The sequence below is a fragment of the Miscanthus floridulus genome, chromosome 5 (assembly GCF_019320115.1).
Source record: "Miscanthus floridulus cultivar M001 chromosome 5, ASM1932011v1, whole genome shotgun sequence".
Classification (NCBI taxonomy): domain Eukaryota; kingdom Viridiplantae; phylum Streptophyta; class Magnoliopsida; order Poales; family Poaceae; genus Miscanthus; species Miscanthus floridulus.
Genome location: NC_089584.1, coordinates 99,535,972 through 99,679,085, shown reverse-complemented (window position 1 = coordinate 99,679,085; position 143,114 = coordinate 99,535,972). Strand labels below are relative to the sequence as shown.

Below are 143,114 nucleotides of genomic sequence, written 5' to 3'. Positions count from 1 at the left end.
AATACCACATCCGGGTCGATTGGGCCGCCATCATGCATCCCCAAACAAATAGGCAGGTTGAGCACACAAACAGCATGGTCCTATAGGGCCTTAAGCCTAGAATCTTCAACTGGTTGAACAAGTTTGGCGCACGATGGGTCGCCGAGCTTCCTTTAGTACTCTAGAGCCTGAGGACAACCCCCTGTTGAGCCACTGGCTATACACCCTTCTTCATGGTCTATAGTTCTGAGGTCGTCCTCCCAACCAACATCAACCATGGAGCACTAAGGATCAGGGCGTATGACGAATAGGGAGCCAAGGCATCCCTCGAGGATGCCATGTACTAGTTGGATGAAGCTCATGACATCACCCTCCTTCGCTTGGCCAAGTACCAGCAGGCATTGCGATGATACCACAGCCGATGAGTGTGGGGTTAGGCCATCAACGTCGGGGACCTAGTCCTCCACCTCGTCCAGAGCAACAAGGACCACCACAAGTTCTCCCCGCCATGGGAGGGACCATACATTATCGTGGAGGTACTCTGGCCAGGCGCCTACAAGCTAAAAACCATCGACGGTGAGGTCTTCACCAATACCTAGAATATCGAGCAGCTACATCGCTTTCACCCCTAATAAATGCACACTTTTTACTTATCAGTTTCGTTATCAAAACTCTCCGATCCTTCATGACATCTGACCCTAGCAAACAGCAAGAGGTTGGGCCTCACTTGGGGGCTGATATGAGTACATTTATCCTGCAAACATTCTCTATGCCTGCCCTCTTTTCTCACGTTAAGTCCTAGGAGCTAGGTTTTTGGGAACAAGCTCTGAGTAAAACTAGACAGACTGCGAGACATCTACGCCCTAGCAGCTATGGTGCCTTTGCTCACCGGCGTGATCAGAGCTTGCTCACTCGCACTCCAAGCTTTTATGACCTTAACTATGGGAAGGGTCGGAATGCAGTAAACCTCTTTTATAAAAAGAGGGAGAAGAGCTAAAAGGTTGTTTGCTATAACGAAGAGCTCGTCCATTTTGCACAAATTCGATGCTTGGCTTATCTACCTAACTAAATTCTTGCACGGAATGTTCTCATCCTCTATTTCTATAGGGAAATCTTGTCTTGATAGGTAACGTGAGTCGATCGGACGGCTTGGCCACTAACGAGAAATGGATAAGGAGCAAGCAGGATCACGCTCATATCTAGGGGAGGCTTTCCAAACCCATCACTCTTACCATTGAGGTAAAACCGGTGCCTAGGTCGATCGGATGGCTCAAGACCACTGCCGAAAGATAAGCATCCTCACTTACTTACTTTACGCATTAATTTCATTACCGAGCCTTTGACCCCAGCAATGGTAGAGGGTCAGGAATTGCTCGAGGGCTAGCAAGGGTGTCTATTCGCTAGACATTCTCTTTGCATGTCCCCTCCTTATGTTTATAAAACTAGAGGCACGGTGTGTAGGCGCAAACTATGAGTAAGCCTGGTCGGACCGCTAGGACCCTACGCCCTAGCGGCTACGGTGTTTTTGTCCACTAGCGTGATCAGAGTCTTTGTCTCTGCACTCCAAACCTTAACCTCCACCTTCTCGAGAGGGATTTGGAGGGGCCTACCTATGAAATCTCCATCGAGGGGAGCCTGTCAGGTCGCCCAAATCGATCGAATGGCTTGGGCCACTGCCTAGAGATAGATATGGAAGAATGGGAGACTCATGCAGGTTACGTCGGCCCCATCACAAACATCGGCCCCGAACCCCACACAGACATATCTAGAAAAGAGCTCCTAGAACCTATCACTCGTACCATCAAGGTAACATTACCAACCCTCATTTTTTCTAAAACTATGATCATTCATACATTCGTCCATTCAATCATCCCGTACATCCGAGCATTGCACATGTGATTGCCGCATCACAACGCTTCACGTCGCGTCACAAAGTGGTAGTCGTCTAATTCGATATGAACAGTGATCAACCGAGGTTCGAAGGCCAGCCCACGAAGGGCTCAAGGCCACCTCATGTCAAATAGAGCTAGGGGAGAAAACCCGAGATGGGCCCCAGTGGCCTTGCCCGACCCCGCTTAGGAGCGGACAGAGACATCTCGACCTTTCTCATTTGATTCTAACCTCGAGCCAAGCCCACAGAATCTACATCGAGGAGAGGCCAATGGGCCACCCAAGCCTATCGAATGGCTTAGGCATCTACCAAGAGATGGGTTAAGAAGTAGTGGAATGCCACATGAGGGCTCTACCGACCTCGTCAGCAGATGACGGACCCGGATTCCACTTGAACATGCCCATTAGTGAGCTCACAGAACATGACACTCAAGTCATCGAGGCAAGTGTCGTTAGCTTAGCCCCTCTGGTTGCGAAAACGAGGATGGGGTGATGCATGAATCATGGCTGACCCCTATCGAACCCCATAGGGCTCGGGGACTTGAGCCGCCTGATCCTAGATCGAAAGATCGAGGTTCATGGAGGGCCCGAGGCCGCCTCATGTCAAACAAAGATGCAGGGGGGAAACACAGATGAGCCTCAGCGGCCTATGCCTGTTGAAAGCTCTAGTTTGGTTTTGGTTAATTGATGAAACCCTAAGTGCTAACCTAGTTTATCAAAGTAATTATGAGATAGGTAGCACTACTCCAAGTGATGAAGCAATGGCGAAGATCATGATGATGGTGATGGCATGGTGATGATCAAATGCTTGAACTTGGAAAAGCAGAAATAGAAAAACAAAAGGCTCAAGGCAAAGGTATAAATAGTAGGAGCCATTTTGTTTCCGTGATCAAGACACTTAGCGAGTGTGATCACATTTAGGTTAGATAGCCATTCTATTAAGAGGGGTGAAACTCATATTGAAATACGGTTATCAAAGTGCCACTAGATGCTCTAACTCATTGCATATGCATTTAGGATCTAGTGGAGTGCTAACACCCTTGAAAATGCTTGTGAAAATATGCTAACACATGTGCACAAGGTGATACACTTGGTGGTTGGCACATTTGAGCAAGGGTTAGAAACTTCACTGGTGGAGTATCCACCCGTAGAGTGCGGACAATCCGACGGTGCCATCAGCGCCCTATACAGAAAAGACAGGGGTTCACAGAGTGACCAGACGCTGGTGGTGCAGTGACCGGACGCTGGGGTGTTGAGTTCGGTCAGTAGCAGTAGTGAACATGCGTCTCAGTCTTATGATCGGATGCTGGCGTGAAGAGTGACCAGACACTGGCAGGGTGCGTCCGGTCAGTGCTGACGTACGCTGACGTGAGGCGCACAGAGGAAACATTGAGTGACCGGACATCGGGTGAGTTTGCATTTGGAACATTACTAGAAACGACCAGACGCTGGGGTCCTATGTCCAGTCACTTTCTAACTGACGCGTCCGGTCATCACTTGACTGTTGAGATTGGGCGATCGGCGTTTCAAGCCAATGACATGTGGTAAGCATCAAGCGACTGGACGCTGGCGTCCTACGTCTGGTTGAACTGACCGGAGTGTCCGGTCACCCCGTGTTGTTCCCAGTGAAGGGGTACAACGGCTCTATTTTGTGGGGGCTTCTATTTAAGCCCCATGGCCGACTCAAGCTCAATCTCTTGGACATTTGCATTTACATAGCAACCTTGTGAGCTTAGCCAAAGCCCTCCCACTCATCTCCATCATTGTTTCATCACCATTGTGAGATTGGGAGAGAATCCAAGTGCATTGCTTGAGTGATTGCATCTAGAGGCACTTGGCATTCATGTTTCGCTACGGGATTCACTTGTTACTCTTGGTGGTTGCCGCCACCTAGATGGCTTGGAGCAGTGAGGATCGTTGAGCGGAGGTTGGTGATTATCTCCGGCTCCGATCGTGGTGATTGTGAGGGGTCTTGTGCCTTCTGTGGCAGAGAGCCAAAAGATAACTCTAGTGGATTGCTCATGTCATTGAGTTACCTCACTAGTGGGTAGGTTCTTGCAGTGTCTAATTGTGTGGATGAGGTTTGTGCAACACCTCTTAGCCGTTGAACCATCAAGTGTTGGTTGACACAACGGGGACTAGCATGCCGGTAAGCACGTGAACCTCGGAAGAAAAATTGATTGTCTCTTGCCCTTTGGTATTCTCCCGGTGTTTGATTTAGTATTCATCTTGTGATTGGCTCACTCCTCTACACGGCGATATAATTACCCTACTCACTCATTTATATTCTTGCAAACTAGTTGTGGCAAGCTCTTTAGTGTAATTAGAATTGAGAGCTTGCTTTGTTTTTTAAGTACATCTAGTGGAGCTCTTTAGAGTAGCAAGATTGAGAGCTCTTAGTGAGTAGTAACATTGCAAGTTGTGTGCCTAGTAATTATTGCAACTAGAATTATTGGATAGGTGGCTTACAACCCTTGTAGAGCTAGAGCAAGTTTGCATTTCGCTATTTGTCATACTAATCAAATTGCTCTAGTTGATTTGTAGATTTTTAAATAGGCTATTCACCCCCCTCTAGCCATATTAGGACCTTTCAAGTGGTATTAGAGCCATAGTCACCGTTTGATTGAAGGCTTAACTAACCTTCAAGGGCCCAAGCAAGTTTGGGTACCTAAAAAGAATTGATCTTTTTTTGTAGGTCAATTATAAAGCCAGAGGAAGGCATTGGGTGGTTGATAGTGGGTGCACGACCCGGTGATCCAAGAATGTTCAATTCAATCAATAAAAACAAGAGCAATGGGATTGATAATATCACATTTGGTGACAATGGCAAAGGCAAGATCAAAGAGCTTGGTAAGATTGCAATCTCCAATGACTTGAGCATTTCCAATGTGCTACTAGTAGAAAGCTTGAACTTCAACCTTTTGTTGGTAGCTCAATTGTGTGATCTTGGTTTCAAGTATATATTTGGTGTGGATGATGTAGAGATTATAAGTGCAGATGGCTCTAACTTGATATTCAAAGGATTTAGATATGAAAATCTATACTTGGTTGATTTCAATGCTAGAGAAGCTCAATTGACAATATGTTTGATCACTAAGTCTAGCATGGGTTGGTTATGGCATAGAAGGCTTGGTCATGTTGGAATTAAACAATTGAACAAGTTGATTAAGCATGACTTAGAGGTTTGAAAGATGTCACATTTGAGAAGGATAAGCTATGTAGTGCATGTCAAGCCGGAAAACAAGTTGGTAACACACATCCTAAGAAGAGCATAATGAGCACATCTAAGGCATTTGAGTTGATGCACATGGACTTGTTTGGACCAACCATATACACAAGCATTGGTGGAAATAAATATGGATTTGTGATTGTGGATGATTTCACTAGATACACATGGTTATTCTTTCTTATTGACAAGAGTGATGTGTTTGTAATATTTAAATCATTTGTCAAGGGCATTCACAATGAGTTTGAAACAACCATCAAGAAAGTTAGAAGTGACAATGGTAGTTAATTCAAGAACACTAGAATTGATGAGTTGTGTGATGAATTTGGAATTAGACATCAATTCTCGGCGAAGTACACTCCTCAATCAAATGGCTTAGTTGAAAGGAAGAATGGAACTTTGATTGATATGGCAAGATCAATGTTGAGTGAGTACAATGTGAGTCATTCATTTTGGGCTAAAGCAATCAACATGGCTTGCTATTATAGCAACCGACTCTATTATCACCCCATGATGGAGAAGACACCTTATGAGCTTTTGAATGGAAGAAAGCCCAACATAGCATACTTTCAGGTTTTTGGTTGTAAATGCTACATATTGAAGAAAGGTACTAGATTGAGCAAGTTTGAAAAGAAATATGACAAAGGTTTCTTGCTTGGTTACTCCACTACTAGCAAGGCTTATAGAGTTTGGAATTTGGCTAGTTGTACTCTTGAGGAGGTTCATGATGTAGAGTTTGATGAAACAAATAGTTCCCAAGAGGAAGATGAGAATCTAGATGATGTAAGAGGCACTCATTTGGTCAATGCAATGAAGAACATGGACATTGGTAATATAAGGCCTAGAGAGGTGATTGATGTTGAAGATGACAAGAATCAAGTGCTCTCTAACTCAAATGTGCAAGCTAGTGGTTCTCATGATCAAGTTCAAGCAAGAACTAGTGATGACAAAGTGCAAGATCAACAACAAGTGGCTAGTTCATCATCTCAACCAAGTGATCTATCAAATGCAAGCAATCAAGTGCAAGTGCTTCAACCAACCAATATTACAAGAGATCATCCCTTGGACACTATCATTGGTGATATTTCAAGAGGTGTGCAAACTAGATCAAGATTGGCTTTATTTTGTGAGCATTTCTCATTTGTGTCATCTATTGAACCTAAGAAGATAGATGAAGCTTTGAAGGATGTTGATTGGGTCAATGCTATGCATGAAGAGCTAAACAACTTTACAAGAAACAAGTATGGGAGTTAGTTGAGAGGCCTAAAGATCATAATGTGATTGGAACCAAGTGGGTCTTTCAGAACAAGCAAGATCAAGATGGGATAGTAATAAGGAACAAAGCAAGATTAGTAGCTTAAGGTTACACTCAAGTTGAAGATCTTGATTTTAGAGAAACATATACCCCGGTTGCAAGATTGGAAGCAATTAGGATCTTGTTAGCCTATGCTTGTGCCCACAACATCAAGTTGTACCAAATGGATGTGAAGAGTGCATTTTTCAATGGGTACATCAACGAGCTTGTGTATGTTGAGCAACCTCTCGGTTTTGAAGATGAGAAGAAACCCAACCATGTTTACAAGTTGAGAAAGGCTTTGTATGGATTAAAATAAGCACCTAGAGCATGGTATGAGAGATTAAGAGATTTTCTACTCTCTAAGGAATTCAAGATGGGAAAGATTGGCACCACTCTCTTCACCAAGAAGCTTGAAAATGACTTATTTGTAATGCAAATCTATGTTGATATCATTTTTGGGTCAACAAATCAAGATTTTTGTGAGGAGTTTGGCAAGATGATAGCAAGTGAGTTTGAGATGTCCATGATTGGAGAGCTTAGCTACTTCCTTGGTCTTCAAATCAAGCAAATGAAGAATATCACATTTGTGAGTCAAGGTAAGTATATCAAGAACATGCTCAAGAAGTTTAGAATGGATGATAGTAAAGCTATCAGTACACCAATGGGGACAAGTGGAAGCTTGGATAGTGATGCTAGTGGCAACATGGTGGATCAAAAGATGTATCGGTCTATGATTGGAAGGCTACTCTATGTGACCGCATCAAGGCTGGATGTGATGTTTAGTGTATGCATGTGTGCTAGATTCCAAGCCTCACCAAGAGAAAGTCATTCAAAAGCAATAAAGAGAATATTAAGGTACTTGAAGCATACACAAAATATTGGATTGTGGTATCCCAAAGGAGCAAGATTTGAGTTGATTGGATATTTGGACTCCGATTATGCAGGATGCAAAGTTGAGAGAAAGAGCACATCGGGCACATGTCAACTATTGGGAAGATCACTTGTGTCTTGGTCATCAAAGAAGCAAAATAGTGTAGCACTTTCAACCGCCAAAGCGGAGTACATTTCGGCCGATAGTTGTTGTGCTTAATTACTTTGGATGAAGGCTACTTTGGGTGATTTTGGAATCAAATTCAAGCAAGTGCCATTGCTATGTGACAATGAAAGTGCCGTAAAGCTCACCAATAACCCGGTTCAACATTTAAGAATAGAGCATATTGATGTCCGCTATCATTTCATAAGAGATCATCAACAAAAAGGGGACATTTGCATCGAGAGTGTGGGCACCAAAGATCAACTTGCCGATATCTTCACCAAGCCACTTGATGAGAAGAGGTTTTGCAAGCTAAGTAATGAATTGAACATACTTGATTTCTCAAATATGTGTTGATGCACCCCCCCCATTATATGACATGCCTCTCCTTCGAGCAAAGCAAGGTAAAGTTGATTGACATGTCATCCCTCTATTGCTAAGGACTTGTTTAGTGCATCTAGCCATTCCTATCATATCCTAGGCTCATTCATTAAAATCAAATGAATTTGATGCTTGTATGGTACTACTATTGCTTGTATGTTTGAAATGATCTAGTGGTAACATATGACATGTTTGTGGGCTTGTAAACCTAGTATTTGATCTAGAAAATAAGCTATAAGTGTTTAACTCAACATGGTACAAGATAACCCTTATTTAGAGGTGTGAAGAAGCTTGTCCTTGGATCAAACCAAGTTAAATATCTTTTACAAGTGATCTAGATTGAACCAAATTGGGAAAATGATCCTCATTTTACATGGTTTCACCTCAACCTATCTATAATTTGAGCTCACCTTTTGTGCTAATTGTTGACAAAGGGGAGAAAAATTCACAAAGATAGTAAGATAGGAGGAGCAAACAAATGAAAACAAATGAAATGACATGGTAAGGGGATCAATAAAAAATGCACATAAGTAGGGGGAGCAAGCTCATAGACTTGTATGTTGTATTTGAATGTGCATTTCATATATTTGCTTGCATAGCACAAGTTCTAAATTTCAATATCCATGCTTGTGTAGTGTATGCTAGTTATATGCTTGAATGGTGAAATGAAAAACTAGCATGCATAGGCTAAAGTAACTAGACTTATGTTCATTTTATGGAAACTAGACCATTGCTTGTAATGTTGATCTTATGGGGTATTCTAGTTTTTATGTATATATATTTACTAATGGTGCTAAGGATGGTATATTGGTGCACTCCGATTGGTATCACGCTTCAAAGGTCCATCTCTTATACCTTAGCATCATACGGTAGAAATTGTCTCCTATATTTCCTATCTAAGCATATGTGTAAGCTATAATCCAAACTCTTAGCACATATGTAAGGGGAGCAATTGCTACCATTTGGAGTTCATGAAACTTGTCCATATTCTTTTACACATGGTAAATATGCTTGGGCAAGCAACGTGGATTCAATTAAATCTCAATTCATATCTTTATGAAAGGATTATCATCAATTATCAAAAAGGGGGAGATTGAAAGCTTTAGTTTGGTTTTGGTTAATTGATGAAACCCTAAGTGCTAACCTAGTTTATCAAAGTAATTATGAGATAGGTAGCACTACTCCAAGTGATGAAGCAATGACGAAGATCATGACGATGGTGATGGCATGGTGATGATCAAAAGCTTGAACTTGGAAAAGCATAAATAGAAAAATAAAAGGCTCAAGGCAAAGGTATAAATAGTAGGAGCCAGTTTGTTTCCGTGATCAAGACACTTAGCGAGTGTGATCACATTTAGGTTAGATAGCCGTTTTATTAAGAGGGGTGAAACTCGTATTGAAATACGGTTATCAAAGTGCCACTAGATACTCTAACTTATTGCATATGTATTTAGGATCTAGTGGAGTGCTAACACCCTTGAAAATGCTTGTGAAAATATGCTAACACTGTGCATAAGGTGATCGTGGACAGGGCGACAGTTAACTCAACCCCTCCAGTTGCGAAAACCATGGACGGGGCGACAGTTACAAAAATGAGCTGATCCTTGACCGAATCCCTGCGACACGTGGGGGCTCGAGGAAGGGTGGACTGGCAAGGAGACCTAACACATGGTCGCACAATGATAGCTAAGATTCTAGGGAGGGGGGTATGTGTAAAGGCAAGAGACGCATTCTCCTAAAGTTTCGCTATCCTCTCCCTGATATTCAGTGACATCTGACCCCAGCAACGACAAAGGGTTGGATCTCACTCAGGAGTTGATAAGGGTATAAATACACCTTTTTCTGAAACAGTCGTCGTGTCAGACATCTTCCTCATGTAAAGCCTAGCGACAAAGTTTGCGGAAATGAATAACTAAGCATGCCTAGTTGAACTGCAAAAACCTATGCCTTGGTGGCTACGATGTCTTTGCTCACCAGCGTGATCGAAGTTTTTCCTCTTACACCTCAGGACCTACGGTCTTAACGAATGGAAGGGTCGGAATACGTGAGCCCTTATTTCGCATATAAAAAGGGAAGAAAACAAGTTCAACCAAATAAAACAAAGTTACTAAATTGTTTTTACGATACATAAAGGTCGGCGCTTGTTCATAGACTACAATAAGTGTTCATCCGACCTATATGACTAACTACCCCGTCCGAGGGAGAACTATGTCTTCAACTTTGTCCGCCAGGTTCCGCGCGACAGGAGCCACCGTTGTCTCTATCTCATCCAGCTTGGAGGCTTCATAGCCAGGTATGAAGCCAAGGCTCATTGTCTCCAACTGACCGCATAATGAGAGCGGGCGATGGCAAAGGATTAGGTGATCCCAAAGCGAAGAGCTTCCCTCTCGAGCTGGCACACCTGCACCATGATATCTACATCACAGGCCATAAGCGAGCTGGTCTCCTCTGGCCATGCCACCTCTAGGTCATCGTAGACCACTTCGAGTGCAGCGCGCATGAGATCATGCTCGTCGCTCTCCACCTAAAGGCTCCTCCATGCCTCAGCGAGCTTCATGGCTAGCCTAGCAGAGATGCTCTTGGCCTCCAGCCCTTAGGTTGCTATGGTTCTGAGCTCAGCCAAGAGGGAGCCAATCCTCTATGGTGCCTCATTGCGCTCCCCATGGGCCGTGCCACGCTCTGAGTGGAGCCTCTTCGTGGTCTGGCATAGCTCGTCCTACTCCTTGCGCAGCCGGGCAACCGCCATAGCATCTAGGTTCGCCCTCTGTTGTAGGGTTGTGAACCTCTCCTCAGCTCTTAGCTTGAGCTCCCACTCCTTCTCTACCTTGGCTAGGAGGTCGAGGATCCACTGGCAGGTCACGGCGTCCCTCTAGAGTAGCTCATCCCGCTCCTTCTAGACTCTGGCGGCCTCCTCCTCGTCCTGCCACACCCTCACCGATAGTTCCTCAAACACCTTCTCGGTCTCCTCCATGTCTCGACGGACCTTGGCCTCCCATAGGCAGAGATTGGCTACCTCCTCGGCCAGGGGAGTCAGCTCAGTCACCCTTTGTTGGGCGATAATAAGCTGGGCGGACACATCCCTGCACATCCGAGCCTCTTTGATGAGGCAACCCTAGATTTCCTTTTGTTCATGAAGGAACCGAGATTTCTCCTGGCTGTGAGCGATAAGGGACTGAAGAAAAGATGATGGTCAGAACACAAAAGTACAAAAAGAAGAGGATGAAAAGCAAGATTAACTGAATACCTAGCCAGTAGGAACAACGACATCGCGTAGGGCACCCCTGGCCTAGTTCAAAGGTTCCAGCATGGCCGAGATCCCCTCATTAAGACTCTTCCACTCTATGCTCTCAGTAGAATCGTCGAGCAAGAAGAGTGTCGATGTGGGGTCTCGCGGATCTACCCACTAGAGCAGAGGCTCACCCCACGCAGGCGAGTGGCTACCTCCCGACGCTAGGGCCAAGGGCAACCCCCACTGGTCCTCTCCACCACCGCCATAATGCCTGAGGACCCCTCGGCCATGTCTCCCTCTGTCCGGCCCATGTCGAGAGCCATCATTTGGGCCATCGGAGGTGCGGGTCGCGTTACTGCCTCGTTCAACTACCATAGTGGCATCTGCTGCAATGGTGGCATCCGGATGCGGGCCACCTATCACGGCCGCCACCACCTCCGCCAGCATTGGCAGGGCCTCGTCTGGCTGCGTCGCGCCCATCGAGGTTGGGGCCACGAGCGCGGTCAGAAGTTTCGACCGACCTGTCGTCGGCAATAGCACCACCTCCCTTGCCGGTTCTTCAGCGACCTCCAAGGGCGTCCTTGATGAGGACATCGCCACGCTGGACACACCGATGCCATGGTCTTCCCCAAGTTGCAATTCGTTCCCAACTCAGCTGCCACGTCACCCTTGGATTCAGCAGACACATCATCACTGTTTCGGTCATAACTTTCTCATACGACATCGAAACGGGCCGTTCTTGGATGCGTTGGAAAGGGGACGACGACGCCGTCGTTTTGGATCTGGTCCCAGCTCCAGAAGGTCCATGGATCATTCTGTGCGACCACGGCAAGGTGCTACGTCACCTATTTGGGCCAACTTGGCCATGTATCGTGTCGGGCCTTAAGCCCAAGTTGTGGGCGCCCAACCCCTGGCCGTCCCCAACCCTAGGTCGAGTCTTAGACTATAAACACAGCCGCCGCTGCTGCTACACAATTGGGTTTTGTTTAGAGTTTAGTTTTCCATTGAGAAACTGAATCGTTCATTGTAACTGTGGTGACAAATCCTTTTACAGTGATCCAGGGCCCCCGTTCTTGATCTCCTCCACTGTGTCGATTAGTCCTTTGGAACCGAGTTCTTGAATCCTCTATTGATATTCGCGTCATTCATATTTGCAATTTCAGATTGCGTGTTTTACCTTCTTGCTTGTGCTCTTCGATTCGCTTGCAGGAAAAGCCTTCTTGGCGAGGTCAATCAAGTTGTGCTTGGTTGATAACCAACGGAGCAGTGGTGTAATGGTTGCAGGGTTCGAATCGCGTCTGATTTGAAGCCGGATCGCCAACGTCGAGATCTCCACAAAATCGAACTTACCGGCTATCTCTCGGAAGATCGGGCCTGTACTCATCAATTGGTATCAGATATTTCAGGTTTACCGCGAGGTATAATCTCATTTGCCTTAGATTCATATTTGTTCATTACCTAGAGTCCACAAAAAGCCCAAAAATGTTTCAATTTTCGCTGTCCTATCGCCCTTTGTGCCTTTGCAATTTCGTTTTAGATTCGTGTTGTTGAGTTTGTGTCCGTGGTCGAGTCTTGTTGCTGGTTTAGGATTGTGTTCGTGGTCGTAGTTCAATCGCCCGTTGCTGTGATTTTTGTTTTCCGCCGCTATCCCATCCACCGTTTCCAAACAACAAGTCGAAGCCACCACATTACTCGACTTGCCCCGCTAGCCGCCTTGTGTAACTTCTCGCCGCCACGCAAACCCTAGATAGGTTGCCAGCCGCTCTTATTTTGCCTGCATCGCAGCCCTCCTTACATCATCAGGCGAATACCTACTGCTGTTAGTCACAGTGACGATCCTGTGATCGGTGTTAGAGTTTAGGGACGCTTTGCCCTAACTGCCGCCGCCGTGTTGTGCCTTCCGGAAAACATACCTTGAGATACTTTCGGTAAAACAGGCATAACTTTTCGCTCGTTTATCAGAAAAATATGAAATTTTTTCAGCAGCTTCTTGACATCAGCAGTTTCCTCAGAATTGCCAAAAAAAATCGGGAAAATATAGAAAACAAATTATCAAAGTTTTTGCACGCTTTTCAGAGAACAAGCTGAATTTCTGTAGACCACATCCCACCTCAGTTGTAGGTACCAATTTTTGTGGTTGCATCTTTTGTGATCCTTATTCAGAGAAAAGTATAAAAAATAGTAAGAAAAAAAAATTTGTTTCCTACTAGTGCCTTTTGGAAAAATCCGGGAAAAAATTCAGGAAAAAGAAGAAATCCAGGCTATTTGCTTGTTCTGTGAGTTCTTTCGATCGTTCTTTGTTTTCACCTTGTTGCGCTACGTCTCGACACGTCTTAGCCAGCACCTGTGATTTGTACTTTGGATCTGGATTGAACAATCGTTACTCTGCACTCATTAATTGCTAATCCTTGCTGTCATATTGTGTGCCTACCCATAGCTCCACATATTCTTCTGTCAGCATAGGTTCATCTTGCAACTGTTACCCACGCTTAACAACAGATTGCTTCGCCACTTTGGTTTTGCTCCTGTTTGGCGTTGGTAAGAATACAGGCAAGATGGTGGTAAGCCACTTGTGATTTTGCATTCCACTTTCACCACCATCACCACCACTTGTTTCCTTTTAGTTGATAGGGATAATACTTTGGTGTTGTCTTTTTCTATCTTCTAACCATGGCAGGAACTCCGATGGACTTCAATGAGTGTGTGTCCAAGGGCGAGCTTGCAACGTTCATGACTGAACAACACAATCTTATGACCGAGCTGACGTGCAACGTGAACAATCTGGTCACCCGCATTGAACAGCTTGAGCAACGCCCTCCGCCTTATCGTGCTGATGATGAAGATGCGGATGCTTTTGGTGATGAAGATGCGTATGCTGACGGTGGTGCCCGTCGCCGCCTCAACTTCAATCGTCGCGGTATGGCAGGTAATAATCATGGTAATAATGATCCTTTTGCTAAAATTAAATTTAGTCTACCTCCTTTTACTGGTAATGTTGATCCAGAGGCATATTTAGATTGGGAGCTTGTTGTTCAACAAAAATTTGATTCTCATAATGTTCCTACTGAGCATAGAGTTAGACTTGCTACTAGTGAGTTTACTAATTTTGCTTTGTTCTGGTGGAGTGATCTTTGCAATACCAATAATGCTGCTGCTGTGCCACAAACTTGGAATGTTTTAAAGCAACGTATGACATCTTGTTCTGTTCCTCCTTATTACCAACGTGATTTACGTTTGAAACTACAAACTTTAAAACAAGGTGATAAAGGAGTGGAAGCATACTATCAAGAATTGCTTATTGGTTTAGCACGTTGTGGTATAAATGAAGATGATCATGATGCTAGTGCTAGATTTTTTGGTGGTTTAAACCATGATATACAGAACATACTTGATTACAAAGAATGACGCAAATTTTCCCAATTGTATCATCTTGCTATTAAGGCAGAACGAGAAGTACAGGGACGCAAACAACACCAGCCTTTCAGGTATAACAATGGGAGGAATTTTCAGCAGCGTTCCGAGCCAGAGACGCCCAAGCTTCCTGTTGCACCACAGCCATCTACACCTCTATTTTCTTCCGGGGTAAGTAAATTGTCTAATGTGCAGTTTCCACAGCTGAAAAAAGGTGGCACTCTGGGTGCTTCTACTAGCTCCTCCTCGTCTAGCTCTAAAATCATTTGCCACCGATGCAAAGGCATGGGACATGTCATGAAGGAATGCCCCAGTCATCGCGCTTTCATTGCTACCGAGGATGGATATGTAAGTGCTAGTGATGTTGAAGATGATTTAGCCCTTGCTGCTAACATTGATGCAGATCCCATCGAGGGCGATCAAGACAAGGAGGCCATCACCATTTACTCCATGGCTGCTGTCGCGGACTACCCTAGCCTTCTTGTGCAGCGTGTGTTGAGTACACATGTGGGACAAGAAGAAGAGATGAAGATCCAACGCCACAATTTGTTCCACATGTATCTCATTGTGCAGGGTTGTCGTGTTCTCACTATCATTGATAGCGGGAGTTGCAACAACTTAGTGAGTTCAGATTTGGTTGACAAGCTTGGCTTGACCACACGACAACATTCGTATCCATATAAACTTCAATGGTTCAATAATAGTGGTAAGACTAAGGTAACTAAATCAGCACGCATTAGCTTTTTCATAGGCTCTTATCATGATACTGCTGATTTTGATGTTGTCCCTATGCAAGCTTGCTCCATTTTGTTAGGTCGCCCATGGGAATTTGATAATAATGCTTTACACCATGGTAGAACTAATACATACACTATCATACATAAGGACAAGAAAATTACATTGCTGCCTTTGTCTCCTACGGATATTATTAAACATGCTAATGAGATCAAAAATAAACCTCCAACAGACATTGCTAAACATAATGGGATTAAGTTAAAAGGAGGTGCTTTTCTCGCTACAACTTCTGCTAACGCTGAGTTATGTGATAATCCTGATGCACCATGTTATACTATGTTTTGTCAACCTTTTATGTCTGGTGCATTACCTGCTGTCACTAACCTTTTGCAGGAGTTCATTGATGATGGGATGGAGTCGAGGACGACTCCAATTCTAGAAGGAGGGGATGATGAGGACATCGCCAAGATGGAGTCGAGGACGACTCCAATTTGAGAAGGGGAGGATGATGAGGACATCGCCACGCTGGACACACCGACACCATGGTCTTCCCCAAGTTGTAATTCGTTCCCAACTCAGCTGCCACGTCACCCTCGGATTCAGCAGACACGTCGTCACTGTTTCGGTCATAACTTTCTCATACGACATCAAAACGGGCCGTTCTTGGATGCGTTGGAAAGGGGACGACGACACCATCGTTTTGGATCTGGTCCCAGCTCTAGAAGGTCCGTGGATCATTTTGTGTGACCACAGCAAGGTGCTGCGTCACCTATTTGGGCCAACTTGGCCATGTATCGTGTCGGGCCTTAAGCCCAAGTTGTGGGCGCCCAATCCCTGGCCGTCCCCAACCCTAGGTCAAGTCTTAGACTATAAACACAGCCGCCGCCGCTACTACACAATTGGGTTTTGTTTAGAGTTTAGTTTTCCATCGAGAAACTAAATCGTTCATTGTAACTGTGGTGACAAATCCTTTTATAGTGATCTAGGGCCCCCGTTCTTGATCTCCTCCACTGTGTCGATTAGTCCTTTGGAACCGAGTTCTTGAATCCTCTATTGATATTCGCGTCATTCATATTTGCAATTTCAGATTGCGTGTTTTACTTTCTTGCTTGTGCTCTTCGATTCGCTTGTAGGAAAAACCTTCTTGGCGAGGTCAATCAAGTTGTGCTTGGTTGATAACCAACGGAGCAGTGGTGTAACGGTTGGAGGGTTCGAATCGCGTCTGATTTGAAGCCGGATCGCCAACGTCGAGATCTCCACAAAATCGAACTTACCGGCTACCTCTCAGAAGATCGGGCCTGTACTCATCAATTGGTATCAGATATTTTAGGTTTACTGCGAGGTATAATCTCGTTTGCCTTAGATTCATATTTGTTCATTACCTAGAGTCCACAAAAAGCCCAAAAATATTTCAATTTCCGCTGTCCTATCGCCCTTTGTGCCTTTGCAATTTCGTTTCAGATTCGTGTTGTTGAGTTTGTGTCCGTGGTCGAGTCTTGTTGTTGGTTTAGGATTGTGTTCGTGGTCGTAGTTCAATCGCCTGTTGCTGTGATTTTTGCTTTCCGCCGCTATCCCATCCACCGTTTCCAAACAACAAGTCGAAGCCACCACATTACTCGACTTGCCCCGCTAGCCGCCTTGTGTAACTTCTCGCCGCCGCGCAAACCCTAGATAGGTTGCCAGCCGCTCTTATTTTGCCTGCATCACAGCCCTCCTTACATCATCAGGCAAATACCTACTGCTATTAGTCATAGTGACGATCCTGTGATCGGTGTTAGAGTTTAGGGACGCTTTGCCCTAACTGCCGCCGCCGTGTTGTGCCTTCCGGAAAACATACCTTGAGATACCTTCGGTAAAACAGGCATAACTTTTCGCTCGTTTATCAGAAAAATCTGAAATTTTTTCAGCAGCTTCTTGACACCATTTGGAGCCGACCCAAACTGAGAATTGCCAAAAAAATTCGGGAAAATATAGAAAAAAATTGTCAAAGTTTTTGCACGCTTTTCAGAGAACGTGCTGAATTTCTGTAGACCACATCCCACCTCAGTTGTAGGTGCCAATTTTTGTGGTTGCATCTTTTGTGATCCTTGTTCAGAGAAAAGTATAAAAAATAGTAAGAAAAAAAAATTTTGTTTCCTACTAGTGCCTTTTGGAAAAATCCGGGAAAAAATTCAGGAAAAAGGAGAAATCTGGGCTATTTGCTTGTTTTGTGAGTTCTTTCGATCGTCCTTTGTTTTCACCTTGTTGCGCTACGTCTCGACACGTCTTAGCCAGCACCTGTGATTTGTACTTTGGATCTGGATTGAACAATCGTTACTCTGCACTCATTAATTGCTAATCCTTGCTGTCATATTGTGTGCCTACCCATAGCTCCACATATTCTTCTGTCAGCACAGGTTCATCTTGCAACTGTTACCCACGCTTAACAACAGATTGCTTCGCCACTTTGGTTTTGCTCCTGTTTGGCGTTGGTAAGAATACAGGCAAGATGGTGGTAAGCCGCTTGTGATTTTGCATTCCACTTTCACCACCATCACCACCACTTGTTTCCTTTTAGTTGATAGGGATAATACTTTGGTGTTGTCTTTTTCTATCTTCTAACCATGGCAGGAACTCCGACGGACTTCAATGAGTGCGTGTCCAAGGGTGAGCTTGCAACGTTCATGACTGAACAACGCAATCTTATGACCGAGCTGACGCGCAACGTGAACAATCTGGTCACCCGCATTGAACAGCTTGAGCAACGCCCTCCGCCTTATCGTGCTGATGATGAAGATGCGGATGCTTTTGGTGATGAAGATGCGTATGCTGACGGTGGTGCCCGTCGTCGCCTCAACTTCAATCGTCGCGGTATGGTAGGTAATAATCATGGTAATAATGATCCTTTTGCTAAAATTAAATTTAGTCTACCTCCTTTTACTGGTAATGTTGATCCAGAGGCATATTTAGATTGGGAGCTTGCTGTTCAACAAAAATTTGATTCTCATAATGTTCCTGCTGAGCATAGAGTTAGACTTGCTACTAGTGAGTTTACTAATTTTGCTTTGTTCTGGTGGAGTGATCTTTGCAATACCAATAATGCTGCTGCTATGCCACAAACTTGGAATGTTTTAAAGCAACGTATGACATCTCGTTTTGTTCCTCCGTATTACCAACGTGATTTACGTTTGAAACTACAAACTTTAAAACAAGGTGATAAAGGAGTGGAAGCATACTATCAAGAATTGCTTATTAGTTTAGCACGTTGTGGTATAAATAAAGATGATCATGATGCTAGTGCTAGATTTTTTGGTGGTTTAAACCATGATATACAGAACATACTTGATTACAAAGAATGGCGCAATTTTTCCCAATTGTATCATCTTGCTATTAAGGCAGAACGAGAAGTACAGGGACGCAAACAATACCAGCCTTTCAGGTATAATAATGGGAGGAATTTTCAGCAGCGTTCCGAGCTGAAGACGCCCAAGCTTCCTGTTGCACCACAGCCATCTACACCTCCATTTTCTTCCGGGGTAAGTAAATTGTCTAATGTGCAGTTTCCACAGCTGAAAAAAGGTGGCACTCTGGGTGCTTCTACTAGCTCCTCCTCGTCTAGCTCTAAAATCATTTGCCACCGATGCAAAGGCATGGGACATGTCATGAAGGAATGCCCCAGTCATCGTGCTTTCATTGCTACCGAGGATGGATATGTAAGTGCTAGTGATGTTGAAGATGATTTAGCCCTTGCTGCTAACATTGATGCAGATCCCACCGAGGGCGATCAAGACAAGGAGGCCATCACCATTGACTCTGTGGCTGCTGCCGTGGACTACCCTAGCCTTCTTGTGCAGCATGTGTTGAGTACACATGTGGGACAAGAAGAAGAGATGAAGATCCAACGCCACAATTTGTTCCACATGTATCTCATTGTGCAGGGTTGTCGTGTTCTCACTATCATTGATAGCAGGAGTTGCAACAACTTAGTGAGTTCAGATTTGGTTGATAAGCTTGGCTTGACCACACGACAACATTCGTCTCCATATAAACTTCAATGGTTCAATAATAGTGGTAAGACTAAGGTAACTAAATCAGCACGCATTAGCTTTTTCATAGGCTCTTATCATGATACTGCTGATTTTGATGTTGTCCCTATGCAAGCTTGCTCCATTTTGTTAGGTCGCCCATGGGAATTTGATAATGATGCTTTACACCATGGTAGAACTAATACATACACTATCATACATAAGGACAAGAAAATTACATTGCTGCCTTTGTCTCCTATGGATATTATTAAACATGCTAATGAGATCAAAAATAAACCTCCAACAGACATTGCTAAACATAATGGGATTAAGTTAAAAGGAGGTGCTTTTCTCGCTACAACTTCTGCTAATGCTGAGTTATGTGATAATCCTGATGCACCATGTTATACTATGTTTTGTCAACCTTTTATGTCTGGTGCATTGCCTGCTATCACTAACCTTTTGCAGGAGTTCATTGATGATGGGATGGAGTCGAGGACGACTCCAATTCTAGAAGGAGGGGATGATGAGGACATCGCCAAGATGGAGTCGAGGATGACTCCAATTCAAGAAGGGGAGGATGATGAGGACATCGCCACGCTGGACACACCGACGCCATGGTCTTCCCCAAGTTGCAATTCGTTCCCAACTCAGCTGCCACGTCACCCTCGGATTCAGCAGACACGTCGTCACTGTTTCGGTCATAACTTTTTCATACGACATCGAAACGGGCCGTTCTTGGATGCATTGGAAAGGGGACGACGACGCCATCGTTTTGGATCTGGTCCCAGCTCTAGAAGGTCCGTGGATCATTCTATGTGACCACGGCAAGGTGCTGCGTCACCTATTTGGGCCAACTTGGCCATGTATCGTGTCAGGCCTTAAGCCCAAGTTGTGGGCGCCCAACCCCTGGCCGTCCCCAACCCTAGGTCGAGTCTTAGACTATAAACACAGCCGCCGCCGTTGCTACACAATTGGGTTTTGTTTAGAGTTTAGTTTTTGATCGAGAAACTAAATTGTTCATTGTAACTATGGTGACAAATCCTTTTACAGTGATCTAGGGCCCCCATTCTTGATCTCCTCCACTGTGTCGATTAGTCCTTTGGAACTGAGTTCTTGAATCCTCTATTGATATTCGCGTCATTCATATTTGCAATTTCAGATTGTGTGTTTTACCTTCTTGCTTGTGCTCTTCGATTCGCTTGCAGGAAAAGCCTTCTTGGCGAGGTCAATCAAGTTGTGCTTGGTTGATAACCAACGGAGCAGTGGTGTAATGGTTGCAGGGTTCAAATCGTGTCTGATTTGAAGCCGGATCGCCAACGTCGAGATCTCCACAAAATCGAACTTACCGGCTACCTCTCGGAAGATCGGGCCTGTACTCATCAGTCCTTCGAGCCCCCGCATCTGCTTGTCCCGCCAAGGGCACGGGAGCCACCATGGGTGACACCTGATTGACCGATGAGGCAGTAACACTAGCGCCGCTCCTACCTAAAAATGGGTGCGACATCACCGATGACCGCCACCTCGCCTGAATGGCGATGCTCTTCTTGGGCGTCAGCGCCAACAAGTTGCCCCATCTTAGGACGCTATAAGAAACAAAAGGTGTAAGTCACACTGAAAATAGAGAAAATAGAGAAAAATAAAGGAGTCAATGACTTACATTGGTGCTATTGGGTGGATGATACGTTTGGGCGATGAACTCCTAGGTCCTTGCTCTACCTCATTGAGACAAGCCTTTTTGAGCCTGCCCCCTGCTCCTAGGCAAAGGGGTTTGCCTCTCTTGCATCCCGGGGCATGGCAATGGAGCCACCCCCTCCATTAGCACCTCAAACTTGGTGGCAGGCCTGCTCATTACTATTGTTTCTTGGGGCACGGCGGCGGATCCGCCCCCCTCCATAGGCACCTCGGGCGCAGCGGCTGATCCGCCCATCCTTGCTGACTCCTGAGGCGTAGTGGCGGAGCCACCCCCTCCATCAACACCTCGGGCACGACGGCAGATCTACCCGCCCCTACTGGTTCTGAGGATAGTCCAACAATTCGGCCCGTCTCCACCGGCCTCACGGACACACTTCCCCTACATGAAATGGGAAGGGTCCCTATAAGGACGAGTGGATACCTGTTAGCATATCCTTGCCCTCCAGACCATCCCACTCAGTGTCGACAACTACCTCATCATCTTCCTCATCATTGTCATCATCATCACTGTCTGTGTCCTCCTCTTGCTCCCATGCCCGTAGCTTCTGCTGTTTCTTCCTCCTCTCATCCTCCTTCGCCTTCCTCTGCCGCTCGGCCTTAGCGTAGTTGGCCGCCATCACAGACAGGTCCTTCAGCAGCAGAGCCAGGTGATCTGTAAGGACGAGTTTCTTCGGCTAGTCCCCCTATCTCAATATCAGCATTAAGAGGTTGAAAGTTCAATTAAAAAGGAGGCACGGGGAAAGAAAACTTACGAAGACGATGTACCCTAGTTCTGGCTGCATTGGGGGTGCCCCGACACCGGATACACAAACTCAAGGACAGCACCGGCATCGTCCTATGGAGGCTCCATCACCTCCTTGACGTGCTGCGCCACTTTGGAGGGGGAGAGTGCTCCCTCGGCGAGCGCCGTCCCATCGAGTGACGCCTCGGGCGCCATCATGTGTAGGGGAAGCACACGCCTCATCAGCGGTGCCACCCTTTGTGTGTGGTAGGCGGTGATGATCCCTGATCCCTTTACTCTCCTCTCCTTTATGATTCAGATGGTAGTGAGATGGTCCTAGATTCTCTTCTTATCATTCTCTAGGACTCCCTACTTCCTCCACGAGTCCGGGACCTCTTTGATGGGGCGCCCGGTGAACTCTGGCAAGGGGGTGGCTGTGTCATTCTTGACATAGAACCAATGCGAATGTCACCCCTTGTTGGAGGTCGACAAACACATCAGTGGGTACTCGTTGACCTAGTTGCTGCGGAGCTAAATGCCAGCGCATCCCATCGGCACGTTCAGCTCCTACTTCTTCTACCGTTTCTTTAGGAGGGTGACAATGAAGAAGTTCCACCATAGGTCGAAGTGGGGACTAATCCCCAGGAATCCCTCACACAGGGTGATGAACGCCACAATGTGCTAGATTCCATTGGGATTAAGGTGTTGTAGCTCTACCTTGTAGTAGTGCAGCAATCCTTGAAGAAACTTTTGGGTGGGGGCGGTGAATCCCCGCTCATGGAAGTGAGTGAAGGACACGACCAAGCCGTCAGGCGGCGACGATGTGTCCTCATCGCTGGGCAGCCGCCACTCCTCGGCGGCGGTCCATGCGCAAAGAAGACCACGGTGAATGAGGCCCTCCATATGCTGGAGGGTGAAATCGGAGCAGCACCACGACTCCATTGGAGGGTTGGAATGGGTGGATGCAAATTCGATGATGGCTGAGACGTGGATGCGGGAGGCTTAGGCGATTAGCAGTGGAGGTTGTAGATGCAAAGGCAAGGAGGCAAAGTACGAAACCCTGGGGTGAACCCTTAGATTTTATAGGGGCAACGGATGTGAGGAAGGCAACCGTCCACCTAGATCTCCGCGCCTACCATGATCTGCCACCATGTCACATCATAGGATATGCGCCCGCAATCTCTATCCTTTCCCTTTGAAGGCATGCCGGACGTTTTGTCTCCCTGGGCAGACCAGGACTCTTTACTAGCAAAAGGGATACGGGTCAAAAAGCATTCCTTTGGCCTGCCTGGGCCTAGGAGTTCAAGGGCTGGCCCATCAATGATTTCGACGGCCATCCCAAGGCACCCTTACGACAAAGGATGGGCCTGCGAGCGGCCAAAACTTAGGCGCATGAGCTTCACGGGAGTCTCAGCCCATGATCGAGTCTTAGCTGGACTGATCTTGGCTGGATCCCCGTGAACAAGATACCAGGATCCTAATTGAGCTATCAGGCTAAATAACCACCAAATCTCACGACCATACCCACGAAGGGTCTGACTTCGGCGAAGAAGAAATCACCATTTTCAGGGCACGCCGTGGGCAACAATAGAGGGCCAGGGCTCTCAAAATCCTCTCTTTCGAAAAACCCTCCAAAGGAGTATCCTACTCCTCCACAGGCTCAGGGGCTACACCCACCGGGTGCGCTCGCGCACACCCGCTAGCAAGTCAAAAAATCCCCCATGCAATTCTACTTGAATCGCCCGGGGGCTTAGGGCTACTATCGGAGACCAATATTAGGATACCCGAAGAGGAGCAGCAAATGACCGTCAACATTGATTCATCCGCGCGATCAAGAGCGCGACTACATAGCTTACCGGGTCGCTCCTCGTCCGTCCACTGAGACCATAGGACCTGCCTCAAGCTAACACCCAAGGATTGGCTTTGCCTCACCCGACATCTAAGGGTAGACTTCGTCTTGCCCGACCCCCAAGGACTAGGGCTAGCTCTGCCTTGCCCGATGTCTACACGTTGCTCCTTCATAACTACGCGCGCAGATAAGGCAGCACGCTCAAGTCAGCCGTAATACCGAGGACCATACCCTGCACTCCTATAGAAAAGCACCATCAGGATATGACAAGACTGGCGCTTTAAGCCCTTCCAGGCATGTCAGAGCCCTAATAGTGTTGTAGGCGCCGATATTTGTCTTACAACATTGTGGGCGCCGCCATTTGCTCTCGGGCACGGATCCTGATGGAAGCCTACGACAACCACTATGGTCTAGGAGGAAACTTGCATCATCTAACGTGTGGTCACTGCGCCATCTTCTCCCCATAGGGTCGTGGATCAGCACCCTGGTCCGTCGCGTCGCCCACCGGGGCGGGATGGGACGTGATCACTTGCTGACAAAAGCCAGAACATGGCATCATCAGCGGACAAACGCTTAGCGTGGCCTTATCAGGATCAGCGAACATGCACCCAGCATGAAGTTATCCTTGGCACCGTCTGTCGTGTCAGCGAGGCCCGTGAAAGCATCTAGGCCCGTGAAAGACGTTGTGATATTGGTTTTCTTGTTGGTTACTCATCAAAGTCCAAAGCATATAGAGTATTTAATCATGCCACCGGCTTGGTTGAAGAAACATATGATGTAGAATTTGATGAATCTAACGGCTCCCAAGGAGCACATGAGAATCTTGATGATGTAGGTGATGAACCATTGAGGGAGGCCATGAAGAATATTCCGGTGGGAGACATCAAACCAAAAGATGATGAAGATGATGTACAAGTCATTAACCAACCCTCTTCATCAAGTGTGCCACAAGATGGTGAAAAAGATGGGAGAGTAGAAAATGAAGATACTCATATCTCCCATGAGCAAATGGTGGTATAAGCACAAGATATTGATGCTCCACAACCTACTCCCCAAGTGGTCAATAGAAGAAATACATCTCTCCTACAAGATCATCCACAAGATCTCATCATAGGGAGTCCATCAAAGGGAGTAATGACTCGATCTAAAAAACTTACTTCATTCATTGCTCATCACTCTTTTGTCTCTTGCTATGAGCCTACCAAGGTAGAAGAAGCTCTTAAAGATCCGGATTGGATCAATGCCATGCATGAAGAGTTGAACAACTTCACTCGCAATGAAGTTTGGACTCTTGAAGAGCGACCAAAAGGTGCAAGAGTCATTGGAACGAAGTGGGTGTTCCGCAATAAGCAAGATGATCAAGGTGTTGTTGTGAGGAACAAGGCAAGACTAGTTGCAAAGGGGTTCTCTCAAGTTGAAGGTTTGAATTTTGGAGAGGCCTTTGCACCAGTTGCAAGATTAGAAGCCATCCGCATCCTTCTTGCATATGCATCATATCATGAAATGAAACTATATCAAATAGATGTGAAAAGTGTATTCTTAAATGGCTTAATGAACTAGTCTATATTGATCAACCTCCCGGGTTTGAGGACCCTAGATATCCTAATCATGTTTATAGGTTGTCCAAGGCACTATATGGACTTAAGCAAGCCCCAAGAGCTTGGTATGAGCACCTTCGGGACTTCCTTATTGAGAAGGGCTTCACCATTAGGAAGGTCGACACCACACTATTCACCAAAAAGCTTGATGGGCATATCTTCATTTGTCAAGTATATGTTGATGATATCATCTTTGGATCATCAAATAAAGACTCATGCAAAGAATTTGGTGAATTGATGTCGAAGGAGTTCGAGATGTCCATGATTGGCGAGCTTACATTCTTTCTTGGTTTTCAAGTCAAGCAAATGAAAGAAGGCATCTTCATCTCTTAAGAGAAATACACAAAAGATCTTCTCAAGAGATTCAAGATGGATGAATGTAAGCCAATCAAGACACCAATGCCTATCAATGGACATCTCAACCTAGATGAGGGAGATAACCCGGTTGATCAAACTCTCTACCGTTCTATGATTGGTAGCTTGTTATATTTAACCGCATCTAGGCCCGACATCATGCTTAGTGTGTGTATGTGTGCTAAATTTCAAGCTAGTCCTAAGGAAACACATTTAATTGCCGTAAAAAGAATCCTTAGGTATCTTAAGCATACACCAAGCATTGGTCTTTGATATCCCAAAGGAGCTATATTTGAATTAATTGGCTATTCCGATTCGGATTACGCCGGATGCAAAGTTGATAGAAAAAGCACATCCGGAGGGTGCCATTTGCTTGGTAGATCACTTGTGTCTTGGTCCTCCAAGAAACAAAATAGTGTGGCTTTGTCTACCACCGAAGCGGAATACATTGCCGCGGGTGCTTGTTGTGCACAAATTTTATACATGACACAAACTTTGCTAGACTATGGTGTAGTTCTAGAAAAAGTACCTCTTTTGTGCGACAATGAAAGTGCGGTAAAACTTGCAAATAATCTGGTTCAACACTCTCGCACCAAGCACATAGATATCCGCCATCACTTTCTAAGAGATCATGTTGCTAAAAATGATATATCACTAGAAGGTGTAAGAACTGAAGATCAGTTAGCGGATATCTTCACTAAACCGCTAGATGAGGCTACATTTTGTAGATTGCGAAATGAGCTCAATATGCTTGATTTTAGTAACTTCACTAAAAATTGAGCTTGTGTTGTCCCTTGCATTTATTGTAATATACAACATGTTTAATTTTTGGCAATGTATATAGGCCTTGTCTAACATGGTTAAGATAACCGTTGAAAAGCGTGTGAAGAAGCTTAACCTTGGATCAAACTTGACAAGCAACTAGATTTACTTACAAGTATTGCATATGCATGAATGTTGTTTTGTCGTTTTGTTCCATTTGCCCTTTTTATTGCCTATTTTCTTAAAAAGAATAATAGCCTAAGGCAAAATATTTTGAAAAATATGAGGGTTTGAGAGAGGTCACTCACATCAGTCCCAATTGGTGTTTATTTGGATCTTATTCAAGTTGGGACTTGATTGGGAACAGGCAGCGCGAAGGAACTTTGAAGATTTGCTAGAAAAGGTGCACCGGACGCTGCACCGGACGCTATTGTCCAGCGTCCGGTTAGTTCACAGGAGGTGAACTGCTGCTGAAGGAGTGATCGGACGCTGCGTTTGTGCGTCCGATCAGGAGGGGATCCAGCGTCCGGTCGATCGAAGGAAGGACAAGCTGTACTGACCGAACCCTACCTGCATCCGGTCATAGACTACCAGACGCGTCCGGTCCCGATTCCAAAGGAATTGGACCTCTCTGGAATCGACCGGACGCTGGGTGGTAGCGTCCGATCACTACCACTGTAGCGTCCGGTCAGTGGATCTCGCGTGGCTTCGGGACTCCTTCTCCGTTTCCTTATCTGTCGTGTTTGGGATCCTCATATAACCGCAGCCATCACGTTTTCTTTTCCTTGACCTAACCACGTCGTCACTGCTAGTCGCCACCTTCGGTTCTTCCGCGCCCAAGCCACCATGCCGCCGTAGCCCCATGCCATGCTCCTTGCACTAGCCACACATGCCACCGTGCCTCCCCTGCCTGCGCTCGCCCCTGCCTCGCTTGCCACCGCACCGCCGCTGAGGAATCCGCTACCGAGCCTCACCACCCACCTCTCGCGTGTCTATGACGCCTGAGTTAAGACCGAGGGGCTCTCAAGGCCGATTCTAGTGCCCTAGGCCTACCTCCTCTTTGGTAAAGCTAGATCCTTGTTCCAATTTTGATTTGCTTAGATCAAATTGCAATGCAATGCACTGATTTCAAATAATCTAGGGCCACCGGTTCATCGCTGTTCTTCATAACCCTAGCTCCAGCCGGTTCCGAGGTTCCCCGCGCGACGTCTTTTCCTTTCTCCAGATCGCTGATCGTCAGGTAGCTTGCCCATCGTCTCAATTTCGCACCTACATTGCTTGCTTCCTAGGTCTTTCGCATCTATTAGATATATTGTATTTATTCGTATATCCATCTATTCTATCGTGCAGCGAGTCAGTGTCACTGAGGTTCTTGTGGCAGTTAGCAGTCTACTCGGAGCCAAGCTCGCGAGTAAGGATCGAGGCCAAGCCTCAGGAGTGTCAGTTGGTCAGTTGATCTTCATCAGCGACAGTTCATCCTCTTATCAGATCAGATGGCTCGCACCAAGAACGTTGGTGGTGGTCCGGGAGATGACGATCGGAGGCCCCCACCTCGCCAGCCTGTAGGATCTAAAGGCAAGGCAATGAAGCAGGTGACATCCAAGAAGTGCAAGTACCCCGATGCAGAGATAGCGAGAGCAGCAGCTGTTGCAGAGGCCGCAGAGCGTGCCGAGAGAGGAGGCGCTCATAGTGGTGTTGTCATAGTAGATCCATAGCTCACACCAGCACAGAGGGCAGCAGTTGAGGAGGCTGAGCGTCTTCATGGTGGTCCACCTGGGACTGTCATGATGGCAGGACGTCGACTGGCTATTGAGGAGGCTCGACCTCAGGGGGAGTCTCAGCAGGAGGCACAGCAGCAGCCCCCACCAGCAGAGCCTCAGCCAGCTCAGGAGACTCAGGAGGGTCAGCAGGCCAAGGAGACCATGCCGACACCCCAGCTACGCTGCTCTGGTCGGACCAGTGCCACAATACCATCAAGGCCAGCTACACAGCGTAGGGGCTCACGCCCACCGCCCAGACCACAGGGTCCGCCTCCAGTGGTACACCTCGACTTGAGGGCTACCATAGCCAGACAAGTTCACCAGTTGAGATTTGTTGAGTTCGATGTATGGTTCCCTCTGAGGAGGGATGAGAGAGCAGCTGAGGGGTTCTACACGCCGCTCCAGGAGGATTTCTATAATGCCTATATCAACAGTGGGGTAGTGTTTAGATCACAGAGAGTCTGCAGTTTGGAGTCTATTGTGGCAGCAGTTGGAGAGCACATCTGCCCCTACTTGTCATATTTGCCGGGGCTCGTAGATCTGATTGGCCAGACAGGAGTATATGTACCATCTTGGGTCCGACAGTTTTATGCTTCACTCTACGTTGATCCGCATCACAACTTCATTCACTTTGCATTCAACGGCAGAGATTACAGAGTGATGAGCTTCAGGGCCGGGAGATACTGAGGTTACAGGATCAGCCTGTCAAGTTGCATGAGGTATGCTATGGACAGTAGGAGCCTCCCATGCGTCCTCATGGAGGGTTGGTGCCCCCTACAGATCTGGTGCGACATTGCTTCAAGGAGCCCTTTGGTGAGGGGTTGAGAAGGAACCCCAGTGACCTGACTCCTACAGCTCGTGTGCTTGAGGCCATTATCAGGAGGACACTACTTTCCAGGTTGGGTTACAGAGAGGGTCTGACTCGCCTACAGCTCTGGCTCCTTAATGTCCTGATGCAGCAGACCGTGTTCGACATTTGTGACCTCCTTCTATCAGAGATGGAGGATACTATTACTGAGGGCTTCAAGGGTCGCCGACAGCTTCCTTATGCATATTGGGTCACATTCTTGATGCTACAGTGTGTGCACGTCAGGACCCCTGAGTTGGTTGCAGAGTACAGGGCTGCCACCATAGAGTTTCCCGCATATAACATGGCATAGAGGATCAGGCACAACACTCCACAGGCACCAGCTCGTCCCAGTCGTCGTCTAGATATTCCAGAGTCAGTAGCTCAGCAGGATGAGATCATTAGAGGCATTGCCGCCACTAAGGAGGAGCAGCTTGAGGCACAGCAGGAGATGACCGAGTCCAGTGATAGCTTGGATGATGACTATCTATTGATTCCTCAGATGCCTCTACTCAGACATGATGCAGAGGCCGGCAGTTCCAGCTCAGCTCCACCAACACCGTAGACAGACCCCGCATTGATTACCATTCTTGAGCGGATGCAGCAGGACCAGGCACGACAGGCACAGGAGACCGCTGCCAACTTCGCATAGTTCTAGGCTCATCAGGACGAGTTCTAGAGGTAGCAGCAGCTTCTCCAGCAGCAGCAGCAGCAGATGCATTAGCAGTAGTTACTCATACAGCAGCAGCTTATGGGATTTATGCAGCATGTAGTGACAGCACTTGGAGCCCTACTGCCACAGCCTTCGCCCTAGCTTGCTTAGCCTGCCACCACTTCGACGACTCCAGCTATACAGCCCAGTGGGCTTCAGAGTCAGGGACAGCCTCCAGCTCAGTTTGCTTCACCTATAGTTCAGGTGTCCCAGTGGTTGTCCTCACCGGTGGTTGCCTCGCAGTTCACTCCATATCATACGGGCTTCTCACCAGAGCAATCACCCTCGCTTTTTGTGCCTGACACATCAGTCTCTAGGAGTCTTGGAGCATCTTTCAGCGAGCTGACCGGCATGCCTACATCGCCTCATATGCATACCACTGGTCCTTCTACAGCAGCCCCAGTCGTAGTGACTACTCAGAGGCTCCCCTCGTCTGTCACCTCTTTAGATCCTACGACAGACATACTAGCAGCTTCATAGGCAGCACCAGCCCTAGCTCAGACCTAGACTGCTTCAGCGACACTTCCTACCACAGAGGGTCAGTCAGTACAGAGCTCAGGGTCAGATGATGATGGTGCCCAGTTCTAGCTTGCTCCACGTACTTCAGCGCTCGACTCATCCACTGCAGCCCCACCGACCGACCCTTAGGTTTTGGTGTTTGACGCTAAAGAGGGAGAGGGTTTGAGTATGTAGACTCAGGGGGAGCGAGATTTAGGGGGAGCTAGTTATCTAGTATTAGCTTATTATATACATTTGGAGTTTTATTTGTGTGATACACTATTACTTATGCATTCGTGTGTTTACTTTCATGCATATTATTATATCTATGTGATAGTGCTATCTACGTAATTGTGATATATGACATGTGTGCTCTCTACTTTACATTATGTATATGTCATATCACTTGTGTTATGCTCATTTGCCTTTGCTTCCGCGTTTATACTCCGATGCAAATGAGATTTATTACTCGTACTCATGCTTAATTCATATCATTTGAGTATATTGTATTGGCTTGGGTCATATAAGCTTGACTAACACTTTTGTTCTTATCGACAAAAGCTTATATGAATCAAGCCTGTCAAAAACCTCACTCTTTCACATACTCGAGGTAGTATTGTCATCAATCACCAAAAAGGGGGAGATTGAAAGCATCTAGGCCCCTAGTTAGGTTTCGGTGATTAATGACAATATAAAATTACTATGACTAACGTGTGTTTTGCAGAGACAATTAAGTTAGGTCATAGTAATGGAGATCGATTAGGCAATCAAAGAGGTCATGCCCCTACGATGGAAATCGTTTCGGTTGTCAAAGGATGGACTACAAAGTTAAAGATAACTAGTTCTAAGTGTCGATTGGAGTTAGAGAGACACTTAGAGTAGTTTAGGACTTTGTTTTTCCTTTGGCCGTACTATTAAGGGGGGTATGGACAGGTAGCTTGACCTAGTTGAGTCTAGTGAGTTAGGTGTGGTGCACACTTATTAAAACTAGCTCTAGGTAGCTCCTATGAATGCCTAAGATCCTTTAGAGCAAACTTCATTCACATATGATCGAGAGTTAGAAGTGAATGGAGGGTCAAATGCTGACCGGACGCTGGCCCCGGTGCGACCGGACGCTGACCGCAGGGTCTGGTCAGTTCATTTGATCAGCTGTCTGCGTTCGATGCGACTGGACGCTAGAGAGGTCAAGTGATCGGACGCTGAAAGGCAGCGTCCGGTCGACTCCAGTAAGGTTCCAGAGAAGGGAATCTGCGACCGGACGCGTCCGGTCAGTACTGACCGAACCCTGAGGGTTCAGCGTCTGGTCGAGTCCAGTAAGGTTTCAGTAAGGGTTTTATGCGACCGGACACGTCCGGTCAGTGCTAACCGGACCCTACCAGCGTCCGGTCAACTCATTTTTACTGGTTCACGGGTTAAACTGACCGGAGCGTCCGGTCAACACGACCGGAGCGTCCGGTCACCTCGTAGAAGCTCATAACGGTTCGTTTTTCAGGCTGCCTTATAAATAGAAGCTCCACTCGTGTGTAGAGTCACTTTTGCTCATTCCAACAGCTGAGGAACACGTTTATGAGTGCCAAGAAGAGCAAGGTCCTAGTGAGGTGATTGAGATTTGAGAATCCAAGAGAGTAGCCTCATTAGTGAATCAAGAGTAGCCAAGTGTGCATCCATCTTCTCATTAGGCTTCGCGTGGTCAAGTAAGAGTTCGTGCTTGTTACTCTTGGTGATCGCCATCACCTAGACAGCTTGGTGGTGGTTGGGAGCTTGGTGATCACCCGGCGGAGCTTGTGGGTGACCCAACTCAAGTCGTGAGCGGCTTTGGGTGATTCGCCGCGACGGAGTGTCGAAAAATCAACCCGTAGAGAACACTTGATCCTTGCGCGGATCAAGAGGGAGCTACACCCTTGCGTGGGTGCTCCAACGAGGACTAGTGGGGAGTGGCGACTCTCCGATACCTCGGCAAAACATCGCTGTGTTCCTCTCTCTCTCTTTACTTTGAGCATTTACTTTGTGCAATTCAATACTTGTCTTTACATTTATAGAATTGCCATGCTAGAGTAAGTTTGGAATATAGGTTGCAAGTCCTGTGTGCATTAGTTTGATAGAAACACTTTTATAGGCACAAGGGGTTAATTGGGCTATCCGTAGGATTTGATTATTGCAAGAAAATTTAGAATTAGCCCAATTCATCCCTCCTCTTGAGCATCTTGATCCTTTCAGCCCGCTCAGAGAAAAAGGAAGACCGAGCATCTTTGAATGGCCTTCTTTGCCTCTGATTTGTCTTCTTTCTCTAATATGTAATATCTGCTTCTCCTTGGTCTATAAAAGGGAAGGCAGAGCACCCCACATCACATCACACATAGCTGAGCAGCAACCAAACTCTCAGCATCCATTCGATCTTTTCATCAAAGACTTGGGACATGTCCCTCTCTCGTCCGTTTGTAACCCTTACTATGAACTTATCAGTGCTAATAACACGAGCAGCAGCCACGAACTGGACGTATAGACATTATGCCCGAACCAGTATAAACCTTGTGTCTTTTTTAGCACACTATCCGGACCAGACGCGCAATAAACAAATTTACTCGTTGGTGTTTACTCGAAACACCGACAAATAGATAGTATTGGCACTGCCTGAAGAGGAACATGGGACAATGGTGTTGTAGGAGCCACTGTCTGTACGCTAGTCTCCCCCATTTCATCCACGGAGAGTTTTTGACATCAAAGACCTATCAGATTGGCGCTAAAGCACCATTAGATAGCCTCTTCTTTCTGAAGGCATACTTGTCTTTTCCCCATTCGTTAGCCACAGTTACCACTGTATTTGGACGGAATGACTTAAAGTAAAAAAGTTTAAAACAGTGGTACCTATGTGCGGTAATTTTTTTAATGATTTATGTGTAATTCTAATTTTTTTTAATGGCACACGGTAAAAGGCTTTGCACATCAGTGGCCAGTCCTCTCGTTGGCCTGGCCCTCCTCCCCTCCTGCCCCACGTCGCCTGAGCGGCCGCCTGGCCGCGCCCTGCCCTGCTCCTCCCGCCGCCGCGTCGCCTGCCTCGCGGCCTGCGGCCACCGCCAAACACAAACCCTATCCCAAACCAGTCGCTGCTACTTACTCCTCACAGCCGTGGTCTCGTGCCCTAGATATCCCTCCGCGTGCCCGCGAGGCCCTGCACCCCTGAGCTAGGGTTTAGGCCCCAAGCCCATGGAATTCGGAGCAGACGGCGCCCGGTGGCCGCAGCCGCGAGGCGATGCCGCCGAAGCGCCGCCGCCGCCGGGAGACCGCGGGGAGATTGCTTCGCCCCGCTTCGATTCGTCTCGTGCCCTAAGGTGAGCTCCAGGGCTTCCTTATGGACTTTCGTATCCGTATGGAGTGATGCCATTCGTAGGCGTTCTGGCAAAATTGTTTTATATGGTTAGGTCCACTGTCTTCAAGAATTTTGGGGCTTGTGACTGTTTTTTAGTTGAGTAGACGTGATTGAAGTTGCTGAAATTGTTATATTAGTAACCTTCGTAGATCTGACATGCTCCGTTCTGCATCTGTGTGCCTACTTGTGAGATTTCTATGAGCTTGGGCTTGGCGAAATTGTGATTTTTGTTAGTAGTACAGCTGGCCTTCTGAGGGGTCTCTAGGTACTTGGTTGTCTAAGTTGGAACTTAATATCAGTAAAGAAATGGAGAGATTAGTTGTTTTTTGCATGAACTAACAATATGCCAGAGGAATGCTCAGTTAATTTAGCTTGACTTTGCCGATACCATCTGGTTGGAGGGCAACACAATGGTGTCAAAGTTTTGTTTTGATACGGTTTTCATTAATTTGTCGAAGCATGGAGCTTTGGAATGATGGAGAGGAAAAAATCATGCTTGTGGGATATTTAGACATTTGAAGTTTTCATGGTTCACGGTATTATATATATTGTTATTTGGTCAAAGCAAAGTCTGTTTCAAGCAATGTTATCAAGTCGTCCGACAATCGCGATTAGTCGGGCTGATCGGTGCCATGGTGATCAGCTATGCCCTATGATTAGTCGCGATTAGTCGAGCTGATCGGTGCCATGGTGACTAGGATTGATTAGACAATTTGATAACATTTTTCAAGGGTATCTTTAAATCTGTATGTTGGTTTTGATGGCTTCTGATTCGAGTTTGTATTCTTTAAAGTGGCACTGATCTGCAGTGATAACTTGCTGAAATTCATTGGAATGAAAAAATGGACATGATGTTTAGCCTAGTGTGAATTAACAAAAAGAAATTGTGTTTATTTGTGTATTCCTTGCTTTCTGCTTGGGAAAATTATTGTGGTGGTTCTCATGTATCTGCTTCTTTCTGACAGATTGCTGAGAGAGCTTGACACAAATGTTACAGAAGATTTGGTTGTGCTGATGCCAAATTTGCTGTCATTTTTGAAGCATGATGATTCTGCGGTTGTTAAGAAATCTATAGCTAGGGGGACAAATTTATTTGCTGCTGTATTGGAAGAGATGACACTACAGGTTGTTCTTTGTAAAACAGAAGATATTCATTAATTAATGAATAAATCCACTGTTGTTGTAACTACCTACCGTTGTGATGTTGCTATGGTCATTTGACGAAGTTGCTTGTTTATCTTAATTGTGTCGGGAGCGTCTCACAAACTCCATCCGATTGAAAAACTACGCTACAAGAAATGCCTATTTGCTAACATAAAACCTAGTTTTCATACAAAGAGTTTTTAAGCTCCAATTGACAAGCATTTTGCTGCAATGCATGTTCTAGTTGACTTATTATTGAAGACAGCGTAAAATCCAGCACTTTGTTGATTTTTACCTGTTTCTACTTTGTTCTTGCAGCAAAGTAACAGACATTGACTATCATAAAGTGCTGCTGATGAAAGCACTTTTGTCTGTTCTCGACTTTCGGCATGTCGAGTGCATGCATCTTTTGTGATCATCAAAGAACTTACTTTGCTACCATTAAAAGATCAATCATTTCAGTTATTTGCAATGACTTTATGCCCAATGACCAAAACCTCCAAATCCTTGTGAACTCTGCTTCCACCATTCATTCATTCTGGCACTCATTGTTATGCCCAGTTGTTTATATATTTGCTACATTGTCTTATGAAAAACACTGTGGGCAAGAGCAGACCTAATCCAAGAAAATGCTGGAATAGTAGGGACAGAGACTTGCATGACAATTTGATGTTTTTTTTTCAGTATCTGAGAAAAGTCAATCAATTAAAAAAGTGACCTTCTTGCCTTAACTCAACTATCTCAAACAATTATACTGGCATTAAAGTGATAATAAATGTACTGTAGTTTCCTTGTACTATTCATATTGCCATGAAAAAGAAATACATCCATCTTCATCGAGTTAAATATTTGAAGGAGTATCATAAATTCTTATATGTTCAACTTATTGTCAAGTTAGCTATAAAGTGGTGCTTCCCAGTGGTATACATGATCATATCCATGCAATAATAGGATTGTCAGAATTTGGTAGTGGTATATGAGCAACATATTCTTTTTGTGAAATGAGATTCTGAGCTTGTGTAGATAAATGTTTCCCATTGGACTATGAGTTACACATCAAGCTCTAAATTTACATTTTGTGCTGTTGAGTTTAAACTACATGCTATCAATTGAAACTGAACTGATTTCTTACCTTGCAATGTCTAGAATTCCAACTATCACGAACCATTGAAATTTTATCAACAAATTGAGGCACACAGTACCAGTAGTTTAGATTGTTTGCTATTTGTTTTGGCTAATTTACAAGGATGATTTGTGATGAACTGTACAAGTTAAGACTTAATGTGACAATGCCTTAAACTGGGCTTTGGTTTAGATGAAACTCATGGCATTGTCCCCTTCTCTTTAGAAAATATGATGCACTGTCTGGGATCTGGATTGTATAAATCTGAACAATTGCTTTTCTTGGCATATTTGTCCTGCTTTGATTTGATGTTACCTATGAGGTAACTTTAAAATATTTGTAATTCACTATAATCATTCCTGGTACTCACTCTTCTACTGTAATTGTAAATCTAGGTTAACAAGTGCGGAAAACTTGAAACTTGGCTTGAAGACATGTGGGCTTGGATGAAGCAGTTCAAAGATGCAGTCTGTGGTGTGATGCATGAGGTTTGTTTAATTGTAGTTTATGCTGTATACATACAATATGTGCAATTGCTGTTGTTCTGTTGTGAGAAGTTGACACATCATGGAATTACTTAAAACTTTTCAAGTGTGAGGTCTTTATTGTTATATTCCCCTTCGTTTTGTGCAATATCTCAAGTCCCTCGATGATACTATTGTACTTTACTGCAGTGCTACCTGAGAGTATAACCAATTTTTTTTTAAATGACATATGTGACCAGATGCAATGGTTGGTGCTGTCATTTCTAGGTCTATATTATTTGTTAACTGTTACTGGCTGACACTATTGCTTGTGACATGTAACAGCCAGGCCCTATTGCAACTAAACTACTTGCTCTAAAGTTCATTGAAACATGGATTTTGTGTTGCGCACCTCAAGCCAACAGTGACCAAACACAGCCAACTGAAGGTACCATTTTCCAGATTAACGGTAACAAGTACATGGGCAATATGTTTTGAGGGAAAATGGCTTTCACATTGACAAGTACACCTTCCATACAGGAAAAAACTGGAGATTTGATACTTCGCGATTATCTCAATTTCATCCTAGCCTTGATCCTGCTGTTTTGGAAGCTGATGCACATAGAGCTCTCCTCCTCCTCTTGGATATTCTTCGAACAGCTTATGCCCATCGAGGGTCCTTCCTAGTTGGCACCATTAATTCGTAAGAATATCTACCAGCTTTATCACATATGTTGAGCAGAAGTGATTCGTTACACTCCCACTATTCCGCCATTTCATCGTCTCTTTGAACTAGCTTCCTCTGTGTATGAAGATGAACCTGAATTTATTTAATGCATGACATCAGTTACTAGCTATCCACATGTTTATCTTGAATATTGAATAGGTAAGCATTATGGAGCAATTGAATTACTTTAGCTGATTGACTGGTATCCTACTCTTTTTGTTACACAACCTGGGCTCTCTGTGATCTACTGACATATTATTTTGACCTTTGTGTGTGCTTGTGTGTTTGGCTCCTTGCTTGCTTGCTGCGAGCCCAGCTATGCATGCAGATGGAGTGTATCTTTGAAGCTTGAGACTGTGCATCCATTTGTACTGTTTATCTTACAAGACTGCATAGCTGTCTGAGATGTATTTATTTGTTATTCTGAAATATAATATATGGCATTTGTCAGTGTTGCAGCAGTTGTAAAGATCCGACCAATTTACTATGACCGCGTGTTGCCAGTGTTGCTTGATTTTGACCCTGGCTTGGAGACTGCAAAGGGGGCACATTCAGCAAGCCTGCGGTATGCCGTAAGAGCAGCTTTTTTGGGGTTTCTACGGAGTCCTCACCAGGCAATGATTGAGGTTAGCTCATCTACTGGTTACACTTGTAGATTATGGTTCAGTTGTCATTAATAAATTATCTGATTTAATTTACATACCTCATGCCTTGATACAGCTCAAAGATTCTTAAACTGTTGCTATAGTTGATATTTGTTTGTGAGGAAGTATAACTTGGCTAGCTTGTTAATATAATCTTACACCAGATTATGGTCAATTAACTAACGGTAGTACAAATATGATGGTTGATAGTAAATATGCCTTGATGCATGAAGCTCATATGTGAATTGAGGACATGATTCAGCCCAGTATATTTGGATTATAAATCTCAATGTTTTTGAGGCGCCGCGGCGAGGCGCGGCGCCCGACCCCCTTCACAACGCCTAGGCGTTTGTGGCGGACGCCTAGGCGACGCCATACACACATTGTAAGGCGTTGTAAGCTAGAATTTTATATACTAGTGCAGCACATACATACCTCGTTTGTTGCCAATTCTTGAGCCCATGTTCCTTTCTTTCCTTTCCAAAAGCTCTTCTCCCATGTAGCATCCATCCCCCTTGAAGGAAACTGCATGACAATTACAGAATTCAGCAATCAAACAGGTTATCAGTTGCTGAGAATTAAATAGGAAACAATACACAAGAGGCAAGATAACAAATTAGCAAGCATTAGTGCATGCATGAGCATGACAAATGACATCATAGTCTGTCTCAAATAGTCCACAAACTTAGAATGAAGTACTGAACTCTAAAGCATACTAATTAAGTCAACTACACCAAAGCCATACAACAGGAGTGCAGGACAACACAAAAGTACAGCAAGGGTGCAGGACACAAAAGAATCCATCAGCAGGAGTGCAAATCTCTGTTTCAGCACTCAAAATCCATCATCAAACTCATCAGGATCAGCAGCCTTGTCTTCTTCAGTAGCAGGAACATTGCCATCTTCTTCACACTCGCTCACTTCCGCATCATCATGTGGGTCTTCAACTTCATCTTCCTCTTCTCCATCTTCAGTAGCAGGAACAGGAACATTTCTTGAACGACTATAATGTTGAGTAAGAGTAGCTCTCCTAGGAAGATTACGACCCTGCAGCGCTTGTGGTGCACCGGTGGCTTCATCAACATGCTGCCATGTGAGCTCATTGACAGCATCAGACCCTCGAGCACCCGGAATGGGCACATGCAATGAATCAGCCCATTCATTGTCCCAATCAAACTCCTCAATGACCAAAGGGTCATATTTCTTGCCTGCCTTCTCATGCATAAGCTGAAACCTTGTTCTCATCTTCCGATTGTATGAAACAAAAACAATATCATTCAATCTCTTGTGCAGCAGCCTATTCCTTTTCTTTGTATGCATCTACAAACAAAAAATCAGATGGGAAGCAAAACAAAAAATCAGATTGTATGCATCTAAATAGAAATTGTTAATCACAAGGATACTCACAAAATTGAAGGTACTCCAGCATCTCACAACCAGATGATGAAGCACAAAGACTAACTATACGCTTAGCAAGTCTTTGTAGTTCAATGGCTCGGCCACCATAAGAACGCCACCAATCAACTGGATGAAAAGTACAGCACATATTAGGAGTTTGGAATGCAATTAAGTTGTTGAAATTTGCAAGCTGAGATTAACAACACTTACGAGGACTCATTTTGTCATAGCTTTCCTTTGCCATTTTGTTTGAGAAGGCATCTCCATGTTGCTCTTCATACTCAATGGCCTGCCTATTGATCTTCATTTGTGTTTCCACATCTGGTATCATTCTTCCAAGCACTTCAATAAAACAACCTCTTAGCTGCCCAACAGTGGCATCATCATTAGCTTATACAAGAGGATAAAATTTTCCTGGGTTCAAATATAGTGCAGCCCCATACAATGGATGCTCCATTTGGTTCACCCAACGCTTCTCAATAATGTCCATGATACGCTTGAGCAGGCCCTGCTTGGTTGATATATTGAAGCTGAGCTTTATCCTATCTTTTGCATGATTCATTAGAGCTGTGACCTCTGGCATTGCAGGCTTCTCATCACCATCAACAGCCCTCAAAACAATTAAGAGTGGGGCTGAAGCTCTTAGGCAATCTTCTACTGAGTTCCAAAACTCAGTAGATAGCACAGTGTCTTGCACTAACAAGATCAGTCCCACCTGTTTGAGCCCTCATTGCACTAAGAAGCCTCCCATGCCTATAAATGTATGTGGTGACACGCCTAGCACGTGCAATAGGTTTCTTAAATGCCTTCAAGTTCCCAATTTCTTCCAACATCAGATCCAAGCAATGTGCAGCACAAGGACTCCAAAACAGTGTGGGAATCCTATCCATCAAAATCTTACCAGCAGCCTTGTAGTTAGCGCCATTGTCGGTCACAACTTGAACAACATTGTCCTTTCCAATGTCCTCAATCTTCTCCTGTAACAAATTAGCTAACATTGTTGCACTATGAACTTGACTTGATGCATCAACTGACTCCAAAAAGTACGTTTCCTCGGGGCTGTTCACAAGAAAATTAATCAAGTGGCGCCCAGGATACATGTCACCCAGTCTCTCCTAGCAGGGTCCTGCCAGTAGGCATATTTCCAGCCTGGATCATTGGACTTCGCTTTCCTTGTTGGATCAGTCTTGGGATCATAATCAGGTGCTTCACTTGAGCTTGCCATGTTGCTGGATGCTACATAAAAGAAAGCAAGAGCCTTATGTTTGGGAAAGCAGAGCACACGCCATATTCAGAGCAGACAGAGCATAGCATAGCATAGCAGAGAGTATACAATATCCAGATTCAGAGCAGAGCACGAGGAGGCAGAGCAGAGAGTATACAATATTCAGACTTCAGAGCAGCAGTACAAGCAGAGCAGACAACAGAGTACACGAGATTTGGAAAAGCAGAGTGGAGGCGGGGGGGCATACCAGGCGGAATAGCAGAGTGGAGGCGGGGGGCATACCAGGCAGAAGGGGACCCGCAGAGTCGCAGTCAACAGGCGGGCCGACGGAGGAAGACTCGAGGCAGAGTCACATGAGCAGGTGGTGACCGCAGCAGCGACGTGCGATGATGCTGGAGCGGCTCCGCGGCAGGGGTGGATGGCCAAGCGGAGATGCAGGGCCGGCTCCGCGGCAGGGGCGGCCGGCCGGTGGACACGAGCAGAGTAGTAGCCCAGCGGAGGTCGAGGTCTGTCCGCCGCCTTCTCTCTTCCTCTCCCCTCGCCCGCGGACGGTCAAGTGGAGATGCAGGGCCGGCTCCGCGGCAGGGGCGGCTGGCCGGTGGACACGAGCAGAGTAGCAGCCCAGCGGAAGTCGAGGTCCGTCCGCCACCTTCTCTCTTCCTCTCCCCTCGCCCGCACTCGCGGTAAATGACTCGCGTGGCTACCTGGGCGCACGCGCGGTCGATTTCCCGCGCCTCTTACCTTTCCCGCGGGCGCGCGGTTGATTTCTCGCGGGGCCGCGCTCCTTTTGGCGCCCTTCCCCTACGACCAACATCCGGCGTCCGCGGCGCGGTTGTAGGCATCCGCCCGACGCCATTCGCGCCTAGGCGACGCCTAATCCTATGAGGCGAACGCCATACACGGTGAGGTCGTGGCGACCCCGACGCCCAGGCCCTCGACCACGCCTTGTCGCCTAGGCGACGACTAAAAAACATTGATAAATCTATGTGAACTTTGTCAAAACTTTAAAAGATGATTTTGTAAGCAGATCTGTACAACCAAGGATGATACTCCTCAATCTTAATCTGGATTCGTGTGGCAAAAATAGGTGATACTAACAAAGTCGGAGTTATGATAAGAAAGATGGGATCATGCACTATAGGATCTGAATGTATGGCATTGGGTTTTTGTAGACTCGTTCCACCAAGCTCAAACCAAGAGTGTGTGGCAACGGTATCTGGTCTGAGCTGTCCAGTTTCCTTTCAGGGAGTCACTTCCGTGGAGACAATCCCTACTCCCCTCCCTTCCTTTTCTTCTCGATCAGGTTGCTTGCTTGTGTTTGTTGTTGTAACTTAATAAAGTGACTAATATGTTTATGAGCTATTTTTTTTGGAGACATTTTGTTTTCTTTTGAGAAACTCTACATCAGTTCTGCATTGCTTTTCCTAATTGTGTGTAGGATTTACATATCCATATTTGTTTTTTGATGTATATTGCTTTTGTCAAGCTAACCAGACTTTTTTCTCTTGACAGTCTAAAGACATATTAGTAAGGCGGCTGCGTGTTCTCAGCCCTGGTGAGGCAATGGAACAAAATATTAGGCAGGCAGAGAAGATGTCTAGAAATATAGAGCGTGCTTCTCGTGCTATCAAGGTATATATTTGCATGCTTATACGGTTTTGCTCATTGGATTGCACATGTATACATTTGAAAAATATGCTTCCTCAATAAGTATATATTGTTTTTTCTCTTTTGAAGAATTGTAGTTTTTTTCCCTTACGCTGCAGGATGAGTCTACATCATGGGAGATGCCTTATGGAGATACTAATCGGAAGAAACCTGCTGCCCGATCAAGTGATATTCTTACTACGTCTGATGGCATAGCTAAGAGAGCAAGATTTGACATGTCTGCCACTTCAAATCTGCCAGTTCTGGGATCCTCTGAATATTCTGATATGCAGGCTGACAATGGTTCCAGTGTGGGTCATTCGTCTGATCCAGCCATATTGAATAACGACGTGTCTCCTGTCGAGAAGATGATTGAAATGATTGGTGCTTTACTTGCTGAAGGAGAAAGAGGAGCTGAATCCTTGGGTATTCTTGTGTCAACAGTAGAGGCAGATGTCATGGCTGACATTGTGATAGAAACAATGAAACATCTACCGGAAGCTTCATTTCATTTGGCAACAAATAACGGTGTCCAGCAACTGAATTTTAAATATTCCTCTGGTCTCGTAACACAAAACCTACCAGCCAATTCAGACTCTGCACTGTTCGCTGCAAAATCGACACCCACAGCAGATGGAGTCAGCATATCACCATCTGATGCCTTTGTTATGACTAGTGTTCATGATGCTAAGCGTGATCCAAGAAGGGTATGATCTATCTTTTGGTGATTTTGAGGTTGTGTTTTATGAAGTCAACAGAAAATGCCTATTCTGAGGATGCTGATGTCTTGCAGGACCCTCGTCGCCTCGATCCACGGCAGATAGTTTCACCTTCTGCTGTAAATTCGATACAGGTGAAGATGGAAACCAATAGTGTGCATCAAACAAATAATCTGTCGAACACACTCTACTCCAATTCTGGAAAGGCTGAAAACTATTCAGACTATTCAGGAGATTTACAAAAAAACGAAGATGAACAGCACTCAGCTTCTCAACCTAATCAAACAATTGGCAATGATAAGTTGGAGCTTCTGGATGTTGCCACTGAACCGGAGCCAACATCTGAAGTCGAGGCACCACTGGATGTCTGGATTCATTCTTCTGATGTTGATGAAGATATGGTGAAATCCATGTCTTCAGAAGTTATTTCCCTTGACGAATCTGATAGTATGGATTTAGAGGTTGACCCCTTTTTACCAGCTCCGGAGGCATCAACACCAGAGGACACCAATCATGACTTGCCAGTTATTACGTCTCAGTTGGAATTAAGTGAAAAAGGGAAAATCTCAATTAACAAACTAGCCATTGGGCGGATACTCGAAGATTACAAGAAAAATAGTCTCAATGCCAGATTTTCTTTGCTTGCCCATTTGATTGCGCAGGTATCATTTTGGTATTGTAATATTTAGTCTAGTATACATATTCTATAGTCAAATGCTTAGTAGCTCCATTTTTTGAAATCTCTTTTATTTACTTGCTATAAATATTTTATATGTTGCTTGAGTAGTTTTGTCTAACACTGTTTTTTCTCATAATTTGTCTTCGCAGAGTGCTGATGATGATAACATTATGGATTTGATTCAGGGGCACATTATCTTTCACTCTCGTGATCAGAAGGTACTTCACTAATAATGAATTATATCCACTGTTTGGTGTTACCAGCATTGCTGTAACTACAGCAGATACATCCAACTTTTCAATCAAATTACTAGGAATTTGCATTTGGCTGAGTTGAGGGTCTGAATTCGTTATTGTTTATTAGGATTTAATGCACATACAAATTATATTATTTCATGAGATGTAAGTTCAGACGTTAAAATTGGTACCAGTTTATTATTTTTTATTGGAGTGAACATGACTTGAATACATCATAGACAGGTTGGTAATTATTTTTCATATACATATGTGCAATTGTCATGACTAGGGTTCACTTGTCGTAGTGATCTTTTTTGTTTTTTATCCATGCGCCCTTTTCTGCTGACCTTGAGCTAGTTTCTGCGTTCTGCGTTCATTAAGTTGAGTTAATGCTCCTAAGGCACAGTTGTTTCAACTCCTCGCTGGCTTCTGTAGGCCAAAATCCAGAAGCTGAAACAAACAGACAGCTTCAACCAAAGGTCTAAAAGACAGGCTATGTGTGTACTAAAAGCCAAATGCTGGCTTGGACTTTGGAGGAGCTTTTGCAGTCTTCTGTTGGATGCTTTTCTGAGGAGCATTACATTATATACATTTCATTCATTCAAAAACTTATCCAAGAGACAGCTTCTCCAGCTTTTGAAAAAGCTGGCTTTTACCAGCAGCCACAAAAGGCAGCTTTTCTAAAAACTACAACTCAAACAAACAGGCCGTACATCATATCCAAGACTTCACTTAAATTACATCTCCTATTTTCTCATATAGGGTCCATTCTAAACATAAGCCCGTCCTAAATTGTTTTCTCCCATAGCAGTTCCCCTAAATCTCAACCTCCTATTTTTTTAAGGTAGGGTGGACGAGGGAGTGACTCAAATTTGAGGTAGAGGGTGATTTAGGGTGCCACTAAATATGTTGGGTAGTGGCACTCTCGGAGAAATGGAGATACAAAGTGTCAGCTATGTTTGTGCTGTTCGAACTTGCTCTGTTTGTCACGTGAATTGCAATTGTCAATGCCCAGATCTGCATGGGTCCCATCATGATCATATAAGCATATTAGTTGACTGGTAACTTTACCCCTCCTAAGATATTTCTGAGGTACATGTGTTTTTGTAGGGGTATGAACTGGCAATGCATGTGTTGTATCAGCTACAGAGTATCAGTGTTGCTAATTCACCAGAAAGCACCTCCACTTCTAAACATTACGAGAAGTTCTTTATATCACTTGTAAGCATGCTCATAATAGTATTATATCTTAGGGGCTCTTGTGTTCTTGCCCCTACTTTGATGTGCAATTGTGATTTTGCCCTCGTTTTTCTAACTTTGTGATTTTGCCCTTCACTACGAGCAAGTCAATGCGATTTTGCCCCTAGTCAACGGTCAAAACAGGGGCAAATTCACAAAGACCAGGGGCAAAATCACAATTGCACTTCAAAATAAGGGGCAAGAACCCTATATCTTATTAATGTTCTTTCTGAGAGTCAAAACATCTTTTCATCTCCTTTGTTCTCGTCTCTAGGCGAGGTCCTTGATTGATTCACTGCCTGCTTCAGACAAGTCTTTTAGCAAACTTTTATGCGATGCACCATATCTACCTGAGTCTTCGTTTAGATTACTGGAGGATCTTTGCATGTCAGAAGACAACAGCCAACAATTAAAGGATGGGGATGGGGACCGTGTTAACCAAGGCCTGGGAACTGTATGGAGCCTTATCTTGGGTCGGCCTCCGCTTCGCCATGTTTGCTTGGATATTGCTCTGAAGGTTAGCTTGTTTCCTTTTCCACTGGTAGTAATATAATCAGAGAATTTTCTAAGTTGCTTGTCAATGTTTGAGTTTACTTATGTTATCTTCATTTCTCTGTTGTGTAAATATGTCCATGAACCTCAAGTGCAGGCATGTGGGATGCATGGCTCACATTTTGTTGTACTATAATTTCCAGTTTATGAGAATATCAACCATAGTTCAGATTGATGGTACAAATTCTTTTTATGTGGCTGGTACATTGGTCTGTGCTGCACTTACCTTCTGTTGTGAATTTGCAGTGTGCTGCCCACTCTCAAGATGAAGTCAGGGGAAAGGCAGTTAGATTGGTATGGGAGCAGCATTGCCTTATCTTTTCATTGTTTTGACCTGATATAATACTACGCTATGTAATGCTGATACATGCATTCTATTTGTAGGTTGCAAAAAGGCTCTATGATCTAAAATATGCAACAGAAAAAATAGAGCAGTTTGCCATAGAGAGTCTTGTGGCAGTTGCTAATGAGCATACTGTGGACGCAGATATTAATTTGAAATCCTTGAAAGAATCTACAGCTGAGGTAACTCTAAATTACTTTGATACTCTTTGCGGTTGATCTCATTTCTTTGTCAGTTTCTGCTAGGGGATGAAAAAGAGATTCCTAACTATTCAAATACCTTATTAGAATTCAGCAAATGTATTGGAATTTCTTCTTGAAATTGTAGTTTATGTTCCCTTTGACGTTGTATTTCACTTTAAAGTGAAATATGGATGTGAATCTACCTGAAGCGCTTTTCTTATGCATTTGTATTTGAATTTTAATTTGAGAAACTATCATACACGTTTTCTGTAGCATGGTTTTTGGTTAAAACCAAGGAGTATATAAAACTGATGTATGGGATCGTTGAAAGTTCAGCTTACTTTAGTTGTTTTGGACTTTTGGTTAAGAAGAAACTTGTAGTCTTGTACTAATTGATGGGACATTGAGCTTGTCACTTGGTTATGGAACCTCTAGTCTCTTGATTGTTTACTGAGCATCTATTGCATTAGATGGCAGTACCTGACTTGTTTTGCCATCTAGCAGTGTAGAATAGGGGTTGGGTTTCTTAGAACTTAATTATTTGCAGCTCTCCTCTAATTTCTGTAGTTGTGTTATGACTTTTACTTTATGGTGTAGGGAGAATGTTCTAATATTCTTTATGGTGTCTTAAGAGTGTAGATTATTCACAATAGTTGCTGTATTTTGTTTTCTTCACTGATGAATGGTCTTTCATGAAAGCAGATTGAGGTAGGCAGTCAGGGAACTTCAGTTAGTGGCTCCCAGATCCCAGATACTGAGTTTTCTGAAAATGACCCATTCAAGACATCATCGGTTTCACCAAAACAGTCAGCAGTATCTGTATCTGAGGCAAAACGCCGTACTTCTTTGTTCTTTGCACTTTGCACCAGGGTATCCATATGAAAATAGTACCTTTGCTCTTTTCTGTCTTCCTTTTGAGTGGTGGTAAAAGCATTTTTTTCTTCTTCCAGAGACCTAGTCTTCTTCAACATCTGTTCGATGTTTATGGAAGGTCTCCAAAAGTTGTCAAGCAGGTGCTGCCTTTATTTTTGCACTGTAGGTTTCTAAATATTGACTAGTTAATACGTTACTGACTGCTCATCATGGTGCAAATTTATGCAGTGTATCCATTGGCATATGCCCAATCTTATAAGAAATCTGGGGCCCTCATGTCCTGAGATGCTGAACATAATTCATAATCCACCTGAAGGCAGTGAACATCTTATTACCTTGGTACCATTTGGTTTCTGGCTTCTCTTTATTAATTATTCAATACTTCCTCCATCCCAAAATACCATTTGGTTTCTGGCTTCTCTTTATTAATTATTCAATACTTCCTCCATCCCAAAATAAATCAATTCCTAGAATCACCCTAAGTCTTAACTATTTCATGATGTATCTAGTGATATTAATTTGATGTCATAAATATTGGTGCTATTTTCATTTGGTCAAATTTAAAATAGTGACTTGGGATGGAGGAAGTACAAATAGGTTCCATAAACTTATTGCTTGTTTTCTCATTTTAAAGACACTGCAAACATTGACCGAAGATTCAAATCCTTCAGCTGACCTAGTTGCTGCTGTTAAACAATTATATAATACCAAGCTGAAGGTATGCATAAATTCTGCTTGTGCTGTGTACTGCTTCGTATTTACCTGCTCGCACTTGTAACATGTTTACTATTTGTTATTTAATGTGTTTGCTGAATCTTTTGACTTTATCTGGCAGGATGCATCTATTCTCATCCCCTTACTGCCTTCATTTCCAAAGGAGGAGGTACATGCTTCAAATAGTATTTCTCCAGCATTGATCACTTCCCTGTTTGATAGTGACTTTGGGTTATTTAAATTGTGATAAATGTAAATTTATTTAAAAGTTAGACGGCAGTATTGAGTGGCAAATTAACATGCACATGATAAAATAAAAGTATGTTCCAGGCCATTTTGAGAAATCATTACTGATCTTAATCTTATTGCAATTTCTTTGTTGAATATTTCAAACTGTGATTCTTAACAAATGCAATTATTTTATGTTTATCATGCATTTTTTTCTTCGGTTCTCATTACTATAGATTTCAATCTTTTTTGCATAATGATATAATTGACAAGTCCTTATATTGCACTTAACATTTTCTCTTATTATACTGGCTCTCAGGTATTGCCTATATTTCCTAGGCTAGTTGATCTCCCGCTTGAGAGATTCCAAGACGCACTTGCTCGGATATTGCAGGTGATTTTACTGTGCTTATTGCACTCCGTTGATAGGCATTATGACCCCCCCTCCCCGTTTATCTCAGAACAAAGACCTGTCTGAGCTTTAGATTTTATGGGGGTGAATCGTTGAAGTATGATCAGACTCTCTGTTTCAGTGCTGATCTGATGCACCTTATTTATGTTTTCAGCATGACTATTTATTTTTATGGTCGACACAATGATGCCCGTGTTTTGTTGTAAAAGGATGCACACACAATCTATTTTTTTAAGCAAGTGATAAGTTTTTTCTCTAATCTTTTTTATTTTTACATTGGACAGGGAACTGCTCATACTGGTCCAGCATTGACTCCTGCTGAAGTTCTGATCGCAATTCATGATATTAACCCTGAAAAAGATAAAGTTGCCCTAAAGAAGGTAATGTCATTTACTATAGTTGTCTTTAATATCATCTCCATAATATTCTGACATGCTATACACAATTAACATGGCCCCTGAGTACCTTGTATGTTGCACTAGCCTCCCAAAATAATTGAGTTCTCAAGAGAAACATATATATTTTTGGAACATTTTTTGAATTCCAGATTTTGTACCCAAATGCATCCTCATGGATTTGTTTAAATGTGTGCCATGTGTTTTTATTTATTGCATGAATTTCTTCAGCTGCTGATGGAGACTCATTTCAGGTCACGGATGCTTGCACGGCTTGCTTTGAGCAACGTACGGTATTTACTCAGCAGGTTTTGGAGAAGTCACTCAATCAATTGGTACTTACATTACCGCTGCAATTGGAGTTTTGTGCGTCTTTTTTTTTTTCATCTTGCCTAATAATTTGAACTGTCTTGCAGGTTGACAGAATACCAATTCCTCTTCTTTTTATGAGAACAGTTATTCAAGCGCTTGATGCTTTCCCTGCTTTGGTATGCTGATTTTATTTGAGTTATACACAACGAATTTTATCTGTTCATATTTGTTGGTAAAAAGCTTGATCATCTATTCCTTTTGTAATCAGTGTGTACACTCTTAAATATACTATTATATCTAAACGGTAACTTGCCAACCAACCTATTTGTACATATACACTTGCTAATCAGATGCATATAATTGTAATAAACCTTTTCCTCTATATTGTTTACAAAGACAATAGTTTTGTTTCAGAAACTAACATTGTTTTTCAGATTTTCGCTCATCTGACCATTGTTACTTATTCAGGTTGATTTTGTCATGGGAATACTCTCCAGGCTCGTCAATAAACAGGTCTAAAAATTTCTAGTGTATCATGCAGTCGTACTTTATTTTAGGACCTGTTTAATTTCCTATGCTGTTATTGATTGGGCAAACAATAATCCATGCTATATCAAAGCTTAACAAAAATCCCATAAAGTTGTTTCTGTAGGTATATTCTTTAAGTTGTTTGTGTTGCTATATTCTTACCTAGTGAAAGAAGCTAGGTTGACATTTATATACGATACCATTCAACTGTTCTAACTCATGTGGTGTAACAAAGCTTAACCAAAATCTCATAAAGTTGTTTCTGTCACTATATTTTTACCTAGCGAAAGCAGCTAGGTTAACAGATATATACGCTACCATTGGAGTGTTCTACCTCATTTCGTGTGTAGTTCACTTTTTTATATATGCAACTTGTTAGAAACCTAATATAGCCATTGTGCCTTGTTTAGCAGATTTGTTATCATTGATGCGTGCTGATATAGCATGTAGTTTGAAATTCTTTTTGGGTACACACACAAAACAAACTATTCTTGTAACTTAAGATCGCAAAGAAACTGAGGAGGAAGGCCATTAAGTAGGTTTTCTGTTTTGACTAATTGAGTTCTGAGCCTTTGGATTTATTTTTCTTGCTGCAGATATGGAAAATGCCAAAGCTATGGGTTGGGTTTTTAAAATTGTCATTCCAAACTCAGCCACGTTCTTTTGATGTCTTATTACAGGTATCCCTTGTTATGCAACTGAAACATTCATGTATATCCATTATTCAGTTTTACTGATATCCATTCATGCTGCTACATGTAGCTACCTCCACCACAACTTGAGTTTATGTTGAATAAATATCCCAATCTTCGGACACCTCTTTCTTCCTTTGTTAATCAGCGGAATATGCATAACACCTTGCCCAGGTACCTTCGCAATATTTGTATTAGTGTTACAAGCTTCTCAAATTTTCATACACCCACCCTTTTGATGGCTTGAGATACTTAAGCCTCCAGTTAAGTTGCTATAAACTGAGTCACCCACACTATTGTCGGTTTCTTTATTTTTATTGGTTTGCTGTGTAAAATTGCTGAAAATGCAAGTTCGGGGTGGGGGTGGGGTGGGGCAGGGGCTGCTTATGATAAATCAAGACCCTTAAAGAGATCCTTTGATGTGAGTATTTGTGCTTGGACTAGCATCCAAGGATTCATCTCCTTTCTAAGGTCTGGAATCTATGATGGCCTTCTATTTTTTATGCAAATATCATTCTTTGGTTTAAGCACACAAATATAAAATCAACTCCTAATTTTCATTGCAAGAAACAATTCAAAGTGGTAGCAAAGATCACATCGAGTTTTACACATGTTGTACTGTGAGTGCCAACTTCATATCATGTGCCCTAATGGTTTCAAACCGTGTCATGTTCATTCAGATATGTAACTTTTACTCGGTTTTTTAGTCATCTCAGTATTCCATCAATGAAGTGATCAATAGTATCATAGTTGTTGGCTTGTTGCATTCTTTGTGTTTTTATTTCTGGTGTTTCTCATAATTGCAGACAGATTTTGAACATTCTGGGTTTTCTTAGTGAACCACAGCAGGCACCAATGACGTTTGTGCCTGCTACATTACAAACAGCGGATGCAACCACCTCTCTTCCTGGTGCAACCCTGATGTGAATATAATGTTGTGGAAGCCATCAGACGCAAGAAAGGTCAATGCACATACAGATCTTCGTAGACAATAGTGCGCAGAACAGACGGATCATCAATGAAGATTGCTGCCCCTCTGATGTGTACTATTTTGCAATGACTGGTTATAAGCAACTCCGCATGGAGAATGGGAGATGTTGACAGGAGCCACCGAGGTGATTGTATGGCGTGAGGTCCTGTTTGTGTCCTGGAGATTGGAGATTTTGCTCCAGTGGAACGGAAGTCATCCAACTTTTATAGTAGCTTTACTATTGTGGCAATATGTAGTCGTCGTGGTTCTGGGAGTCTGGCCCTTGCAGATAAAAAGGACGGAGAAGGCTGTTTACAGGAAAGTCGGAATTACCCCATCTTCATTGTTTTCCAACGAGGAAGTCAGATTACAGCTGCTGCATTCCTTTCATTGGGAGCAGGCATTAGACTAATTTACTCTAACCATTGTTGTAACAATTTGTCTGTGTACATTAGTTAATAATTGAGTTTTGCTGCTAGTGTTAGCGAACACATCTGCTTCCATTTGTTTGGTCATCATTTCTGCCGTCAGTAATTTCCCGCCATGAGCCCCTAATCAAGAAAAGTATTTTAGATCGGGTCAATGCATCATGTCTATTTCTTTGATTTCATATTCCAATAGGTTTCTCGTTGGAGTTTGTAACGACCCAAATGATCATTATTTGTAAGATAATCAGCATTACACGAGCTACATCTACTGGGCATAATTGCATCTAATGTTCGAAGGCGTCCTTGAGCTCCGTTTTTCATCCAACCGTGACTTTGCCAAACTCTAGGACGCACGAGCGGCACGAGCATAGTAGCCGGCCCATCTCAATCCTGAGCCCAAAATGCCACGCTCGGTCCTTCTTCGCCTTCGCGGCTTCGCCGCCGTCGTTCTCGTTGCAGCCGGGCGCCGGCCCCAGCCAGAGGCGGCGAGTGTGGCGGCCGTTGCGGGCCCGCGGCAACACGTGCGAGTGGCCGGCGTGGGGCCGCGGTTAGGCGCCGCATCGGAGGCGACCGGTGTGGCTCATAGGGGCAGCGGTAGCCAACGCAGCTGCACGGGCGGACGTCGCAGGCGAGAGCTCCATGGTGCGAGGGCCGAGGCCGCGGGCCCGACGAGCGGGTGCAGCATGTGGAAGCGCGGGCGCGGCGAACCAAAGAGCAGGTGTGGCGGAAGTACTAGCTACGACGACGAGCTGCAGTCACTTGAGATGGCTAAAGGTCTTCTTCTCCTCTTCCATGGCGATGGCGTTCCTTCTCCAGCGCTAGGTGGCACGGCAATAAGGAAGACGGCGGCGGAGGCAAAGGACTAAATCGCCATGGTGAGCTATCGTGGCGCCTTGGGCTAAGGCCCAGCGCATGGAAGCCTGGTGGAGCCGGTCACCGTTCGATCTCAGCGAAGGGTCAGATGCCTGGACGCGACGTTAGAGGATCTCGCCACAGCGACAAAACGACACCTCCCTCTTCTTCCCTCCTTCGCTCCCTAGTCCCTACAGGGCAGCACACTGCACACCATCACCAGGCGAGGTGCGCAAGAGGGCAACGACGTTGGGCGAAAAGAACGGTGTACACGCCAAGAAAAAGGATACAGGGGGAGATAGAACTCCCACCTTGATTTTTGGAAAGATAGAAGTAATTTGTGGCCACAAAATAAAGCGGATATATAGGCTATTGGGGAACCGATGGAGAAAGACAGTTAAACAAATACGAAGTGTTGTCAGTACTTCCAGAGATGCTCTAAACCCCGAGGTGGCAAGCAGCAGGCTCAACAAGAATTAAAGAATGAAACTACCGGATTGCACAACTAAGACTATCTCCAAAAGGCCAAATCCAAACACAGGACCCATTCTAAGGATTGGGTCACACACAGTCACTGGGTCACCCACCCAAAATTTCCTTTCTCCAACAGTGAACCCAAAAATTTCTCCCTCCGCCGGCGAGACTGGCCCCGCGCCTCTTGCGGCGACGAGCCTGGCCGCGCGCTGCCCTGTACGTCCTCCACCGCATGCTGCCCCGCGCCAGCGAGCTCGGCCGCCGCCCGTGGTGGCTCGTTCATCTGCCGGCGTCGGACTGGCCCCATGCAGTACCACCCGGCCCAGGCGGAGAACTCCTGGAGGCCCTGCAGCATGGCGAAGCGGAAGCCGCCGGAGACATTCAGGACCTCGCGGTTACCGAGGATGGGGAGGAACGCGCTGCCGCGGGCCTCGACGGAGAGCGCGAGGCGACGGAGGAGGTAGAGGAGGCGGAGCTCGTCCCCGCCGCGGTCGAGGATGTCGCCGAGCTGCACGGCGAGGGTGGGCCCCGCAGCCCATGAGGCGGAGGCGGGGGAGGGGGAGTTAGGGCTGCTGGACGGGGGCACGAGGCCGGCCGCTCCCCACCGCGGGCTTGCCTCGCCAAGCCGGTAGCGCCCCGCCACGGTCCTCGCCATCATCCCGTCCGTAGGCCCACCACTACGGGTGCAAGATTTTTGCGTCGTCTCTCCTCAACGACGCTTTTTTACGTTCTGGCTGGCCTCGGATGCAAAATGGACCATTTGTCTGGATCTTCTGTTAGAGCATGTTTTTATATATGCAAAATAATGTGAACCACCTATTTTGCGTTTGGGTTGCACTGTTGGAGATTTGGGTATGCCGGTATAGTGGAATCACACAAGCAGCAATAAAAAAACAAATGATAAGACGAATGGCTCAAGGTCGCGCCTTCCAGCATTCCATCTAGCGAAAGCCTGATCTTAGCTCTTACAGGAGTACTACATTATTCCTTTTCCGAGGTCCCCTACAGTAGCATGCCCAATCCTCAACTCCACGACACCGCAAGTCCAGTCTCTGAATTACACTAGCACCAGATGTATAATTCCATAGCTGAACGGCCTCATGATCCACTTTCCTCAGCAACTGAGTCTGGGAATAGATTTTGCAGCATTGCTCTTCTCCAAGTCATATCAACAAGAATTGTGCCAGTCTTTGCATGTAAAATACGCATGCAGAGCAATTGGGCCATTACGGCATGGTCTGTCCATAATCTGGCATCGCCTGCTCAAAAGTTTCCATGAGGTGAGCAGAAATATGGCACTGCAAGTTTGCAAAGTTGCAGAAATATGTAGTAGTAAACCAGTATACAAGGTAGAGAATCATGCACCTTCCGATTCTTGCTGTCCTCTGTGGAAGACATGAGCTTTTCATCTGCTTACTGTGATTAATAAATATAGTAAAGCTCACGACTTCAAGGACAGGTGGATAAGTTCATCTTCAAAATCACCAAAACTTCAGTTCAGGTAATGGAGGAAGCATTAGAAGGCAACAAATTACAATGGTAACAGAAGTAGAGAAATTTAAATCAGTTGATTATTAATGAACTAACCCATCCTGTCTTTAGCCAAAACCCCATCCAAAGCTGCAAATTCTTGAACCATGCCCTAAAGAACAGTGATGTATCCACCTGATATCAAATGAAACCTGAGGGTGTATGCTGAAGCAATTATTGTAAGAATAGTAACATGCAAAAATTGTGATTTGATTATACTTACCACACATGATAAACAACCAAATTCAAGAAGTTCCATACAGAAACATGTTGCCTGGGACATAATATCAAGTTAGGAAAATTTCAAAACAAAGCTAAGAAAGCATATCTAGATGACCACGACATGTCTGGCAGTCTAGAATATGTCACGAACTCCTCTCACCTTGACCAAGGATAAGGACTGAATCCTTGGAGATAGATACAATGTCCTGAACTCTTTCGCTTGTAAAGATTGCTTCAATAGCTGCACAAGACATAATTAGGTTCAACTGAGGCAAGGTCATTATGGTGTACATGTTATACGATAAAATTAACCTGAAAAATGAGAGCAACAGCAAATGGAAAACATCGGTGAACTGACAGTTGATTTTATTTAACAGGTTAGCATGAGCCAAACGAAAAGTAAAACAATGCACAGCCAGGCAAATTTCACTTATACATCACGTAAATTTATAATTTGTGGTCAGATTAAGCTAAGAATAAGATATTTGAAAGATAAGATGTATGATTGAAGAACTAGGCGAATGCCACAACCTGAAAGCTTGATAGTTGCTAACTCTCTTTCTCCGGGAACGTCTCCATTGTCACCGTTGGGGGATTCAGTCTCAACCGCTGACATTACATGTACAGTATGTCCACCATCTGAAACCCAAAAAAATTGTGTCTCTGCACAAACACTCTGAACATATTTATTAATGAAGTAAACCATAATGTGAAATAAGACAGCAAATTCAGAACAAGAACTCACTTATAGAGGTAACTGAAAAGACAGCAGAAAATTGCACTTTCATGGGATAATCCAAGCGATATGTATGGATATTTTCAGAATATTGCTTGCTGGCAGCTCCTGAGCCCATTTCTGTTGTTGAAAGACTGAAGACATGCAACACTCCAGATGAATCCAGTACCAAAAACTTGTTCTTGGAAAGAGGATGGATCGAAACAGCTTTCACTGATTTCAGCAATTCCATGCTGCCTTCTGACTTGTGATCATCATTTTGAAATGCCAACAAAAAAGAGCAATAGCTTCCTGAACTCTGTTTTACCCTCAGAGTTGTGAGCTTACCTGAAAAGCATAATTTTGGACCACAGATTAGTTGATTATGACTTCTGAGTAGATTCTACGACACACCTATATCCAGTAGTAATATACCTCTACTTTAGTATCAATATAACCTGTACAATTTATCAAAGAATCATGTACGGTTGACATGGTTGGATCACAGCGATCAATCCCACACAAAGCATTCCCTGAAGAATGTAGTCCTTTGAGAGGCTAGAGTCTATTTATATCACTAATGAAGATTGAACGCTGGATATGCTTCGTCCATTGCAATAATTTTATTCCTATTTTTCATACACAGCACCAAGAGGTCTGGACACAACTTTGCCTTGCTCTATTTCCTCTTATCATTATGAGGATAGCAATATCAATATATAACTAACTTCGACAAAACGCATATGATCACTATCTCTGCATGGACAGCAATATATTGCAATAGGATAGACCGACTATGCTAATTATCATCGAACTCAACAAAACTGGTTGCTTACCACTCAAATCTCTAATAAGTAGGCATGAGACAGACATGTTCAGGTAACTACAAACACAAGAAATGTAGAAGTAAAATACTAAAATACCATTGCATAGTTTGTATTTTGTCTTTCATGAACCTATCAGTTATTGTCAATTTGCTGTTTGATACGCACGAACAGCTAGGGTAGTAGGCCACCGATATAAAAGTCCTAAGCAAGGTAGCGCCCTTCCCCAGACCACGCGCAGGGTCTGGCGAAGGGCGGGCCTGGTGCAAGCGGTAGAGTCTTACCGCCTGTGACCGGAAGGTCCCGGGTTCGAGTCGCGGTCTCCTCACATTGCACAGACGAGGGTAAGGCTTGCCACTGACACCCTTCCCCAGACCCCGCACAAAGCAGGAGCTCTCTGCACTGGGTACGCCCCCAAGGTAGCGCCCCTTGTTTACACTCAAAAAGAGGTTAGCACATTTATGCCTAGCTTAACCAAAAGTTGCACCCCTGCACATCTATGCCTAGCTTAGATCCTTCAAACCCGCATTACAAACAGAAATCCAATCCTGCCGTGCTGCAGTGTCTATTTATTTCACATTATAATACCAAGGATCACAGAATAGATCAAAACAAGAAGGTGTGAAGTACTCACAAGTGGAAACAACGTCGCCTTCACCACTGCCCCCATAGCTAACACGCTTAACTGGCACAACTAAGCCATTCAGCATCCCGTTCTTCTTGTGGTAGCCCTTCCTTCCTACTGCCACAGAAACTTCCTTCTTCCCCTCCCTCTCCTTTCCACCCTTCATCAAACCTCGCAGCGGGAAGACGCGCAAGCCACCAGCCTCCCCGAGCAGCAGCCTTCCCATTGCGACTTCCATCGCGTACACGGGCCGCGCCGGCTCGAGCTCGACGACCGCGCACTTGTGCAGCTCCACCGTCCGGCCGTCCGCGGCCAGCTTCGGAGCGAGCACCCAGATCTGGCCGGCGGACAGGGAGAGCAGCGCGACGGCGTTGACCCCGCCGGCCAGGCGGACGCCGAGGCCGAAGGGTAGGCCCTGGAGCGGCAGGCCTGCGGCTGAGGCATGTCGCTTGAAGGAGAGCGAGGCGGGCGCAAAGCGCGGGAAAGCGGGCGCGGACGCGAGGGAATAGGCGCGGAGGTGGACAGAGGGGGAGCAAGGGGACGGATGCGCGGAGAGGAAGAGGAGGTGTGAGGACGGGAGGAGGAGCGCGAAGCAGGCGGCGGCGGCGAGTGGTGACGGGACGGGGGTGTGAGCGGGCGAAGACGAGGTGGCGACGGAGGGTAGGGAGGGGAAGAGGTGGGCGGAGGAGTCGGGGAAGAGAAGCGCGAGGGCACGGGCTGGGGAGGAGGGCGGCGCGAGGAGAAGAGACGCGGGGGCCGGGCGGGTGGGCGGGAGAGGGAGGCGATGAGCGCGTAGAGGAGGCGGCCCGGGCGGCGGAGGAGGGGGAGGTGGGGGGTGCGGCGGACGCGGAGGCGGCATGACCGCCGCCGGTGTCTGAGGAGGTGGTACGGCGAGCGACTAGGCGGAGACGGCGCTTCGGTCGTCGTTGGGCTCCTAGTTAGTTAGGGTCGGGGGCCTCCTTCCGATAAATTTCAATATTTAACCCTGCATTCTCAAGCTCTCATTATTTCACATCAAATCGCAAGCCACTCGGTACACACGCGAATTGTTTCAGTTGGAAGGATTAGGAAGGATTTGTTTTATTTCTTATTTCCAGGTACCTCTTTCACTGTTTAGGCCACAGAAAATAACGATACTACCCTCGTCTAGCGCCTCGCTTCTCTCGGTTAGCGTACTTTTCTCCCCGACATCTTCCCTCCGGCTCACCCAACAGTTTTCACGGTCCCCAAAACTTAAATTTTACACATATCTAACATTTTAGTCCAAATCAACGTAAACAATGCATAAAATATAATCAAATTTCAGCGTACACAATAAAACCAGCCATACAATTTAGTAAATAGGTTCTAAGTCGACAATACAATCATGTAGGCAATTTAAAGAGTACATGTTCACATAGAGACAATAGAATCATCCCGCCAATTTAAGATTACAGATTCGCATAGACAAAAGAAACATACTAATGGCTGGGAATCTAGAACAATACAAAAAGTCTCCAAACATTGTTCTAGGAATATTCAAACATCGATCTGCTTTTTCTTTTTTGGAGTGAGTTTTTTCTTCAGACCTAGCCTCTTCCTTGGAGTGGCCATAGTATTACTCGCCCCTTCTCCAGTTTGACTAAATACCATAGAAAAATAGACTGGTTCACTATATGAAGTAAGATAAGCACAAACATGTTAAACAAGGTGAATCATTTTACCTTCTAGTCATTGCTCTAGGGTTTACAGTAATCTGATTAGTGCCTCCAAATTCCACCATTGTTAATTGCATTTGGCTAAAAATGAGACAAATGTTTAGTCTAAAAAATAGATAATGTTCCAAGTTCCAAGTCAATGTTCAGTTTATAGAAATTCACCTTCTTGTAACAGGGCCGGGACTAGTGCTAATTTCTCTTGTGCCTTTTAGTTCTTGCACAGGTCCAGGACTATTATTCACTGAATTTTCTTGCACATGAACATTCTCCCTTCTAGATGGACTAGGAGCCGCATTACCTTTGGTAGAACCAGCATGCCTACCTGCCTTTTCTTTCTTGGCCTAACTTTTCCTATAAATGTAAAATTGAGATAAGTTCAAAATATGAAGAAAATATGAGTTAGGTCGAAAAAGGCAGACACATTTATCTCTTCTTTGTTCCATTAAGAGGACACTTTGGGAATGTTGTCCTACGGCCATGACCTAAGCAATTTTTTGCACTGCACTTGCCACATGCCTTTGCCCCTGGGTTTGCTTTCCTTGTTCTCAGTGCAGCTAGGTACTCGGAGTTTCCTTTGTCTTTCAACCTCTCTCTTATCGAGTGGTGGTAGCAATTTAAATCCAGGATCCACACTTGCCCTGGTTTGATCACACCACCATAGGCTAATCTAAAATGGTACACTGAATAGTACATATCAAGGTAATCTTCCATCTTAGGATTTCTATGTGTGGTGATTAGAAGCAAAGCATGTGCACATGGTTTCCCTCCCTACAGGTACATGTGTGATTCTGAATATTAACCACATGTCTTATGATCTTTTGGGAATCTGTGACCTCTGCTTCATCTCGTCCACCTTCTTTTATTTTCAAGTGACCTAATTGCCGACTCATTGCATATAGTTGGCGAACAACTATTGGCAGCATTACATGTCCTTCAAATTTCTCACCTATTCTCTTCTTTCTTGCATAAAGCTCCATGAACTTTGACCTAAAAGTGTCAGCAAGGTCAGCTATGGGAAGGTCCTTAATGTCCTTCACCCAATTGTTCCAAACCTCTGCCACATTATTAGTGATATGATCACACTTTATTGCCTCTGAAAATTTGCTCCTCATCCACTTCAACTTGTGATTGGCTTTCAACCATGGAAACCAAGTCCAATTATCAGTAGTCTCACCATAAAAAAAATCCAAATGCAACTGGAAACATTCAGTTGTGCCCATCTAGTGATGTAGCTGAAGGTAAGTGGCCACTCCATCTACCATTGAGAGCTGTGGAGTCAATACTAAAAAATGGCCGACAACCATTTAAGAAACCATCAATGCTTGGTTTTAAACAACAAAAGAATATGTGAAAAAATACACCTTCCTCCTTATTCACGACGTCTATCTCTACAACACTTTCAGGCATCCTGAGCTCAATCTCTGCCTTGAAGTTGAACAAATATCCCAAACTTTCTTCCCATGTCCCATAAATTTGTTCTCCTGCCACAACAAAACCCTTATGCATAGTACCATACCCAATTTTGACTTGATATTTCTCCTCTAGCTCTTCTTGTATTTTCTTTGCATCCATGTTTGGATCCTTCATTAGTAAGGGGACTGTCTTCTCTGCTACCCAATGGTACGATGCCATCTTGGTCTTCACTCTTCCAGTAGATGGACAAAAATGCTTTTCTTTATTTAATGTAACCTGTCAAATGGAAACAAACATGTTAGTAATGCAACATACATGCATGAGGACTAATACTGCATAATACATTAAGTTAGCATACTGCATATATGAAAAGTGTTAGTACCCTGACTTGGACTTGATCAGGCATCAACCTTGCTACAATAGACCATGAACAACCCTCAGCTTTGCAGTGCCCTCTGAACAAATCTTTGCAAGATTTCTCTGTTGCAAGTTCAAATTGTCCCTTTATAACATGATGCCGCACTGCAGCCCTGAATTCATTCATACTAGCATATATGGTTCAAGCTTTCATTGGAGGGTCTTCTCTGTCATATAACACAGAATCCTCACTAGGTATACGATCATCAACCAACAACTCTACATCTTGTAGGTCCACATCAACAAGATTAATTTCAGTCGCCATCCTAGCTTGCACAGCCCTCTTATCCTCTGCCCTGAGGCCAACAAACTCATGCATTGTATCTTCATCCATCACAGGAAGTGTGACACCAATTTGATCTTGTCCAAGAGGAATAATCTCCAGACTGCCCTAGTCGATTGCATGAGAAACAAATGCCTCCTTGCTTGAATCTATTGGTCCTATGACATTATCATGCCACACATTGCTTGTTGCTGCCTATGTTACAGAGCTACAAAACACTTCTTGGGTTTGTCCTCAACATTAACAAACAAGAACAACTTCTTGTCACCCATCCTTTCAGAAAATGCAAGGAACAATTATGTATCATTTAGCAATTTTCTTTCTCCACCACTGTCGATGCGGGACCCATAGGATACCCCGCAAGGGAGAGAGAAGATCTAGTTCAACTAGGATTCTTCCCATGTAATCTTAGTAGTAGAACTATTAAGTAATCCTACTAGGAAATCTCATTGTAAACCGACTAGGACTCTGGCCTCCTGACTATATAAAGGAGGGTAGGGCTCCTGAGAGAAGGGGACGACAATTGTACAACATAATATATCACAATCAATCCAACGCAAAGGCTAACACCGACTGGACGTAGGGTTATTACTCGATCTACGATCGAGGGCCTGAACCAGGATAAATCGACTGTCTCTTGCGTTTACCGTCGAGTTCTGCATACGCTGAAGCCCGAACAATACTGCCCCGGGGACCCCCGTGGCAGGCTATCGGTGGTGAAACATCGACAGCTGGCGCGCCAGGTAGGAGCTTTCGGCGACTTTGCATCCGAGAGCTCAATGGACCTCGATAACATGATCTTCCTGACGGGATTAACTTTCATCTTCGGCTCATGGATCTGCGAGGCGGACAACTACGGCAGGCTTCAAAGCCATCTCCTCAAGGATCCGGATCATCATGAAGAATTTCCTATTTCGACAACTATGACGGATCAGCTCACCAGAAGATTCGCGCAGCTCATAATATCCGATTTGAATAAGATTTCACGGCTACGCGCATCCGACTCGAATTCAAGCTCCGTGTCCGAGATGAAGTCTTGTTCGAGTACTTTCAAGAAACCGAGTTCTTTTTTGGCAGGATTCCAGAGCACAACCCAAAACAACTCGGATTATCCTCAGAGTTCTTTCAAAAGGTCGAGTTCTTTTCCATTTGGGCTCGACAACACGACAAAATCCTATCAGGGACAGTTCGAAAGGTCTTTCAATCCAATGCTTGGGATACCACTGACAGGAGCTCAGGAGGGTCTCGTGCTAACGATAACATCGCAAGACTGTATCATCCACTGGCCAGGTTCCGTTCCTGAAGATAGCGGAACCCAACTAGTCGGCACAACAACAACAGTTATTCTACCTTACCAAGAAGGAGACTCGATCTATGACATCGAGGCACCTACTAAAGTCATCAGCAACTCCGACAGTATGAAAACTAACACCAATAACAGAACGGCTCACGCACGGGAGGTGCTCATGGTTCGACGTCCTCGGTCACCATTAAATCCCCCAGAAGCACCCGATGTCAGGTCATCAGATGAATCAGAGTCCAACATATCACCCTTTGCCCAGGGCTACGATGGAGAAACCGAGAGTCAGAGACAGGCTAGAGAAAGGAAAAACAAGTTGAAGCAAGGGCGCCAACACCGCGCTAGGCAGCGTAGAGAAGCCTGGACCAGATACGAGTCAGAGTTGGCTAAATACGATAAAAGAAAATCACAACATGAAGCCGAAGAAAGACGCACGGTGAATACGCCTTACGATAAGATTCGAGAAGCATTAGAAGAACTCAGGGCAACTTCACATCACGGAGAGAAGTACGAACAGCTCCAGGACTTGCTCTGGTCGACGATCCCAAGAACGCATGAAGAGAGAGCCCGATCGAGACTACCCGCCAGATCAACAACCCGCAGGCAAGAAGATCAAAATCAAAGGAAGTCCATTTTCGAAAGACTTGGGCCAGGTGGAAGCCATAACGGAGAAAGTAGGAAGGAACATAATCGGGGCCACCAATTTGAACAACCAAGGAAGACCAGGAGTAGGGTGCCTACCCAGATAGCCTCACAGACTTATTCCCATCAAAACAACACTTGGCCAGAAGAAGGAGCCGAATCCGAATTCAAAGAAGCCGGAACGCACGATAGATTCCCCTGTTTTGCGAACAGGTTGGCATCAGTACGATTACCTCACAAATTCAAACCGTCTAACCACTCCAAGTATGATGGCAAAACCGAACCAAGACAATGGCTCAGAATATATTCACAATCAATTGAACTAGCCGGAGGAGACGATGATATCAAAACCTTGTTCTTTCCCATGGCACTGGAAATGATGCCCCTCCAATGGTTTGATAAATTGAACCCAGGGTCGATCAGAACTTGGGAAGACTTGCAAAGAGCTTTCTGTGAAAATTTCGTGGGTATCATCACACACCCGATCACTCATGCAGAACTGAAAGGACTCAAGCAAAAGGGGGGCGAAAGTCTCAGAAATTACTATCGACGATTCGGCGAACTACGGGCTCAAGTGCATGACATCACCGAACGAGAGGTAATTGAAGCTTTCTCTCACGGAATCATGGCTAGATGGCAATTTCAAGACTTTTGCAAAGAAAATCCGAGAAACAATGAAGAGTTCAGACGAACAGTAGAAAAAATGATTACCGCAGAAGAAAAAACACGAGAAAGGTTCCCGGATAGAAGCAACCAGGACAACCCGGATAGACAAAATCATCGAAATAGCAGACATCAAGAAAGAAAACGTAGACCAGACAATACCGTGGCAATGGCCGACAAATCAAAGAAGTTTTCCAAACCCAGAAGATATGATGACATTGAAAACATATGTTGCCCATTGCACCCTAATGGGAGACACACCATCGGAAACTGCTACACTTTCAATGATCGATACACAAGAAAAGATAGTAAGGAGAACACCAAAGAGGACAATCAGAAGAAAGATGAAGACAACCACGAGGACAAAGGATTTTAAAAACCCAGGGGAACGGTAGCAGTGATCTTCTCAGGGGCTCCAGATTGCAGAAGCAAACATCAAGAAAAACTAGCACTGCGGACTATCATGACGGCAGAACCGGCTACACCAAGATATCTCAATTGGTCACAATATCCAATCCAATTTTCAAGAGAAGACCAATGGACCAGCGTAGGGAACGCAGGCCATTACCCACTAGTTCTAGACCCAACTATTGCCGGTATGACTGTCACCAAAGTACTAATCGACGGGGGAGCTGGACTCAACATCATCTTTTCAGAAACACTAAGGAAGATGGGACTACAACTCGCCGGGATGATTACACCAACAAGCACTCCTTTTTACGGAATAGTACCCGGCAAAGCAGCCATGCCACTCGGACAAGTTACTTTACCCGTTACTTTTGGAACTCCTTCAAACTACCGGACAGAGTTTATCAAATTTGAGGTCGCAGACTTCGATTCGTCATATCATGCAATCCTCGGACGCCCAGCACTGGCAAAATTCATGGCAATACCACATTATCCGTACTTATTGCTTAAGATGCCAGGACCCAATGGTATCCTTTCTCTTCGAAGCGATTTGAAGCGTGCTTTTGACTGCGACGTTCAGGCAATCCAAATTGCGGCCAAAGCACAAGCCGACAATGGAAGAAAAGAAATAGCCACAATTGCTGCGGAGATGAGCCAAGAAGAATTAGAAATACCGGCTAAAAAGCCCAGCATCATCACACCACCAAAAGAAGCCGACGTCAAGCAAATCGACTTGGGCACCGGCGATACCTCCAAGACAGCAACCATCAGTGCTCACCTCTCGGCAAAATAGGAACTCGCGCTCACCAACTTTCTTCGGGACAACAAAAATATCTTCGCTTGGAAGCCGGCCGACATGCCAGGTGTCCCAAGAGAGTTGGCTGAGCACAGAATTGATGTTAATGAAAGCTCCAAACCTGTAAAGCAATGACTACGATGATTCTCACCCGACAAGAAGGCAACGATTAAAAAGGAAATCACAAAATTGATGGCAGCCAGATTCATCAGAGAAATCCTTCATCCAGACTGGCTAGCTAACCCGGTCCTTGTGCAGAAGAAGAACACGGATGAGTGGCGCATGTGCGTCGACTACACAGATCTCAATAAACATTGCCCAAAAGATCCGTTCGGGCTACCGCGCATTGACCAGATAGTCGACTCAACAGTAGGGTCTGCACTATTATCCTTTCTCGATTGCTATTCAGGGTATCACTAGATCGCATTAAAAGAACAAGACCAGAGCAAGACGTCTTTCATTACTCCGTTCGGTGCTTACTGTTATAAAACCATGTCGTTTGGACTAAAGAACGCTGGCGCCACATATCAAAGAGCTATCCAAACTTGCCTTGGGGATCAAATCGGTGAAAATGTGGAGGCATACGTGGATGATGTAGTAGTGAAAACAAAGAACCCAGACACTCTGATTGAAGATTTAAAGCAAACCTTCGAAAACTTGAAGAGATGGAGATGGAAGTTGAACCCAAATAAATGCGTATTCGGAGTTCCCTCGGGACAACTACTCGGATTTTTGGTCAGTCAGCGCGGGATTGAAGCCAGCACCAAGCAAATTCGAGCTATAACAGAGATGGGGCCCACCCAGAAGCATCAAAGATGTGCAGAAACTAACAGGATGCATGGCGGCCCTCAACCGTTTCATATCAAGACTCGGCGAAAAGGGGTTACCTTTCTTTAAACTACTAAAGAAGACAGAAAAGTTTGAGTAGACAAAAGAGGCCGACGAAGCTTTCAAGAAACTTAAGGCATACCTCACATCCTCGCCAATTCTCACACCCCCAAGAAAAGATGAAGATATGATGCTATACATTGCGGCGACTACTGCTGTGGTCAGCACGACAATAGTCATAGAAAGAGAAGAAGGACGCGTGTATAAAGTACAACGACCCGTATACTACATCAGCGAAGTATTATCTGAATCAAAAATCCAGTACCCGCATGTACAAAAACTACTCTACGCTCTACTTATCACCTCACGCAAGCTCCGCCACTATTTCGAAAGCCACAAGATTATCATGGTGACAGACTTCCCGCTCGGAGACATCTTACACAACCGAGATGCGACGGTACATATATCAAAGTGGGCAGTTGAACTCGGAGCTCTTAACATCGATTTCACCCCGCGGAAAGCAATCAAATCTCAAGCCCTTGTCGATTTTGTGGCCGAGTGGACAGAGATTCAACAGCCTTTATCAGATACAATACTTGATCACTGGAAGATGTACTTTGATGGGTCACTCAAACTAGGCGGAGCCGGCGCAGGCGTCCTCCTCATTTCTCCAGAAGGAAAACAACTCAAGTACGCCCTTCAGATATTGTGGCAAGCTACAAATAACGAAGCAGAATATGAAGCCCTCATCCACGGGTTACGAGTGGTAATTACCCTCGGAATAAAAAGATTACTCGTATACGGCGATTCTGCAGTAGTCATCAACCAAGTCAACAAAGATTGGGATTGCACCAAAGAAAACATGGGTGCTTATTGTGCTGAAATACGGAAACTCGAAAAACATTTCCAAGGATTAGAAATTCTACACGTCCTGTGCGATTCCAACATTGCAGCAGATGTCCTTGCCAAGCTCGGATCAGACAGAGCGAAGGTTCCACCCGGCGTATTCATAGAAGAGCTATCAATTCCCTCTATCAAACAACCCGGTGAGACAACCCCTGAAATTAAGGCTAAAGGCGTTCAGATCTTGGTAATCAACACTACATGGAGCCAAGTTTTCATCGACTATATCAAAGAAAATAAATTGCCAGCAGATAAAGCAGAAGCCACCCAAGTTGTTCGCAGAAGCAAAAACTACGTTCTAGTAGGAGATAGACTTTATAGAAGAGCAGCATCATCAGGAGTACTCCTAAAATGTGTCTCATTTGAAGAAGGCAAAGAAATCCTAGACGAAATACTCTTAGGATGCTGTGGAAATCATGCCGCTTCAAGAACACTGGTTGGCAAAGCATTCCGCACCGGATTTTACTGGCCGACAGATTTGAAAGACGCAGAAGAACTTGTCAGAAAATGCAAAGGTTGCCAAATGTTTGCAAGACAAGCCCATGTACCAGCTCACAATCTTATCTGCATCCCACCCGCTTGGCCTTTTTCCTGCTGGGGGCTGGATCAAGTAGGACCCCTGAAGAAAGCGAAAGGTGGCTTCGAGTACATCTTTGTAGCAATCGACAAGTTCACCAAGTGGATTGAATACAAACCACTCGCGAAGTACAGCGCAACCAAAGCAGTCGAGTTCATCCAAGACATTACGCACTGCTTCGGCATGCCCAATCGAATCATCACAGATCTAGGCTCCCCCTTCATAGCTACAGAATTCAAAAGCTGGGCACAAGACTGTGGTTTCGGTATAGACTATGCGTCTATTGCACATCCAGAAGCCAACGGACAAGTAGAAAGGGCCAATGGACTCATACTAGCCGGATTAAAACCAAGGTTATACGAAGAACTAGTCGACTATGGGTCCAAATAGATTGAAGAATTACCAAAAGTAGTGTGGGGGCTACGAACTCAAATAAGCAGAGCAACAGGCTACTCACCCTTCTTCCTAGTTTATGGGTCAGAGGCCGTACTGCCTGTCGACTTGATCTGGACATCACCAAAGATAGAACAATACGATGAAGGAGAAGCAGAACACACAAGAAGATTAGAACTCGACAGCTCAGAAGAAGTCAGAGTAAACGCTACCCTCCAATCAGCCAGATACCTACAAGGTTTAAGATGACACTACAACAAAAGTACCCATCCTCGAACACTACAAGTCGGAGACTTAGTGCTAAGAAGGATACAAAAGACTGACGGACGACATAAGCTACTCAGTCCATGGGAAGGTCCGTTCATTGTCACAAAAGTCACCGGACCAGGCACATACAAGTTAATAACCGAAGATGGAAAAGAAGTCAGCAATACATGGCACATCAGCCAGCTAAGAAGATTCTACGCGTAAAAACAACTCAAGATAAAACAGATATGCAAGCCACAAGGGACCAACATTCACAATCGACGAAGGACAATATTCTTCGACAACATATGTATTAGTTTACATTCGTGATCAATAAAGATGATATTCATCCACAGCATATCTTGTCATGACTTCCAACGAGTTGTTTTCACGAAACAAAAAGCAAAATGGCTGAAAACATGCCTGAGCATCCCGACCGAGAGCAAAATAGCTGAAAAGACGCTTGAGCCCGCCGATGAGGGTAGCTAAAAGCTAACACCCGAAACAAAAAGCAAAATGGCTGAAAACATGCCTGAGCATCCCGGCCGAGAGCAAAATAGCTGAAAAGAAGCTTGAGCCCGCCGATGAGGATAGCTAAAAGCTAACACCCGAAACAAAAAGCAAAATGGCTGAAAACATGCCTGAGCATCCCGGCCGAGAGCAAAATAGCTGAAAAGACGCTTGAGCCCGCTGATGAGGGTAGCTAAAAGCTAACACCCGAAACAAAAAGCAAAATGGCTGAAAACATGCCTGAGCATCCCGACCGAGAGCAAAATAGCTGAAAAGACGCTTGAGCCCGCCGATGAGGGTAGCTAAAAGCTAACACCCGAAACAAAAAGCAAAATGGCTGAAAACATGCCTGAGCATCCCGGCCGAGAGCAAAATAGCTGAAAAGACGCTTGAGCCCGCCGATGAGGGTAGCTAAAAGCTAACACCCGAAACCAAAAGCAAAATGGCTGAAAACATGCCTGAGCATCCCGGCCGAGAGCAAAATAGCTGAAAAGACGCTTGAGCCCGCCGATGAGGGTAGCTAAAAGCTAACACCCGAAACAAAAAGCAAAATGGTTGAAAACATGCCTGAGCATCCCGGCCGAGAGCAAAATAGCTGAAAAGACGCTTGAGCCCGCCGATGAGGGTAGCTAAAAGCTAACACCCGAAACCAAAAGCAAAATGGCTGAAAACATGCCTGAGCATCCCGGCCGAGAGCAAAATAGCTGAAAACACGCTTGAGCCCGCCGACAAGGGTAGCTAAAAGCTAACACCTAAAACTAGTCGACCGAAATTGAGCTTCAAAAGACCCTCCAGCTCTTCGTTCCGAAAAGCAAGAGGCTCGGGGGCTACATCCAGATAGGAATACTTTTTCCTCAGAAAAGCACAAGCGCCACTCAAAAAAGCACTCGGATGCCAAAGTTTGTCAAAGCAACATTTCATGCCGAGTCATTTTTACATAGCGCAGACGAAAGGTTGTCAACACAAAGATTTACATCTAACAAGTCATAGCGTGGACAAAGCACTCGACGGATCACAAAAGAGGAAGAAAAGAAAAGTACTCAACAAATCGAGGGGTCTCGTCAGAATAACGCACAGAGTCGTTTGCGGAGCAGAGATGAAAACGGGACAAAGTACTCAGCGAGTCAAGTAACTTCGACCACACCCAGGCAAAGAATACATCAACGAAAATAAAGAATCTTCATTTAAAGAGGAGTGTAATATTACAAGGGGCTGGTCAATCGGATCAGGCATTGTCATCAGGAAGGGAAATATTAATATTTAGACTGTATACAACCCTACTGGCTAAACCTTCGACCTCAGGCTCCATCCTCTCAATGGCATCAAGGTATTCTTGGCTTTTAGCTTCCTCTGCTATCTTGGACAGAGGCGCCTCCGGAGCAAGGACCCGGACCTGGGCCAGCACATTCTTGGTACATACTTGAGCACACTTCTTCGCGAACTCTTGAAAACGAGTCAGAATCCGGGGAATGAACTGCGCCCAAGATTGCCCGTCATCCGCTGGAGTCCGGAGAACATCAGCTACTGAACGAAAAGATTTCTACAAAACGTTCCAATTTTCGATAGCCGTCGCCAGCTTCCCGGACAAGCCTTCAATAGTTTTTTGGGCCTGCACAAGATCTCTGTCAGCTCCACGCCTAATCAGCTTAGCAAGGGCGAGTTCTTCCTCAGCATGAGTAATTACCTCCTCAGCCTTATTATGACTAGAGCGGACAAGAGCCTTCATTTCATCAATACTCTCCAAGAGCTTCTGCTTCTCAACTCGGAGGACTAGACAAGACACCCAAGAACAAGTCAGCGAAAAAGAGAAGTCAAAATACAAGAAGAAATAGGCAGAACCCACAGCACCTTTGCATTCATTCTTCACGGACTCCACCGCGGCATCTCTCTGCTTCTCTGTCTCCACCACCCGGGCACGAAGGGTCTTCTCCTCCTTTTGGTGCATTTGACGCTCTGTCTCCAACTCAGCCCAGAGAAGGTCGAGATCGGCTTTCAGAGCGTCCACCTCAGAAGACAACTTTCTCTCATTTTCAGATGAGAAAAAGAAGCCAGAATGATCACGAGAGAAAGACTGAGCAAAAAGAGGCAAAGAGAAACAAGACGTAAGGACAGAAGAAAAACAAGCACGCAAAAAAGGAGTGGCAGTAAAACCTACCTAGAGCTTTTCACCAAAAGAAGTTGCGAGAGTCGACAAGTTCCCCCAGGCTGTGGTCAGCTCCGATAACCGATGGGTGGCATCGAACTGTTGCACCACGTCACCGGAAAAAGAGGGACCGCTGGAAGCAAGAGAAGGGGAAGGAGAGGCCGGCTGGGGCGAAGAAGGAGCGACCAAAGCAACCTCCAGGGAAGCTGGAGCCAAACCCTCAGAAGGACCCGGCACGACGGCCACAGTCACCTCCGGAGCGGCCAAGTCCGCAACTTCGCCAGGTAGCTCCGAAACCCCCGCAACAACTTCATCAACAGAATGATGTGAGTCCTGAGGCTCGGAACTCGCTGGCACGGCGGGAGGCAGAGAAGAAGTCGATGAAGAGATGAGAGAAGACGAAACACTGAAAAGTGATAAAAGGAAGCACCGATAAGAACTAGAGGAAGGAAGATAGAAGCCAAAAAGATAAAGTTAGAATCTACTCACCCAACCACTTTCTTCTTCGCGAAGCCAAGAGAAGGCCTCGCAGGGGGAACCACGACGGCGAAAACGTCCCCGCCACCCGGCGACGGGAGCGGGATAGCCGACAGCGGAGCCACGGAAGAAGCCGGGGCTGGAGCCGTGGAAGAACTCCGCACTAGAGGAGCGGTAGAGCTCGGTACCGAGGCTACCAAAGAACTCGACACCGGAGTTTCAGAAGAAGTCGGCACGGGTGCCTCGGAACAACTCACACCCGACCTCCGATTACTTCAAAAAGTTCAAGACTAAAAGTCAAGACAAAGAAGAGAAATTCAATGCAACAGGAATATGAAAAACAACTCACCGCCGCATAATGAGGGGTACTTCATCATCCTCTTCTTCCTCAGCCAAGGAAACCAGAGCACCTGCTGAAAAGAGGATAAAAAGTACTCGGTTCAAGAGAGAAACAGGAAAATAAAGGAACAAAGAGTATTAAATGTGCTCACCTAAGAGCATGCTAGCAACAACTGGAGTACCTGGGGAAGTACTTGGTTTGTGAGGCTTCTTGGAGACAGGCAGGCCAGATGAAGACCCATCCGTTCGCTCCCTCTTCGGGACACTACGAGGACCGCGAGGGACTAGACGAGGAACATATTCTTCATATACATCAACAAATTTGGAAGAAACCCTAGGAAGGGCGGTAGAGGTTTGGGACTTACTAATTGCAGAAGTTCCAGCAAGTTTATCCCCAGTCTCCGCCACGGCGGGGAGAACATCAAGAGGGACCGGGTCGACAAAGTTCCGCCCAAGCTCCTATGAAAAAGGATAAAACACCGAGACAAAGAAAAGCTAAGCAAGAACGGATGCAGCAAGAGTACATAAAGTACTCAAACAAAAAGATAGACAACTCACAGCTGGGGGCGGGTTGTTGGCTGAGAACTCGGAGACAGCAGGAGGAATGACGCTCACTCCTTTCAGCATCTTCTGGAGACGCTCGAGTACCTCCTCACCGGTCAGCTCAAGAGCTGGGACCATGCGTGAAGGATCCTCGGCCCCAGAATACTCAAAGCCAAGATGCTCCCGCTCTTTCAAAGGCTGAACCCGGCGACGAAGAAAGCTCGAGACAATACCAAAGCCGGTCAAACCCTGCTGTTTCAGCATGCTAATCCTATCAAGGAGTGGCTGGATCACTTGAATCTCAGCAGGTGACTCAAGCTTCTTGTCCCATCGGTCATTCACCACAGGACCAGATCCGGAATGGACGACAAGGGAAGGGATCAAATTGGCAACGTAAAACCACTCGGCACGCCAATCTTTTACAGAATCGACCAGGTCATAGTCAAAAAACTTAATTTTAAGACCCTGGCGAAACTGAATCCCGCAACCGCCAAGAACGCTGGTTTCTTCACGGCGGGGTTGAGGTTTTAGATGAAAGAAAAAGCGAAAAAGAGACAGAGAAGGAGGGATTCCAAGGAAAGCTTCGCAAAGATGAACGAAAATAGAAAGATGGAGAACGGCATTGGGGGTTAGGTGGTTCAGACTAACCCCGAAATAACCAAGAAACTGATGAAGGAAAGCGGAAGCAGGAAGGCAAAGTCCGGCGCGGACAAAGGAAACGAAGAGGACAATCTCACCAGGACCCGAAGCTGGAACCTGATGCTCGCTCGGAACTCTCCATTCAGCGATGACTTTGCTTTGGATCAAGCCATCGCTAACGAGCTCGCGCAGCTGGTCTTCGCTTGTTGTTGGAGCCGGCCAAACCTTCTGAGCAGCCCTCATAGCCACGAACTCCTGGTTTTCGATCAAAGAAAGGGATGACTCCTCGTCTACGAAGATCGCCTGAGACTTGCTTGCGGTTTTCTTCTTTCCCATGAACTGGCGGAAGCAAAAAAGGCACTAAGGAAGATGAAGCTAGGATGATGGTGCTCGGGTGACGGCGACGATGACGGCGGCAGATTTCTGAAAGCTAGGGTTTAAAGGCAAGAGCTGAGCAGCAAGGGAAAGGAAGATAAAGGGTCTTTAAATAGATTTTTCAGTGATACAAACGGCCCACAAGGCCCGATAAAACACAGTGTGGGAACGCAACGGTCCATTTACCGACGCAGCTAAAACGATGGAGGGCACAAATCCACACAACGGTACAAACCAACGGGCAGATTTCAGACTTATCCGTCCAGCACCACGGCAGGGTTATCAGATCGCTACAAGAACAACCCGTCAAACCAAGAAGAAAGAAAGAAGAAAGAAAGGGCTACCTCACAAGGAACAAAAGAACACGGTTATTTAAGAAAGAACTCGGTAATCTCATGAATGACAGGGATCACAACAGAAAAGTAAAAGACAACTCAGAAGACAAGATTCGTTACATTACAAGCGACTTCAAAAATAGAAGATTACAAATCTTACAAGACCCAACGAACTCGGCACCACAAAAAGCAAAGTAGCAAAGAGGAAAACGGACACGGCTAGGCTCTGAAACGACTACGTGTCCCAAATTGCTACTCGGAAGGACAAACCGCCATCAGCTACACTGTTTTCTTTAAAGGACGGACGCAGTGCACCCAAGGCGGAAATCGGCAGCACAGCAAGACAACATGGAGCAGAGAAGGCCGGCGGGCATCTGTCTACCCAAGACCGATGTGATGCTAGATATGGTGTTGATCTGCACTGGACAGTCTCAAGACAGGCGACGAGGATCAACCCAGAACTGCCAGATGAAGAAACGAAGCCCACATCACAAGACTTCCTCCAACTACCACCACGTACATCCTGGCACAATGCTGTCGCGGGATTAGCCTACCTCTAATCCCTATCACAAGACTTCCTCCAGCTACGACAAGACACATAGGAACTACAAAATATGCCCGGGGGCTGCTCTACTTCACAAACTACCATGTTCATGACCACGAAGGTTTCAACAGAATGTCCAATGGATGAAAACAAGCACTCTGGGACAGTATTTATAAACCAAAGGAGCGGCGCACATGGACTAGGAGTACCAACGAAATAAGCCTAACAAAGAACACAGTGAAAAGACAGGACTCAATAATGGATGACTCAGGCGAGAGGAAACAGTACTCGAAGACGGACATATTCGGAAGAATATACCAGCACAGTACAACCCATGAACAAAAGGCATTTACACTCAACCACCACCATACAACTACATCTGACAACAGCAGACTATCAAAGAATACGCCAATACCTCGCATCCGAGTTCTTCCTGAACAAAACAACACGGATATACGCTCGGGGGCTCGGCCAGCATCATAGCTTAATCAACACTAAGCTAGGGAGCTCGGCCTTCATTTCAACTACTCTCGGGGGCTCGGAACCAAAGACAAAGGACCAAGAGTACAAGAAACTCAAGACTACAACGACGACGACACATCAAGACTTTTCATCCGACTTCTTTTCTAAAGAGAAGAACTCGGAGAAAGCACGGGGCTACGGGATACATAACCCTAGAATTTTTTGAAGACAAGAATCTGGACCCTCCAACTTTTGCAAGCAAAAGCAAGAGGCTCGGGGGCTACACTCAGTGAGTGCAATTTTTCGCCCGGACATAAGCTCGGAGGCTGCATGCCACGAAACTACTCGGATGATGGTTTAATCCAAGACTAAAGGGCCGCTTCGGAAAGATGCCGCAAAAACTACTCGGATGATAACATAATCCAAGTCTCGGGGACTACTTCAGAACACAAATTTTCAAACAACATAAACGATCAAGACCTTCCAACTTTTTGTTCCAAATAGCAAGAGGCTCGGGGGCTACACTCAGTGAGTGCACTTTTTTCTTTGAAAAAGCGCACGTCACCAAAAGAAGACTTCCTCAACGCAGACCACTTCAAGACATTACGATAAAAAGAACCCGGAACGAGCCATATTCGAGTTCTTTTTGATAAAACTTCGACGAACAATCAGAGCAACTTCAAGACAAGATCCTCCAGCTCCTTGTTCCAAATAGCAAGAGGCTCGGGGGCTACAACCAGATGGATGTACTTTTTCTTCAAAAAGCACTCACCACTCGAAGATCCCAAGAAGCGCTACAAGGTTTCACTCCAGAAAGCACTCGGATGACATTTTGTTCCTACTCAACAAGATTTGAAGGAGCAAAGCGAGACTTTCAGAGCTCAACCATGAAGTGCTCGGGGGCTTGTCGATGCGGGACCCACAGGATACCCCGTAAGGGAGAGAGAAGATCTAGTTCAACTAGGATTCTTCCCATGTAATCTTAGTAGTAGAACTATTAAGTAATCCTACTAGGAAATCTCATTATAAACCGACTAGGACTCTGGCCTCCTGACTATATAAAGGAGGGCAGGGCTCCTGAGAGAAGGGGACGACAATTGTACAACACAACATATCACAATCAATCCAACGCAAAGGCTAACATCGACTAGACGTAGGGTTATTACTCGATCTACGATCGAGGGCCTGAACCAGGATAAATCGACTGTCTCTTGCGTTAACCATCGAGTTCAGCATACGCCGAAGCCCGAACAATACTGCCCCGGGGACCCCCGTGGCAGGCTATCGGTGGTGAAACATCGACAACCACCACTCATGTCAAACTCATGTATTACAGGCTGCTGCCTGCTTCCCCAATTGAGCCTAGCTTTCAAGTCATTTTCTAGCATCTCCAAATTATAAGATCGACAATCCACAACCCATTCATCACATTTTCGTGGCACATCAACAGAGTGACCATCATTGAACTTAGCAGTGAACTGAGAAAACTGAACACACAACCTAAATGCGCCATCCAGATCGACTCTACCGTGTGTACCAACAATAAATAAATGAGACACAAAATCAATTTTGTGCCCCTCCCCAAAACCAACAGGTACTGCAAAACTCATAAGAGAGATTTAGAATTGGGGGCTTACTCAGGAGGAGCCACCAAGACGGAGGGGGAGGACAACCTGCTGGCGTGATGCCAGCAGGGAGCACGCCGCCCCAAACCCTAGGCCGACGGGCCAGGGAAGGGCGGCTGGCGGAAGGGGCCTGCGGGCGGGCGGCGGGCGGCCACCGGCAACGGGCGGGGTTGGGCGGCGACAGCCGCGAGCGGCCTGGCTGCTCCGTGCGGTCGCAACAACCCGACGAAGAAACGCGAACCAGAAAGGAACGCCCGATTCAGTATAGGATAAGGAGGCAAGGGTACTGTGGTCATTTCCGGTGTCTTGATGAGTGAGAAGAGGTATTTCAAAATAGAAAAAGAGAGGAAATCACATAAATCCCTCGGATTGAAACAATTCGCGCGCGCAGGGTTAAATACTGAAAGGCTTGCGAATTCGATGTCAAATACTGAGTGTAACACCTCAGTAGGAAACTGAGTTGCCGCCCATCATCATCTGAGTACAACCAATCATTCAGACTACCATTGGGCATGTACTCAAGAATTAATGCTTTGAAGTCCAGATTAGAGCAAGTGCTAATTATGCTCAGCAAGTTTCGGTGCCGAACCATTCGCAGCGCACGACACTCCGTGTCAAAGCTCTTGGAAGCTGATTCATCTTGCATATTGAGTACCTTTACTGCAATGACAGATTCGTCATCTAGCTGGCCTTTGAAGACTTTGCCAAAGCTTCCGGCCCCTAGCAAGTTATCATCACTGAAATTGCTGGTTGCGCGAACAAGTTCATGGTATGAGACCAACTGGTAGCTCAGCAAGTCTGTGCCTGAGGCTAGCGGCGTATTTCCTTTCCTGCTTATCTTTATTCTCACCAACATGCACAAGCAAGAGGCTGAAATGAAAAATGCCAGGACTGCAGGTAGTATGACTTTTAACAGCTGTTGTTTTGATCTTGAGTGATTAGTTTTGTTCTGGCATGGTGCTATTCCTAGGGTGGGAAGGCCACAGAGCGCATTGTTTCCCATCAATGATTCCAGGGTGATATTTGAGAACACACCTCCTTCTGGTATCTGTCCATCAAGTCTGTTGAAAGAAAGGTTCAAGCTGGCAAGGTAAGAGAGGTTGGCCAGAGCCTTCGGAATGACACCGGAAAGAACATTGTAGGAGAGGTCTAATTCCTCAATATTGAGTAACTTGCCAAGTGAATCTGGTATTGATCCTTGGAATAAATTTCTGGACAGATTCAAATAAATCATCATGTTAAGTTCACCCAAGGAAACTGGGAGGTCACCTGACAGCTGGTTGTCTGATAAATCCATCTCGCTGATTGTTGTCAGTTTCCTGACATCTGCAGGTAAGGAACCACTCAAAGAGTTCTGTGAGAGATCAAGCCCAATAAGCTTCTGAAGGTTCCACAGACTTGTTGGTATTTCTGAGGAAAATGAGTTTTGGGATAATGCCACATATTGCAGCTGAATTAGGCTACCGAAACCGCTTGGAATGGAACTGGCTAGTTTATTGCCTTGAAGATTCAAATTAACCAAACTTGTTGATCCATTGATTTCTTCTGGGATAGTGCCAGACAAGCTGTTGTAGGAGAGGTCGAGTTGTTGGAGACTATTCATCGCAATGACTGGTGTGGGGATCTTCTCACTCAGGTTGTTTCCACTGAGAGTCAGTACCAATAGGTTGCTCGGATTAGCCACCGTACTAGGAATGCTTCCAGTGATCCTATTGTGATCTGCTATGAAATATTGAAGCACTGTGAAGGTTTCCCATGTAGGGTGGTAAACTCCCTGTAAATGTATTGTATGAAATGTCAATGGTATTCAGCCTCCTGCATGTGGATAATGCAGCCAGGAAATGGGCGATCGTCCCACTGAGTTGGTTCTTGAGGAGATACATTCTACTGAGATTCAGCAAGTTTTTAAATGACACTGGCACTGATCCAGTCAACCCATTTCCAAATAAGTCTATTTGGGTAAGTTCAGACAGATTGCCTATGGATTCAGGGATATCACCAGTTATTTGGTTACTTGCAAAACTTAAATACACGAGGTTTGTCAGCTGTCCCAGTTCTGCCGGAATCCTCCCTTCTAGCTTGTTTTCGCTGAGGTCCAAACCAGCAAGCTTGGTATGATTGCACAGCTCAATCGGGATCTTCCCGGTGATGTCATTCGTTGACAAGTATATTATAGTGAGGTTGGGCAGTGTTGCTAGCCATGATGGCACAGTACCAGTGAAGTTGGGGAGAGCGTTTCGAGGTTCTTGCAGGCAGAGAGACCCAAGGGAATAGGTCCCTCGAACTGGTTTTCATCAAGAGAGATCGCTTGCAACATAGGGAGGTGAAAGCTCTCATTTCCAGGAATCGTACCTGAGAGATTGTTCCTGGAGACATATATTTCTTGCAGCTGGGACATGTTGAAGATAGCAGGCGCCATGGGTCCGGAGAGAAGATTGTCTTCCAGGACAAGCGTTTCCAGCTTTGACAGAGAGGCAATGCTTGCAGGAATTCCTCCTGTTAGCCTATTTGAACCAAGGTGTATCACGCTCAAATCTGGCGTGTTGTTGAACAGGCCTGACATTTGCGCCCCGCTCAGGTCATTGCCTCCCAAATTTAACGTCTGAAGGCTGCGCAAATTTTGCAGCTCATGTGGAATCTCCCCGAACAAGTTGTTACTGTCAAGCTCGAACGTCTCCAACCTAGCGAGGTTGCCAAGGGTGGACGGGATGGTACCTGACAAGCTGTTGTCTGAAAGGACAAGGATTCGGAGCCGGGGCAGACCGCCAAGCTCGTCTGGCACAGGGCCCACGAGGCTGATGTTGCTGAGGACAAGGCTGGAGAGGAAGGGGAGGTTGCCGAGCTGCGGGGCGATGCTGCCCTGGAGTGGCACGTCGGTGACGCGCCGCCCGCGGTGGTCGCACGAGACGCCGACCCACGAGCAGAAGGACGCAGCGGCAGTCCAGTTGCCGACCAGGACGCCGTGGGGGTCCTTGACCTGCGCTCTGAAGGCGAGCAGCGCAGCGAGGTCCGTGGCGTTGGATGGTGGTGGGGTGAGTGCAGCGGCACAAGCAGGCGTCAGTAAGCCGTGTTTGGATCCGGCTATTAAAATTTAGAAGGTGTATCAGGTGGATGTTGCATGAGGTATTTGGATATTAATAAAAAAATAAATTATATAATTCGTTAGTATTTCACGAGATGAATTTTTTTAAGTCTAAGTAATCCGCTATTAGCACATGTTTACTATATCAAAATATTTGTTAAATCATGGACTAATTAGGCTTAAAAGATTCGTCTCATAAATTAGTCGTAAACTATGTAATTAGTTTTATAATTAGTCTATATTTAATACCCTATATATATGTCAAACATTCGATAGGACCACGACTAAAATTTAGGAGTGACGCCCAAACAGCCCCTAGGACGAAGAGCGCCATGCCGATGCAGGAGAAAGCCATGGTTGTGGTCTGTTGGAGAACCGAAGATCGATTGATGTAGAGAATACTGTGGACCACCGGACCTGTGGTGGTATGAATGCAACCACCTCTCACTCAACGAAGAATTCAGTGCCGGTCAAATCTGCTTAAAAGCATGTCGTGGACAGCACAACTTGTGCAGTTTGTGGCTAGGAGAAGAAACGCCGGAGCGTCAGCCTGTTCGTTTGGTTGGGCGGATTCGTCGCTGGTTCGTGAAGAAGTACTGCTGATTAGTTTGTGTGAGAGAAAAATACTGTTCCAACTGAAAATTTACGATCGTTTCACCCCAGCCGAACAGGCTGCATATTATCAGTGGCTGCAGTTTTGCAGCTGCATTTTGGTCTACAATAGGGGTGGTAGCTTCATTCCACTACCTGTCCCAGTCACCTTCCGAGCAAGCAGTTTGGAATGTTTATTGGGCTGTGCTACTTGGTATCTATGTAGACAGTAGACATATACAATTTTTGTTAGCTCTATGTATGAATATTTGATGAATTGAGGCATTTTCTTCTTTAATAAATTTATTTGGAAACATAAACTCACTCTGAAGATAAAATTTTTCTTTAGTATCTTTATCTTCAACATGGAGTTTTATTAACAAACATAATGCAGCTAAAAGAAACTGAAGTGGCAGCAAAAAATGTTGTTTTTGTGATTGTAACGAAACAATCATACACTTCTCTTTTTTTCTCTCGAATACGCATGAGTATTGTGTATAATTATATTAAGAAGATAGAAGTTTAAAATACAAGAGAGGCCGTTCCCAGCCCGACAAGTTACCTCAAAGAGACTACATTTTAACTATGACAACCTTGGAATCCATTGGTCATCGCCTGGATGCTGGGAACAGCTCATCAAGCACCTCGACGTTTGCTTCCGATAGGGTGCCCAGGAAGTACGAATCGTACGAACGCTTGGCTGCAGAGGAAATCGGTGCTGAAGGTGCCGGGATCCCCATCCTCTTCATGAGCAGTACTTCGCTGCGTTTGGAAACCGGGATGTGGTTCATCTGCTGAGCAACAATCCGTCTGCTCCTAATGGGCAGAGTGGTCCGCTTTGGTGCCGGCTTCTACTTGGGCAGGGAGTTGATGAGAGGTGGCTGCCTCATTATCTGGACCTCCTGAACCTAGCCGGTTGCTTGGCGGCCTCGTACACTTCTCTTCTTATGCTAGATTTATCTGAGCACTAGGTTAACACTACCAAGATCAACCTCTCATATGCTTAGGAATTGGCGAACTAGCACAGGAAATAAAAAAACATGGAGAGAAGGATCTCTGTCGCTAGTAGCTATTTTTTTGGGATAACTTGGTGTGTCATTCTGATGATACAAGTAGCTATTTCTAGGATAAAAACGATATATATCGATGGAAACATGCTCGTTGCGGTTCCAAACACCGCTGCTACGTGAAGAAGCAAGGGAAACCATCCAAACGATATGTAAGACACTGAGATCGTTGCTATGGATATTTTCAAATGAAACAAAATAAAACATTTTTTTAGGTTCATGTTTCTAATATTCTTATTATGATCAGATATTTAGCTTCTGCAGCAGTTCAAGCCACGCAGCTGCAGCGAATAGACCTGCGTGTTATCGCATACTCCGTAGATAGGAACTGTTCTAACAAAAAATGGATGCTTGATTGCTTTCGACAGCAGGTTTTTCGTCAAAATGCTTTTCGATTATAGTGCTTCTGCTTTTGATAAGGAAAAGGAACTGCGTGTGCATCATTGAATAAACTTTGTCCTTTTACATACACAAGTTCGCACACGCTGCTGCTTCTCTTGGAAACAAAGGTGGTGAGCCAGCCGGCTGGTTCCAGGCACGCGGTACTGTTCATCAAACCAGCCAAACAGTGTTTTTCTCTTACAACAAACTAGCTGGAACAGTATTTTTCAGTCAAGTTTCAGACCAGCGAACGGGGTCAAAGAGTTGATGCCGTGTGGTGAACATTCAGAACCCAGCAGTGGACACCTGTTATTATTCTGTTAATGGTTAACCACAGACCACATGCTTAACAAAAGGTACTAATTGGACTAGGAATGGCTCTTGTAGCTTTACGCAATCTGAATTAAGAACAAAAATCTGCTGATGCACTTTCGTGGAGAGAGCATTGCTTTGCAGAGTGCTACTGACATCATTGGCTTGTGCACGGGGAACAAAATAATTCAGGAGAATTGAATGTAGGTTTTTTTCGATAACGCAAAAGGTTTACGCGTCTTTGTACTGATACGCGCGCGCCTGTGACTCCGGCTACAGGAGAGCAAAGGAGTTGGTGAGCGGCCTGGGTTTGCGAGTTTGAGCCTGGGCAAAGTGCAAAGCCTGCAGGTGCTTACTGGCTTAGGGAGCTCGCTCGAAGCGATGGGCTGGCTGAATATCGGCTCATGGGCCGATCTTCTGGCATTATAATTAGAATTGAGCGTATGTTGGTCAGATTTCTTGTGCATGTTCATCCAGATAAAAGTCATTACTTTGATGTAGATATTTTTAATTTTATAGATTTATTTTAAATTTAATGACACTCCAGGCGATATGTCTATCAATAAATATGTGTGATCATTATATTCAAGACCTATCGGATCTATCTTTCAAAAATGCTTATAGAAGTACAATGTGTATGAGCATGTTGATTATGTGTATATATATAAATGTTTGCATATATACTGTTAAAATAAATAAAATGTTTCTGGTTATATGCTGATCCTGGAGTTTGCCAGTTCTTCTTCGTTCACACGACAGACTCTGGTATAGTCGTGCACTCTGCTATGGGCGCTGTTACATGTTGTTTACGGTTGCCAGACCGTCTCTGCTATGGAGTCAGTAGTCAGTACTCAGTATAGTCGTGCACTAGACACGTTCGTCCATTTCTTGCCATGTCACCGCCAGACACGGGACGAAAATTATGTGGTCAAGGACTGCGGCAATCAGGTAAGTTGATCACAATCCGAGCCTCCGGTACGCGTGGAGCGGAGGAGCGGAAACGGCGCCGGCGGCTGGCCACGACGAGCCCACAACAGACACCATTTTCGGGCGGCGCCGGCGCTTGCGGCCGGCGAACTGGTCCAACCATCTTTTTTTTTTTGACATGATCTTCGTACAGTCAAGATGAAAGAGCCCATTTGACCGTTGGAACGTACAGAGTAGAAAGAAAGCTGGCTGGTTCAGGGACGTGTGCGGGCCGAGGTTTTTTCTTTGTTGGCCCACGAACCAGCCCAACAACTATGTTCTCCTGCCGCCCGCAGTCTGCACCTCGCTGTTGCTCTCGACTCCAGGCAAAGATGGATTCCGGGTTCGGCCAACGACGGCGGTTCCCCAAGCGAGCGCCGCTGCGCTGCGCTTACCCCCGCTCGTGCCGCCACGCCGCTGTGAGTACCTGTTCTGAGTACTGTTCTCCTCTAGGTTCTCTCTTGAGTTTCTTTGCATATGCTACCGACCTGCATCAGCCGCTCCTCTGTGATCCAGCACTAGGATCGCAAATGTGGCGGGCGGAGATGCAGAACGTTATGAAAGAGTTGGGGTAGGTTTGGCAATGCGCTTCGGTTCTGGTTTGGCGGAATCACTGTAATACGCAATACCAGCCTACCAGGCCTAGTATTGAAGAACCTCAGGGGCCGTTTGGATCCTTTTATTTGTAGGAATTGAAATCTACTTAATAAATTAGCCTATTTGGCTTGGAATTTGACATTCCACCACTTTTCAAAGTTCAAATATAAGTCTATCTCAAATTCATAGGGTGGAAGATGGAAATTGATTCTACACATCATCATTCCATGTTTCTACTTTGCTACTTATAGCACGCTCTTCGACTCGTTCCCCTACGGTAGAAATGCAACACATAAGTATCTCTCTTGTATAGCCAACAATAATATACAAATATAATCCATATGCAACCATATTAGCTTAATTGATATGTGTCTAAATTATTATTAAAATGAATTCAATTCAATGGATACAAACGGGGCCTCAGTTTAAATCCCAATTCAGTTGACTGAATCGTAGCTTATTTTTCCTGCATGAAAGTTAGTTGGAGAGTGCAAAGCATAAATTTTCCATTTCAGTCAACAATACGGTTATTAGCATCATTGGTGTCGGAACTGAAACTGAGCTCAGCTCCTGGATCAGCAATGGCGCCGCCAGGGATCGGCGGTGACTAAAACCCTTGGACACACACACGCGAACTGGAGAAGAACACACACGATGGCGCTGCCAACTAAGGATGAAAACGGTCGAACTCGGTCGAAAAACTCCTCAACCGTTTTCTACTTTTACATTTGAAATACGAAAGCGAAAGCGAAAGCGGACAAGCCGGACACGAAAACGAACACGAACTTACGGAATATCTAGAATTTCGGAAACGAACCAATTCGAGCGGAATTATGTCGAACACGGTCGGTATGCGAAAATTCAATACGAAATACTGACCCACAGTGCATAGCATTAAACAAGTGCACGACCAAATACATAACAAGTTCACAACTAACAAGTGCATGATCTAGTTCAAGTGCATAGCATTAAACAAGTGCACGACCGAATACATAATAAGAGAGATGAGGCTGAGCGCCGTCTATAAGAGAGGGCAGCTAGCCACCAGTAGAAAGAACGCAGCTGCGTGGTGAGCAGCCTGTAATTGGGCTGTATGACCTGTGCAGTTGGCCAAATTCGGTTTAAACCGAATTTTGAATTCGGAATATTTCAAATTAAAAGTAGAAAAGTAGAAAACGGTCGAAAAATGGGTAAACCATTTTCTACTTTTACATTTGAAATACGAAACATCTCAAATGCAAAAGCGAAAACGGTAAAGTCGGACAAGAAAATGCGGATTCGATCGGATTAAATATAGAAAACAAGTCCACAGCTTTTCCCGCAGTTTTTCATTCACTTAGATAGATGGATACATGGGCTTGAAGCCCGAACACCCCGCCACCACAACCGGCTCCACGACGCCCGTTTCTTTCGGATCGCCATGGGACGCGCAGCACGCGAAGTCATGGCGGGGATAGACACTTGGCAGTCACGGCGTGGCCAGGGCACATCACCTGCCACCCATGATTCTACGCCTAACAAACTAACTGTGACACTAACAAAGTTCAACGTGATTACAAAACGTTCATGACTCAAAACTTAAACAGCTAACAATTGGTGTATAATTCAAGCTACAATACACGTCTCAAGTCATTACTTTTGCTTCAGAAACCTGACAGCACAAATGTGCTATTTTTCTTTCTTGTTAGGCAATGCCAGGAACTGCAACCATTGAACTGTAGTTTGACTTGATCTTGTTTAACTTCACAACCACATCACTCATTGGGATCCTTTCATCAGGTGCAGCACTTGAACAAAGCAAGGCCAAATCAATTATGGACGCTGGGCAGGTATTCAAGATACTGTAAGTTCTCAGGAGGTTTACTTGTGTCTTGAATACCATTATTAAGCTCCTTTTGTATGCTACTGTCAACGACATTTGTGAGTTGATATGGGAATGCTTGACTAACCCACTGCCTCAAGCTGATGTCACCGACAAACATTGAATCGGTCGGCCTTTTCCTCATGAAGACTTCAAGGAGAACAATTCCATAGCTGTAAACATCACTGGCCCGTGATGCTTTTCCTGTTGATCCGAACTCTGTTCAATCCATGTCAGAAGGAAGCTGGTTAGCTTAAATAAGTATAATAATACATATAGTGTCATGCGTTGCAAGAGGAACTAAAAAAAATACCTGGAGCCATGTATCCTACAGTTCCGGGCATGCTTGTTAATGTGATGGAGTTGTCATCTCCAACTAGCAACTTGGAAATGCCAAAGTCAGAAACATGTGAAATCATGTCCTTGTCAAGCAAGATATTGCTTGGCTTTAAATCACAATGCAGGACAGCTTCAAAATGCTGGTGATGCAGACACTCCAGTGCCATTGCAACATCCAGCATGATGCCAACCCTTTGGAAGAAACTGAGTTGCCTCCCATTATTTGAGTACAACCAATCATCCAAACTACCATGAGGCATATACTCAAGAATTAGTGCTTTGGAGTCAAGATTCGAACAAGTGCTAATTATCTTCACCAGATTCCGATGCCGAGCCATTCGAAGTGCACTGCATTCTTTGTCAAAGCTCTTGGAAGCTGATTCGTGCTGCATGTTTAGTACCTTCACTGCTATCAAAGATCCGTTATCTAGCTCACCTTTGAAGACCTTACCAAAGCTTCCTTCCCCTAGCAAATTATCATCGGTGAAGTTGCTGGTTGCACGAACAAGTTCATAGTATGAGATCACCTGATAGTTCTGCAAGTCTGTGTCTGAGGGTACTAGCATCTTTCTTTGGTTGTTCACCTTCATTCTTACCAACATATACAAGAACACAGCTAAAGCGAAAAATGCCAGTAATGAAGGTAGTAAAACTTTTATCAACCGGTTTTTTGGTCGCGACTGATTACTGGTGTTCTGGCACTGTGCTATACCTAGGCGAGGAAGGCCACACAGCGCATTGTTCCCCATCAATGATTTGAGTGTGATATTTGAGAACACTCCTCCTTCTGGTATCTGTCCATCCAATCTGTTAAAAGAAAGGTTCAAGTTGGCAAGGTAAGTGAGATTGGTCAAGGATTTTGGGATGGCACCAGAAAGTGCATTGGAGGATAGATCCAATTCCTCAATATTAAGCATATTGCCAAATGAACCAGGTATTGATCCTTGGAATAAATTTCTGGACAGATTGAGATATATCATCATGCGGAGTTCACCCAAGGAAACTGGGATGTCACCTGATAGCTTGTTTCCTGATAAATCCATCCCGGTAATTGCTGTCAATTTTCCAACATCAGCAGGCAGGAACCCACTAAAAGAGTTCTGTGACAAATCAAGCTCAATAAGGTTCTGAAGATCCCACAGATTTGTTGGTATGGTTGAAGACAAAGAGTTTTGGGATAATGTCACAATTTGCAGCTGGCTTAGGCTATTGATATTGCTTGGAATGGGACCAGTTAGTTTATTGCTGTCAAGATGTAAATGAACTAGGTTTGTTAATCTACTGATTTCTTCTGGGATGGTGCCAGACAAGCTGTTGTGGGAGGTCCAATTCATGGAGATTGTTCATTGCAGTGATTGGTGTAGGGATCTTCCCACTCAGGTTGTTTCCACCAAGATACAGTTCTGATAAGCTGGTAAGGTTAGCCAATGTACCAGGGATGCTTCCATTGATGTTGTTGTTAGCTATTCGAAAAGTTTCTAGCAGGGTGCTAAGGTTTCCAATTGAAGTTGGTAGCCTCCCTGTGAACTCATTGTTTGCTATGCCAATGGTAGTCAGGCTTCTGCAGTTGGATAATGCAGCTAGGAAATCTAGATTCCCAGAGAGATGGTTCTCATCAACATAGATGAGACGGAGATTCAGCAAGTTGCTAAATGACATCGGCACTGATCCTGTCAATCTGTTTCCAAGTAAGTCTATTTGGGTAAGGTTTGATAGATTGCCTATGGATTCTGGAATGACACCAGTTATTTGGTTGTTTGCAAGACCTAGAAACCGGAGGTTTCTCAACTGTTCCAGTTCTGGTGGAATCTCCCCTTGTAGATTGTTTTCACTGAGGTCCAACACAATAAGCAGGGTATGGTTGCTCAGCTCAACTGGGATCATTCCAGTCAGGTTATTCATTGACAAGGATATTGCAGTAAGGCTTGGAAGTGTTGCCAGCCATGACGGCACAAAACCAGTGAAATTGTTCACACCAATGTAGAGTTCCTCAAGGTTCTTACACGCAGAGAGTCCGAAAGGGATTGGCCCGTTGAAATGGTTTTCTTGGAGAAACAGCACTTGCAGCATAGGGAGGTGAAAGCTCTCATTTCCAGGAATGGGACCTGAGAGATTGTTCCGTCTGGCAGCTATTACTTGAAGCTGCGAAATATTAAACAAAAATGGTGGCATGGAGCCTGAGAGAAGATTTTTTTTCCAGGACAAGCACCTCCAGCTTTAGTAATGAGCTGACACTATCAGGAATTGCTCCTGTCAACCTACTCGAGCCAAGACGTATTTCACTCAAATTGGGTGTGCTGTTGAACAGGCTCTGCGGATTGGTCCGCTTAGATCATTGTATTGCAATCTTAACGAACGAAGGCTGTGCAAATTTTGCAGTTCAGGTTGAATCCCCCCAAAGAAGTTATTGTAAGCAAGATCAAGAATCTCAAGCCTAGTGATGTTGCCAAGGTTGCAATGGATGGTACCTGACAAGCTGTTCTGTGATAGATCAAGAGTTCACACATCACATTTTAGTTTTCATTTTCACACATCACACGCTGTTGCTTCTTGGAAATAACCACGACTTTCTTCTTCGAAGAAACTGCTTTCAGACGTAGTACCAACTATCAAGCAACTTGTGCTAAATTAAGCATCATTATTCTACCCCCACATTGGGTATATGTGGGTTTGGTTGTATGGACGCTGGGGGAGTTTTTTTTTCATTTAGAAACTAACTAGCAAGCAACTTACTGCGTTTTCTGTCGACAGATGCTACCGATATACTACAAGATATGCATAAGTAACAGGAACAGCCGGGGCCGATATACTGCTCCTAAAAAAATTGGCGTCTGAAGCAGGACTGGATGGATCAATTTGAGATCCTTTGGCATGTACTGATGACTGGAGAAGGAGTTCATGTTAGGCTGAGCCTGATAGGCTTGCACGCGTTTAGATTCATGCACACTAGCACGCCATCCCACATCACGATCAACCTCTAAGTGTAGGCAGGAGTTCATGTTACGCTGAGCCTGATAGGCTCGCACGCGTTCAGATCCATGCACACGAGCACGCCATTCCAGTCACGATTTTGACTTGAGATGTTTTTACTCTCAAGAAAGGCATAATTTGGAATGGAGGGAGTAAACCGATTTAGCTGAAACAATGGAAAGCTTGAGATTTAGTACGTGTGGTAATCAAGCAAGCAACGAAGGTCAGTCGGACATAATGCGCTAGTCAGTATATGTAGTTATAGTAACATTGTAATGTACTCCCTTCGTCCCAAATTATAAGTCATTTCAAAAAATTTGGAAAGTCAAAGCACCTTAAGTTTGACCAAATTTACATGATAAAATAATAACATTTATGATTCCAACTAAGTATTATTAGATTCTTCATTAATTATATTTTCATAGTAATATCTATTTGATGTCATAAATCTTTATAATTCACGTTATAATTTTGGTCAAACTTGAGATATTTTTGACTCTTTAAGTTTTTTAGAATGACTTATAATTTAGAATTATTTATATGAGCATCTTCTTCTTTTTTAGGAATCTGGAGGGGCTTTTGCCCCCACAGTGAATTTTATTTAAATAAAAACTGAGCAAGTTTACAGGGGGCAAAGAAAGGAGAAATTCAAGAAACAAAGAAAATAAGTCTCAGTGCTTCGCATTACATTTATCTGCATTTGCTTGTTGTTTCCCATTCTCCTTTCGATTGTAAAATGAATTATTTCTACCGTTCAGATAACAACAACTGCCTGCAGCAAAAAAAATCTCTACTACTGATTAGGTTGTACAAGGAAGAAGGGGATACGTAAATCCCATTTGGTTTCCTGAGGTTTACAACAACAAATATGAAGTATATATTTTTCCTTTTGTAAGTTTGACAAAAATTCCCTTCATGCAGCAGGGTACAGTGCTCATAGCAGAAACGGTGGCGGGTGGCTCAGCTTTGGTCATCGCCATCCAGCATAGGCTCGATCCGCCACTCGCTGCCATAGTAGGAGTTGGGCAGACCGAGCCAGAACTTGAAGGCCTCGGCGGCACGCTTGCGCTCCCGGCGCCTGTCCTGGCGCGCTTGCGACGCGTGCTTGCTGGTGAACATCCTGGAGTGCATCTCGATGTACATCTTCTTGTACTTGGTCTTGTTGGGCGCGATGCCCTTCTCCTCCATGCACGCCACGATCTCCAGCGCCTTCTTGAAGAAGGCCGCCCTCACGCACACGTCCGCCAGCGCCCCCAGCAGCTCCTCGTCGGCCTCCTCCAGGCACCGCTCCTTCACCTCGTTCCAGAGCACCAGCGCCTCCCCTGGTTTGCGCGCCATCGCGATGCCCTTCGCCAGGCTGCCGTACGTCGCCACGTCCGGCTGCACGCCGCGCTCCTTCATCTTCTCCACCACCTGCTTCGCCGTCTCCACCAGCCCCAGCCGGCAGTACCCCTCCACCAGCATGTTCCACGCCGCCCTGTCCACCGTCACCCTGGGGTCCCGCTCCATCTCCTCGAACACCTTGTGCGCCACCTTGGGCTGGCCCGACACGGCGAACGCCTTCATCAGCGTCGTGTAGCTCACCGTGGACGGCGCGATGCCCCGTGACCGCATCTCGTTGAAGAAGGCTAGCGCGCCCGCGCTGTCGTCGCTGAGCACGCACCCGTCCATGAGGGTGTTGTATGTCACCACGCCGGGATGGATGCCGGCGTCCGTCACCATCTCCTCAAAGAGCTCCCTGGCCTTGCCGATCTGCAGCTGCTGGCAGTACCCCTTGAGCAGGACGTTGTAGGTGACACGGTTGGCTGGAACTCCGGCCGCGGCCATCTCGTCCAGCACGGCGCGCGCGCGCTCCACATCGCCCGCACCGACAAGCGCTGATATCACCGTCGTGTAAGTCACATGGTCCGGCCGGCTTGCGGGTGCCGTCTGCGCCTCTTGTCGCATCGCGCGCAGCACGGCCACGACATCGTCGACGCGGCCTGCGTTCATGTATCCCTTCATGAGCGTGGTGTACACCCTGGCGTTGGGCGGATAAGCCTTGGGGAGCAGCGGCACCTCATCTGAGCCCTGTCCCTGTTTGGCCCCGGCAACAATGTCGTCCAGCAGCGCGGCACCCTCCTCGACGTCAGTCGCACCGTCGCAATCCATAGCGACAGCCCTGAGCAGTGAGCATATGTCTTTGCGCTCTTCCCGCATCGCCTGCACGATCCTCTCCGCCGTGGTGATGTCACCGAAGCCGACGAACGCGGCGACGAGGGAGTGGAAAGTGGTGGCGCAGGGAGCGAGGCCGGAGGAGAGCATGCGCTCAAGCACGCGCGCGACGAGGTCCTTTCGGCCGGCGCGCGCGCACATCTTGATGACGACGTTGTAGGTGAGCGCATCGGCGGCGGCGCTCCATTCGCTCATTGCGTCGAACAGCTGCCGGAATCGGCGGCAGTCCCCGGCGTCGGCGCAGGCGCTGAGCGCTGCGTTGAATGCGGCCGCGTCGGGGAGGCAGGAGGGGTAGACGAGCTCTGGTGGCGCGCGGCGGAGGTTGCGGAGGACGGCGTCGAAGAGGCGGAGCGCCTTGGTGGGAGGCGTGAGGCGGGCGACGGCGGCGGTGTATGCGCGTCGGTCGGGGAGCAGGCCATGACGGAGCATGTAGAGGAGGAGGGAGTGGGCGAGGCGGGCGTCGCGGGAGCGGGCCGCGGCCGCGGCCGCGAGGGAGAGGGAGTTGGCGTCGAGGAGGTCGAGGGCGCCGCGGGCGCGGAGGCTCTGGAGGAGGCGGGCGGCGCGGGAGAACGCATCGGGGCCGTTGGAATTGAAGGAGAGCTGCGCGAGGAGGCGAGAGGCCGTGGTGGGGGAGGAAGGGAGGACAGAAGGCTTCGAGGAGAAGAGGCTGTAGGCGGCATCGGTGTCATGGGCGCGGAGGAGCGCCAGGAGGGCGTCATCGGAGGCGCCATCTTCGTCATGGTCAGGCGCGCGGGTGAGTGGCGGGGTGGAGCGGGAAGTAGCTGGGGACAGGGCGGCTGGCGGATGGAGCCTCTGGTGCTGGTTGCCGGAGGAGGAAGAAGGCGGGGAGCATGAGCATGAACAAGAGCAGGTGGCGCCACCGGGGAAGGAGGGATGGGGTTGGAGGAGCTGGAGCGAGTAGCGCGTGCAGCATAGCATCCCTGGAGTAGGTAGTCGCGTGGTAATGGCCGTATGGTCGGTCTGGTTTGGTCCGCCGGACGGCCGGAGGAGGAGGGAGAGGAAACGGCAGCAGCAGCTGCAGACGAGTGGAGCGGATAGGATGAGCATGACGTATTTGACGTTCCACCCCACAGCCCAAGCCATACCGACAGATCACAGGGACGAATTCAGCTACAAACACACAGGTCACAACTCACACGTGCTTGGTCCATGCAGAAGTTACGAGTTCTTGGACAGACCGAGATTTAAACAAGAAGTGAACTCCTGGGTCAAAAAAAAAAGTGTGTGAATTCTGGAAATGGAGTCTTGGGGAGGTTTTTGAATCCGGGAGGTGAGCTTCGTTCGCCCCGCAATAGAAAATCACTGGATAACCATTATTATAAAACGTAAGTAGCCTGCTAGAATGTCAATCGGCGAGTTTGAGATTCAATTAGTCCTAGAAAAAAAAGAAAAAAAAAATTGTGTTCCTGTTTTGCCCCTGCCCCTTTTGAGCGACAAAACAGATCAGCCTGGTGCCTCGTGCTCATGAGGGCACCCACAATCGGTGACTTATAAGCTAGCTCTAATTATTTTTTCATATTTTAATAGAAAAAAGAGAAAAACTAGCTCTTAATCAAGAGTTAGGCTCATACATATATTTCAAGATCATGTGAGTGTCATGTGGAGCTATCTATGTTATGAGTTATATGCTAAAAGTTAGCACTATTGAAAAAATTGGCTTAGAGTTACTGACTAGCTTATATCATTGCAGGTGCCCTGAGCGACGCCGTCTCATGCCTGTGCCCTACGCTGCAATGAACAAGAGGTAGCTCATTTGTTGAAATCCTTTGGCTTGGCCTTAATGAAGTGATGTTGTAATTCATGCACGATAGTCGGTGGCGTGGGAACGACGCTGTGGCAGAACCGCCTAATCTAATGTCTTTCCAAGAGTACTTGTCTTTCTTTAGACACTAAGTATCCAAGAGAGTGCACTAAATCGTGTCGTTCCATCGAGCACACCCCAAAGGAGAACTTGAAAATCCATATTTTCCATCAGGATCATAAATGAGATAATAAAGCTTACAACATTCTTAACCATTTCTTGCATCACTTTATTACAACATTAGAGTATTTAAACAAGTTGAATGCAATAGCGGAATTAAGATATTTTTAGTTGTAAAATCGTTTATACATTTTAGGTTCACATTTTTATCTTGCAGCGGAGAACGACATATGATCAGAGTTATTGCGGAAATAAAGGTTAATGGTGAATCATTAACATAGTGAACATTTATAAACCAGATATGATGACAGATCATAAAACTTTTCTTCTAAAAATTTTTAGTGAGGGTTATAAATAAACACTACGATTGTAGCGTGAAAGGAATCCACTCTGAGCCCACCAGGAGGTTTCCACACACAAGAGTCACATCTATGCATCCTCCGGTCACCTGCAACAGGGGAAATAAAACCCTGAGTACTCGATTGTACTCAGCAAGACTTACCCGATAGGAGAAAAATAAAAGACTCCAAGGATATGCAAGGCTATCTGGCTTATGGGTTATTACATCTGCAGGAAGCATTATTAACGCGCATCCTTATATTCAATTTTATTAGCAGTCATCATTAGTTCATTAACTAACCATTCTATGTAAGCACCTATGCTACTTTCAAGCATGTGGTAAGCAATCATAACCATTTTACCATCTTTTATATTCCAGTTCTTACTACGGTGCTAGACCATAGCCAAGTCGTACCGTCTCACAGAAACGGCGATTTACGAATTAATGTATCCTAGCTGGGTACCCCGAAACACACGCCCCGCTTGTACCCTAGGCACAAACGAAACCAACTCGTCCCACTCCTGTCAAGGGGTTCAGGTCCCCGTCCAAACTTGGACTCCAAGCCCCCAACACCTGAGACCCGGTCTTAGTATGATGCTTAGATCTCCACCTAATACCCACCCCTAAAAGTTTGTCCGAAAAGAGCCAGAACCCATGACAAGAGAGCAATAAGTCTTTCCACTCCCATAAGCAAGTATGTGCTCAGGGTAATAAATCTATGACCTGACTACCATCCACAGCAATGGACGGTCCTCAATCGACATAGGCGGAACAAGTGCAATCTGAGCCTCGCTCGAATGCCTATCCAAGTCCAGATCCAAAGTACCATTCCGCCCGGTCTCCAATTATCCTTCATATAGATTCCATGTGATAGTAATATAATAACAACAATAATGCATTTCCTATCTCTCACGGGTATAGGTAATCACTCGACTTCTACCGGATTATATAGCATAGCAATCTACACGATCCTGACATACTAGTAGGGCTCATAGGATAAGGATATATATACAAGTGAGTTTCATTCAACTCCTCAAAACTTAATACACAAGCATAAAATAAAGTGCAGAATATTAAAGGTTATGCACCGGGGCTTGCCTATACAAGATATAACCAAGAATTTGCATTCCACCGTGGCAACACGATCACCAAGGCACCATCCTCCTGCTAGTCCAATCGACTCCAGATCCATCGTTTTCCTATTGTGATATTCGTAGATGCAGCATAGAAAACGTAATTAACCAACGGCAACCTCAACTCTAAAAACACTATTACGCTTCGTAAGCTAACGAGCTAGCTCTAATGACTAACGTACTAGGCTACATATCCGCGTTGTCAAGTAAGGCTTCATTTCCGGAAACTGTTTTAGTTTTACAACCCCAAGGTGTTTTGGTATTTTATTGATTAAATATATATTTATTTAAACTAGGGTTCATTTAGCTACCTTAGCAAACTAATTATTATGGAGCTACAAAAATTACAGTGAGCACCTAATAATGGTAGAAATTCACTGTGAAAGTTTCAGAGCCAGCACTATTACCAATTTATCACGAAAATTACTACAAGTTTATATCTTAATAATATTAAGCATCCCAATTTAATTAGATAGCCCCTGAAAATACTATGAAACTATGTGAACAAGACATACCAGCAGCAGATAGATCATGATTTTAGGAACCTAACAAATTAGTTTCAAAAATTTTGGACAGGTACATAAATTGATATTGAGATTACAAGTTTGCTTAAAAACTAAATTAGAAAAATGCTTTAGAAAACAAAAGGGCCGGCGGCAAGCATTTGGCCCAGTAGCCCATTGTGACCTGCGCGGAGCGTGGCCGCATGCCAACAGGCCGGCCCAACTGGCCCGCTGCGCGAGCGCTCCAACGCATTTGCAAAAGAGTCCTCAGTCTAACAAGTTATTACGTGGCACTATATGCACTATTGTAGAAGAGACATGCTTCGCACCTAACACCCTATAAAAACTCATCTCTGCAACAGCATGCCCCTAGGCGTGTGCGCGCGATGGCGTGGCTCACCGATGGCATACGGCGGTTACGCCGAGCAACCTAGTGGCGCTCCGATGAGACCAAGGGGTCAATTGAGCTCTATGGCCAAATGCGTAAGGATGGCGGTGGTTGGGAGCTTAATGGTACACTACTGAGGCCTGGTCTCGACGACGGGCAGAACCGTGCGACGGCACGACTATTTTGGCGGCCTAAGATACTATCGAGGTGGTAGAGATAGCGGGTAAGCACTAGTAGCTCACCAGAATTTGTGCTGTGGTGACGATTGAGGCAGAGGAGTGCCAAGGTGGCCTAGCCACGTGCGAGCCGCTAGGGCGGCGGTGCTTCGGGATGGACACCCATGCGTCACCACATCTCCAGCAAGCGCCCTGGCCAAATGGTACGAGCACCAGATAGAGGAGGTCAAAGCAAGCTCGTGGATACAAACAATTGAACCCATTTGGACCTTACCCCAATTTCACTGGCACGGCGGCACACCTAGCCGATGGCGAGAAAAACGCCAAATTGGCGGCCAGTAGTGCTCGGTTGCGCCAAGGTGAGGGTCGGGATGCTAGCTGGCTTTCCTGTCTAACTGCTGGAACACCGAATTGAGGTGTGGTGCCCTGAACCGCACGTATTTGTCGTGCGAAGCGAGGTGATTCTGTCGACGACAAGGGCAGGCAGGGGAGACAGCTCTTCAAGGCTGTACCTGCTTCGGTCGAGGTTGCATTAATGAAGCAAGGCGTCCGCACGGGGAAGACTCAGATAGAGAGCATGGTGGAGCGCCGTGATGGGACTTCTCGGCCATGGCAGGACGCGGGCGGCGGTAGTGAAGTAGCGATCGCGTGTGGGGCCATCTCATAGGGTCGGTGCAACAAAATGATGTGAGGAAGGGCAGTGACCCCACGACAAGGGCATTAGTGCGACGTGACTATGGAGGCAGGCAACGGCTCGGCGAGTAGGTGGTTCGAGCGGCGAAAAGAGTGCCACGTCGGCTAGATGAAAACCACCACGACATCGGTCTGGCCTGTGCACGTCTAGGACAGCAGCGCACACGCGATGGCCGCATAGCAATAGCCCGATGCGCGATCAACAGCCAGCAAGGCTGGCCATGAGCACGATCATGGCCAGGCATCAGCAATGTGTGCACGTGGTGACTACGGACCTAGGCCAATCGACCACCACCAGTGTCACGTACACATTTTAAAGCGACTCAAGAGTTGTTGATCCTCACGTCTAGAACTCAACCAATTTCACTACTCTAAAGTCCACACTATCGATTATCTAACGAAGCAATCGTCAAGATCAAAGAGCAGTTAGGGAGGGAGATAAATGAATGCTAACCTAAGCTCATCCCTGAAGTGCCAGTTCATGAACAGAACATCAACGACATAGTTTACAGCGTGGTTTAATGAAATTTGGACAATTTTTACGAGAGCAACGTGACACCCAACACAACAACCACCTATGCCATGCTCAAGTACTCACTTTGATGCAATCAACAATACCAAAATATGCAGCTAGTGTTTAAACATTTTTGTTAGAAATTAAATGTCTAGATAGCATTGTCTTACTACTTTTCCCATACTTAGAAAAGTTAAGGTTCAGTTCGAACTAACAACCATTAACACTTTTGTTATAAATTTTAAAAGGCCTAAACCCTATTAACTCCAACCCACAAGTATTTCATGCAATGACCCATACTTCATACTAACCCATAGGAACAAAATATTTAAGCATTAATTAATTATTTTGCCCACAATAAATTGCCAAAAATAGTTCTTTAAACGTAAGTTCAAGTGTTTGCCGTCTTAACAAAAAGAGCTTATCTTAACTTCAAATTTGATTTTTGAGCTCCCAAGAGCACTAGTTAACAATATTTATTTTGATTTTTCTCAACCACAAAAGTGAGTCACATAGAAGTTGTTTATCATTTCAGGTAAGTTTAAACTCTTAAACCCAATGAACTTATTTTGCTAATCTCTTTTAGGTCTTAATCTTGATGCTAAGCAAGCTCGTAACACCAGGGGTGTTATAAAATCTGGCATGGGCGGCGTCTCTGATGTGGGCGCCGGTGTGGGTTGCGGGTGTCACTATCGTCGAGGGCTGGCTTGGGGGCGACATAGGTGCGGTGCTGGCATAGGGGACGGCGCCAACATTGCTTGGGGCAGAGGCGACGTGGGGCGGCCATCTACGACATTGATGGCATAGGGACATGTGGTAGAACTGCCTAATCTAATGCCTCCTAGGAGTGCTTGTCTTCCATTAGACACTAAGCACTCAGGGGAGAACACTAAATTACTCGGTTCCATCGGGCACACCCCAGGGGAGAACCCGAAAATCCACATTTTTGCCATCAGGATCACAAATGAGAGAATAAAGCTTACATCATTCTTAACCATTTCTTACATCACTTTTAATACAACATCAGAGTATAATATTTATTATTATAACAGCAGAATGTAATCATACTATCAGAGTTATGAACAATTTAATTAGACAGCGGAATATAAATAAGTGATCAGACTTACAGCAGAAATAAATATCTAATCATGACATGATGAAGTATTGATATATAAACTACGACAATAGATTATGAAACTTTCATTTATAAAAAACATTTGGTGAGAGTTATAAATAACAACTACGATCGCAGCGTAAAGGAATCTCCGCTGAGCCCACCAGGAGGTATCTATACACAAGGGTCAGCTCTAGCCTCCACCTGTCACCTGCAACAGGGGGGATAAAACCTTGAGTACTCAATTGTACTCAGCAAGACTTACCCGATAGGAGGAAAAAAGACTCCAAGGATATGCAAGGCTATCTGGCTTGTGCGTTTATTGCATTTGCAGGAAGCATTACTAAGTGTGCATCCTTATATTCGATTTTTATTAATAGCCACATTGGTTCATTAACTAACCATTCTATGTAAGCACATGTGCTACTTTCAAACAGGTGGTAAGCAATCAGAGTTCATTTTTCTATCTTCCATTTTTCAGTTCTTACTATGGTGCTAGACACAAAACAAGCCATACCGGATCGCCCGGCGATTCACGAATCAATGTCCCCAGCTAGGTACCCTACAAACACACGCCCCACTTGTACCCAAGGCATAAGCAGGACCAATGCATCACCCTCCTATCCTAGGGTTCTAGGTCCCCGTTCAAACTGGGACTCCAAGCCCCCGCCCCTGAGCCCTGGACTCAGTACGGTGCAAGGACCTCCTCCACCAAAAAGAAACCCTGATAGTCGGTCTAGAAAGAGCCGGAACCCATGACAAGAGAGCAATAAGTCTTCCAAGCGCCCATACCTAAGTATGTGCTTGGGATAATAAGTCTGTGACTTGCCTCAATGGCTTATGCAATGATCGGTCCTTAACCGACACAGACAGGGAAAGCAGTGTAACCAAGCCATGCCCCGCGTCCACGGTGACACAACCTCTTACACCCACCAATACCCAAACCATATCCCTGCCCGGTCACCATTTTCCTTTCCACCATTTTTATATTTTCCAAGTGATAATAATCTAATAATATATTTCCTATCTCTCGCGAGTGACAAGCAATCACTCGACTTCTACCGGAGTCCTATAGCATAGCATTCTACATGATCCTGTCATACTAGTAAGACTCATGGATAAAGATATGTATATGCAAGTGGATTTCAATCAACTCCTTAAAACTTAATGCACAAATATAATTTAAACTATAGAAAAGTAGGGGTTATGCACCGGGGCTTGCCTGGGTAAAATGTAACCAAAAGTTAGTATTTGCAGCTTCCGTTCATCCACCATCAACTGGATAGAAAGCCCATTGCATCATCTCCCAGAGAGAATACCCTTACCCATCTTCGGATTCCCAATCATCATTCAATTGATCCGTTGATCCATCATCGTACCTATATGATATGCATTGATGCAAATGCATATATGTAATTAATCGACTGCAATCATGACTCGTAAAATACGATTTACGCCTCTCAAGTTAACGAGCTAGATCTAACGACGACCATACTTAGGCTACATATCCATGTTGTCGAATAAGACGTTATTTCTCAACAACTGTTTTAGTTATATACACCCAAGTTGTTTATTTATTATATTCTATCAATTTAATCTTTATTCGTAATAGAACATCATTATTTATTTAGCAAACTAATTATTCCAGAGCTACAAAAATTACAGTGAGTACCTAATATTGCCAGGAGCCTACTGTAAAAATTTCAGATCCAATACTATTACCAATTTATCACAATAATTCCTACAAGTTTATATTTTTACAATATTAAACACCTTAAATTAATTATATAGCTTCCAAGAATATTATCAAACTATGTGAATAAAATATACTAACAGGTAGATCATAATTTTAGAAGACTAACAAAATTGGTTTCACCATTTTTGGATTCCTATACCATTTTATATCGATTTTTTAAGTTAACTAAAAACCTATATTAGAAACCATTTATAAAATGAAAAGGGCCGGCGGCAGCCCATCTCGGCCCAGCAGACGCGACGCGGCCCACCGACCAGCCCAACTGACAGTGCGACAGTGCGAGCAGGTCCAGTCACGGTCGGAAGCAGGCCGATAGTGCGAGCAGGCCTGAGGCCCAGGCGGGCGCGCGGCCAGCGGCCCAGCTAGCCGGACAGGCGGCCCATCGATACGCTCGTCGCAGCGGCCCAAGGCCGGTCCAAGCGTGCAGACGCGGACGGCCCAGCAATGCCGGCCCACTTGGCCAGGGCAGGGCGGCGACAGTCCTTTTGTGATGAGGTCCCTACACTTTTCTTAAATCAATTCACCGGACATACGCACTATTCACTTATGTCACGTATTTTGCACCGTGGACCCTGTATAAAATTTTGGCTTGGATTCTTACCCTTCTCTCCTTCCTCAAAACAGAGGAGGCACGGGATGGATGTGGCGCGAAGACGAGCGGCTCTAGTGCAGACGGCGATGGAATGGGCGACATGACCAGCAGCAGCCACGGAGGCGAGCAGCTGCGGCTGGCCGACAGCCCAGTGGAGAAACGACAGCCAACAGCATGAGGGCGCGCGACGCGGAGAGGGCGTTGCGGTGCGCAGCGATGAAGGTGAAGCGGCATGGCTCGGGCGCTCTCGGCAGCAGGCGATGGGCGGTCATGGAGGCGGAGCTATGCGCGGCCATCCTCCGGGTGACGACGAACCCCTTCGGCGACTTGGTGGTAGGAGACGCACCGGCACCATAGCTACGCATGGCCCGAGGCAAGCGGCTGTGGTAGAGAGGAGCGGTGCAGCGACACGACGCACGGGAGAGGCAGCGAGGCACGACGGGTGCCGGAGAGGAGGGCGCCGGGAGAAGACCGAGGCGAGGGAAAGAAAAAGGGGTCTGTTGTTGCCTGGACACATGATGATGCAACAAGGTATGGCACTCGCCTTAAATTTTTAGATGTGACACAAGAGAGAGAAGGACAAGAGCGGGGCCTATGAGGAAGCAAGCTCGTGTGGCCAACTGCACATTCAGTACAGCAGCAGCAGTTCTAAGCAGAGAAGCAGACATGCAGAGGTAGGCAAGGACACGCAACATAGAGACATACAAGACTGAGACAGGCGGCAGAGGCAGCACGACAAGGTTATCAGTTCGACGGGACCAGTGGCACGACGATGGAACTCGACGACGCGGCGCAACGCTAATAAACCGGAGTTGATTGATTTCAAACAAGGGGAACACACTACCGATGACCAGCGACGGAGCAGGGCAGGGAGACGTCCCGTCATCGTTGTGGATCCGTTCGCTCGCTAGTCAATAACTAAACCAAGGCTTTTCAAGCGTGCTTTTCAAAATAAACACATGAGTATATATATATATATCGTTCTATGTATTAATGGATTTTATTTTTTTAAAAAATTGTTTTTCATGCTTAATCTAATCGAACAAACCATTCGCTAGAATCGTCGTTCATCATTCCTAAATATCTTTACGCACTGAGTAATTTAACTTGGGCGTTGATTCGAGTCCACAAAATTAAGTCATACAAGATTCATTCATTGCGTTGAGTACGTTTTAATCAAAAATATGAGAAAATCGTTTCAAAAATTTTACTTAGGCCTAAATCATGGTGCTAAACAAGATCGTAACACTAGGGGTGTTACAGGACACCATGAGGAAGGAGTGCCCACTCTAGAGGCACCGTGTCAATCCGTTCTATCACTCGAGCCTACGCTATGTCCGCGCAAGAGCGAGCAGGGGAAAAGAAAAGAGTCAGGATCAAAACAGGAACACAGTGTCATTTTTCTTTTTTTAGGGATTAATCGAATCCCGAACTCTCCAAATGGCATTTTAACGGACTGCGCATGTTTCATAATGGCTATCCAATGAACCCCCATTGCGGGATGGTGAACAAGCGAAGCTCGCCTCACATAATGGCTGGGTTCAAAAAAGCTCGTCAGGGGGCATGTTTGGTTACACGGCTTGTGAAAGGTCCTTATTTGATTTTGGTAATTGAGTGACAACCTTGGTGGACTAATTATGTTTATATAAGATACACAGGTGATTAGTCCATAGATACATGTGTGTGAGCAACATATGCCAAGAAGGTAAAAATGGCTTGGAGGTGTTGCAAAGCTCACACATGTGATGATGAAGGAGCTTATTGCACGTGAGATATGACATTGAGTCATGTGATCAAGGTGGAGAAGATCAAGACATGACTTGGCTCGATGGACCGGTTGCAAGTGTGAAGGGCAAGTTGAGTGATGACTTGGCACCGATGGACTAAAGCAACGGTGAAGAGCAAGTGAAGTCAAGATCGATGAACCAATACGATCATGTGATGATATGAAGTGGATCATATCGTTGTTGATCATGTTGGTGCATGTGTTGCATCGATATTGGAGGAGATGGAATAGAATGCGCAAGGCAAAGGTATAACCTAGGGCATTTTATTTCACTGGTCATAGGCGTGTAGAAAAGTTGATGACCGGGTTTAGAATAGATGGCTGTACTATTAAGAGGGGCAAACTTGTTTGCATATCGGTCATCTAGTGCCACTTGAGCGATCTAACTTTGCATACGTGTTAGGATCGAGTGGCGTGGTGAATTGAGTGCTAATCCTTTGGAAAAATATTCGTATAAAGCTAACACACGTGCACAAGGTGGTGATCACTTGGTGGTGTTAGCACATTTGGTCATTTGCAAAGGTGAAGAAGTTGGTGAAGAAAAGGAGGCGAAATCAGGCTCGGAGTGGTGCCCTGGGTGCACCACCACCCCTGTGGCAGTGCCCGGTTGGCCGAGGCTGAGAGCAGCATGTTAGGGGCTGGCACCGCCGTGCCTTGTCCAGTGGCACTACCACCCCTAGGTCGGTGCCCACCTTAACTTGGCAGAGCGCAACTAGAGTCAGGGTGGTCACCGAATGTGACGGTGTACACCGCCATGGCATGGACGGTGCACCGCAGGGTGTTGTCCTGTGCCACTGTCGTGTTTTTTCTGAGGCTAGCATTTTTTGTGTTGAGATAAGGGGGTCACCGCCATGGGCACCACCGCCCTATGTCCAATGCACCACCCTATTAATCTAGAGGGAGAAAAATGGGCATGAGCTCCGTTGGGGGCACCACCACCCCTGGGCGGTGCATCGCCCCTGCCTGTTCGGTGCTAGGTCTACAATGGCTAGTTGAAATAGCCATTGGAATTCGACCGTTGGGGGCACCACCGTCCCATGTCCGGTGACCGCACCGCCATGTCCGGTGCCCTCGCAGAAAGTGCAGCTTTGCTCCAACGGCTCTATTTGGCTTAGGGGCTACAAATAGAGGTGGAACTCAGGGATTTGGCTAGTTGAGCACCCTTGGGACTAAGTGTCCATGCTTGGGGAGTGCTTGGGAGCCCTCTAACTCAGTTGTGCTTGATAGTGATCATTCGATCGATTGAGTGAGTGATTCTAGTGTGATTGCATCGTGAGATTACATCGAGTGGCACTAGGTGATCATGTTGCAAGCCAGTGGTGCTTGTTACTCTTGGAGGTTGCCACCTCCTAGATGGCTTGGTGGTTTGTGACTCTATTGAAGCACGTGAGAAGATTGTGCGGTGCTCCGGAGGAGAATTTGTGAGGGGGTTGGGCTCACCCCACAGGGATAGTGAAGAGCAACTCTAGTTGAGCGTGTCATTGAGCTACCGTCACTTTCGGGGTAGGTTCTTGCGGTGCCCGACATGCGGGCTTGGCGGGTGATGCCAATTAGCCACCGAACCACCAAGTGAGCGGTCGACACAACAGGGGCTAGCGTGTTGGGAAGCACATGAACCTTGGGATAAAATCATCATGCCATCCTTGTCTTTCCATTGGTTTGAAATCCCTTTACACAAGCTTGTAATTGCTTTCATATACATTATACTTGTGTAGTTGTTCTTGTAATTAGTTAGCTTGTGTAGCTTGCTAGTTACCTTCTTGCTTGTGTAGCATAGAAGTAGCTCCCTTACGCAACTAATTTGGCTTGAGTAGCCTTGTTAGTTGCATTGCTTAGTTTGTGTAGCTAAGTAATTTGCGCTCTCTAATTTGGATTGTGTAGCCTTGTTATTGAGCATTGCTAGTGAGCTTAGGAGCTTTGTGCGCTTTGCATCACTAGTTGTGTAGGAGCTCCCTCGGTTGCTTGAAGTACTAGTTGCATAGGTTTGTGTGACTTTGCAAGCTAGAATTGTTAGATGAGCTCTAGCTAGCCTATCACCTTTTTGCTTAACTAGGATCTTTTATAAGGTGCTTGAGAACTTAGATAGAGGGGTGTAATCTTTGCTAGACCGATAGTTTTAATTCCGCATTTGTTTTGGTTAGCCGGCACGATTAATTTTAGAAAGGACTATTCACCTCCTCTCTAGTCTACCATCTCAACCCTACACGTGGTATCGAAGCTAGGTCTCTCATTTGTGGTCTTCACTGACCCGAGAGGATGGCGGCTTATGGGCTAGATGTTGAGTGTCCATACACTTTTGATAGCACACACTTTGCACATTGGAAAAATTGGATAACATGCAATTTTAAGTTTATTTGCCCTCAAATGTGGTGGATCGTAGATGTGGGCTTTTCTCATGCGATTGATAGAAAGAATGCAACCCAAGCACAAAAGAAATGCCTACATCTCGATTGCCAAGCTACTAACATTTTCTATCAATCTATAGAGGATAGCATATTTGGTGAGATCATGGACATGAAGTCCGCCCATGAGATTTGGATTTATCTTAATGAGAAATATAGGATGGTCTCTGATGATGATAATGAGCCCAAAGAGAAGGCACATGAGTGTGTTGAGCATGACCACAATTTGGTGATTGTGGAAGATTGTTGCACCCTATGGTCAAGTGATGATGATGATGATCATTCTACCACAAGTTCACTTGACAAGGTTGATGATGATGCCCCAAGTGATGCAAATGATGATTCTACCTCAAGCACACTTGGTGATGATGATGATGGTTCATGCTTGGACCATGATTGTGACGCTACTACAAGCCCATCCACTACACCACATTGCTTTATGTCACAAGGTGACACCAAGGTATCTAATGCTAATGTGGTTGATCATATTGATTCATATGATAAGCTTGTAGATAGATTTGCTAGCATGACCATGTCTTTAGAAAATGAGAAAGCTAAAACAATAAAATTAGAAAAAGAAAACTCATTTCTAAAGAATTCATGTGAAGATCATAAGCACTTACTTGATGTTCTTAAATCTTCACATGATGAGCTAAAATTGACTCATGAGAAGCTTCTTGCATCTCATGAAGAATTATTAGAACAACATGCTTCTCTCATTAAAGCATTTTTAAAGAAACTTAAAAATAATGAGAGCTCATCACATGAGTCAAGTGATCAATTGCAACATGACTAACTCCTGTGATGTAGGGAAGAAGCATGTATCCACCTCTTGTAATGATTTATTAGATATGCTATGTTCTTCACAAATAGATGCTTGTTTTACTTCTATGTCTTGTGAGACTAACATTTTGAAGGAGAAACAATGAGCTCAAAAGAGAAGTGAAGAAATTAAGCAACAAGTTAGAGAGGTGCTACAACTCTCAAGTCACCTTTAAGCACATGTTGAACAACAAAAGAAGCTATGGTGACTAGAGTGGCATTGGCTTCAACAAGAGCAAGGGCAAGAAAATGAAAAAGCAAGAACAAAAGAAGCTATCTCATTTCGTGTGCTTCAAATGCCATGAGATGGGTCACCTTGCCAAATCTTACCCAACCAAGAAGCCAAAAAGGAGGCCACAAGATGAAAAGAACAAGCCCCAAGTTCAAATCAAGATCAACCATGAAGATGGTGGTGACTTAATGATGATGAAGAAGAAGATAGGAAGGGGTGGAAAAGCAAGGCATCCAATGCAAACTCAAGATGCCAAGATAATGAGCAAGAATGAAGATGAGAAGAAAGTCTATGCTCATATCAAGTGCTTCAAGTGTGGAGATACGGGACACTTTGCCTTGAGATGTCCTTCCAAGCTTGAGAAGAAGGCTCAAGCAACTCATGAGAGGCAAGGCAATGAGGAGCACCACATGAGCAAGGAAGAAAAGGCTCAATAAAAAAGAAAGTGCTACTCGTGTCGGGAACGAGGACACATGGCTCATTCATGTCCCCTAGCCACTATTCACCTAAATGGTCATTTAGCCCATTTACACACTGTTTAAATGCTACACTGTGGTACATCGTTTCCATTTAATCGGTTGTTGTGACTGTTTAAATGGCCGTTTTGCCCGTTTAAACATCCGTTTTGCCCGAATAATAGGCTAAACGGTAGGTGACCGATTGTTTACCGTTTAGCATTTTGGATAACACTACCCCTAGGTAATAATTCTAAGCCCATTTCATTTGATGATCATGATATACTTAGAAAGGATGACAATGGTACCTCATTGGGTGGAATTGCAAAACATCCTGCTATTCATACTAAAGCTATGCCTAAGTATGTTGCTCCTAACTTGAGAGGACCCAAACTAGTTTGGGTACCATCAAAAAGTGGATGATTGTTTGTCGGTACCATGGGCATTGGAGGCTTGGTTCACGTGGTACTCATTGTGTTGATCATGTGATTGAGCTAAGTATTGACAAATGATGGTTATTTTCCCAATGCCATGACAAGATAGTGAAGTCCAAGAGCTATCAACATATAAGTGCAATATTCATATTGTGGATGATTTATTGATATATTTGATGGCTTGCAAAGATATGAGTTGGAGCTTGCTAATTGGATGATCATGAGCCAACCAAGGTATATCTGTTGTTGATCATTTCATTTGGGTGCATATGAGTTGATTGAATTTGATAAATATGCAATGTTGTTTGCTATGAGATGATTGAATGGATAAATGCTTAGTAATCAAGTTTGGATTGATTTGAGTTAGATAAATTCATAAGATGACCTTTAGTAAGTGGATTGAATGGATATATGTCTTGTGAAAGTATTCAAACAAGTTAGTTTTAAGTTTGATTCACATTTGATGAAGAATAGCTCAAGTAATTAAAATCTATCCTATATTGCAAAATCTGAGCTAGCTGTGATCTTAGTCATGTTTGAGTGATCAAATATATTTGGATTGGCATGAAATTTGGTATGAATTCTCTAAACTTATGGTATGATATGTTGTAGAAATTTTATGAGAATTGGATAAGAGATGCTTCAGTCTTGGAGTAGATCTTATCAGCTATAGTGCAGCAGTTTTCAGCATATAGCAGTGGTGGAAGAATTGAAATCTGGTAGCAATCTAGAAGTCAAATGAATCTCAAATTTTTACATATGCTATATGACTAAGTGAAGCACATATCAGTGAAGCACATATCCACCAAATTTCATGGAACTTGTATCTATTTATTGGGAGTTATGGATTATTCTTTGAAGGGTACAGAATCTGCCAGAAAAGTGATCATTATTGGATTGATCAAGAGTCACTTTTATTGAAAGGTCTTCAAGTGGAAATCATTTTTATAAGTATTTGAGGTATCTAAGTTTGGTTTTGAGATGATCTAGAAGCATAACAATCAAAGATTGCAAGGCTATTTGATTGTGGAGTGTACTTGGCACACATTTGGTACTCAAATTGAATTTTAAGACCAAGCTCAAGATGAAGATGAAGTTTAAGTTCTAGAGATTATTAGAGATCTTTTGGTAGAAAGAAAAAGACTTAAACAAGTAGAAAGAAAAGGACTTAAACAAGGAATTAAGGTTACTCATTAAGTTAAGTCCATCACTTGGATCAGTCAATCAAATTATTTCAAGTGAGTATCAAGAATGACTCTTTGGTGGGAGGTCACTTCTCCCTAGTGTAGGGGCTTGCCGCCTATATGTAGGTAAACCAAGTGTGGTACTTGGAAGACTAACATATAGGTGGTGATCTGAGGGACATTTAAGATGTTTAGTTGAAGCAATCAAAAGGTTGATCAAGAAAAAAAAGCAACACCCAGAAGAGAGCTAGTCATGGCAATTCAAGTGATATTCCAAATAGTGCTCTCATACAAGCATTGATCAAGAAAAGAAGCAAGCCAACCACAACAAAAAAGTGCACTTGATCATTAGTGGTTCTCAAATCATATGGGTGAAGAATGGACTCCATCTATGATGATTGGTCTTCACTAATCTTATAATTGGACTTCACATTGCCATTGAAGAAATGTATTAGAATCTATGTGACTATCCTCTTCTCCAACATAGCAAAGGTATCATTGTAATGTGCATGATCATTTTCATCCCATACTCGTATGTGGTTAGTGCATATAGTACATACTTATTAGGATCATGCATGACAAATGAAAATCTTTAAAAAAATCATAGCCTACCACTATTGCTTGAATGATTAGTTGAAACTAGTGGTAGTGTATGAGTTTGTTCATGAACTAGTGAACCTAAGTACTTGATTTATTTTAGATTGCTAACAAGTGACAAGTACAACATTGGTAAGATAACCCTTGCAAGATGTAACACCCTAAAATTTGCACTCTTTCAAATAGCTAAATCTGATTTATTTATGTAATTATGTGTGCATTCAAATATAGGAAAATAATAATTTTTGTGAAATTAAAATCAATCATAAGGGTATCTATATGTTGATGCACTCATGCTATAGCATTGTATTTAATATGTTGAGTGGTTTTGATTTAAACTCAAAAGGATTCAAAAATCATTTGGAAATGAATTTGGAAATTTGATTTGGAAAAAAAAGGAAATTAATTTCTTTCCCCTCCCTTCTTCATTTTGGCCTGCTGGCCCATTTCCTTCCCCACCGGCCCGCTGGCCTTCCTTCTCTTTTTCTTTCCTCTCCTCCTGTTTTCTTCCTGGGCCAGCCCAACCGGGCGAGCTGGCAACCGTTGCCGCCGCGCCCTCCCTCCTTCTCTGTCGCTGACGGCCTGGGCCCGCTTGCCAGCGCCATCCCCCACCTCCCGCGCGTCCCGCGCCCACCTCGCGTTGTGGGAGCGTCCTCCCCCGCGCCCGACCTCTATAAAGGAGCCGAGCCCATCGCCGCCCTCCCTGCTGCCTCCCCGCTCCACTCTTCAACTCGCCCGAGCGCGCGGAAGCCGCAACCGCCGCACAGACGTGTCGGAATCCACCGACGTCCGTTCCTCCGCGCGGTCCGCCATCCCCGAGCCGCCTTCGTCCTCGTTTTCATCCGCGGTGAGACCCCCTTGTTCCCCTCCTTGTCCCCGTGCCTTTACTTTCGTAAAACATGGCCTCTAGGGCCCTATCCGCGTGCGCTTGGGAGTTTCACGTCGCCGGCCATGGCCACCACCGCGTCGGCCGCGTCCTTCGGCCGCGTTCTCGGCCTAGGCGAGGTCGCCTTCACCTCCTCTCTTCCCCAGTGCTCTCGGATGGGCAAACCGCGGCCTGTAGGGCCCGTATCGATCGCGCCGACGACCTCCTTGCCGCTGGCCATGGCAGCGCCGCGTGTGTCGGCACTGTTCCGGCCGTCGGCCTTCTCTCTCTCCCCCCAGCTCTAATCTGAGCCGTCCATCGCTTGATCAACGGCTACGGATGGCCGATACCCCTTCACGGGTCTTTTTTCTAAAGAGACCCCCAAGTTTTGCCTAATTGAACCCGTAGTCCTCGGCCGGTTTAAATATCCCAGATTTGATTTATTTAAATTCAAAAATAGTTCATTCTATTTACAGAAATGCCACTGCATTGTTTTGCTTATAAAATCGTCGTTTTAGCTCTGAATTGACCTGTTCAAATTGCGTTAGATTCGTAATAAAGTTCTCTACATGTTAATACCACTGTCAAACATGTTTGCAACATTTAAATTTTGATGTTAGATTTAATTAAATAAATAGCTATAGGAAACCCCATTTAATTCATAACTTTCGTGTTTAGCTCCGTTTTTCGTGAACTTCGCGTCTATGTGATCGTAGAAAGACATAGATTCTTCTCATAAATATTTTATCTTGTTTTCTATACTGCTGGTGTACTGTTCTAACTATAGGTTTGTTTGCTTTGCATGAATGTTCTTGTAATGTTGTATGTTGCCGTGTTGGTCGAGTTCAGACGGTGAGAAGAACGTTGGAGACCAAGAGTTCTTTGACGACCACCAGGACCAGCAGGAGTTTATTAACCAAGGTAAGTATAGCATGGGATCTACCTTGATATCCTATTCATCATTTATTAATTACTCATTTGCATGTGTCTAATTTTGATACCCGTAAGGACATCCTAGTGGTTGAATATCATGTTTTCCTTGTCTCCTACGGGTTATATGCATATGGGTAGTTGCTAGCGCTCAACATAATTGTACATGATCTACATATTGAACAATGATTCTATAGAAAGAAAAGGTAAAAGTTGCTTTTAAACAACTGAATTATAGGGCGAAGGAGCAAATGACTTTTGATCATGATGCTCTCAGCCCTGCATAAGGACTTATCTGTCGGCAAAAGCTGGGACTGACAGTGCAACCGTGAGGGTCACATGGCTCTGACTTTAGCTCAGTAATAGGACCTTTTCTAGCTTGTTAAAGGTTATCTTTATGGTGCAAAAGGGGCTTGCCCCGTTCGGTATAGGACTGCCCCTGTTCTTATGCCCGCATGGAGTCCATCTGTTGGTGACGACTGACGAGGCACGGCCAGGCCGGGAACCGGTGGATCTGACCTGCCGCCCCAGCCCCAGCGCCAGGCTTGCTGTTCTCATGCGCGTGCCGAATTGCTCGTCAAATTTGGGTGCATGCATATACTACTAAGGGCCTGTTTAGTTCTCCTCCAAAACGCTAAATTTTTTAAGATTCTTCGTCACATCGAATCTTTGGACGTATGCATGAAGCATTAAATATAAATAAAAAATAAAACTAATTACACAGTTTAGACGAAATGCACGGGACGAATCTTTTAAGCCTAATTAGACTATGATTGGACACTAATTGCTAAATAACAACGAAAATGCTACAGTATCGTTTTGCTAAAATTTTCGGCGACTAAACTGGGCCTAAGGCCATGTTTAGATCGCAAAAAAATGCAACCCGATGAATAGTAGCGTTTTCGTCTTATTTGGTAAATATTGTCCAATCGTGGACCAACTAAGCTCAAAAGATTCATCTCGTGATTTCCAACTAAACTGTGCAATTAGTTATTTTTTTTATCTACATTTAATGCTCCATGCAAGCGGCTAAAAATTGATGTGATGGAGAGAGAGTGAAAAAACTTGGAATTTGGAGGTGATCTAAACAAGGCCTAAATGAATGAGTGTATTCGTAGTACGAAATCTGTCCTGCCTCCGCTCATCAATTTTGGACGTAATAAGTAGCTGGCATAATAGCTAAGCAGCATGCAATGGTACTCCCTCCGTCCCATTGAGTTTGTCGCTCGGGAACCGGGATTGTGAGGGGGCCACGGTTTTCAAACGACAAACTCAATGGGACGGAGGGAGTACTGAGATACCGCTAAGGGCTTGTTCGGCTCCCGAGGCATTCATCCCCTGGAACAATTTCTAATCCCCTAGAACAATTTCTATCCGGATTGCTAGGCTAATTCATATAACCTTTTATCAGCTGGAACTGTTCCTGGTGCAATCCAGGAGAACCGAACGGCCCTAAAAGAGTGACGAACCGGCTCATGGCTTTTTCCACAAATCAGTGGGCTACGACAGCACCACACTCGGATGCTATCATCTGCCGACCATCTATCCGACCTCGCTTCTCCGATCCTTTGGCCAGCCGGCACCGGTGCCCGGTCTCGCAGCCGAGGAAACCGGGTGAAACGAGCAACATTCCCCGCAATGTACTGTATGCTTCGGGCGCGGGCGCCGACCAGGGATTCCGATGGCCTCGCTGAGCTGGACTCGCATCGTTGGCTCGCCAAGCAATGGCGTTTTGTTTGGTTTCGACGCCATTAATGTGTTGCACGTGCCCGAACTTCACGCGCCTTGTGAAGTTGTGTGCTCCAAAACCGCAACCAGACGGCGATTAAATAAATACTAAATAAATAAACAAACAAACAAACACAACACAACACAACAGGATAATGTTCGGCTAGAATTAAAATCGGCCGAAGCTATTTTGTTGTGAGAAAAAAATACTATAGATTCTAGCTGATAAGTCAGTTGATAAGCTCAAGTGAACAAGCCCGTAGTATTCTAGTATATCTGTGTATGTCTATCCATGATATACATGTATATCTATGTCAGCGTGTACTAGTAGTATAACCTAATCCTACACTAGCAACAACCACCCACTTGCGATGTGTCTTTGCTGCTGGACTGGATGTGGCGAGGAAAATTAAGAAGAGAAAGCATGCTGAAAACAACTACTGTACTTACTATATAATACTACTACGTAAATACATACTCCTTCGTTATTAATAAAATATAATGAAAAATACTCGTCGAAATAAAAGAGAGAGAGAGAGACAACAGCGCATATATTGCTTCGTTTCCAGATCTGTCCTACAGTATCTTTTTTATCCGATCCAATGGCAAGACCACCGTATCCCTGCGTCTCCGTGCGAAAGGCAGGAGGAGGCACTGCTCCTCTTTCCCTGTTGCTGATAAGTTTAGCATATCTATCTACAGAAGATAAGGCTGTCTCTACCGGAACCTACTCAGCCTCTCACGGGGTGTAATGAAATGCAATCAGCTGGCTACTCGCCTGCTCCAGCCAAAACCTGCATGCAAGTGGCCGTCGGTTGCAAGCTGCTTCGCTCATCCATCCAGTGCCAGCCTCGCTCGGGTCACTGCTGGCTCTGTGTGCTCTACAGGCGGCAACAATATTTTAGGCCGGCAAGCCCAGCCAAAGGCGACTAGGCGCGGCCACGCAAGAGGGAGGGGTACCGTATCTGTGCAACTTGTCCCCACGGTTGCCGCGTGTAGATTACTATTTGTTGTAGCTGTACCTGTACTAGACGCCGAGAGGCCCCCTGGTGTGTCAAGAGCCGTGCCCCGCCGCGTCTCTGTCCGTGCGTGCGTGTCGCCCGCATGGAGTCCATCTGTTGGTGACGAGGCACGGCCAGGCCGGGTACCGGTGGATCTGACCTGCCGCCCCCAGCGCCAGGCTTGCTGTTCTCATGCGCGTGCCGAATTGCTCGTTAAATTTGGGTGCATGCATACTGGTCACTGCTGCCCGCGTTTTGCTACGGATGATATGTTTGGTATAGGAAAATTTTTGAGACATATGTCTCATATGTCTAATATGTTTTCTCATCGTGTTGATACGGAAAGTTGTCTCAATATTGTAAACGAACATAGAGGTTGGCTGTCATTACATGGTGCCTATTCTAAGCCAGCAAATCAATGACATGTTAGTGAAAAGAAGTATTTGATGGAGTTGGGCTCAAGCAACTAACACACTTAGATTTAAAGCACAATATTGGATAGGATTACATTATAGGTGGAAATAGCAAAAACTACAATACAAGTACTTCTCCTAACGCGAGGGTTTACAAAAAAGTGAATTAGAATCCACTCCCCTTGTGCGAAACTACAACACGCATCCAACAACTACGGACGACAACAACAGCAAGAGTACAATACAGGAGGACATCGACGAAAAGCACTACTACTACGGATACAGCATCCCAAGACAACTAATCTACCTTGGAACCACGCATCTTTATTCCTGTGTTCGGCGGATTCTTCTACCGCCCTGGCTATGGATCTACATCTTCTCGTGGCAATAGCTAAGTGAGAGGAACCAAGGGTTCTGCTTCTAACACTTCCAAAGATGGAGGTGCTGGCGGTTCTGCATCACCGGTTCTCCTTCTTTCAGACGGGTGGATAGGGATACCCTACAAGATCAGAGCATCATGCCTTTCATCAACCAGCGTCATCCGCTTGGCCCTAGTGAACAGATAGGCCTCACCCAGCTGATGAACATGCCGATCTTCGGCCTCCTTCAGAGCTTCTGACATGGCAGTCTTCTGGCTCTCAGCAGCTGCAGCACTGGCATGCGCTTCGACGAGCTGCACCTGGAGCATCCGAGTGAAGATCTCAGCTTCTTCGGCGCGCCGAAGGCACGCCCTTAGCTCCAAGGCTTGCCAGTCATACTGCTCATTCAGAACAAGCAGGTACGTGGTCAAGTGCACCACGGTAGGACTATCTTCTTGCGCATCCCGCCCTTGCAAAGCCTCCATGCGAACCCTCCATACCCGTCGATTCCTATCCAAGGGTGGAAAGAACCTCATGGAGGTACGGGCAATGGGCTCTTTATAGAGCTGGCAAAGGTACCGCAAGGCTTTGCGAGCCACAACCTGGTAGGTGTCGGTGAAGCTAAATCCGGTTGCGGTCACACTTCAGGCTTCGGTGATGTCGGGGAACTCTTCACTCTTCCCAATGTAGACGGTAACCTCACACCGATCGGTGCCATGCTTCTCAAACTCACGGCCCTCATACTCGGGACGATCTTTGACTCTGAGCTTTTGTAGGGTGGCATGCAGGATTCTAGGAAAACCCTCAACGTTCAGGCAGTAACTACTAACCCAGGCTCCTACCATTTCTGGCGGTGGCTACAAAGAAGGGCTGAGCAAAAAGCTTGCTCAAAGGGAAAACCTAAGCGAGGTAAAGTGCGCCGAGTGATGGTACCAATGGCTAAGCCAGGCTCTGCTTATAAAGGCGGAGCGGTCTGTGGTCCTGGCGCGGTTCACTAGGGTTCCTGCGTAGGATCACTACGAACGAATCGACCAAATTCCGCGCGTTCGAGGCAAGTGACGTGTGGTGCCATTGCTGAGTAGTACGACTGCAGGGCAAGGGTCCGACAAGAGCACAGAAAAAGGGTACGAGGAGACGTGGGTCACTACTGACGTGACTCACGGGCGAACGCAGAGCACAAAGCCACAATGCAGACCTAACTCTGTAACAAGAACGAGTAGGCCATGCACACTACGACACGCGTGACACCTATGGATGGCGTATCTGCCAGCAATACGGCACAATAATGCACAAACAGGATATGCATTAATACACGTCCTATGCGTCCGAGGTGAGCGGTGTCCGAGGCCATTAATGAGTAATACGGCTGCAATCCAAGGTTCTGACAAGAGCCCAAAAAAGAGTGCGAGGAGACTTGGGTCATGGTAGGCGTAACCACAGGCGACGCAAAGCACAAAGCCACAAGGAACGAGCGCCTCTGCAAGCATGGATGCAGATGCAATTATGGCAGTTGTAGTAATGGCGACCAACCCCAACCACCGACCATCTCGGGAGCAACATGCACACAACCCAAGCCGTGTCTTAGATGCATGGATGCATGTGTAAGTACAGATGGTCCTGCATGGTCGGTGAATCGTTTTATCTGATGGTAAGGAGGAGAGGCATTAAATGCGTCCACCTGCCCGACTTGTTTTTATCTGATGGTAACATGAAGGGGAGGCATCAAATGTGTCCACCTGCTATCGACCCACCCTGCGTAGGTGAAGATGTCCAGTGCTTTCAAACTTACTTAGTGAATTTCTAGATACCTTAGGGAATGGCTTCGGACACTGCTCGTTTCGTGCGCGTAAAAATCCTGACGCTTTCCTTTTATTGGTCTCCGCGCCAGACTAAATAGTGGATTGCGCCAGGACCAATGAGCGCTCCACCATTACAAAGGCTAGTGGTGCTCAAAGGAAAAACTAAGCGAGCTAAAGTGCATCGAGTGGTGGTACCAATGGCTAAGCCAGGCTCTACTTATAAAGGCGGACCGTTATGTGGTCCTGACGCGGTTCACTAGGGTTCCTGCGTGGGATCACTATGAATGAATCGACCAAATTCCACGCGTTCGAGGTGAGCGATGTGCGGTGCCATTACTGAGTAGTACGACTGCAGGGCAAGGGTCCGACAAGAGCACAGAAAAGGGGTACGAAGAGATGTGGGTCACTACAGGCATGAACCACGGGCGAACGTAGAGGACAAAGCCACAGTGCAAACCAAACTCTGTAACAGGAACGAGTAGGTCACGCACAATACGACACGTGTGACACCTATAGATGGCGTATCTGCCAGCAATGCGGCACTATAATGCACAAACAAGATATGCATGAATGCACGTCCTACACGTCCTTTCATTGTTGCCAACATATAGGGAAACTGGTGTAAGCTTTTTGGCATATCGTTCTCTCCCTATTGGCGACCAACCCCAACCACCGACCACCTCGGGAGCAACGTGCACACAAACCAAGCCATGTCTTAGATGCATGGATGCATGTGTAAGTACAAATATTCCTGCATGGTCGATGAATCGTTGCTATCTAATGGTAAGGAGGAGGCATTAAATGTGTCCACCCACCCAACTTATTTTTATCTAATGGTAGCATGGAGGGGAGGCATTAAAGGTGTCCACCTGCCCGACTTGTTTTTATCTGATGGTAGCATAGAGGGAGAGGAGAATTGAGGTGATGCCTTGACCACTTGACCCGTACGTCGAACGTCGGCCCGGCGTGAATTCTTTTAACACTTTTTATAAACTATTTTTAACTCTAACACTGTTTAATTCCCCCCAAAAAACTAACACTTCTGGCCGCGCCTGCCCGTGCTTCGTTGTGGGTGATGTGCTTGGTATAGGAGAGATCTTGGGAAATATGACTCATATGTGTAATATGTTTCCTCATCGCGTTGCTACGAAAGGTTGGTCTATCTGGTACATTAAATGGGAAAATATGGGAAGGAAAGGTAACCTGGTTTTTTTCATTACAATGTTGTAAACGAACATAGAGGTTGGTTGTCATTACATGGTGCCTATTCTAGGCCAGTAAATCAATGACATGTTAGTGGAAAGAAGTATTTCATGGAGTTGGGCTGAAGCAACTAACACACCTAGATTCAATACACAACATTGGCTAGGATTACATTATAGGCGGTAAGAGCGAAAACTACAACACAAGTACGTCTCCTAACGCAAGGGTTTACAAAAGAGTGAATTAGGATCCACTCTCCTTACGCGAAACTGCAACACATTTCGTAAATCTGAAATTACACGAAAGATTACACGATGTCGAACACTAAATTACATCGGGATTTAAAGTTACATGGTTAAGAGCAACCTAGGACAACGAAGGCTTACTACAGAAGTCGGGATAGACAAGGGCAATGGAGAAACAACAAGATAATGATTATCCAAAATATGGCGTATGACCAACAGATCCAAAAATAGGAGACTGAGAAGTAAAACATCGTGAACCCTAAGACCAAACTAACCAATGGTAGACCTGAACTTCTTCAAAAACCAGACCCCTTCTTCTTAGATTACACCATCGCCTCTGTCAGAGGAACCTAGTTCCACAATGAGGACTGGATCTCGTAGCTCTGCTTCAGATTCGAGAGGGATGGGGATGAAGAAGAAGAGCAAGGACCAAGGGCATCTGATAGTGGCGAACGGAGATGGAGCGTAGCGCACTGGAAGTGGAGACGGCATGGATGGAATACACTACCGGTTCATGTTGTGGGGATAAAGTCGGCCATGGCGCGCTCCCTGCGTAAGCGAGCGGAGGGGGGATAAAAGAGAGCAGAGAGGGTTCGCTCGACGAGGGAGGCGTGCGGGCGGCCATGTCCCCAAAAGGAGAAAGAAGGGGGCGGTAGGGGGATGAGGGCGAGGATCAAAAGCAGACTAGAGGCTAGGAAAAGGAGAAGCGCACAGTGCACGAGGACAGCGAGTGCGGAAAAATTATTATTCGAGTAGTCTAGAGTGATCGAAATGCTTAAACTGACGCAATGTCCCAATCCTAGTGTCCAGTTTGACCGCGCTACGCACGCATCGACACCTACGGACGCTGTTGATACCGGGACCCACCTGCGTTCAGCTCTAGTTTGGCTATGCCGCACTCGCCTTGTTCACCCGCACGATTCATTTTCTCTCCTTTTCCCGCACCCTGTGATATCAGAGTATGCAGCATCCAGAACAGCATCAAGTATAAAGACAGTGGACGTCAACTCCATCTTCTCAACCAAACTTGAGCACAGGAACAAGACCTCTAATCCTCCCAACTGTCTCCCTGATAGTCGTACTTAGGCTCGGAACCTGTTAAATAATTATCAGTACGATTTGTACTGGCCACCGGCTCCTACCCTATGCTTTGCGTTTGCTTTGTGGTAGTGGAATGCAAGGGTAGAGCAAAAGACCTATTTCATCCACATCTCACCACTCTCACATGTTCTTCCATCCCATCACACACATCTCACCACTCTCACACTCTCTAGGTGACAAGGACGACTCACGCTCGTACCTTGCCTCATCGGCCAAAGCTAGAAACCAACACAAGGATAAGGGGATCTATGGCTGTGAAGGGTCATGGTGATTGCATCGAGGGGCTACAGGCGGAACCTTGGGGCTCGGCGTGGCCGACCATGGCTATGCAGTGGCTCACGGCTACGTGGGGACAGTAGTGAGGTGCTCTGAGCGATGGTGAGGCTCTAGGGAAAGCTCCATTAGCTTTCCCCGTGCCACAGAGGACATGGCTAGGGCTCCAGGAGTAGCACTAAGGGCTTTAGGCAAGGTGGCCATAGCGGTAGCATCTCGGCGGTGAAGGTGGCGGCGGCACTGTGGCCATGGCCTCAATTGGAGCCCAGGTGGCTCCTTTCCTTTGATTAGAGTCACCATAGAGCCAAAGGGCTCGCCAACGATGACCAATGGGCATGGCGGAGTCCGCTCCACAACGAGGGCACACGGCGGAACTCCGGTGAGCGTGCGGCCTAGGCAGACCAAGGCAAGGTGGGGGCTTTTCCTCCAACTGACTAGACGGTGGGGTGTGCGGGGTAGGCGAAGCTCGATAGCCAGGTGTCGTCTCGCGAGGCCGCCAAAGTCGGTCGAGATGGTCATGGCATGGTGGTGGCATGAGCGCGCGGCCACACCGGTGTCGCAAGGCGACCAGCGGCCCTTGGGGCTTCTCTTCGTCATCTATCTAGCGCACGTCGTGTCCCTCGGTGATGCGAATCTCGCTAGAGTGGTTGCGCTACCTCTACCGGTGGGGTGAGCCCAGAACATGGCGGCGCCATGGGTGGCCTCGGCCATGGCGATCGTGCGGTGACCAGCGAGGGCACACCAGTGTTCTCGAGCACCTGAGGCTCGGCAAGGCTGGCTCTTGGCCTGTGTACATGCGTGTGCACATGTGGGTGTGTGTGACGGCCAAAGGTGAGGCCTTTGGGTCACCTAGATTTGAAGACCATGTCGACGGTCATGGCGCGAATGCGAGGGCGAGCAGAGGGGTTTGATGGGGGCTCACCGTAGGCTTGGGGCAGCAAGGATGGCGGTGCAGTGCGAGTCAAAGCAGTGTTGAGGTGTAGCAGTGCCGTGCCAATCCACGATGGGGAAGAAGGTGATCGGCATCGTCCTTATCTCTGGTGGGCTCGGCTCCTCCCTTTCTTCCTTCTCCTCCCTCATGCTCCTCCTCTAGGGCGTTGTGGTGGTTTATGGGTTGCCACAAAGTGGTGGCGGGGTGTAGGAGGGGTGCTAGGGAACCGAGGGTGCCCTGGTATAGGGAGGTCGTGGCCATGGCGAGCGCCGAATAGCGAGGAAGGGCAGAGGGGGTACGTGTAGGGTGGATATGACCTCTATGCTAGGGTTTTGGGAGCGCAGGGTGGTTGCACGCCCACTGGCGCCCCCAATTTCGAGCATCGGTAGTCAGGGCAAGGACGGGGTGGTGTCAGCGGTGCGGGGTCATGGTGGCGACATCACGCGGCGTAGGTGCGAGCTAGAGGTGGGCGTAGGCGTCGTAGATCGCAGACGTGGCGCACATCCACACGTCCGTGGCCAACGGCCCGAGGGTGAACGGCTACGAGTAGTGGGGGACCGGATGAGATGCTTTGGCGCTGGTGCTCTGCTTTCTTCACAAAAGCAGAGAAGGGTGCCAAGGGAAGGGGATGATAGGTGGGGCCCACCTAGTGGCGGCAGCAAAAGAAGGTGACGGCAGCATGTCGCGACATAGGGGCGCGCGCGTGGGTGGCTAACTAGGTGGCACAGGCAAAGCAGGCCTGCGGGCAAAGCGCGGGCACGGGTGTGGGTGCGCGCGTGTGAGGGCAGAGATGGGCCGTTGTTGGGCCGGCTAGGGCTACTCGGGCTGCTTTCCTCTTTCCATTTTCTCCCTTTTTCTAATTCCTTTTCTATTTCTATTTCCACACTACACCTAGGGCTCCTATGCATGTATACATGAGTTGCCAAGCATGTACACACCCTAGTGGGGTCTACTAGGGGTCATCTAGGGTTTTAGGGTCTAAGCCAAGGGTTTGCAACACACACAACAAGTTATTTATAAAGGTTGAATTGGTTTTATTACATCACATAAAATCATGAAGAAGTAACTCACATGTTGAATTAAATGCAAAATGCTCAACCATCCTAACTTGGGTTCTACTTATGCAACTACATGGGTGGTTTCCAAGTATGCACACTCACCATGCATGGGTTTTGTTAGAAAAAATTTAAGTTTAGATTTTTGGGTTATTGGAAAACCTAGGTTGTTACAATTAAGAGGGGCAAACTTGTTTGCATATCAGTCATCTAGTGCCACTTGAGCGATCTAACTTTGCATACGTGTTAAGATCGAGTGGCATGGTGAATTGAGTGCTAATCCTTTGGAAAATGTTTGTGAAAAGCTAACACATATGCACAAGGTGGTGATCACTTGGTGGTGTTAGCACATTTGCAAAGATGAAGAAGTTGGTGAAGAAAAAGAGGCGAAACTGGGCTTAGACATAGCGGTGACTTGGCAGGCAGCTCGACGCCATAAATCCTGGCGCCGTAGATCCTAGCACCAAGCTTGGAGCCGTAGATCCTAGCGCCGAGCTTGGCGCCAGGATCTATGGCACCGAGGTGGTGTTTTAACCCAGCCCCCAACCTTCCTACCCGAGCCTTCTTCCTCTTCTTTCTCCTCCGTCTCAGGTTTTCTCTCTCTCCACTTCGCCCTACCTCACGAATCGGCATATTGGACCTTGGAAACTTTAATTTGATCCATAGATCTTCGAGAGCAAGGTATCCTCTCTCCCCTCTTAGTTTTTTTCGCATCGATTCGGTATATATTAGTCAGATTTTCAACCTAAGAATCATCATTACTTAGGGTTTCATGCAATTTTTAATATTTGTATTATACAGCCGTAGGATGCCAAGGCATGGAAAATCTAGAAAACCAAGGTAACCTCAGCGCATGTTATTATGTTATGGGTTCATTGTTATGCATCAAATAGAAAACCCTAGGTTTTGGGTTTAATGTTAATTGCTTTCGATTCTTAGAACGAAATTGGTTGAATTGTAGTTATGGCCGGATGACCGGAAATGCATTCGACCCATTGCCTCTGCCTAGTGGTGTTCCAGTGCCCATGTGCTTTTGTGGCGATCCTTGCAAGGTAGCCAAGTCCGATGAAGAGGACACGTATAGGCAAAGGTATTGGATGTGTTCCAATTTTGCGTTTGAGCCTACACTTCGTCAGCACCGCATTAACAAGATGGTGAGGAATTGATGTTTGTGTCATCTGACATCTTGTATGATTTTTTTGTTTTGTAACAATTGCATTTTTTGCAGGCCCCTCCACCGCTCTGTGATTTTGAGCAGTGGATCGACACTGAGATCAAGCTTGAAGACAAGGAATGGATGCATAAACTATTGTGGTGGGAGGCAAAGGACAAGGAGATGATGGAGAAGAGACGTAGAGAGGAGGCTACAAAAAAGGAGCACAAGGAAGAGGAGGAAAGGGGGCATGTTGCTGCGTATAGAGAGGAGAGGGAGAAGATGCTTGAGCGTGCATGCCGAGCGAAAGCAGCGATGGAGGAGAATCCCGATGCCCCGAGGAAGAGAAAGTGGCCTCGTTGCACTCAGTAGTCTCCATGACTTGCTAGTTCTATGGTTTATTCATGAACAATGTTGTCTACTGTCGTCACGTACTTCTAGTGTTATTGTGTTGTTTAATGTGGCATAGTATTGGATTTTTTATTATGTAGTTGTTTTCATTATTTGTGGTCATAATATTCAGTATAATGTTGTGGACGTAGTGAAATATGATCACGTGCTACAAACACAACCTAACAAAGTAGGGCATTATATGATTCAACACACAAAACACATGAAATAGCATGTGAGAACATGTACCAAACTAGGGTACAGAGTTCCTTCGACTAAACCTGACATGCCTTAGGTAATTAAACCAAACAACAAACACATGGATGTGCCATGTGAATAAGATAGGGTTGTCCTAGTAGTGTGGCCACATAGCAAATTGTGTTGCACCTTCTCCACAATAGCCTCCCATTGTTGGTGGTGGTGGTGGCGGGGGTGACGACGGAGGCCCCTTGTTCTTGTGGTTAGGGTAGGTGCAATATGGATCACTGTAGAGTGTCTCCTGTGAATCAGCACCGTTGTTGTTGTCGTCCTGTTCGTTGTCCTTGTAACCACTGCTAACTTCTCTTTCTAGATCGAGGATACGGTCCTGCAGGTAGTAGATGTACTCCACATGCGGATAAATAGGTCGAGGATCGACCCACCTAGTGAACCTACAGTTTTCTTCAGCCAAGGAAGACTGCAATAAGTATGTCATGTAAGTTGTATAGAAGAGGAACATATTGAAGAAACAAATAGTAATAGCAATTACCCATGCTTGAGGGCATTTGAAGAAACGACGATCTCCATCTATTCCCTCGGTGAACATCTGCACTAGGCAGTCCTCACCATGCATGTATTTTGGCCACTCTTCTTTCTGTTCATCGTATCCTCTCAGTGGTGCCTCTTTGGTGAAATCACTTTTGCTCTCAACTGGGAACCTGTCATAAAGAGCTTCCTCAAAGAAATCAGGACCAAGAGAACCCTCCCACACAATGGTAGTTCCCTTCCCCTTTCCTCTCCCTCTGGACGACCCTCCAGACATTGGTACTACAACGAAAGAAAATACTAGTTGGGAAGTAAGTAGCAATGCATCCAGCATTGCGTATATATAGGTAGAGGCAGGTTTAGTTACCATTTTAATGTGTTATAACTGGTCACAAGAAGCCTAATTAGTTTCACTGAAGAGCCTATTTCAATGGACACTGAAAAGCCTAGATTTGTTTCCTAAAAAGTCTATTCGTCGTTGACATGATAAATCACTAAAAAGCCTAGATGCTATAGCTGTACTATGTAAGTGAAGTGATAAATCGCTGCTGTCATCGTACTCCTCGTCCTTGTAACTGAAAAGTCTATTTTCATTGTCTGAAAAGTCTAGATTCGTTCGCTATTACTGAAAAGCCTAGATGTTGTAGGTGTACTATGTAAGTGAAGTGATAAATCGCTGCTGTCATCGTACTCCTCGTCCTTGTAACTGAAAAGTCTATTTTCATTATTTAAAAAGCCTAGATTCGTTCGTTGTTACTGAAAAGCCTAGATGCTATAGGTGTACTATATAAGTGAAGTGATAAATCGCTGCTGTCATCATACTCCTTGTCCTTGTAACTGAAAAGTCTATTTTCATTGTCTAAAAAGCCTAGATTTGTTTACTGTTACTGAAAAGCCTAGATTCATCTGCAAAACGTCTATATGATACGATTGGACTATACACATTCTAATGAATTTATATTTAATCTGTGTACTACATTTGTGCCTTTTTAGCAGTGTAGTATAATTAATAATTCACGAAAAAAATTTGCAAGAGTTTCCCTTGTTTCAGGAGCATCCATAGTTACAAACAGAGACATCATTATATAATCCAAACATTTTATCGTCCAAAGAGCACAATACAACCACATCGAACATCACAATCAACATAACATGTCCTACATAGTCCAAATAGTCCACAATGTCCATACAGTCCCAAATAGTTATAGGAAAGTAACTACAAAATCCATAATAGTACATACTAACATCTACCACAAACCCTCACTGCCTTGTAGTCTTACCCTTACCCTTGTGACTAAGAGCGCTGGTACCGGGAGTGTAAGGGTCAGGTGGACGACATCGCCTAGTGCTTGGAGGCTATGTAGGCTGAGTCGAGGGAGCATCCTAGAGCTGAGAGGGGCCAAGCTCCTTGTGCCTCTAGTCCACATCATCATCGTCCTCATCCTCATCCCCTATAGGTGCTTGGCTAGAGGAACCTAAGCCTCCTCTGCCTATGAAAGGAACGTACACATCTTGTGTCGTGTCTGTCCTACAACCACAACGAGCAACTACATGGCGTAGCCGACGTGACAGCCTCTGTTGTACAAAATTATGTTAACTGAAAGAATCTAACGTATTAATAATATGTTTGAAAGAATATTTTGAATCTTACATCTAGGAAGCTACGCGTGTCGTCATCCCTGACTCTCGGACGAAAGCACTCAGTGCCTTCAATGGAGCATTTGAGGGTATTGCCCTGTAACAAAGTTCTCAGTAATAATACTTCTGAATAGATAGCGATAGGTTTTGTTTTCTTTTGTACAAGAATCTAACGTATTATAAGGATGCTACGGCTCAAAGGTGACACTAACTAAAATAGATACCTCTAACACATAATGTATTGGTATGCAACTTAACATAGAAAAATAAGGCAATTGACTTACCACTCTGTCCAAGATTGGTCCTGCCTTCCTGCACGAGTAGATTGGTCGTACGTCGTGTCTTCATCGTCAGAGGACTCGATGTCGGCATAGTCATCTTCTATCCATTGTAGCCTCAGTCTGCAACGTGTTGCACGTTGGTACCAAGCTTGGTACCACCTGAACTCATAGTTCATGTGTGGCTCGTTGTTCTCGTCCATGTTGTCGTGCATCTGCTCCCATTGCTTAATGTAGTACTGGTGGTGCTTCTCTCAGTCAAAAATGTTTCTGTTCTTTTGATGATCCAACCTACACATATGTCATCATTACTTGAATCCATGTACATGTCACCATATTAATGGAAATGGACCATCACGAGACATTTGAAATAGCAAAACACTTACTTATGTAAGTCAACGCCAGTCGACAACGGAGCCGTTGGCCAAAGCTGTCTCGCTCGAAATTGGCATGCAACTCTATTTGGCAGGTGGAACTCGATAGCATAGAAACAGATTAGAGGGCACCTCATCCTATAGAAGTCATCGTCGCACCCACACATGTTGCTCAAATGAAAAGGAAGTGCCCCCTCTCCATCGTACGGCTCCCACAACACCTGCAACATGTCCAAACAAGATGTTAGATGGTATACTAAACCATTTCAAACCAGCATGGGAAATAAAATTTACTTACACTAGACGTCGTGAGCATGTCTAGCTCGTTCATGAACTCAATGTACGCCCGCTGCAGCCTTGCGTGTGGAACCCTAACCTAGTCCTAAAGGTATGCCCATGTTGGCTGCCGATGTGTAGGCTAACCTAGGAACCACTCATGACGAGCCAGAACCTCGGGATGACCAACTGGTAGATGAGCCCACATCCATAACTAAAGCAGGTACACGCATCCACCAAGTGACGCTGTGGACGAAGTTCAACGACACCCCTAGCAAAGCTATCGGTAAAGAAAACCCAAGACTGCAGAGCCCCAGCTGTACTGACCCGCTTGGTCCCAGTCACTAAGACAGTGGACCCACATCCACGATGCAGTGTAACCCATGGCGTTGAGGAAGAGAACGTAGACAAACAGGTGTAGGATCCACGCCCTGCAGTAGTACCCAACTGTGTCCTCATCTACCTCCTCGGGGCACTATGCGAACTCTTGTCGGAGCTAGGAGATTAGAACTCTAGAAGTGCGAGCCCCTTGCTCGCCAACCTCACGCCCAAGGAAGGCCTCTACTCGTGCTCTCCAGCCTTCTGACCTGCACTGCCCAGTGACTGCATTGCCATGAATCCTCAGGCCTAGCATCTTCTGACAGTCCTAGAGCGTGACTGTCATCTCTCCGAAAGGTAGGTGGAAGCTGTGAGTCTCCAGCCACCACCTACATTTTAGACAAAGCAAGATTACATGTCAAAAAGGCAAGCACATGAACAAATGGCCATGAATGGAGGCAATGATTGAAGATAATACCTGTCAACCAACACAGTTATGGCCGTTGAGTTGAACTTGGGCAACCCATGACGAACCTAAAAAGAGATGACATCCAGGCCAGCTCTTTGCAGGAAAGGAGTGTACCTGTTGTCGTACTGCATGTCCAAGAACCCATTGTGGGTTCTAGGAGGAAGGAGCGGAAGGTCCTGCATAGAATAAAACATAGTCTCCTGTTACTTCACGAACACATGTATGCTCACAAAAATTTGAACAAAACATATAGATTATTACCTGCCCCTCCGCTATGAGACGTCCTCGGTGGGTCGCCTCGTACGTCGGGTCGAGCAGGTGGAATTGCGCCATCCTACAAAAAAGTCAATGAAATAGAAATTCAATATACAATGAAACATGAACTTAGAAATGTACATGTAATTGACACAATTACATGCATAAATTGAGACATGCATAATTAATTAAATGAATGCGACAAATATGAAATAATGAAAACAACCAATAGTCGCACCTCACTAATTTGCCAATGGCAAGTGCGTGAATTGTGGCCTAGTCTACCACACTTTGCCGCACTCATACTGCTCAGGGTCAGTAAGAAATGGGGTTCCTCTCCCACGCCTTGTTCTTCCTGGTATCTGATCTATAACCATCCTATGCCTCGTTCTCTTCCTTGATCCACGCTTGTTCCAACCATAAGCTGCATCCGCAATGTACTTTGGCCCATCATATGGAGGCCACTCTCTATGGCCCCAGAAGGGCACGAAGCGGGGGCTCCATGTGTGCACAAGCGTGTCGACACTAAACTCATGAGGTATCCTGCTCTTCATATTATAGTTGTGATGCCTAGCTGCTGCCACCAAATGGGAACATAGAAAGTGATACTGCCTTGGTTTACCACAAGTGCATTTGAAATCTTAGAGGATAACCACATGAATCCTTGACTCTCGGACCTCACCGTTGGACGTTGTACCATCCCTATGCTCGACCTGATAAGTCTCTGTGGCTTGGCCAAAGCATGTAACCTCATGTGTGCTAGCCCTTTCATTTGCCTTCTCTAGGTGTGCCTTTGGTTTCGGAGCCCATATCTCTCCATAACTCCGCAACTTCAATGCATGTGCGTGTCTATCGTTGAACCAGGCAATAAGCTTGTATAAGGTGAATTGAATGATTGTATTCATGAGCATACCACGTATCCCCAATAGCAACTTATTGAATGACTCCGACATGTTGCTGCACTAAAACTCGTACCTCCATCCACCGGGGTCGTGAGCTCTTGTCCATTTCTCCAAATCCTTCATCAAACCTGTGAGCCATTGTCTACCTTCTGCATTTGATGCAGTTCTGACCTGCTCTAACTTTTTCTGAAAGTACTTATCCTCAAGCTGTCGAGCAGCCTCCTGGAACAAATCAAATTTATCCTTCACACCATCCTTCCGGAGTAGATTCTCGGCAAGGTACCAAATACACCAACGATGGTGCAAAGGTGCATACCCCTCTATCTGCTCTCGCACAGCATTAAGTATGCCTTGGTGCCTATTATATATGATGCCAACCTCCCTACCCGGCCCAACCACATGTATCCAGACTAGCCTCAAGAACCATCCTCAACTATCATTGTTCTCCTTCTCAACCAAAGCAAATGCCAAAGGAACCAACTTGTTGTTCACGTCACATGATATGGTTATAAGAAGTGTGCCCTAGTATTTGCCAATCAAGAACGTACCATCAATGGAGAAGACAGGACGATAGTGCCTAAAGGCCTCGACACACTGAGGGAAGCACCAGAAAGCACGAAAGAATATCTGCCTCCCATCCTTCCATGCATTTAGTTTTGGGATGTATTCATAATGCATGCCTGGATTCACCACTTTGATTGCATTGAAAAGTACTGGCAGCTGCTCATACCCATCCTCCTAGTCCCCATATATCATCTTCCACGCTCGCTGCTTAGCCCTCCAAGCTTTACCATAAGTTATCACATAACCTCCATACAATGCCTCAATGGTCCTGATAATTGTCCTAACCTTCATGTTGGGTTCTCCCTGCAATATTCCCATCAACCGCTTGGCATTGAAGGTAGATGTCAACTACCGATGCTTCAGTGTTAGCTCATGGTCAGCACAATTGTATGGCCCAACAACTTTTGTGATCTTCCACTTTTTGGTGACCTTTTGCTTCCTTGCACAAACCCTCCATGGGCAGCGTTCCTTGTCACACACAACTATGTAACGGTGCTCTGCATATGAATGCAAGACCTTGTAAGGTCTCTTTCATATCACTACAAACGTCTACAACCACCTCTTCAATGCAGGGAGGTCCTTGAATACCCTCCCATTCTCAATTACCATGTTAGGGCCGGCCTTAGGAGCTTCTAGGGATGTCCTTCTACACACGCCTGATCAGAATGAGCAAGATCGCTGAACTCGTGAACTCTTGGATCATGGCGGCCAAGAAAGATACGCCTCAGCATCTCAACATCACTCTCTGTCAGCTCTCCATCAGGACGATCATCATTAGAATCAAGAGCCCTTGCCATCTCATATGGCTCTGAATCATTCATAATTTCAACACTATTGGAGCCACGAAATCCATCTCCACAGAGCACTTGCGTAGCAATAGTGGGCACATCCATAATGTTAGGAATGTCTACTGCAACATAAGTACAAAAATAAGGAAAGAATGAAAAATTGGATGTAAGGAATGAGGTAAGCTCCCAATAACCATGCGGATAAGACACTTACTCAGATGATTCTGTGTCAAAGGGATCTCATAAGGAGGATCTGTCACAACATCATGAGTTTGACAAGCATCTCCAACTATTATATTGGGGGCAGATTGAGCATCGGGAACCGTAGGTGCAACCTCCGCATCCATATCAGGTTCCGGGACGGGAGGGTCGAAGTGTGTCTGCTGACCCATTGGTGGGGAAAACCCATGAGGGATGGAATCAAATAACACCCGACGCACAACCACGTCCAAACTTTAAGAACTAGCACTTCATAGCCGATCTCACATAGTTCACCCATTGATCTGCACACCCAATTGGGATCATCTTCCTAAGGATGTTGGGAGGGGAACCTAGGTGAAGTACACCCTCCACTGCGATGCCATCATCATCATCAGCTCCATGACAATGTAGCTCCTCCCGAGCCCTTGCAACCAACTCACTAAATGATGGCGCATTGAATAACATAGGCACGCTTTGCATCTCAACAAACTCAACATATCCATACCGATCTCTTTCCACGGTGCCTCCATAATATATGCTCACTAGATTGTCCATCTAGTTCAAACGCGTAACGAAACACATGTCCTTTAGTCCAAATTAGGCGATAGATAGTACCTAACAAGTACTTTCTAACTACAAACTAAGTAAATAAGATAATAACTACATACATAGATACAATGTACTCACTAAATAGCTAGATCCTATTTAGTTAACTAAATATATAACTACCTATCTAAGTAGCTATCTAACTATATCTATGTACCTATGTATCTATGTTTCCATCTATCTACATATCTATCTCACTAGATCACTAACTAAATCAACTACTGAGTCATCACATTAACTAGTAAATAATAAATGCCAAAACTACTACACTACAATCAAAGCTAACTAAGTGCGTACATTGCATATTCATAATTTTTACCTGTCCGACGATGGAGTCACGGATGTCGACGGAGTCGCAGTGGACGTCGGGCGTGGGTGCGGCCGATGAGCCAGGCCGGTGGTGGCATGGCCAGGCGCTGCAGGGGCCGAGGCCGGTAGTGGCGTGCGGTAGGAGCGGGATGGCCAGCGCTCCGCGGGGCGAGGCCAACACGGCGGGCGCGGGCGGCACGACACGGCGGGTGTGGGCGGCACGGCATGGCGGGCGCGGGTAGCATGGCATGGGCGCGGTGTGGCCACGACACGGTCATGGCATGGTGGGCACAGCACCGGCGTGGCGCGGCGTGGGCGCGGGCGGCACGTCGGGCGAGGCCGGGCGCGGGTGGCACGGCATGGCCGGAGGGCGTGGGCGGCACGGCGCGGGCGCGGCGCGGGGGAGGGGTCTGGCGCGGGCGAGGCATAGGAGCGGTGGCCGCTGTGGCCACGGTGAAGGGCGAGGGCACATAGGCATGGGTGGCCACGGGCGGGAGAGGACACAGGCACGGGCACGGGCACGGGCGCGGGCGGCGGCGGCGGTGCGCTGGTTCGGGCGGGTGCTGGCGGTGCGAGAGAGAGAGGGAGAGTAAGAGAGAAAGGAAAGGAGGGCCCATACGTAATATAGGCTTGGCACCAGTAACCACGACACCAAGCTCGACGCCAAGATCTACGGCACCAAGCTCGACGCCAAGATCTATGGCGCCGAGCTCGGCGCTAAGATTTACGACGCCGAGCTGCCTACCAAGTTACTGCCACGTCTGTGTCGAGCCCAAGAGCTCAGCACCAGGAATGATGGTACCGAGACGTGTAAGCTCGGCGCCAGCAATGATGGCGTCGAGCTAAGGGTCCAGATTTTGAAATCATACCTCTAGGAGCATATTTATGAAAAAAATCAAAAAAAGGGCTAAAAAATAAAAAAATTGGTCCGGTGCACCGCCATGTGGCGGTGCCCAGCCGGTCGAGGCTGAGAGCAGAGTGTTGGGGGCTAGCACCGCTGTGCTAAGTAATTTGCGCTCTCTAATTTGACTTGTGTAGCCTTGTTATTCAGCATTGCTAGTGAGCTTAGGAGATTTGTGCGCTTTGCATCACTAGTTGTGTAGGAGCTCCCCCGGTTGCTTGAAGTACTAGTTGTATAGGTTTGTGTGACCTTGTAATCTAGAATTGTTAAGTGAGCTCTAGCTAGCCCGGCACCTTTTTGCTTAACTAGGATCTTTTATAAAGTGCATGAGAACTTAGATAGAGTGGTGTAGTCTTGGCTAGACTGATAGTTTTAATTCTGCATTTGTTTCAGTTAGCCAGCGCGATTTAGTTTTAGAAAAAACTATTCATCCTCCCTCTAGTCTGCCATCTCGACCCTACAGCTTGCCGCTCTAATAATACAAGTTTTGACTTAGCGCCTGTTTGGATTTTCTTCTCTAAACTTTAGAGCTAAAGCTCTAAACAATTGATCTAAAGTTAGCTCTAAACTTTACCCCACCTCACATTAGAGCTTTAGAGCTCAAAAGTGACATAAAGTGCTCTAAAGCTTTTAGAGCTCTAAAGTTTAGAGAAGAGGATCCTAACAAACTATTATTTGGCGCCTGTAAAAGCCTATAGCCAGGCTCCATGAAGGCACTAACTACGCCTAGGCCAGGCTTAGTGGAAACGTGAGGGGTGGGCGTTCCCAATTGGCCAGGTTTGGTTAGGATTTGGGAAGTACCTCTGCATCCCCTCAATGCCCACTAGTGCTCCGACATCATGCCGATAGCCCATTGTCGTCTCGGCCTCCACCCTCGGATGCGTAGAAGACTATTGTCGCACTGGATTCTGACCCACCGTTGCGCTCGATTCCACAAGGATGGCGGAGTTGTCCACCCCCGATTGCGCGCAGGACCAAAGCTCGCTCGCTAGGAGCCGCCCCATCAGGAGCTCTAGGAGTGCGCTGCTGCCGTTGGGCGCACGTAATGTCATGGAGCTAGCTACCACCGCGGTCGATGACAACCCTAGCTGTGCCATGGTCGTGCATCCGGATCTCACCGCGGCTGGCAGCAAGAAGTCCGCCTGGGTCGACACCGTGGGGACGGCTGGAGGCACGCAAAAAGGTGGAGAGGAGTGAGAAAGGAAGAGCAGGCAGAGACGGAGAAGCTTGAGTGTCTTCTATGGCGATGATAGGCATCCTCCACCGACGCCACTAAACGGCGAACGGTCACCAGATTGGAATCGAGCGAGCAATCTTCGACAAGCCGTTGTTTTCTTTTTCTAGAATTTTTTTTCGTTGTTTCCCTTTTTGGATGGAGCCGCCAGCATATTATCTTTTTGCACGTGCAGAACGCTGATTCTCTTTTGGCTGTTGTGAGGTCGTATGACGTAAGGTTGAAAAAAGCGAAACATTTATTTGCAATTGGTATATCTTCTAAACGGTGTATCCATTTTCAATTTCACCTACACCGGTGTGTTCTACGTGACGAGGCGAACAAAACTAGACCCCACTTACATATATTTCAATTTTTTTTCTAGTAGCAATTTATGTGTACTAACTTATAATATATAACATATAACTTATACATAAAAATTATGAAACACAACTTATGTACAGAAAAGTTATTAAACACAAAAGAACGAATTAACTTATAACTTATGCCAAAAACTTGAAAACACAAAAATTATTAAATACAAAGGAATGAATTAATTTATAACTTATGCCAAAACTTGGAAACACAAAATTTATGAAAACACAACTTATGTACAAAAGTTATGAAACACAACTTATGTTCATAAATTATTTTACAATTTATGTACGAAAGTTATTTTATACAACTTGCCAACGCTGCCCAACAAATTCTAAAAAAAACTTGTGCTAATAAGTTCCACTTTACAAAAATATGACATTGTAAAAGTTGTGATATATAAGTTGTGATAATAAGTTATGCATAAATGTTACGTGTATAACTTAGTAACTTTTAAAAAAAGAAAGTTATGTGTATAACTTGCTTGTATAACTTAGATATATAATTTATGTATAAGTTATGTTATTCGTAAAATTGTTATATAAAACTGTGCCAGAAAATTTATGTTAAAAATTATTTTCATAAAATAAAATACAAAAGTTTTCATTGTTAGTTGCCTGTGAAATTACATAAAAATTGTACAAAAAAGTTATGTAAAAATTATGGTGATAAGTTCTGTTCTACAAAATGTTACATTGTCAAAGTTATCAGTATAAGTTGTAGAAATAAGTTATGTCCCGTAAAATATTACATGTCAAAGTTATATATATGACTTAGTAACTTTCTAAAAACAAAAAGTTATGGAAATTATTTTTTTCTAAATAAGAAAAGTTGCGGGAGTAGCTGATGGTTCGCTGGCCTTCTTAGTGAAGGATCGCGCGAGTGGAATCGGGATCCTCCGCTCAGCATCTATTCGACAAAATGTTTGACGAGGTAAACTTACCTTATATGTAGATAAAAAGGTAAACTTACATTATGTAGACAAAAAAAAAAAGTAACTAACCAAACACACCCATAGACAGGGCCACAGGGGCAGAGCCCACGGCCCAATAAATTTTCCTGGCCGGCGTACTCCAGAAGGTAGCCTGCCTGCAGCGGTGCAGCCCACTCACATACACAGAAGCCACAAACGGAGCGGCATGGGACACTCGGACTTCAGAGAGACCGGACGGGGACCCGGTACTTGCATCTTCGGCTCTCTGCCTCCGCGTCACGGGCGTACGGCATGCTCCATCTCCAATTCTCCATCTCCGCGAGTCCGCATCACGACGACGGCGTGCTCCCTCTCCGCCAGCAGCGCCCAGCGCGGTTGCCGGCTTGCCGTTCTCCTGCCATGGTGCTCGAGTCCTCCGCGTCGATGCGAGACGGCGAGATCCCACCGGCCACCACCTGACCACCACCACATTCGGCGTCTAGAATGTAGAAGCGCTGGGCGCTGCCCCTTGCTAGTTGCTACAGGTTAGTTCGATTCCCAGTCTCATTCTTTCCCTATTTCTTACTAGGTAATATTTGGCATGATTTTACTAAATCGACAATCAAATTGACTAGACATGATTTCTGAATTGGGTAGCACTGAAAAGTCTCCATTCTTTTTACAATAGATAGGAGAAGAGATGCGTTTGATGTTTTTTTTAATCCCCCCCCCCCCCATAATTTAGTTCACCCTCCGCCACTGCCCATAGAAGCCAGACTAAGCTAACCATTATATATTTATATACAATGAAATAAGTGTTCTTGCATTGTTGAAGCCAGACTTTAGCTCCTCCGACTTAATTGGCTTGCCAGATTATTAACACATGAACCGAACACTCCCATAAAGCGAAGAACACCAAATCTGCAGAGCTCAAGATCCACTCCATTCCCGACTTAGCTGCATACGGGCCATCTGAAAATACAAAAGCATTCAGTAGCATTTTGCAGTTGCCTACTCGAATCGCCGCAATGGGGCTTGACTGATCTGAACATTTGATCGTATGAACTTCAATGTTAACTTTGCAGTACTGTTCTTTTTTTTTTTGGAACAAACTGTTCAGGAATTTTGAGAGATACATTGCTGCCTTCAGTTGCAGACCAAATCATTGGGAGGATAGTATACTCTCGCTGATCCTTGCGAGCTTGGCAGCCACATCCTTCACTGACACCCTCTCCTCAGGCAAGTCACACGAGCACTGTAAACCCAAGTCCAATATCTGCAGTAGGCAGCTCCACCCGCTGGAGATCCCTCGCAAGATGACCAGCCGGCGTGTTGGACATCTCCACTGCTTGTTGCCTCCTCGTCTAGAAAAAGGATGGTATGGTCCACGACATGAGCAAGTCTTGACGGACCAGCTTGGCTGACCCACTCTCTCAGGCTTAGCTCTTCGCTGAACATGTTGGGCTTCTTCCCAGTGACGACTTCGAGAAGCATTATCCCATAGCTGAAAACATCACTCTTCCTTGACGCTTTACCGGTCGAAGCATACTCTGTTATGCCAGTTCACAGCAAAGTAAGCAAACAGAGACATTGTTAGTGATGCAGCACAAGTGATGAGATAGTATGAGTTACTATCAAGTTGCAGACAGTTACATACCTGGTGCCATATAACCAATTGTTCCATGCATGTTCCTCGAAACTATGGAAGTATCATCGCCCAGCAGCAACCTTGCAATGCCGAAGTCGGCTACGCAAGCCGTCATATCTTGATCAAGGAACACATTGCTTGGCTTGAGGTCACAATGCAGGACTGCCTCCAAGTGCTCATGGTGAAGGTAAGCCAGTGCCAGAGCCACATCTAACATGATGCTCATCCTCTGGGACAATCCTAGCCCACGACGGTTACTAGGGAACAGCCATTCATCTAGGCTCCCATTTGGCATGTATGGGAGCACTAGTGCCTTGAAGTCCAGATTGGAGCAGGTGGTGAGTATCCTAACCAAGTTTCGGTGTCGAGCCATACGAAGTGCACGGCACTCAACATCAAAGCTCATAGTGGCTCTTTCCAGTTCCATGTTCAGGACTTTTATCGCGACAATTTGCCCATCATCCAGTATGCCTCTGAATACTTTGCCAAAGCTTCCAGTTCCTAGCAGGTTATCATTGTTGAAGTTATTTGTGGCACAGGCAAGCTCAAAGTAGGAGACTGTCACGTAGTTGTTTGCCTCCTCGCTAGCGACTGGCATCTTCTTTGACCTCTTGTTGACATGAGTTCTGATCAGGATGAACAAGCAAGCTCCTATTACAGTGGCTGCTACAACACTTGGAAGTATAAATTTTATGGCACCAGATCGATGGCGATGGTTGGACTCATCATTTGGGCAGTGTGGGAACCCAAGGTGTGGCAGGCCACACAGTGCAGTGTTCCCTTCCAATGATTGTAGAGTGATGTTTGAGAACACACCGCCCTCTGGGATTTGTCCATACAGTTTATTGAAAGAGAGATTTAGGCTTGTGAGATAGCTGAGATCGGCGAAGGACTTTGGAATTTTACCAGACAGGGAGTTGTACAAAAGATCCAATGTTTCCATGCTACTTAGCTTGTTGCCAATTGCATTTGGTACTTGATCTTGGAGCATGTTCTTTGATAAATTTAGGTAGGTCAGTGTATTGAGCACTCCCAGTGAAAGTGGTATTTTGCCATGGAGTTGGTTGGAAGAAAGGTCCATAAAAGTTATTGCTTTCAGATTTTGAATACCTTCCGAGAAAGAGCCACTCAAGGCATTGTGAGACAGATCAAGTTTTACAATATTCTCAAGACCCCATAGCCCCAGGGGTATTGCTGAAGTGAACTGGTTATTTGATAATCCTAATAGTTGTAGCTGGCTCAGGTTTCCAATGCTATCTGGTATAGGGCCGTGGAGTTTGTTGTTGGACAGGCCCAAGCTAAACAGCTTTGTCAATTTGCCGATGTGTACGGGGATAATCCCAGACAACTTATTGCTAGACAAGTCAAGACCTCTAAGATTCTTCATTTCCGTGATTGATTGTGGAATCTCCCCGCTTAATCGGTTGTCACGAAGATCAATGAACGAGATGCTGCTCTGATATGCCGGGATATTAGGGATGTGTCCAGTTATTTGGTTCTCAAATGCGCGAAAGATCTCAAGGGAGGGGAGGTTCGCCATCATAGAGCTGGGGAAGCTACCGGTGAAGTAATTATTGTTCATGACGATGTATTTGAGGCTCTTGCAACCTGACAAGTCGGCCATGAAACCGACGTCTCCACTGAGCTTATTCTCATCGATGTAGAGCTCGGTAAGAGATTCCCCAAATATTTTTCGTGGCACAGGTCCAGTCAGGGAGTTGTAGGATATGTCAAGGATGGAGAGCATAGACATGTTCTTGATGGAGGCCGGAATGGTACCTGTCAAGTTGTTCATTTCGAGGTTGAGCCAGTGTAGCTGCGCCAACCGGCCCAGCTCCGGTGGGATCTCCCCATGCAGCTTACTCGTGGTGAAGTCTAGTACGGTGAGGCCGGTAATGTTGCTCAAGACGGCGGGGATCTAGCCAGAAAGGTCGTTACCACCTAGGGATATCGTTGTCAACTCCGGCAAGGTTGACAACCACAGCGGTATTCCACCGGTGAAGCTGTTGTATGACAGAACTAACTTCTGCAGGTACTTGCACGCCCCAAAGCCTGGTGGCACCGTGCCGGCGAGCTCGTTTTTGCTGAGATACACGTCTTGCAACATGGGGAGGTTGAAGCTCTGGTTGTCTGGCACCGGTCCCGAGAGATTGTTCTGGGAGAGGTACAGCCTTAGCAGGTTGGACATGTTGAACAGTGAGGACGGTATCTGCCCTGAAAGCTGGTTCCTCGACAGCTCGAGGACCTGAAGGTTTGGCAGAATACCGATGGCGCTAGGAATGTTCCCCGTCAGGCTGTTGTATGCAAGGCTGAAGAAGCTCAGCTGAGACTGAGACGTTCCGTTGAACAAGCCCTGGGCCATCGGCCCGCTCAAGTCATTCCTGCTGAGAATAAGAAACCCAACGCTCTGCAGATTGCACAGCTCGTGTGGGATTTCACCGGTGAGGTTGTTGGAGTCGAGATTGAGGATCTCGAGTGCGGTGAGGTTGCCGAGCGAGGCCGGGACGATGCCGGAGAGATAATTGCTGGAGAGGTCGAAGGAAAGGAGGCGTGGCAGCTTCCCGAGACTGGTTGGAATTTGCCCCGTGAGCGTGGCATCGCTGAGGTTAAGGATGGAGAGGAAAGACAGGTTGCCGAGCTCGGGAGCCAGGGCACCGGCCAGCTGCACGCCGGGGAGCACCAGAGCCGTGACGCGCAGCCTGTGGCGGTGGCCGCAGGAGACGCCGACCCATCCGCAGTAGGGCGTGCTGGCCGTCCAGTTGCCGCGGAGAACGCCGCCAGGGTCGGAAAGACTGCCCTTGAAGGCGAGGAGGGCCGAGAGGTCGGCGCCCGTGACGGGCGTGGGCGTGAATAGTGATGAGGCCATTATTAACAAGGCATGGTGGAGGAGACTGAGAGCCATGGTGGAGACCGGAGAAACGAGAGAGCTGGGGCCTGGGGGTGGGACAGACAAGCCAGTGGTGGTGTGCTGGTGGCAAACTGGCAATGCATGATGGCACGCGCTTATAATAACGTCGTAAGTTAACTCAACTAGTGGCTTTGTAGTCTGAAGTCTGACGAACTGTGGAATTCCATGGGGGAGGACCGGCATGAAGACTTAGGCCTGGTTTAGTTGGCGAAATTTTCGGCGAAACGGTACTGTAGCACTTTCGTTGTTATTTGGTAATTAGTATCCAATCATAGTCTAAATGGTATTGTAGCACTTTCGTTGTTATTTGGCAATTAGTGTTCAATCATAGTCTAATTAGGCTTAAAAGATTCGTCTCATGAATTTCGTCTAAACTGTGTAATTAGTTTTATTTTTTATTTATATTTAATGCTTCATGTATGCGTCCAAAGATTCGAGGTGACGGGGAATCTTGAAAAATTTTGCAAAATGAAGTGCAACTAAACAGGCACTTACTTGATGCCTCTGAATGGACGATTGGCTTATAAGCTATGGCTGAAAGTACTGCTGACTGGTTTGGTGTGAGAGAACAATATCATTCGTTGGCTGATAATCCAAGGCTTATAAGCCGAATAGAGGCTGCCGAACATGTATGTAATGTGGTGGGCTTAGATAGAAGGATGTCACTGGTAGCTACACTAGCATGAGGACAGGGTGGTGAGGTGATTGGGTGGTGTAGCGATGAAAACAATGAAGGGCGTGCTCGCTTCTGACATGAATTTTACTATAGCTGTGTCTTGCGGCTGCCACAGTTGCAGCCACAACCAACACAGATGATCAGGCTAGCTAGAAGCTTATACAACAACAATGGAAGGTTGTAGCAAGGAGGTGTCCGGGTAGGGTACAGTCTCATTGTAGATCTATGGCATTGCCATACCTTGCTATGGCACAGAGACCGGTTTAGACCATTTCTCCGTCTGAGATCATGTAAAAGATTAAAAAATATGAATTCCAAAATTATTAATTGTAAAACAGGTTTCTATGCCATAAATGATTTTAAATAAAAGGTCATTAACTATAAAATTTCATATTTCTTCGAGTACTACAACTTTGGTTTAGTTATTTCTCTATCTGAGGTACTTTGTTTTTTTTTAAAAGTTCAAAATCTAAAAACTTAAAACATAATTTGTAGTCACTAAATGATTTCAAATAAAAAAGGCAATCAACTAAAAAGTTTCATATCCCTTCGAGTGCTACCCTTCAGTATTGATCCTTTCTCCATATGAGGTCATTTGAAAAAATTTAAAATATTAAATTTCAAATTGTAAAAACTTAAAAAAAAATCTAGGTCTCAAATAATTTTCAATAAAAGTTGTCAACTACGAAGTTGTAGATCTCTTTAAGCACTGCAACTTTAATATAAAGTTTATTTCATCCCACTTTTTGGAGAAATTATGAAATTTACGTGTTGCACACATTTTTAGAGGTGGCCCAAATTGCTAACTGCATCTACAAATCCATTTCTAGAGGCTACTCTAATTTCCTCTATGGCTGGAAAGGCTAGCCGTCTCTGAAAATGATATTTTTAGATGCTGTTGGGTTTGTTAATTGCGTGTAAAAATCGATTTCTAAAGATCCATCTCATAAACTATTTCTAGAGACTGGATTTTGATTGAGCCTTTGAGGCACCAATGACCAAATTCTATCGACACCTTAAAATATTTATTTTGAATTTAGAAAAAATATATATCAGCTGAGAAGATCTTTTTTAAAAGAAGTCTTCTCCCGCTTGCTGAAAGGGCGAGAAGGTGCGTCCAACCATTAGGGGTGTGCATGGAAATATATATTCCATATACCGTGGACCTTGTTTTTCATGTAAACTAGATGATACACTGCCCGTTGCTGCAGGGACTCTATAGTACTTTTGTGATGAAATTTTATGGAGCTAGAAATATATAGCTTTGTGTTAGAAAATGATGTTACAATATTGTTGTGCAGTAATGCTAAGCTAAGATAACGTGAGGTTTGATGGTTTAAAGGATGTTAAGTTAACTGGAAAATTATTATCCATGCGTAAATCAGTGTTGCGCTTATGGGCCTGTTTGTTTCCGGGATGTCGTATCGCGCGTTCGCGTTTGAGCGAACGCGGCTCCGAGGCCACGTTTTGGGAATCGCCGAGACGCGTTCATTTTCTGCCGTAAAACGCACGAGCGCCGCAGACCGTTTGGCGTCGTTTACCGCGCATCTCGGTCGTCAACGCGCTTATGAGCGGAAACAAATAGGCCCTATGCCTCATAACTACTGGTGTTAAACAAAGCTCATTTTACAGCCACGACAACGCTCTGAATTGAAAAGAGAAATAAGATTATTAGGAAACGCAGAGATACACATGTGTTCATCTTGCCGTATGGTTGCGTAGGGCCTTGTTTAGATGCCCATCTCTCTTCATCACATCAATTTTTAGCCGCTTGCATGGAGTATTAAATATAGGTAAAAAAATAACTAATTACACAGTTTAGTTGAAAATTACGAGATGAATCTTTTGAGCCTAGTTGGTCCACGATTGGACAATATTTGCCAAATAAAACGAAAGTGGTACTATTTATCAGGTTAAAAAATTTTGCAAAGTGAACAAGGCCCTAGGTTCCGTCAGCTCCGTCGGTGGGCCACCGTCACAGGCCTTATCCCAGGAACTGCGTGCTGAGCAAGTTCTTCGTCCCCATCTTCTACCGCAGACCAGCAACAAATAGTTCGGCTTCGGCGTAGGAAAAGAAAAGAAAAAAACAACAATAAATCGCTCATCTCGTCCTCACCACCGCCACAGCCTTCCATTGCCGCATCCGTTGCTGCAGGAAGCCAGGAATCCACCGGCCCAGCTACTTCGAGTACGCCATAGCCTGGATGCACCCACCACTGGAGAAAGCTTGGGAAGGGAAGATGAATGTCGGGCCGCGCTCAGGCCATGCGAGATGCAATGCAAGTTTGCGGCCATCAGATACATGAGGGAAAGAATATAAATAATACCATCTATCGGCCTCTTGGTTGCCTGGCAGTTTCTGATTGCATCAATTCACAGCATGTTCGCTTGGTCGTAAACGATCGTGGATTATAAGTTATAATAGTATTTTTCTCTCACACCAAACCAGCCAGCACAGCCGAAACGAACATGCTGTCAATTGCAGGTAGTGGGAGTGGTAAGTGGTTGCCTGATGTGTTAATTGAGAGTGGGAGTCTCTCGGTCTCTCTTCTGAGTGCGACCGTAGAGCAGTAGAGGAGAGAGAGGACCTGGTGACGTGGCTCTATGAGATTGCAGGAAAATATGATAGGTACAGTAGACAGTAGATCCATATGAAGATAAAATTTAATAGTAAAAATTCATAATTTATTATGATTTTATTAAAAACTATTTGGATATTTTATAATGTTTAGATATACAGCCTTGTTTGCAAAGTTTTCAAAACCTATACATATATTTTTGCTAAATTCAAAATTAATTAATAACAAAAAATTGATAGCTGGGCTGTCGGCCCAACCTGTCATAAAGCCCTAAGCTATGAAGCCCAGTGTGACAATCCCAGCCTCCCAAAGGTTCATCTCCTACCAGCGGCGCTACGCGGCGGCGGCGGCAGCGACGGCGATGCGGCTGCTCTCTGGCGCCTCGGCGTCCCGCCTTCCATCTCCTCTTTTCTCACACCCCCGCGCAAGGACAAGATGCGTCCCAGCATCCTCCTTCGCCTGTCGAGCAGCTCCTTCATCAGCCGCAGGTACAGGCGACGGCGGCGCGCGGAAGCCGTGGCTCTTCGTCGGGCTGGGTAACCCCGGAAAGGTGTACCAGGGAACTCGCCACAACGTAAGCGCCTTACCTACCCTGTTCGTCGTGAAAGCTGCCGTTTTCCACGGTGGGAACTCCAAAATTTTGGAGTCTTAAACTTTTGAATACAAATGTTGAATAGCTATTAAGGATGTAAACAAAGGGTATATGCAAATTTGAAACTTGTTTCGTCGACTTGGTTTCTTGTTACAGAATGAGATAGAAACGCTAAAACAGAAACACTGAAATGTATGATTCGTAGTCAGAGAGCAGATTTTCTCTTGTGCGCAGAGGACTTTATTGTGTACTGGTATAATTAGAAAATAGAAACTCCAATGGATAATCTTTGTACGGAGTTGAGAATTTGAGATCATGTCTAATTATTCTCAGGTTGGATTCGAGATGATCGATGTTATAGCAGAAGCTGAGGGTATATCTCTGAGCAGTATGCAGTTCAAGGCAATGGTTGGAAAAGGTAACAATCACACCAAAGTATTTTTCTTTACATGAAGTATTATTATATGTGTTGAAGTTTGTAATGTTAATCTTGATAGAATGCTTTCAAGAGCTAAACTGTGTTCCAATTCTTTTCTCACTTCCTTTCGCAATTAAATCTGTCGCAACCTGAGAGTTTTTACAGCAATCTACATGTGGCCTTCGGATACTCTTATAACCAGGGATGTCCTGGCATGCTAAATTCTAAAATAGGCCCTAGCAACTTAGCAAAGTAGACTAATAAAATACTTTATTACATTGCAACGATCAAGAATTATACAGAATTAACTCTTGGTTGCATGACCTATCCATAGCTCCCTTCTAATATTAAGTTTTCTGTTTTTTGTGTTTTTAGTAATTTGATTCATATTTTTCTAGACTGATTTTCAGAAGAAAGGGTTTCGATCTTAAAACACTCCACGTCTCGACAAGTTCTTACACATGAATATGTAAGATAGAAAAAACAAAATTAAGGGATATGTGTTATATATACATCAGACAACAAACAAGCCAGTACTAGTTCACTAGTTCATACAAAAGACTGAGTACAATTGAAGAAAAGAAAAGAAAATTATGTTGTTAGCTTGCCGAAGGAAGATGCAACCAGCAGTCCAGCGCAGCACTTGCTGCCCTTTGCTCAGCAGGTCAAGTAAAGTGGACCAGCACCAGGCCATGAGCAGCGTGTCCTACTCCTGATATCCACCGCCCATGGCCTCACAACAGACGGCGACATAGCTTCACGCTGACACGTATAGCCTAATCACCCACACTGAGACGCCAGACGCTGATCAAGATTGGGAGAATAAAAGTCAAAGATGAAAGTCGAACTAGTGCTGCGGGGTTGGAAACGATGCTTCCGCTTGGGGATTTGGCTTACTTGGCTACTTGCTAGAAATTTTGATAAGATTAATAGGTTTGATGGGCTGCAACTTTGGAGTTCGGGGCCCTGGAAAACAGAGGCCCTGTGCCGTCGCACAGGTCGCACTTCTGCAGGGATGGCCATGTCTATAACTGAATATTGAACATAAAGTAGATGCATTATTACTTTGTAATTCCATGCATGCTTGAAAGCATTCTTCACTAAAACTAATTCATTATTATCCAGGTCGCATCGGTGCTGCACCTATTATGCTTGCCAAGCCACAAACCTTTATGAATGCAAGCGGTGAGTCTGTAAGTACAATCATTCCAATGAAACATTGAATGCTATTGTAGTATTATTCCTTTTTTGTATCTTTTTTTTTACACACATTGAGTTATGTATAGGTTGGGCAGATGGTTTCATATTTCAAAATACCACTTAATCAAGTCGTTGTGGTAAATATTTACTCTTCACTAGCTGCATTTCATATCACTATAAATGTCATTGTCACCTTGCAAAATCACTATTAACTAGTCCACATTCTTTTCTTCTCTGCAGATGTATGATGATCTGGATTTACCCTTTGCAAAACTGCGCCTGCTGCCAAAGGGTGGGCATGGCGGACATAATGGGTACTCCATTTCTCATCTACTTTCTGATATCTGTTCCATGTATAGCTTATTAGTCATTATTTCAGTGTTCTTTCTAATACAAATTCTGATGAAGACCACATACTTTTGGAGACAGATAATTGTTCCATAGTCTCAAGTTCATCCAAGAGAAGGATATTTGATCATATGATTCATTGATTTGTGTTGTCCGTCAACACACAGTAGCAACTGTACATTGATGTTTAGAAACTTGATTATAAAGTGCCTACCTGTTACAAAATGCAGCAGGCCAGCATTAAAACTTTGGTAACAACTTCATTTGTAGTTTTATTACTCCCTCTTTTAAATTCCTATAAGGAAATAGTCCATGCTCTTTTTATTCATAATTTCGTGTAGGTTCTATATCAATGTGTAAATTTGGACATAGTGGTTGCACTGATTTTGTGACCTTCCCATTACTGTTATTGTTTGGAGAAGAGCTTGTTTCTGTACTTACCATTTGGCCACTATTTGTAGGATGAGAAGCATCGTCAACCATTTGAAACAAAGCCGTGATTTTCCACGCCTAAGAATTGGTATGCCCTTTCTCACTCCTTTTCTCTTCAGTTGCCCAGAATGAATATTCCTGCTGCAGGCATTGGACGACCACCCGGGAAGATGGATCCTGCAAATTTTGTTCTCCGGCCTTTTAACAAGAAAGAGCAAGAAGAGGTTTTCACTATTATCTGTACCTAAGATATTTTGGTTCAGCCAATTTAGCAAACATATAATTGGGTGTTTCTATTTTATCCATGGGCCATGGGGAGACAAGGAAAAGTAACGGAAGCGATCTCTTTGTGCAGCTTGATTTTGCGTTGCATAGGGGCTTGGAGGCAGTGCGAATAATGGTGCTCGAAGGATTCAACAAGAGCGCAACTTACGTGAACACTGCACAGTCATCCGAAATGCTAAATAGATGATGGGCCCCATAAACTGCAGTGTTCGACTTAGGGCCTGTTTGGATTCGCTAATCTAAACTTTAGAGATAAAGCTCCAAACATATGGTCTAAAGTGAGCTCTAAACTTTAGCCCACCTCACATTAGAGCTGAGCTAAAGTGCTCTAAAGTTTTTAGAGCTCTAAAGTTTAGAAGAGGGGATCCAAACATGTCCTTAATTCCCATGCCAAAGAGAGTCGAGATTGGAACTGCAGCAAGTCACACTGCAGTCAGCTTCACCTGATTCATCATTTGCATGTTAGCCATCTTCCCTGCAAGAAAATTCTGACAGCTGAAGTGTTTAATTGGAGCATACTGTGATATGAACAATCTAAGTAACTGCGAATCCATGATCCCATAACATTCTTCTGTATTATATACTACCTTCTTGATTTCATATGTTGCGTGCAACTTCGAAATTTCGAAAAATCGACACTCTGTTTAGCGCCTTAGTTTCAGCTTCTACGTACTCTCTTTGATCCATCAATGTTGCTTGTATATTGTCTACTCTCTTCGGCAGTATTGCATTTTTGCTCGTGCTGGGTTCGCAACAGTTGGTGGCAGCCTCCTTCCCTTTAGAGCACGTGATACTTGCATCCTGCATCCCTAATTTTTTACTATTTAACCCTTTTTTTTTTGAATAAAACTTACTTGTCTCTCTGAGAGACTTAAACTCATCTTTGGATCCTGAGGGTCGGCGCCATGAGTCCTTACGCCGAGGTAACACGTCTTGGCGTTACAGATCTTGGCGCCGAGGTGTCTGGTCGTGTACAGAAAAAAATCCTACATGG

At 45.5% G+C, this 143,114-nt stretch overlaps 5 protein-coding genes, 2 long non-coding RNA genes and 3 pseudogenes across 16 annotated transcripts; 2 read left to right on the top strand and 8 right to left on the bottom strand.

Annotated features, from left to right (window-relative positions):
• The first annotated feature begins 32,920 nt into the window (after window positions 1–32,920).
• LOC136450313 (uncharacterized) lies at window positions 32,921–51,284 on the top strand. 5 transcript variants are annotated; one of them, XR_010758305.1, is made up of 28 exons: window positions 32,921–33,310; window positions 34,314–34,473; window positions 36,010–36,102; window positions 36,424–36,526; window positions 36,619–36,781; window positions 37,257–37,431; window positions 41,585–41,704; window positions 41,839–42,426; window positions 42,513–43,100; window positions 43,267–43,335; window positions 44,464–44,574; window positions 44,867–45,109; window positions 45,391–45,438; window positions 45,529–45,669; window positions 46,372–46,539; window positions 46,620–46,682; window positions 46,771–46,881; window positions 47,177–47,260; window positions 47,378–47,425; window positions 47,804–47,878; window positions 48,181–48,276; window positions 48,546–48,626; window positions 48,708–48,779; window positions 49,072–49,116; window positions 49,728–49,811; window positions 49,894–49,997; window positions 50,201–50,294; window positions 50,630–50,767. XR_010758305.1 is itself a non-coding variant. In XM_066450715.1 (27 exons), the coding sequence occupies exons 1-27, from the start codon at window positions 33,186–33,188 to the stop codon at window positions 50,748–50,750; spliced, it is 3,837 nt and encodes a 1,278-aa protein (XP_066306812.1). In that variant the 5' UTR covers window positions 32,921–33,185; the 3' UTR covers window positions 50,751–51,284. The 5 variants fall into 5 exon arrangements, 3 of the variants coding, with proteins under 3 accessions (XP_066306812.1, XP_066306811.1, XP_066306813.1); XR_010758306.1 differs by having other exon boundaries at window positions 50,634–50,747; XM_066450715.1 differs by lacking the exon at window positions 50,201–50,294 and having other exon boundaries at window positions 46,372–46,497; window positions 50,630–51,284.
• Window positions 38,114–40,607, bottom strand: LOC136450314 (uncharacterized). Its single transcript, XR_010758307.1, has 2 exons — window positions 39,058–40,607; window positions 38,114–38,973 (listed from the first exon to the last, which is right to left on the bottom strand). It is a non-coding gene; the product is annotated as an uncharacterized lncRNA (long non-coding RNA).
• A 2,094-nt stretch (window positions 51,285–53,378) lies between the features above and the next one.
• Window positions 53,379–57,405, bottom strand: LOC136452760 (uncharacterized). Of its 6 annotated transcripts, none has more exons than XM_066453360.1 (9): window positions 56,473–57,405; window positions 56,123–56,266; window positions 55,045–55,362; window positions 54,831–54,962; window positions 54,460–54,540; window positions 54,301–54,351; window positions 54,135–54,229; window positions 53,913–54,020; window positions 53,379–53,806 (listed from the first exon to the last, which is right to left on the bottom strand). In XM_066453360.1, the coding sequence occupies exons 1-6, from the start codon at window positions 57,320–57,322 to the stop codon at window positions 54,323–54,325; spliced, it is 1,554 nt and encodes a 517-aa protein (XP_066309457.1). In that variant the 5' UTR covers window positions 57,323–57,405; the 3' UTR covers window positions 53,379–53,806; window positions 53,913–54,020; window positions 54,135–54,229; window positions 54,301–54,322. The 6 variants fall into 6 exon arrangements, with proteins under 6 accessions (XP_066309457.1, XP_066309456.1, XP_066309455.1 ...); XM_066453359.1 differs by having other exon boundaries at window positions 53,380–53,806; window positions 54,135–54,212; window positions 56,473–57,404; XM_066453358.1 differs by having other exon boundaries at window positions 53,382–53,806; window positions 53,913–54,037.
• A 325-nt stretch (window positions 57,406–57,730) lies between these two features.
• Window positions 57,731–60,598, bottom strand: LOC136452759 (uncharacterized). Its single transcript, XR_010758893.1, has 4 exons — window positions 59,956–60,598; window positions 58,323–59,849; window positions 58,167–58,241; window positions 57,731–58,084 (listed from the first exon to the last, which is right to left on the bottom strand). It is a non-coding gene; the product is annotated as an uncharacterized lncRNA (long non-coding RNA).
• Window positions 60,599–65,544: 4,946 nt separating this feature from the next.
• LOC136454999 (uncharacterized) lies at window positions 65,545–71,801 on the bottom strand. Its single transcript, XM_066455209.1, has 6 exons — window positions 71,057–71,801; window positions 70,864–70,957; window positions 70,681–70,782; window positions 70,509–70,572; window positions 70,348–70,432; window positions 65,545–65,607 (listed from the first exon to the last, which is right to left on the bottom strand). Exons 1-6 carry the CDS (start codon window positions 71,303–71,305, stop codon window positions 65,545–65,547), a joined length of 657 nt encoding a protein of 218 aa, XP_066311306.1. The 5' UTR covers window positions 71,306–71,801.
• Window positions 71,802–74,752: 2,951 nt separating this feature from the next.
• On the bottom strand, window positions 74,753–78,458 carry LOC136454998 (probable LRR receptor-like serine/threonine-protein kinase At3g47570; annotated as a pseudogene).
• A 5,243-nt stretch (window positions 78,459–83,701) lies between these two features.
• Window positions 83,702–86,844, bottom strand: LOC136454997 (receptor kinase-like protein Xa21; annotated as a pseudogene).
• A 1,089-nt stretch (window positions 86,845–87,933) lies between these two features.
• LOC136452758 (pentatricopeptide repeat-containing protein At3g09650, chloroplastic-like) lies at window positions 87,934–90,423 on the bottom strand. The gene has a single exon (XM_066453356.1). The coding sequence runs from the start codon at window positions 90,338–90,340 to the stop codon at window positions 88,148–88,150; it is 2,193 nt and encodes a 730-aa protein (XP_066309453.1). The 5' UTR covers window positions 90,341–90,423; the 3' UTR covers window positions 87,934–88,147.
• A 41,767-nt stretch (window positions 90,424–132,190) lies between these two features.
• Window positions 132,191–136,141, bottom strand: LOC136452756 (receptor kinase-like protein Xa21; annotated as a pseudogene).
• Window positions 136,142–139,150: 3,009 nt separating this feature from the next.
• LOC136452755 (peptidyl-tRNA hydrolase, mitochondrial) lies at window positions 139,151–142,760 on the top strand. Its single transcript, XM_066453355.1, has 8 exons — window positions 139,151–139,419; window positions 139,771–139,855; window positions 140,981–141,048; window positions 141,142–141,192; window positions 141,296–141,369; window positions 141,865–141,923; window positions 141,983–142,059; window positions 142,191–142,760. Exons 1-8 carry the CDS (start codon window positions 139,207–139,209, stop codon window positions 142,305–142,307), a joined length of 744 nt encoding a protein of 247 aa, XP_066309452.1. The 5' UTR covers window positions 139,151–139,206; the 3' UTR covers window positions 142,308–142,760.
• Window positions 142,761–143,114: the final 354 nt, after the last annotated feature.

What these genes read in the sequence shown, in the direction of transcription:
- LOC136452755 (XM_066453355.1), top strand. Translation starts at nt 139,207, where the DNA reads ATGCGGCTGCTCTCTGGCGCCTCGGCGTCCCGCCTTCCATCTCCTCTT. An exon ending in TTTTCCACGCCTAAGAATTG is followed by an intron (nt 141,924 to 141,982) that starts GTATGCCCTTTC and finishes TTCCTGCTGCAG; the next exon opens with GCATTGGACGACCACCCGGG. An exon ending in ACAAGAAAGAGCAAGAAGAG is followed by an intron (nt 142,060 to 142,190) that starts GTTTTCACTATT and finishes CTCTTTGTGCAG; the next exon opens with CTTGATTTTGCGTTGCATAG.
- LOC136452758 (XM_066453356.1), bottom strand. Translation starts at nt 90,340, where the DNA reads ATGCTATGCTGCACGCGCTACTCGCTCCAGCTCCTCCAACCCCATCCC.
- LOC136454999 (XM_066455209.1), bottom strand. Translation starts at nt 71,305, where the DNA reads ATGCTGAAACAGCAGGGTTTGACCGGCTTTGGTATTGTCTCGAGCTTT. An exon ending in TGCTGGAACTTCTGCAATTA is followed by an intron (nt 70,783 to 70,863) that starts GTAAGTCCCAAA and finishes TTCCTCGTCTAG; the next exon opens with TCCCTCGCGGTCCTCGTAGT. An exon ending in CAAACCAAGTACTTCCCCAG is followed by an intron (nt 70,573 to 70,680) that starts GTACTCCAGTTG and finishes TCCTCTTTTCAG; the next exon opens with CAGGTGCTCTGGTTTCCTTG.
- LOC136450313 (XM_066450714.1), top strand. Translation starts at nt 33,186, where the DNA reads ATGGAATTCGGAGCAGACGGCGCCCGGTGGCCGCAGCCGCGAGGCGAT. An exon ending in CTCACCAGGCAATGATTGAG is followed by an intron (nt 37,432 to 41,584) that starts GTTAGCTCATCT and finishes TTCTCTTGACAG; the next exon opens with TCTAAAGACATATTAGTAAG. An exon ending in TCTTTGCACTTTGCACCAGG is followed by an intron (nt 46,540 to 46,619) that starts GTATCCATATGA and finishes TTCTTCTTCCAG; the next exon opens with AGACCTAGTCTTCTTCAACA.
- LOC136452760 (XM_066453360.1), bottom strand. Translation starts at nt 57,322, where the DNA reads ATGCCGCCTCCGCGTCCGCCGCACCCCCCACCTCCCCCTCCTCCGCCG. An exon ending in GGACCTTCCGGTCACAGGCG is followed by an intron (nt 55,363 to 56,122) that starts GTAAGACTCTAC and finishes TATGCTTTTCAG; the next exon opens with GTAAGCTCACAACTCTGAGG. An exon ending in AGCAACTATCAAGCTTTCAG is followed by an intron (nt 54,541 to 54,830) that starts GTTGTGGCATTC and finishes TGTCTTGTGCAG; the next exon opens with CTATTGAAGCAATCTTTACA.